Source organism: Cottoperca gobio, chromosome 4, assembly GCF_900634415.1.
Source record: "Cottoperca gobio chromosome 4, fCotGob3.1, whole genome shotgun sequence".
In the NCBI taxonomy this organism is placed as follows: domain Eukaryota; kingdom Metazoa; phylum Chordata; class Actinopteri; order Perciformes; family Bovichtidae; genus Cottoperca; species Cottoperca gobio.
The window spans coordinates 1285581-1429759 of NC_041358.1; the positions used below are offsets into that span (position 1 = coordinate 1285581).

Genomic DNA, 144179 nt, shown 5'->3' on the forward strand with positions numbered 1-144179 from the left:
TATTTTTGCCTAAATCTTTTTTCACTGCTATTGATAATATTATTTCCTCATTTATTTGGGCTGGTAAATATGCAAGAGCTAGTAGACCATTACTGCAGAGGGACAGGTCCCTAGGTGGGCTTGGTTTACCTAACTTTATGGGCTACTACTGGGCCACAAACACACACAAGATCATGCTCTGGTTCACTTCGCCCCAGAGTGACTGGTGTCTTGTGGAGGCCAACTCATGTCGATCCACGTCACTTCAAGCCCTCTCTTGTAGCACTCTGCCCCTTTCCCCCTCACAGTTCACATCTAACCCCGTTGTAATTAACACTCTAAAGATCTGGGCACAAGTTAGACGTCACTTTGGTTGGCTCACTCTTCCTCAAGCGACTCCTGTCTGTAATAACCATCTATTTTTACCAGCCACAATTGACCCCCAATTCTCTTACTTGGAGAGGGAAGGCCTCCGCTGCATAGGGGAGTTATACATTGATGGCCTGTTTGCCAGTTTTGACCAACTACGGCAGGGGTCGGGAACCTATGGCTCTTTCGATGACGAGATATGGCTCGCAGACAATTTTGAGCTGACATTTTTAAACATGATTAACAAGTAATATATATTTATACTGTGTCATTTAAAGTAAAACATTTAGCAGCGGATTTTGTTTTAGTTCTCCCCTCTCCTTTCCTCCGCTCCGTCTCTGACTGTAACTGTGTGCGCACGTGTGTGTGTGTGTGCGCGGGTGTGTGTGTGCGTGTGTGTGTGTGTGAGTGAGTGTGTATGTGTGTGTAGGGGGCGGAGCCCTGCCCTTTGCGAAACAGCAGAGGAGAAACTGCGCAAAGCAAGCAGTAGACCAGGGTGTCAAACTCAATCACAGAGAGGGCCAACATCAAGGCATCATTTCGGGGGTGAAGCTTGGAAACTGCAGCGCCCATAGAGTCACACTTTACCTTGAGTGTGTTATTACACTGGAGGTCAATCAGCTCCATTTGGATGTTCACATGTGCTGTTTCCACGTCAACTGCAAACGGATTGCTGAGCAGTTCATGCGCAGTCGGGAACACAGCGGTGGAGATGTTTGTCAGTGTTTGGAAACACGTAGTGACCAAAGTTTCCTTCTGCATCCGAGTCTCCCACAGGCAGTTTGGCTTGGAAAGCTGTCACTGCATCATACATGTCCGTGATCATGCAGCCCTGAAGCTGGAGGTTTAACAGTGAGATGCTTTGTTATGTCGCACAAACAGTCCAGCTCACATCGCCACTTTTCGTCCCAGAGATCGTTTCCCTGGCAACTCGGATGTTCAGAATGTATCTCCTCAAGAAAAGACTTAAATTGTCTCTTATAAAGTTTCCTGTCTGTGTTACGGTGCTTATTACATGTTCCATCTCCAGAGCATCCTGGTGTACTTTTCATCACATCACAGGCTCCGTCTGTCGTCGGACCCATCAGTTTGTCCCGGGGCAATTTAATTTCTAACACATTTAGATACTTCCTCAAATATGTATTTTCCTGTGGTTGTGCCATGCATTGATTTAATTACCGAAACCAGCGGGCCAGTTATGATAGACATATGATATTTTCTCGCGGGCCGGATATAATTGTGGCCTTGAGTTTGACACCAGTGCATTAGACACAGAAACGTGCACATAAATTAGATAAATAACATAAGCGGGGTTCCGTTGGGGGGGGGGGGGGGGGGCACAGACAATGGTAGGGTAAACACTGATAGCGCTTTTAGTACTCTGAGACGTGATATACTTAAAACTCAATTTTATTAAATATATGGCTCTCAAGGAAATACATTTAAAAATATTTGGCTTTTATGGCTCTCCATGCCAAAAAGGTTCCCGACCCCTGGGTTCCTGCTCCCATCATGTTGGCCAAAGAGTGTGGCTGCCCACCTGGGACCTTCCTCTCAGAGTTGAGTCCTGTAAATTGGCTTCATGTTTTGTGGGCCCCTTTCCAGTGGCCAAAGTTATTAACCCGGTTGCCGTCAGATTAAGGTTGACCAGGTCTATGAGGGCACATCTGACTTTCCATGAGGCTACAGTCTCAATTTCTATGCTAAGTCTCTCACGGATGGCTGAGCTTCTCACCCTATCTCTAAGGGAGACGCCAGCCACCCGTCTGAGAAAACCCATATCAGCCACTTGTACCCGCAATCTCGTTCTTTCGGTCATGACACAGCCTTCATGACCAAAGGTAAGGGTAGGAACGAAGATCGACCAGTAGATCGAGAGCTTTGCCTTCTGGCTCAGCTCCCTTTTCGTTGGTGCGGTAAAAAACGCCCGCTGCTCCGATTCTCCGGCCAATCTCTTGCTTCATTGTCCCCTCACTCGCAAACAAGACCCCGTGGTACTTGGACTCATTCCCTACCCGGAGTAGGCAATCCACCGGTTTCCTGTCAAGAGCCATGGCCTCAGATTTCAAGGTGCTGATCCTCATCCCAACCGCTTCCCACTCAGGCTGCGAAACGATCATGTGATTGCTGAAGGTCACAGACCGATGATGCCATCAGGACCACATCCTCTGCAAAGAGCAGCGATGAGATCCTCAGGCCACTGAACTGCAACAACTCTCCTCCACGACTACGTCTCGATATCCTGTCCATGAATATCACAAACAGGATTGGTGATAAAGCATCGGTGGCCAACACCCACTGGGAATGAGTCTGATTTATTGCCGAGTATTTGGACACAACTCTCGCTTTGGCCGTACAGTTCCACAAAATACATGTAGACCGGATGGACGTATTCCCAGGCCCCTCCAGGATCCTTGCGAGAGTGAAGAGTTAGTGCGTTGTTCCATGACCATGACGGAATCCGCTTTGTTCCTCTTCAATCAGACTATCGGCCGAAGCCTCCTTTCCAGCACCTTGGAGTAGACTTTACCAGGGAGGCTGAGAAGTTGGCAAAAACTCTCTGGTCCCCCATCGTCCGGTCTGCCACCCCCTAGGCCAGAGGTCGGGAACCTTTTTGGCTGGGAGAGCCATAAAAGCCAAATATTTTTTAATCTATTTCCTTGAGAGCCATATATTTAATAAAATTGAATGCAACTTTATGCGTGCATTTTTAAGTTTAACACGTCTCTGAGTACATAAACCGCTATCAGTGTTTCATTGAACAGGTGCTCTTTTAATAAATAAACTGAACGCTTATGTTATTTATCTCATTTATCAGCACGTTTCAGTGTTTACTGCACGGGTGTCAAACTCAAGGCAATTATATCCAGCCCGCGAGAAAATATCATATGTCTATCATAACTGGCCCGCCGGTTTTGGTAATTAAATCAATGCATGGCACAACCACTGGAAATACATATTTGAGGAAGTATCTACATGTGTGAGAAATGAAACTGTCCCGGGACTGACAACAGATGGAGCGCCTGCGATGTGATGAAAAGAGCGGATTAGTGGGCGGAATGCGGGAGAAGATACACCGTCAGCTGCATCTTACACCAGGAAGCGCTGTGTTGTAAAGCTCTGGAGATGGAACATCTAATAAGCACCGTAACACAGAAAGGAAACTTTATAAGAGTCAATTTAAGTCTTTTCTGAACATGGCGGTGCGATGGCTGAGTCGAGGGAAAGTGCTGAATAGATTTTTCGAGATGCCTGAGGAAATCTGCCAGTTTTTGGAAAGCAAAGGGAAAGACACCACAAATCTCTGGGACGATGTGAGCTGGACTGTTTGTGAGACATAACGAAGCATCTCACTGTTTTTACCTCCAGCTTCAGGTTCGTGTGATCACGGACATGTATGATGCAGTGAAAGCTTTCCAAGTTAAGCTGCCTGTGAGAGACTCAGATGCAGAAGGAAACTTTGGTCACTGCGTGTTTCCAAACACTGACAAACCATCTCCACCGCTGTGTTCCCGACCGGATTCTGCTGATAAACTGAGCGTATTTGCCGACTTTGCAGCTCAGAAATTAAAATTGAACTACTCAGCAATCCATTTGCAGTTGACTTAAATATGTTCCATATCTTTTTGCACTTTATCCAATATGTGTATCCTGTTCAATAAATGTGAACCGTGTTTGGCGCTCAACGTAGTCCCAGTTTTTAATTTTGGCCCTCTCGTTGATTGAGTTTGACACCACTGGCTGCTTGGTTTCGTGAAGGGCGGGGCTTCACTGCCGACACACACATGTGCGAACACACCTAAAGTCAGAGACAGGGCGAAGAAAAGGAGAGGGGAGAACTAAAACAAAAATCCGCTGGTAAAAGTTTTACTAGAAATGTCAGCTCAAAATTGTCTGTGAGCCATATTGTGTCATCGAAAGAGCCATATATTGCTCGCAACAATTTTGAGCCATATGTTCCTGACCCCTGCCCTAGGCACTGTCCCTGACTTCCACGCAATGTTGACAATTAATGCCCAAATAAACTAATTTTCATTTTACTAGGAACATAAACATCCTGAAGGAACTCCTTTTCAAGCATCACAGGACAGAGCTCAGACCAGCTTGAATGTAAATCTCTGATTATTGTTATGTTTCACTTCTACAGTATGTTCTTGTTTTTACTTCTTACTGTGTGTGTGTGTGTGTGTGTGTGTGTGTGTGTGTGTGTGTGTGTGTGTGTGTGTATATGTGTATAGGAAATGTAGGCTAATATAAAATTCACAAAATAGTATTTTAGTCTCTGAACTATAACTGTGTAAAGTTGTTTTTGATAATGTAGTTGTTACTCTACCAAACCTACACCCTTGAGCACAGGCAGCTATGTTTGTGCTAAAGCTAGGTGAGTAGTGAGTTGATAATGCTGACTGTCTGTTGTGTCACTGCAGAGTAATCAATGCTTTTTCCACTAACCTTGTGATATGGAAGCCGACACCTGTAACCATGGTAACACAATAAAGATGGCTACAGCTGTTGTCTCATAATGCTTAGAAGAAAAATGCACGACAAAAATACACGACAAACTAAATGTCTAACTAATATCAAACAACATTTGACTGAAAAAAATATACATTTTCAGACTAAAATTAAATCAAATATAAATTAGGCCCCAAAGTAATCACTGAGGCTCACATCATTCTCTTTGTTAAAGTGAACACTAAAAACAAGAGCATGGAGATGTAAGTTTATACTGTTGGCTCTTCTTGGATCCGGTCCAGTGAGTAATGCCAAGCAGAAGACTTGTATTTAACTTGTAACAGTGATTTAGCTTCAACTTTAGTGCGCTGCCTTCGGTAGCACAGCTTCACTCGGTGGGTTTAGTCTTGGCTGTAAATTATTCAGCACTTTCCCAGTGGGTAGGCCGTGGGGTTAACTGGTTCTCAGTGTGAGCCTCTGAAGGTGAGCTTCAGTTTTAGCTCAGCAAACACAGAGAAGACCAAACCGCTCCATCCAAGAGCTGTCAACATAGCTGTGTTAAAAGATTCATATTCTCTACTGTCTGTCTTTGTGTAGCAAACTGAACAGACAATGTCTTACTACAAACACTGCTGTCTAGATCTACATCACCCAGCACTTTTAACATAAATCTTTTACATTCTTGTCAGACGTACACACTAACTCAAAATACAAAGTAAAAAATGTTGACTATTAAAAGCTGTATATATAATGGTAGATGTTATTTAGCCTGAAATAGAGGGATTGCTGAGGTTTGAATTCTTTGGAAAAATTAGCTGAAGATAAGCAGGTAAAACATACTGACACCCTGATGGGTGCAGCAGAAAGAATTCACTCAATAAGATGTGCTCTGGTATGAACATCAGTCCTGGAGATTTGCTGGTCATAAAGAGATTTGCTGGTCATAAAATAAAAAGATTTGCTGGTCATAAAAAGATCCCAAATCACTCCAATAATTTTGGAACAGATGTCAATTACGTTGCCCAGGCTTTTTGTGGGCTGCACCAATAAGTTATGAAACCAGCAGATCAAGAAAAAGGTCAAAGACTTTGAATTAGAAAAATGATAGATGGAACCTGAAATAATTGTAGTGAAAAAGCAGAGGTAATAATATTTGTATTTACGTCCAACCGTAGTTGACATGTGACAGTGTACCGAGTCCTTACAAGAAGCAACTGATCATTACAGCACTTTACTAAAGCAGGAAGAGCACAGCTATGATGACGTGGACCCTGAAGGAGAGACGACAGTGCAGTATCATCAGAAAATTTAACAAGGTAGCTGCCTTCATTACAGCTCCTGCAGCTGTCATACTATATAATAACAAGGAAAGAAGGTGAAACGCTCCCTGGAGTGGAGCCATGAATCTGACTATAGTTTCAGAATAGCGCCACTCACAGGAACACTCAGCTGTTGGATAGTTTAAAAAAGTCTAAAATTATTAAATGTGCTGATGACGGAGTTAAACATCAGAATGCAAACTCTCTAAGGGGCAGGGGTAAAAATGTTATGGGGAAACCTCTTTAAGGTGATTGGGGCAATATGGTTGCATGCCAAAATAGGAAAAGTATTAAAAATATATGAAGCTATGCAGACGCAGATTGTTGTGGAAGTTTTCCTGCTTTACTCTGGAGAGATGTATATAAAATCAAATAAATGGTGATAGAGACAGAGTTGTCTTTGTGCATTTATTTGTGGCCACAAATGGCACCAGTTTCACAGAATACAGCGTAGTCTATGGAAGGGCACAGGTTGGAAGAAGACACATAGGCATTTTATACAATTTGGTTTGGAGACGAGGTGATGAAAAAAACACAGGGGGCCGGGCCAAACTGCCCTTTGATGCTTGTAAGGTAATAGTTATGTAAACAGAATATTGGGTGATACACTCAATATTCTGTCTCAGTATGTTACACAGTTTGATCAGGATTTGGGTGTGTCCTGTCTTTTGTTTTGATCAGGATTTGAAACATTTGGGTGTGTCCTGTCTTTTGTTAGTTAATCCGTTTGCAACATTTGGCTGTGTCCTGTCTTTTGTTAGTTCAGGATCAGTCTAATCAGGATGCGTCTGTCTTGTATTAACATGAAAGGGCAGTTGGCCCTGGTTTGATTTGACCGGCACTCCTATGTTAGCATCAAATGGCAGTTGGCTTGTTTAACATAGGAAACTTATATAATTAAAACAGTAGACATTTAAATTGCTATTACAAGATATACAAAGTAAATGTAAATATAAATCAGAATGTTGTTTCACTGACCTGGATGAGAACAATGCTCAACATGACGAGCACAATAACGGAGGATCTCAGAGTTCAAATGAAATAAAGAAATAATCACAGAATTCATTTAAAAGCATGATATCAGTTAGAGAAGCAGAAGTGGGACACAGCTCATTTGTCACTTAATAACCTGAGTATTACTGCAGGCGATGCTTGCATTTTAAATATCAATTTACAAAATGACTGTTTGTTCAGACAAAAGATAATGAATATCATATGCAAGAAATATCATGTACCAGCAGTTTTACTTAAAAAATATCAGCATCTGTCTTCAACAACCCATATCAGTCAAACTCTCTCACACACACACATGCACACACACACACACACACACACACACACACACACACACACACACACACACACACACACACACACACACAGCTGAGAGAGGAAGAAAAAGCAGAGGATTAAGATAGGAGCTTGTGTTGTGCATTCATCCTCTGAGGACTTTATTCAGCTGGGAGGTTTATTTAGACCCTGTCTGTACTGCACATTCTACTGTACATGCAGGAGATTGCTCGGGAATGTTACATATCATGCATACACCTCTGCACAAGCATCACAAGGACATCACATCACTTATATTCTTAATGAAAGAGAGGAAAATATTCATGTCTTGGACATGATAAAGACACACATTCGTCAAAGTGAGGTTCAGGAACCCTCAGGGTGTCGGTGAGGAGAACTTCGGGGTCACTTGAAAGACTTCCTCGATTCTTGAAGAGGTCTTCTTGTTGTCTAACAGCCTTTTCTACAAGGCTGGATATGAAGCCCTGTCATGAGGAACTACGATGCGGTACACTTGAGCATGAATGGCTTCACATGGGACACAAGGATGTTGACAGAAACCAGTTTTTTGTCTGCAACTCTTCATAACACCTCACGATATATAAAAATGACCAAATTTGTAAAAAACTAAATGTGACAAAAAACTTACTCTAATACACAGCTCACTTGCTAGCTTTTTCCAGAGCTTTCAATCACATGTTGTCTTTATTAGTGAGTGCAGTCTGCTCGGTTGTCATGGGGATAGCTCAGCTGTCGTCACATGACCTAAGTATACAGCAGAAAGCACCTGATTACAGCTGGTTGTATATAGATGTCTCTGTTCAAAGTCAATGCTCTCTGGTGTCAGATGTGAATGTCTTTCTTTGATTTTTCTCCGACAGTCTACTGAGTCCTGCTCGATGACCTCTTCCCAGGGGATGCTGTGAGTGGTTTTGGCGTGGTGTTCACAGACTGATGATGTTTTCTGTTTCTGGTCTTCATGGTATGTTCTCCACAGCTGTCACATGTGATGTCTTAATGATGTCATACGCCACTTCCAAAACACTGATAAGAAGTGTACCACACCACTCATCTGTTATGTTGTAAGGCAGGGATTTGAGGATAGGGAGGGACACAAAAAATGTGTCCTCACTACCAAAGGGCCATTTTGTGACCATGCACTTCCATCCGTCGGACACTATAACCCCATCATTTAAATAGCCAACTATAACAACTCATTTAATGAAAATAACTAAATGCTGTGGAAAAATGGGCAATGAACGTTTATTGTACCAATTTAAATTGTTCAACATGTTTCTACAGCTCTCTCTCTCTCTGTATTACAACAGGATTATGAACCTTTCTATTTTTTATATTCAAATGTATTAAGTAGTCCTAATTATTCAACTCCTTTAATTAGATTATTAATTTTAATTAGTTTAACACATATACAGATTATCTGCTTTCCTGAGCGATGTATTATTTCAAATGCAAATGTTGGCTCAAAAATCATAACTTCAATGTAAACAAACACCAACACTGAGTTTAACAACTAATATTCATATTTTTGTTGTATTTCTACTCTTGCCTCATATTCCATTACTTAAAACCATAAAACCAGCATGCATTGTTCTCCAAGTCAACTGATCCTCACCCACAGCTGGATCAGTAAGCTATACATCTTAATGAGATACATGTGGCCTCCTGCTGGTGCACAATACACTGAATGTCAATATCAACATTTGTACATCCGATATCCGAAAATTATTATATTTGGGCATTAATTCCATGGAAGTCTGGGACAGTGCCTAGGGCAGTGGTCGGCTACCTTTACTATCAAAAGAGCCGTTTTACCCCCTCTTCCACCAAATAAGATTTGTCTGGAGCCGCAAAATACATTTGATAACGCAGCTTATAAGTTTGATATATAGTTATACTATATATGAAATGACAGAATAACAATAAAGGAAACTGTTGAGATCGTGTTGCTATTTTCACAAACAAAACAAAGGAAAACACCAAACTTTTTAAAAGAGAATACAGTGGCATGTTTAGGCCTACTTTGAAATAAATTAAACACAGAACTATGCAGGCCTATTTGAGTCCTCCCCATATTTGTTGAATCAAATAAAAATAAAATGAATATAATATAAAAATACACAAAACAATAAAAGATACAATATAAAAATGAAATGAATAAAAAAAAGTAGCCCACTTTGAAATAAAAAAAATATATAGCTGCAGCCTAATATCTTAAAAAGAGTAAACATAAAAAAAGGCCAGTTTGTATTTAATTATGTCCGTTTCAGTGGTGTTAATTTCTTTGGCTTTTAAACAATTCACAACAGCCTCACAAATGTTTGTTCTTGAAATGTCTTTCAACATTACATTTTCTGTTGTTTGCTCATTTCTCGCCACATATCAAGCACACAGGTAAGCCAGAATTGTTGGCAGTGAAAGCAAATGTCCACGCAGAATTAAACTCTCTATTTTCCTCTGAGACTTTTCTTTTTTAATGTTTTATCCATGGTTAGCATATCGAGTTAGACAGATGTCTGAAACTCAAGATGTGCCACCTGCAGGGAAGGACTCCCTTTTAGCATATATCACATCAAACTCCAAGATAAGCGATGTTCCCTTTGAAAGATTGTTCACTGTGCAACAAAAAATACAGAAAAATTTATATTTAGTTCGATGTTTTTTTTTTGTCAAAGCTAAAGGGAGCCACTGCAGAGGGGTTAAAGAGCCGCATGTGGCTCCTGAGCCGCAGGTTGCAGACCCCTGGCCTAGGGGGTGGCAGACCGGGGTGGTGGTTCCCCTGTTCAGACCGGGGTGGTGTTCCCCTGTTCTGGACTCCCTGTCCAGAGAGTGTGATGCCACCTGGGCGCCTCCCTAGGGAGGTGTTCCAGGCACGTCCAGCTGGGAGGAGACCCCGGGGAAGATCCAGGTCTCGGTGGAGAGATTATATCTCCACATTAGCCTGGGAACGCCTTGGGATCTCCCAGTCCGAGCTGGTGGATGTGGCCCGGAAAAGGGAAGTTTGGGTTTCCCTACTTGAGCTGCTGCCCCCACGACCCGACCCCGGATAAGCATTAGACAATGGATGGATGAGCATTAATTGAACTAAGTCGAAATATTGCCATCAGAGAATTCTCAGTATTAACAATTGATTTGGCACTAACTAATTTGGAGACTAACTTGGCCAGACCAGCTGCACTATCACAGCCGTAGAACGAATGATGGGTTATTAATTTCTCTTTAACCAGAGAACACTTCAAGGGCAGCACTTAGATAGAAATATGTTCTTTTGGGGGAGAAGGGGGACATTTAATAGCAGAATGGCCATTAATGCAGGTGGGACCATCAGTTTGGTCTCTCTCTATAACCAACTCTTGACCAGATTGCCTTGAAATTTATGTGGATATTCATGAGGATGATTATAATGGTGACTTGTGATCCCTTTTCTGGCCTTTTCTCTTGCTCTAACAAAAGGTCAAATTTCCACTTTAGACATCGAGAACTTCGGACACCCCACAGTCTCTCTCCATTTAAGTCTCTGTATGCAGTTTGAGTTCAGACTCTTCTCATATGGATCACTCTGTAGCTGCAGTCAAAGACATAAAAAGGAAGCATCTTCTGGCTCTGGGTGCACAGTTCCTCTGTTTCTTTTATTGCTTGTGTTGTGGAATATCTGTATGAGCGGAGGAGTAGAACAAGAAGAGGTGAAAACAATAGAGAGTATTTATTGTTTCTGAAATGAAGTGTGAGCACAGTCTGCATCTGTATGAAGCTTCAGTCACATAAGACACTGATCAATGAATAATCATCTCAGACTTGTCACACTGCATACCTATCAACTAAAACATTATGTGAATATTTCTGAGTGAGGAATATTGTTGTGCATCTGTTTAAAACGGGACTAAATCTACTTTCAAAGACACTTTTTAATATAGTCTCTGTCTCTGTCACTGCTGCTGTTCCACAGGCCTTCTTCCCAGCAGACAGTCTGACAGGTATTACTAATAACATTAACGTTGGCTCCGTTCTGTTCAAGAGTTTCAGCAAGACACGACAGTGTGACAGTGAGCCAACAGGAGCAGGACCCTGTTCATTTTATTAGGTACATGTCAGGAACCACGGCACGAAAAAACACAGGATCCAAAATACACGACTCAAAAAGTGTCTGACTTTCAAACAAAAAGATATTTGAATCCAAAATGATCCATTAACAACAACCATACACTTGATTAGTTTTATAAGACGAACTGGCACAAGACAAGGGGAGACATGACTATTTATACATGAGGTAAGGGGACACAGTTGACAACAACCAGGGGAGGTGCAGACGATCACAGAAGCGGGAAAACACACAAAGGCAGGAAGTTAAGTGACCTGGAACGAGAGGGAAAGGAAAGTTTCAAAACAAAACAGGAAGTGCAAGACGACACTAGACAAGAGTAACGGCAATTTAACATAACGTGACCTGAGAGACATTTAACACTGAACATGAACTAAACTATAACATAAGTACATGACATAACATTAAATAATCTGATGGGACACAGTACACCTGTGCTTTAAATTTCTCTGTAAAAAAGGATTTATGCTTTTTAACAATCACCATGCACCTGCTTAGAGTGAACACACTCGGAGAAGGTTGAACTAAAAGTCCAAGGCTAGTGTGTGTGTGTGTGTGTGTGTGTGTGTGTGTGTGTGTGTGTGTGTGCGTGCGTGCGTGTGTGTGTGTGTGTGTTTGGGTGCATGTGTGTTGTACGCATGCGTGTATCTTACAGCACAATATCACCCTGCAAAGATCTAAACCAGCTACAGATCCAGAGTGTCATCACCTTGCGCTCTCTGAGGGATATTGGATATTCTCGGGTCCGCTCGGATCCACATGGAGGCCCAGTTTGAGCTGCTCACTCTCTCAGCAGGCAGCTGGATGATAGCATCGTTGTTCATCCCCACTATGATGGGATGAAAGAGCGGTGGCAGCCTTTAGTACGTTTATGGGCAGAGTTCTAGGCCGGCCCACAGTTCACTTGGGCCAGTGCACATAGGCAAAGAGCAGAATATGTCTAGAAGAGGGCAAGAATAGGAAACAAGGGAAAACAAGAGATTAAGAGGAAAAAGAGTGATACTTGGGTTCTTCTGTCTTTCTTTTCTTCTTCTTTACTAGTGTCGATTTAAGGGCCTCCCATCAACAAGTCTCTCTTGTTGGATTCTTTCTAATTCTCCCATATTTGAAAATTGGGCTTTTTCAGTTGCCAGACAACTGACATCACTGAATAAACTCTGATGAATTACAGGCTCACAGGCACCCTGTGTGTGTGTGTGTGTGTGTGTGTGTGTGTGTGTGTGTGTGTGTGTGTGTGTGTGTGTGTGTGTGTGTGTGTGTGTGTGTGTGTGTGTGTGTGCAATGTAATGTAATGTCCTCATGATTTGTGGAAAAACACATTGGCTGTACCTATTCCAGATGTTTCTGTGGTTCCAGCATTAAAATGAAGCTTCCTATTGTTTCTATATGTTAGTAGAGCATAACACATCAATATTGTACATTTATTTTGAATGGAAACATCATGTCCTTTTGTCCTTTGTTTCCTAGCTGAGTTCACAAGTGTGTTTGTGGCTTTGCAGTCCACATCCTGGAGTGTGTGGGGTGGTAACAGTTCAGGTCAATTCGAGGCCCATCCTGTCATTAATTGGACATTTGTCACCGACCCGTCCATCCGTGCAGAGTTCTCTGTGAGAATGTCAAATTAAAGTCACCCTGGCTACAGTAACATGGGAAATAGGATTTTATGATTCGGGTGAACTGACACTTAAACTTCAGAGTTTTCCGTATTGATGGTCGAGAAGCTGCACACAAATAGTATATTGTTTTAGAATAAGAAGATTAAAAAACGGTGAGACAGCATCTACTCCAAACAAATGCTAAACTGAAAATTACACAATTGTACAATTTGACAACATGCCCTATTTTACATTTCCCACATTGTTAAACACATGTGATAATCTGACTGATCATAAAACTGTTTACCTCAGCTTGCTGTTGTACTAGCTAATTCCCTGTTTGTATGCGCTGTTAATTTAGATAGCTATGTTTCTACTGTCGAGCAAGCCACATTTTATCGCTTTGTTCTGCTGCTTTCATGTTTGGTAATCCTTTCAGAAAGATGCTTGAGATCCTGAAAACCTGTTCTTGACCAGGTACCATGCTCTCAATCATTATTATTGTGAGACTAGATCACTTACTTTGTCACACTGACCTACATTTGGAAGTAAATCTAATTGATCACACTACTTACTGTTCCTATAACTTCCAGTCACACATTGTTTCGTTCAGCAGCAGGCAGCTCTCCAGCTATAGACCTCCATGCAAAACCTCTACGCACAGACAAACACACAGTGTGCTCTGATGATTGAACATACACACACAGGGCAGCAGACAGAATGTGATCTCAGGAGAGGGTCTGGGTTTTTCCTGTTTTCTCTGCCTTCACTGCTGTTGTTGAGCCTGTGTGGATGGCTGGCTGCTGGGCCAAGATACTGCTGACGTGCCCTCAGGCCTGGAAACCACAGACACTCTTTGTGTTTTATGTCGAATTGGAGATGAAAGGCCAGAGGAGGAAGAAGAGGATTTAATGCTGCCATTGGGAAGCAAGCCGCTGTGTCAGTCCAGAGTGATCACAAGACCTACTATTAACCTATTATATATAAATATTTTATATATGTGATCACTCATGCAATCACCTACATCAGTGAAACTACTAAAATGGAAGCAGTTATGGTCAGAGTTGGCCTAATGCAAATTAATCCATTTTAAAAATACTAGTTATGTTTAGGTTTGTAACATATCCCAGCATGCATTGGTTACACCCATGATTCTTTGTTCTACTTGTGAAATATTTACCGGTGACTAATGACCACTTGAGAGCATATACCTGGTAAATATGTTGTGTCCTTAAGTTATTTACCAACTTCACAAGCTTGCAACCAACTCTGCAGTTCTATGAATATGTTTTGCCTTTTAGCTGATGGCTTGTTTTCCTGGCCTGAAGATGTACTGTTGTTTTTGTTTATTTTCACAGCTCTCATCAACCTGGTCTCCAGCAGCAGCAGTTGTTTTCAGAGAAAGATCTCTACCTGCTCAGCAGCAAACTGCAGACAGACACGGGTAGAGTCAACCCTTTACAGCGTGCACGCTTTATGCTACTTCCTTGCAGTTTGGAGCAAAGAACCAAGCCGTAATAAATTTATTATTTTCACCTATTCTGAAAGTGGTTTTGGCATTCTGGGGTCCCTAAACAGTCTTGGAATTGAACAGTCTCTTGCTGAGACTATTTTGGATCCAATGCGTGCAATTGTATTCATGTTAGATGATGTTTGTTGCATAGCAGCCATTTCATTGTATCGACAACATTTTTTTAAACTTGACCTCTCTGTATATAATGAGCGGTTCTGAGCTCAGGAATAATCAGAGCCTCATGAAACTTTACAGCACCAAACTACAAACATTTTAATTATTTTCTTTAAAATGTCTGATTCATGACTGGAACAACTTGACACAGTGCTGAGTTGCATCTTAAATAAATGTCCAGGTTCCCAGCTTTCAGATGATGTATACCACTTCTATGTGACATGTACTGTTCTGTTTGTATCTCCCCCTGAACATCCCTTCTAATAACAAGGGGGAAGAGTGTTGGTGTGCGTGTGACTGCTGTTGAAATTATTTTCAAAAGATCCGAAAAATACTTTTTTCCCATAATGAAAAGATAAAAACATGCAAAAACGTTTTAATTTGTAATCCAAATTACACATATACAAGGATTCAGGATATTAGCATGTCATTTTCAGAGACCACAGCCAAAAGAACAACAAGAGAAAAAAATACAATCTGTACATATTCCAGTTTACAGTGAGTAGCCAGTTGGAGAGTACCAGAGAACACTAAGGCAAATCATCAGCAGACAAAAGAAACATTGCCTTTTTAGTATTTAATCCACCACAGCAGATTATCAAGAAGTGTTTTTGCTACAAAACAAGGACGGATGTCCCCCTTTATTAGCAATCAGCTGCATAAGTTACATTGTGATAAAAGCAAAACAAAAAACTGAAGGTATCTATCTAAAGTCTAGCATTACTGTACATGTCTTCTCAATAGCTTTGGAACACCAAACTGGCAAAAATACGCAGCTCTTTTGTACAACTCTGGGTTTGACCAACGACAACTCTGTCAGAGGCTGTGACTCACCACTCACCACCATGTTACTGGTCCTGAATATTGTGCCGGGGTTTTTAAAAAAGGTGAACATGAACACTCGAAAACTTCATGGCAGTTTGCCACATTAGATTTTAAAGGCCAGTGCGGTTATAATAATGATCAGGTGGGAACTGGCACTGATGCTGTATTTGTTACCGGCGCATATTGCACTGTTACAGCCGTAGTAATGCTAAACGACATCTTGTAATATGCAGTTGGCTGTGGAAGGTTTTTGGTGTGCTGGTTTCTTCTTCTGCGTTGAACTCTCATAGTCAATACAGCTAACAAACCTTCCATTTGGTGTTATTGCTGGTGCAGCTGCTCTGTAATATTGTCACTTCTAGTCGTTCTGTGAGATTCCTGTTACTTTACCATGTGGGCCACGTTTGTGTATTGCCAAAGCAACTTAACATAGATTTGTTGTCTTGATTTTACTTTCATGTAACAGCCATACAATGCTCTTAAGAACAGTCAGCGTGAAGTCGATTCAAGGCCCTGTCACACATATCCGTATGACAGAAACTTATGCCGGCGCATACGAAATATCGGCAATACGTTGATATAAATTCAGGGTATGTTGTGATCGTTTGAAGGACGCAGACGTTACGCCGAACACGCCAGACATACACAGTTCCGTATGGCAGAAACATATGCCGGCGTATATGAAAATTAGCTCAAAATGTGTCAGAGTCCAAATACGTCCAACTTTTCCAGAGCGGTGTTATAGCTGACGCATACATAACGAATACATAACAAATTATTATACGTATGTCAAACATTGAATTCGTATCACTTACTTATTTAAAAAGGGTCAGAGCGTCTGGCCAACGGAGCTGGAAAAGTGCCATCTGGTTCACGTCATGCTGATGCTGGAGAACGGTTAAAATGCTGAACGCTAGCTGTACTGTAGAAACACGTTTAATAAGTTACTCCGTCGTCAGGCATAATGTTAACATAGGGTAGGAATAGGTTATCCACTCGTTATCAATAAATTGACTGTAGGATTCACCATCAGCCGACGTAGCCTATATCTAACGTTCCTCTAACATAGTCACGTAGGTATTCATGTAGGTATTTACGTACTGTATTTACGTAGGTAAATATTCAACTACGTATTCCGTATTCACGTATGTCTAACATAACGTAACGTCTGCATATCTTATGAAGCACACGTCGGGTACATCCGGTAATTTTGAACATGCTCAAAACATCAGCGTTCAACAACGCACCCCAGCGTAACACCGCCTGCTCTTAACGAACACTACTTGTACCTTACCTTATATCTACGTACACCAGCGTGTTGCCGATATTTTGTATAAGCCATATTTTTGTATATCTTATGCAATCGTCTGATACATTTTGTATTAGGAAGTGATGCAGTAGACATGCGTATCTGTATATGTTCACTTTTCTGATCCGATGAAAAGTTGGACGTATTTTGTATTTCGTATGCGCCGGCATAAGTTTCTGTCATACGGATATGTGTGACAGGGCCTTCAGAAACAGATGTTTAGCTGTTATTGACATTTTGCTTTGCACAGTACATCACATGTATATTACCTAGATATAAAATGTGATTCTATTTTTCCTGTACCATTTCTTTTAGAGAAGTGGAACTTTAAAACTTTGAATTTACCTTCCAGGGCATATGAATATCCAACCAAAATATGGCCAAAACCACTTACTCTCCACCAAACAGTCCGATGGACCTTTCTGCTAGTGTCGCAGAAATATCTCCAGATGCTCCAAATAATGAAGCAACAGTTTGGTTACTGGGTTGTTTCACATTCTAGTCTTCCCGTCGTGCAGTGTTCTGCTGCACATCCACACATTATAGAGGACCTGAATATTATACTGACACATTTTCTTAATTTCATTGTTTCCCTGCTTAAGATAATAACACATGAAATGTCTGTTTCACAAAACCAGCATTGCTTTCTGATTCATCAATTCATGATGTGTTTACGTAAACCTATCATACCTATCCTTACCTTTATCATATTTAGTGTCATCTAACCATTTCTATGTAAGCCATGACTTTGTATGTTTTGAGCTTGAATGTTTTGACCCTGTAGTGAAAACTGTGAGGTCTCGCAGCACATTACCATGATAACTTTACTTCTTTGTTATTTGTTCTGTTTGTGAATTTTGTTTCATCTGTGAGAGTTTACTTGACCCTGCATACTATAGATACTTCATGTCTGTGAAAGTTTCTCCTGTTTTGATATTGTGACTGTGAAAAAGGTTTCAGTTAACCTTCCTGTTGAGATATATATAGATAGAATATTCACAGAACTATGTCTTATTTTCTGTTCCTAACCTGTTCATCAAACATAAATACTCATCCCTAAACACAAACTCATTTCTTTACTCAATTTTTTTCTTTAATGTATTTGCCATTTAATAGATCTTACTGTTGCAACCAAAAGTGCTTCAAATGTTTTTATATTTAGTTTTCTTTGCCTTGATTCTTTGTTGCTGTTTTTGTTTTCAGTTTTTTTCTTTTCATCTGCACAACACAAATGGAAATCATATTTTGTCACTGTGTCTTGCACCATTTTGCTTCTGTGTTTTGTCATCCTGCAAATAAGCTCAACTACATCCCATTTGTGAAAGCACAGCAAGGACATAACCCCAATATTTAAACCCCACTACAAATAATATGTTCTGCTTGTAAAAACCTCCTAGCTTCAAAAATAACTTAATTCGTTGTGGAACTAAATGTCTTCGATTATCTAAGAAGAGACATTCTTTATAGCAATTCAATCAAAGCTTAGACGTGATGTGATGTTGAATGATGACACTGCAAAGGAAAATCTGTGTGGGGGACAGCAGAGAGGAAATGAAAACTTCTGATCTCGGCCGGCTTTGTTAACAAGGGCAGTCAGTCACAATAATAGCAGAGCAATGTGGTGATGCTGCAGCGTCACAGAGAAAGGTGTTCCATTGCCTCACATATGGACACCAGCTGAGATTAAGCTTCAGTGATCAGTGAAGAGAATGGGACAAGTTAAAGACAAACCTAAATATGCATATTTGATTGAGATCTACACAGTGTCTTATTTTGGGAGTGTATTTGTTAAACCTTTGACACCCAGAGCTGTACAGAATAACCATGTTTTTGCTGGTACGATCATCCATAGGCTTTGCCCTTTTATAGTGGCCATCCAGTGTGTCTCTGTGGAAATGACTCACACATACATTCTCACACATACAGGGAATGAGGTGGAATCCAAACACACATACATACATACACACACAGTCATTATCATGGCAAAGTGCTCCTCCAGTTGCCGTTGCAAAACACTGGGAGCTTTAAAGCAACGTATAGAATTGAGACTAAACACAATCAAAAAAATGTACAAAAAGGCACATTTGACCCCAGTGCTCCTGTACTGTGAGATTCAAGTGTAAATGAGCGTCTGTAGCATGGCTGTTGTAGCTCTTTACCATCATAGAGACAGCATCCTCTCTGAGCACACTGTTCTGGCTGCTCACATGTGTTAGCATAGGGGCTAACGCTCACATATTAATGTCCATTAGCCTGAATGCTAGCCGGTGCCAGGCTTTGCTCGGCCAGGAGTCAGAATGGTCCCTAGTGTCACCCACCTTCATCAAGGGGGAGCAAGTCTCTTTACAAGCTGTCCCGTGGTAATACAGAAGTGCGATCCATAGCCCATGTTCACCCAATATCCTCTCTCCTTAACCCCACCCACCCCACCTGAGCCTCAGAGCACAGGCGGGGTAGGGAGGGTGGTTGTTGAAGTTGCTAATCATCCCCTCCGCCATACAAGTCGGCCAGTTTGCGGAAGCGTGGCCCCCAGTCGCCGAGGTAGTCATAGTCCTGGTCTCCGCAGCTTGAGGAGGAGTGCAGGGAGCTGAGGGAGCCGGCGGTGGAGCCACTGCCCTCATAGTCAAACACCAGCAGGGAGTCGTAGGGGGGGGCGGTGGGGTCGTTGTCTGCTGCCTTCAGGCCCTGGAGAGAAACATGGAGGGGACAGGAAGGAAATAAGTTTGAAAAATAGGCTCAACATTGATAAGAGAAGGACTGTTCTGCATCACATTCATTCATTGTGACGGTACTACAGGCTACTGTTGGTAACTGTGCGAATACACGTCACCAGTGTATCAGCTAGGGTTCAATGTGTTGCTCGATGGCACGTCATCAGTGGCTGCTGAGGAGGGGGAGTCATATTGCTGATAAAAGCTTCACACAAAGCCTGTGTTTGATGTGGGATGAAGAGCATGCACATTCATACCAGACTCAGGTCACAGGTTAATCCATGGAGTTCCATATGCATCACTTCTAAACTAGAGGATATTGTATGAAATGTTTTCTAAGCAAGCCAGATAACTTTCAGTTCATTAAAAATGGACACTGTCAGAGATTTTTCCCATGACAGCGGAAGAACCCACACTCCAGAGTATCTCTGAGAAAAGCAGAATTTATGGTTGAGAGAGCTTCAAGACTGACTATGTCTAGTGCAGGATTATAGTAATCCTATCATTTTTCTATAGTAAGTGTACAGTAAAGCTAAGGGTTTTATAGAAACCTGTGTTCATGCTTTCATACCAAAGCAGTGCAGACTTAGACCCACAATAAACCCTGAAATCCTGCCTGACCCATTCAGACCATCTGGAAGGAGCAAAGTTCACTTCCCAAAGAACTAGGATTCAAAATGTCAGCAAAACTGTCAACTCAACACAGTGGCATGGAAACTCGACCGCCAACTAGGGTTTTGTCGATGTAATTGCAGAGCGACATATAGCGAAGTATAAATGCTAGCAACTGCATAGGCCACTTGTATAGGCTATGTTGTAGTCTCTGCATAGAGCCTACGTACAACTATAAATCAGCCTTAAGGGTGAACAAGAGTAAGTAGAGGCTGTGTTTATATATTTGTGTGTGTGTGTGTGTGTGTGTGTGTGTGTGTGTGTGAGGGGTTGAGATGGACAGTAGAGAGTGCTGGGGAGAAGAAGGATTATGGAGGAGCATAGAAAAGAGAAGGATTTGGGTCACATGGTGGCTCTCCAGGAGATTCAACAGATTACATCAGACCACCACCAACACACACACACACGCACACGTTTTTAAGACAAACAGATGCCGGTTGTGGCTCAGAAGGTACAGTGGTCGTCCACAAATCAGGAACATCATTTTCATAAACTAATACAGTACCATCTGAAATTGACATCTAAACATTTCCAGTCCAGTTGTTGTTTTATGCCTCTCATTGGCGCTCAGAATGGTAAATCTGATAAGTAGTGGAAATGTTTTGTGGGCCACGCCTGTCGTCTGACTGAAGACACCCCTGTCACTCAAAGGGAGGAGAGAATGTATGCAGAGAGGGAGAGGCAGGACGAGAAGCATCAGCTTGTCATGTCTGTAGGATTAAGCTGTCTAGATCAGCTTGCCATGTCTGACAGCTCCCGCTCATTATTCATAGCTCCGCTTGGCAGATGTCTTTATGCAGACCTACCAAAAGACACACACACACAAACAATATGGAAGCAGCTAGCACACAGAGAGCGACATGCATGGGCTGCATGGACAATGACAAGCTTTCACACGCGAGATGCCCCACTGCCGGGTCGCCACGCACTCAAGATGTGATGACAGTTATCAGCTCTGTTAAAGGAACAGTTCAATCTAATTAACTCTGAGAGTCATGTTAATCCATCTGAAAGTGTAACGCTTTACACAAGATTTAAAGACAGAGCAAACAGCACTGATGGAAAGCAGTGACACATATCCAAATACAGTGTTCACCTTCTCGCTGGGGCGGAACCAATGTATTGGAGCATTACTGGATTTTAGACATTATAATGTCAGTTTGGGCAATTTTCTACATTACATTTCCCACACAGACAATCCCACAATCACCAGCTCCACACATTACCATTTACTGGGCAGATGTGTCGAGGCGTGGAGGTTCTCTTTCTTCATGGTTCATATGACCACGTATGTCACTTTTCATGTGTAAAATTGAGCGTAACAACATGAAATACTTTGAGCAGAGACTGTCCGCTGTTATCCAGATTTCTACAATTTGTCGTGATGGCCTAGATCAGGGGTCACTAACTGGCGGACCGCGATCCGAGTCCGGACCCAGACGCTGACCTATCCGGACCCGGACCTATAATCAATAAATTATTAAGAGATTTTCAATTTTGACGGGGCGCTTCTATTTTAACCGGCGCAGCTTTTCTCGTTTTTAAGGCACTGGTTTAGCGGTTCAGGAAACTCACAGACCAATTGCATTTGAGTTAAGCCATCCCACGTGATGCTACGCAGCCAATCAAGTCTGTGCATTACAGGCGGCAAACATTGCGACTCTGAATACAGGCAGATGAGAGGCAAGTGACAGACGGGAAGACGAGTTAGCGAGACAGGGAGAGAAGACGGAGAAAGGGAGAGAAACACAGACGAAGAGACGAGGGAGCGGCAGACAGGGAGAGAACAATAACTACTCATGGCGCTCTCCAAGAAGAGAAAAGTCAACAGAGCTTTCAACCCAGAATGGACTCATCCATGTTCATCCTTCCCACTGGGAGCACAACACCAGTGTCTCATATGCTCAGAGACCGTGGTGCTCATTAAAAGTGGTGATGTGAAACGCCACTATGAGGCAATGTACAACGTTTTTGACCAAACATACCCACTCAAGTCTGAGCCCAATATGATTTTTGATTTGTGACAAAATAAAGCAAATAGTCCACCTGTCAGCATCATTAGCCACAGAGAACAGTTTAACCCAGGATGTGCTAGTCTAGGTTAAACTGTTCAATTGTTAAAATGTGTTGAGACTGATTTATTCTAACATTGGTTGAGAGTTAAATCAAGATGTGAAACAGTTAAAAAAAGAAAAAGGGAAACTCAAGCTGCTGCTACACTTTATTTTTCTAAAATTAAGCACTTTATTTTAAGATGCAACATTTTTCAAAAGCTATTTTATTTATTTTCAACAGTAACAGTAACAGTATTCAACAAAATGCTGACATTTAAAGATATCAAATATTGGCAACAAATATCAGGTTTTGGGTATAAGCAGCCAAAGTACTGACACGTACCGACTGAATACACTCTCCTCGTCCTCCCAAGAATGAAAACATAATTAGTTTGTCCTGAATACAATTTACATTAATGTGTAACTGACAAAGGACCCTGTGACTTATGACACAACGTTATAGTGCCACAGTTGTGGTGGTTGGGTGGGTCTACAAAGCTTTGACAAAGATATCATATCATTTATTTATTTTTTGGAGGCATCGGGAAGCTTTTTCACATCCTCCTGGATTCTGCCTGACGCCCACGTTAAAAAGAAATAAAATATATATATATATTTTTTAAATTATTATTTTGACATCCTCCTATATCCATCTTTTTCATATACGATCACATCATAAGTTCTGTCACATGGATTGTCTATGTTGTATTTGTACTATGTTGTTTATTCTCAACACGTCATCTATTACAGTCTGTGCGTCCTGGGAGAGGGATCCTTCCTCAGTCTCTCCCTGAGGTTTCCTCCCTTTAATTGTGGGGTTTCTTTTAGGGCAGGGGTCTTCAACATTTTTCAGGCCAAGGACCCCCAAACTGATGGAGAGATGGAGCATGGACCCCCTACTATATATATTGTATAAAATTGTGTTTTATATTTAACTGGGCCTAGTGCCATGTATACACATGGCTACCCTGTTATTGTGCATTCAATACTAAGCTATTCGATAAATACACAGGTTCATATATTCATGTTTTTACATTAAACATGTGCAAGGTGCCACTGTCATTTATAAACATACATCTTGCACACAACACTGAGCTATTAAAATAATTCACAGATTTGATTTGAAAGAATGCCGCTGTTCCTGTTGGGTAATGGTCAACCATGGTTTATTTTTGCTTTCTTGGTTCCTAATCTGAACTAAGTAGTTGGGTTAAACAAAACAAAGGCAGATGGCCGCCCACCCAATGCCCGGTTCTTCCTGTTAAACTTTTGATCATGTATTAGTATTCTTGCTGTCTTTGCCACAGAGATAACTCCATGGGGAATGTTATGTTGCGTCTCTGTAAATTAAAGAGTACGGACTATAAGAAAAGCGTTATGAGCCAACTTCTGTTGTGACTTGAGTTGTGATGGTTTATAATACTTAGAAAAAACTGATATCTGCTAAAGCTGCTTGAATACATATCTATATTACAACAGATCAAATAGCTGATGTGAAAAGTGTGCTTTGTAGCAATAAACCCACATTATCTCCAACTCTACAGTTCAACTGCATCAACCTCATCTCCGGCAGCAGCTGTTCTCACACGACATGCGTCCAGCACCAAACAGCAAACGGACAAAGTTAGCAAGTAGCTGATGAACATACTAATGTTGCTGATATGCATATGATAAATGATGCCGTTTGCTGACATGTTTATAAAATTAATTTCATAAAGTCACAACATGTAACTGTTGTGTTATTAACTTGTTCTACTGCCCCACACTGTCCAAAACATCCATGTCGTCTGTTGGCACAAAATGGTTTACTTTACGAGCTGCCTGTGTGCTTAAATGTGAATCGACAAGAATAGGAAATAGTATATACTGTTTTAGGTAAAGTAAGAAAATGGAACACAATGACACATTGTCCCTTTAAGGATCTGTGGACATGGGATTAACTCAACTCAATGGATTTACCTCCAGTTAGGTAGGCTGCTGTGCCCAGCTAATCCTGGCCATTAGCAAAGCTAATTTAGAATTACAGACTACTGTCCTCTGTCTCCTCTTCTTCTGCCTCTCACTCCCTCATGTCCGTTTGTTAAACAAACTAGTGTGTGCTGTTAGTGTGCATCCCCCTTCCAACGGCACATCATCACATCACTGATACAACACTGATGCTGTATTCTTTCATGCTAGGGAAACAGAATTGGACCTGGACCTGAATGTATTTTAAAATCCTTTTGCGTGAAGATTTCTATGCTTCCCTGTTTGTATATAGGCATTAGGGTCTAGAGCAGCGGTCCCCAACCTTTTATATGGCACGGACCGGTTTCATGTAAAACAATTTGTTCGTGGACGGGGGGCGGGGGGATAAATATGACGACATAAATATGACGACATAAATATGAAAAAATAAAATGATACGGCTGGCATAAAAACAAATCTAAAGTGCATAAAAAACTCACCATTACGCTGAATTAGTGGGAGCCCTGAGCTTGTGTCTCTGCAACGAGCCGGTCCAATATAGGGGTATCAATTCTTCACCAATAGTAAAAGGTTTCTTCTCTTAGCGACACGGTTAGTCACGAAGTATGACGCTCTCAGTGCACTCGCATGTGTTGATGTGGTGACCATCAGTAACTGTTTATGTCCTTCTTGTTCATGTTTTTTTCTTTAAAACAACTCCATGGGCTTGTCTTTTAATGCCGGGTGCCGGTGTTATGAAGGCTTTGTTGCCTCATTTGCGAGCCTGTATATTATGCAGAGCGGCGCATGTAGCGATAAACACGTATTGAGGTGTTTATCGCTACAGGTGGACTCCTGATGTTGTTTTAAATGCCTCCTCATTGGGTCTTTTCCCTTTTCCAAAAAAAGCTCTTTAAAGACATTTGTTTTCCAAATGTTGGTTGTGGGCTTATTTCTTTTGATATAAAGTATCATGTGACAGACGAGCGTCTTGACATGTGTCAAGAGACACAGACGCACAGACAGATGTATCCGGTGATTTTTCAAAATAAAACCTTTCAAAAATAAAATATCCTTTTATTCACTCTTTCTGTGCGGCCCGGTACCAAATGACCCACGGACCGGTACCGGTTCGCGGACCTGGTGGTTGGGGACCACTGGGTAGAGGTCTTCTTCATTTGCAGGTGCGTTCAGGCTCTATTCAGTAAAAAAGGGGGACGAATGTAAAGTATAACATTTTCATGGTGTGTTTAAATGTAATCTTTTAAAATGTAGTTTTTGGCAAGAAACTTATTCAAATTTACAGTTATTTGAAAGAGATGTTTACAAATTGGCATTGCATTCTGTTTTAATTAGCAGTCTTTGACTTGTCTTGACATTCAAACACTTATCTAAGTCTTTGAATGTTACATTGGGTTAGTTCCCATACTGGCAGCTCCGAATAGCTACGAGGAGTAAGTTTGAAATTAAACAGTTTGAACTTCAATAGCACTAAATCCAGAAAGGTGATGAGGTAAACTGCACAGTCTTTGATGCTTTATACCAAAGGATAGAAAAGAGATGAGAGAAGCAAAAGATCTAACATTGGCAAATCCAGTTTGCTTACTTCTGCCGAGCAGACAGTTTGTATTTCACTCAAGCAGTGATTCATCACTTCGTGAGAAGTGTATGTGCCCGACACCAGAATGTAATCTGGGCAAACAGATTGAATCTTAGTTAGTGAGGATGGACACTATCCTCTTGCCGGTTTAGACTGGCACTTTACAAAATATATAACCATATAGGTTTAAATTTAGATTTGTCCAACACAAATAGAGCCTGTGTGTTTCTGTACCTCGTGGATGAAATCTCCTATGTCTCCTGGGTGGGGGGCAGCAGAGCGGATGGGGTACTGGTGGTCATGATGGAGAGGCCTCTCATCTAGACGTCTAATCCCCACCTTGACACACTCTGGCTCCAGGGCATCAGGCTGCTGCAGCTGACTCAGGTCGTAGTCCTGAACACACACACAAAACCACACATTCACATGTTGCTATAACAGTCAGCAATACAAGTTAATACTATTTATACAACCCAATACCTTAAAATGTTTGTCACTCAGGTTTTCAGTGTAGCTGGACTAAAAAGCATAAGTAATCATGACTTTTGAAAAATAAATGATTTGTGGTTGATAGCCTACTCCTTTTATGGGAAGCATACTAGAAACATTAAGAGTCTGCAGCACCACTAACTTACAGGACTGTCTCAGAAAATTAGAATATTGTGATAAAGTTCTTTATTTTCTGTAATGCAATTAAAAAAACCAAAAAGGCCTTACATTCTATATTCATTACAAATCAACTGAAATATTGCAAGCCTTTTATTATTTTAATATTGCTGATTATGGCATACAGCTTAAGAAAACTCAAATATCCTATCTCTAAATATTAGAATATCATGAAAAAGTATACTAGTAGGGTGTTCAACGAATCACTTGAATCGTCTAATTAACTCGAAACACCTGCAAGGGTTTCCTGAGCCTTGAAAAACACTCAGCTTGGTTCAGTAAACTAAATCACAAGTATGGGGAAGACTGCTGATCTGACTGCTGCCCAGAGGACCATCATTGACACCCTCCATCAGGAGGGTAAGACACAAAAAGAAATGTCTCAAAGAGCAAGCTGTTCACAGAGTGCAGTTTCAAAGCACATCCACAAAAAGTCTGTTGGAAGGGGGAAATGTGGCAGGAAACGCTGCACAACCAAGAGAGATGACCGCAGCCTTAACAGCATTGTGAAGAAGAGTCGCTTCCAGAATTTGGGGGAGCTTCAAAGACAGTGGACTGAAGCTGGAGTCCAGGTATCAAAAGCCACTGTTCACAGACGTGTCCGGGAAATGGGCTACAATAGCCGTATTCCCATGGTCAAGCCACTTCTGAACTCAAGACAACGGAAGAAGCGTCTGACTTGGGCTATGGAAAAGAAGCACTGGACAGTTGCAGAGTGGTCCAAAGTCCTCTTTTCAGACGAAAGCAAGTTTTGTATTTCATTTGGAAGTCAAGGCGCCAGAGTCTGGAGAAAGGCTGGAGAGGAGCAAAATCCAAGTTGCTTGAAATCCAGTGTGAAGTTCCCACAGTCAGCGATGGTTTGGGGAGCCATGTCAGCTGCTGGTGTTGGTCCACTGTGTTTCATCAAGCCCAGAGTAAATGCAGCTGTGTACCAAGAGATTTTAGAGCACTACATGCTTCCGTCTGCTGAAAAGCTCTATGGAGATGAGAAATTCATTTTCCAGCATGATCTGGCACCTGCCCACAGTGCCAAAACCACCAGTAACTGGTGTACTGACCATGGCATTACTGTCCTCGATTGGCCTGCCAATTCCCCTGACCTGAACCCCATAGAGAATATGTGGGGTATTGTGAAGAAGAAGCTGAAAGACACCAGACCCAACAATGCTAATGAGCTAAAGGCCGCTATTGAAGCATCCTGGGCATCCATAACACCTCAGCAATGCCACAGGCTGATTGCCTCCATGCCACGCCGCATTGATGCAGTAATCCGTGCAAAAGGATTCCCAACCAAGTACTGAGTGCATTAATGGACATTTTCAAATGTTTGATTTTGTTTTGCTGTTATAAATCTTTTTTTTTTACTTGGTCTGAGGAACTATTCTAATTTTTTGAGATAGGATTTTTGAGTTTTCTTAAGCTGTAAGCCATAATCAGCAATATTAAAATAATAAAAGGCTTGCAATATTTCAGTTGATTTGTAATGAATCCAGAATGCATGACATTTTTGTTTTTTTAATTGCATTACAGAAAATAAAGAACTTTATCACAATATTCTAATTTTCTGAGACAGTCCTGTATATGAGGCTGTAGCCTACTTCTGTGCAGTGTGCTGAATGCTAACATGCTCACAATGACAGTGTCCGCAATCTAACATGCGCACAATGATTGTGTCAGTATGCTAACATGCGCACAATGACAGTGTCAGCATGCTAACATGCGCACAATGATTGTGTCAGGATGCTAACATGCTCATAATGACAGTGTCCACATGCTAACATGCTCACAATGACAGTGTCAGCATGCTAACATGCTCACAATGACAGTGTCAGCATGCTACCATACTCACAATGACAGTGTCCGCAATCTAACATGCGCACAATGATTGTGTCAGGATGCTAACATATTCATAATGACAGTGTCCACATGCTAACATGCGCACAATGACAGTGTCAGCATGCTAACATGCTCACAATGACAGTGTCCACATGCTAACATGCTCACAATGACAGTGTCAGCATGCTAACATGCGCACAATGACAGCGTGACAAAGTAGAGCTGAGCCTGAATCATTAGCTCTGCAGGTGGTATTTTTAATCAAAGTGACCTGATGATTGCTCGAGAGGAAAAGTCAAAGGATAAACATGCATAGGCTATTGGACACAGTTGAATAAAAATCACACATGATGTTTCCTGACTTCCTTTTATTTAGGCTACTTGATATGACAACACTTCCTCTGTGCCTGATAGAAAAGTGGAAACCAATAATAGACAGATAGGACCTACAGACATGTTCAGATCATTTTCTATAAAGCTGTTGGACCAAACCAGTGAAAGAAACTCCTAATTAGACATTTAATTTAGGAACGAGAACCTGGTGTGCTGATATGGATTATCAACACTTTGTATGGTCTTTCATCCCAAGGAAAGTATGGATAACCTTTCTCATACTTCTCTCAATTTGAAGACATGTAAGGATCTATTGTGTTTTCCTATAGCAAAGATTTGTCTTTGCTTACTGGTGTGGTATTTTGCTGGTATGGGGGACTGGAACTCCAGCAGTGCAAAGCAATCATTGAAAGCGTCACATAAATAATTGCAATACAAGTTGAACTGTTGCCGCAATGGACGACATGGTGAAATCATGGCTGTATATTGTTTAAAGTGTATAATGGTGTGAACAAGTCTATAATAGTAATCCACTATTATTTCTGAATAGTCTAAAACCCAAGACTTGACCAATAATGCCATGATGTAAAGCGGTTTTCACGGTTTGGCAGGAGTGGCATATTTGATGCATTTTCAGCCAAATCTAATTGATTACAGTCAATGATCTGCAAAACACTGAACCACATTTTCACTCCTGCTGTTTTACAATATGACTTATAACAGAAAATGTACACATTGTTATTCCACATAACATTGCACATTATTATGCATCGAGACCCACAGTCTGAGACAGTGGCTGTCGATGGCAAAATATTTGGGCTGCTGTAAATTCACACTTCAAGCTGAATGAAAGTTCTTGGATTGTACTTCAATACCAAACCCTAAGAAATCTACTTAGTAATGCATACTAATTATTATTTATAATGCCTAATTCCTAATGCATTGCAAAATAGCAAAAGAGCTATATAACACAAAATGACATCAGGACAACTTGCAAAAACAAACAGACTTACAATACCCATCCATCTCTGATGCGATGTCTACCATTTCTCCTACATTATCGGTCCTAAAGAAGGAAAGAACCCAACTCTAATGTATATATATCTAATATATCTAATTAGCATCCACTTAGAGACACAGTCCCTCTTTCACTTACTCTCACACATCAGCGCAGTGAGCGTGCAGAGGGGAAGTGTGTGTGTCACGTCCTCTGATCTGTTTATGTTGAATGGCAGTGTCTGAGTTATTGTAGCAACCATCCAGAAACCATTTTGTGCTCTCTGGTCTCCAGGGACATCGACCAAAGCAGCCTTTTCAGGACAATAACAGCAGTCTGTGGACTGACCTTGTTGGGCTTTGTTCATAACAATGGCGACCAACACAATACTTTTCACTAAAGAGTGACTGAGAGCCCTGCAAAAACCTGGCAGGGAGAAAATAAATGCTGTGTGGATCTTCTTGTATTGCTATACTTACAAAGACCTGATATAATGATGTCCTCTCAGTAAGGACATTTTCACTTCTTTAAGAACTCCATTTAAAGAACTGTACCAGGAGTAATGCCTGTTTGTATACTTTACATTATTCCTAACCGTTTTTGAGAGCATATTGGAGTGTTTTGAATAGTATTTCATTCCAGTAGGACACATCATTTATTTCATTCAATTATTTCATTGTTAATTGTTCATGGTTACACAATAATATATGCAGAGTAATTTGATAACACTGCACTACATTACAATACAAGAGACATTTAAAACAATAAAATCATTCACATAAAGTGTTCACTGTGATGGATGACCAAAGTCAATCTCTACTTTCTGCAAATAATGTGTGTCTGGAAGGTAGAAAAAGGCTTTGCAATATTCAGAACACAGTGACATACATCAGGGGTCGGGAATCTTTTTGGCTGGGAGAGCCATAAAAGCCAAATATTTTTTTATGTATTTCCTTGAGAGCCATATATTTAATAGATTTGAATGCAACTTTATGCAGTGCATTTTTTAAGAATAACACGTCTCTGAGTACTAATAGCAGTATCAGTGTTTCATTGAACACGTGCTCTTTTATTAAATAAACTAAACGCTTACGTTATTTATCTCATTTATGTGCACGTTTCAGTGTTTACTGCACGGGTGTCAAAGTCAAGGCAATTATATCTGGCCCGCGAGAAAATATCATATGTCATAACTGGCCCGCCGGTTTTGGTAAATCAATGCATGGCACAACCACGGGAAAAGACATTCGAGGAAGTAACTAAATATGTGAATGAAATGAAAGTTTTTGGAAGCAAAGGGAAACACACCACAGATCTCTGGGACGATGTGAGCTGGACTGTTTGTGCGACATAACGAAGCATCTCACTGTTAAACCTGCAGCTTCAGGGCCGTGTGATCACAGACATGTGTGATGCAGCAGGAAACTTTGGTCACTACGTGTTTCCAAACACTGACAAACATCTCCACCGCTGTGTTCCCGACAGCATTCTGCTGATCAACTGAGCGCATTTGCCGACTTTGCTGCTCAGATATTAAAATTGAACTGCTCAGCAATCCGTTTGCAGTTGACTTAAATATGTTGCATATCTTTTTGCACTTTATCCAATATGTGTATCCTGTTCAATAAATGTGGACCGTGTTTGGCCCTCGACGTAGTCCCAGTTTTTAATGTTGTGATTGAGTTTGACCCCCCCGGTCTACTGCTTGCTTTGTGCAGTTTCTCCTCTGCTCGGTTTCGCGACGGGCGGGGCTCCGCCCCCTACGCACACACGTGTGAACACACCTTAACCTACAGCCAGAGACAGAGCGGAGGAAAGGAGAGGGGAGGGGAGAACTAAAAACAAATCCGCCGCTAAATGTTTTACTTTAAAATGACACAATATAATTATTTATTACCTGTTAATCATGTTAAATGTCAGCTCAAAATTGTCTGCGAGCCATATTGCGTTATCGAAAGAGCCATATATGGCTCGCGAGCCATAGGTTCCCGACCCCTGACATACATCATTCAATGTACATAGTTCCTCTTAAACATGCAAATCACTGCTATAGCTCTATATACTGTAAGTGCTTTTAGATGGAGTTTAAGCAAACAACTATGACAATACGACACAATTGGTGGCCACTTGACTCTGATGGAAAACAATACTATGAGTCAGTGATTAGTGGTAAAAAGCAAGATGTGTGTTTATGACTTCCGCCATGTTCACACACACATATTTAAAACAGATATTGCCTCTCTAGCCACTAGCATAAGATTAAATAGTTCACTTTAACATACAGAATGGCTCATACCTTTGCAGTAGGCTGTATTTACTTTGTAATATGTGTTATATAGCACTTCCGACTGCCTCTCCCACATATCACAGGACATTTGCATTAAGTTTAAACTTTCTGTCAACCTCTCCACATCATGCATATGCATATTTTGAATATTTGAATCTCTGCAGCTGGCGACCGCATGTGTATAAAGGTTCAATTCACAACGATTGCCATCCTGTACCTTATACTTTATTTGATTCCTTTTATGTGATATATATATATATTATTTATATTAGGACTGTTAAATTAGTGCGTTCATTTCGATTAATTAATCACAGAAAAAATAACGCGACAAAAACATTAACGCAGATTAATCGCGCTTTTAGATGCCCCTTGACTCTTTACGTCACCGGCGCGGCCACAGCAGCCTCGTCAACATGATGGAAGCGGGTGATGGAAAGTTTACATTTAAAAAACTCCCGGATGCAACTGTTGATGGTTCTGTGCGATTCCTGCAGCAAAGAATGTTCAAACCATCGGAGAACTTCAAGCCTGAAATATCACCTCAACGCAAAGCACTTAGCAGCTAGCTCGGAGCTAGCTAGCACCGCCGCTGATGCTAAAGTGAGCGACCCGTCTCGTCATACACTCTCGATCAGGCGTTCAGACACAGCATGAGTCGGTCTACCTGAGACACATTAACAACTCAATCAGGAAATGTATTGCAATGGACTGCAGGTGGTAGAGGACAGGGGGCTAACGGAGGCTTTACACATGGCGTCAAATGACACAACTTTTAAATATATTGTTTATTGTGCAATGACAGGTGTTATGCCAGATTTTAAATTGCACTTTATGTCAAACTGTTGGTCTGTGTTGTCTAAAATATTTGTGGCAAACAAGATATTGGAGAAATAGTATTGAAATAAAAGACATGTTGACCTTTAAGTTTATAATGCCTACTCATTGATTCACTCATCTTCCAAAATACATTTGAATATTTTGAAATACTTTTCACAGCAAATATTGATATATGTGATTAATTTAGATTAATTAATCACAAAGCATGTTAGATTAGATTAGATTTTGTTTTAAATAGCTTGACAGCCCTAATTTATATATATATGTATATATGTGATGAATACATATATATAAATAATAAACACAAAGTTTCCTAACAAAAAATCGAGGATCACTACTTCCTTTATTCCTGCAGCAGACTGTGGTAAATATCACAAAGGTTTCTGATTGGTGGCGATCTTTCACCAGTGAATGCTGTATTTCAAAGCACAGGAGAACGCTGAGGCTGGGTCATCCTATCCATTATGTGATAACGACGACCTCGCAGGATCATGTCATGTCACACTGATAGGTTTGATCAAAGTTTGGTCACAGTCTGTGTCAGACTGTACAACAAAAATACATGCAATCAGAAATGTCATTGGTTCATATAAATCCTAACTTTTTGAATGCACATTTGGCTAATTTCTTACTTTATTTAAAAGTGGCGCTTAGTGTAGCATATTTATGAGCCAAGCTGTTATCTATTTGTATAGCCAGTGCATTATCATGTAGTTATCAAGCTTGCTGGTTTGTAGAGGTGGGTTGTAGCAGCAGTAAGAATTTGGTCCTAAAGCTGACTTTGGTCATCCGACCTCTAAATTGGCTGTTTTAAGTGATGACCAACTTTGTGTGAAAATCTTCATTGCTCATAAAAAAATATAGTATTAAAGGAAGCAAATTCTTTAAAAGTTCCAAATTGAAGAAACACTGAATTGTGAAATTATTTGTTAAAAATGTTTTTATACATGTTTAAGACCAACAGTTCTTAGTTTGATGTAAACCTGAAGAAAAAAGGGATTTTGGTTCCAATTGGTTTGTAAATTTTGGGTTAAGTGAGACTCTTAACCCCTAATTTAATAATCTCCACGCTCAGCAGCCAACTGCAGAAGCTAAGGCCTGGCAGCATCATGGAGGTTCAGCGAATAAGATCTAAATATATAAAGAATTTAAAAAAGGAAGGTACATGAAAGAGAGTGTTGGTTGGGCGTAGATTAAGTCAGAAACAATATCTGATACACTGTCTCAAATATATTCGAGGGTCCCCACTTTATTTCAAGTTTTCAAGCTGTTGTTTTGATCTTAATGCTAACATCAGCATGCTAACATACTCACAATGACAATACTAACTTGTGTTGCTAAGCAGGAACAATGCTTACCATGTTCAGTATTTTAGCTTTAGAATGTTAGCAAATGAACATATGTTAATTAGCACTGTGCACAGTGTAGTGTAGTCTGAGGCTGAATGAATCAGCCATAACATTGGTCAAATTGAAATGTTGACCTGATGATAGCTTGGGAAAAAGTCAGTATTTTTTTCCAGATGCCATGAATGTTTGAACAAAATGCCAATAGCTCTTGAGATATTTCACAGGATAAAAAAAACTATGACCTGCTGGGGACGTTACATGAAAAGTCAGGGGATCAATTAATTAGGATCCAAGTAGGCAGGCGAAGGTGCAAGCCTTTGTCAGTGTTGGACTCATTGTGCAGTACCAGTGCATGTGTATATTAGAGCTTTTCACATGTGAGAGCAAACAGTGACACAGTGCAGTGCACTATGGCAGGTGAATCCCCCACCTGTGCAGTGAGTTTCTGCAACGAGTGACATTTTGGATTTACGTTAAGATTTGTCATGTGATGCTTAATAGATATATACACAAGCTGACATAAATTAGTAAATAAAGTGATTTAATAACATTTATGAAGGATTTTATGCGACCAAACACCACTTCTTAATGACAATATGCTATTTTGTGTACCTGTCTATATGTATTAAAGACTATGATGGTTGAAATTAAAATTAAAAGATGAGATTATTTTTTATTTGGGAGACTTGAGGGTGACAATAGTTGCATAAACAGCCGTGTATGGATTAACATATACAGTGTAACTCCTTTCCTTCCTTTTACAGCCACCCTAATGAAAAGTGCGCTTATAAATAAAATTTATTATTATTATTATTATTATTATTATTATTATTATTATTATTATTGTTGTAAAAAATAAAACATGTTATCAGTCTAGTCGGCTGGAGATATGAGGGTTAAACATTTTTTCCGCCCAAGTATGGAGCAGCTTGCGTGCTTGGAACCAGCAGAGGAGTTGTTTAGAGGGACACAGGAAATTGTTCTCCAACAGAAAGCAATTAATCCTGTTTTTAGGTCCTCTTTTGTAGTAAACTTAATCTTACCGGGAGGACAGATGATTGAAAACTGTAGTGAAGCAGAGTGTGTGACTGTGTGGCAACATTATGTGTATTTACTATATGGTTTGTGTGTGTGTGTGTGTGCGCGTGTGTGCGTGTGTGTGTGTGTGTGACTGTGTGACACACATAAAAGCAATGTGTAACAATGTGTGACACACATTTGATTGCAATTTATGTTACAAACTTCAACGACACTAAGGTAAGTGTAAACTACGAATCACAGGTATCGTAACACTAAGCTATAGTCAGCTGTTTTTAATGTTTTATAGTGTGTGTGTGTGTGTGTGTGTGTGTGTGTGTGTGTGTGTGTACCTGGTCCTCCTCTCCTCCTCCCTCCTCGTCATATTTAAGTATGTTGTCTCGGACGTCGTCCTCTGGGTCTATGAGGAGCTGCTTGGCCTGACGCTCCTTATCCCTCCTCTTCATCCACATCACAAACAGCAGCACCAGCACTGCAGGACAAAATTAGGACAGTTTTAAGGTCAGCCTTACTGAACACCAGGGACCACCCAGTGGTTCACGAGAGGCTTCCAACACTCTACAGCTCCACTAGAAACACAACAAAAAGCATAAAACGTTGTGTGCAGCTCATTATAGGAAGAAAGAACAATGGACTTAGAGCCTTGTCAGAGGCCAGAATCATCATATGTTTCCAAGATTATCAACTGCAGATTGCATGTTAATGTGATCATTACTTACCAAGTTACATTGATATGTTGGATGACAAGCATTGCAAAAATGGGGAGGAATTGTATGTGGTCAGCACAGAATATATCAAAATGAATCACAAAATGGCACATCTACATTTACATGCACTAATATATATAGTTAATTTCTGAGATGTATTCTTATATTTTCAAGATAGCAGCTGGCTATGATCTGGTTTGCATTAGTTGATATTTAGCTGATAGTAATAGCTACATGTACAGTTTCACAATAGTGGTTCTTACTCTCATGGTCAAATCAACCTACTGTTTTGGTAATGGAGCATGGAGGTGGAGGTGACGAGTCAATAAGGCTGCTCTAAAATAACACGAGACATCGCAGTTTACTGTGTGATGGCAAACACGTCTCTATATTCTAAACAGTCTGTAAAGCACACTGAGACAAATGTATAATTTGTGATATTGGACATTTGATTTGATTTGATTAAACTTCTGAACATCTGGAATCACAGCTCTCTCATTAAATTATAATGTTACTGTTTTTCTGTACCCACAATGCAACAGTTTTTCTTCTACTGTTTCTCTGTTTTTCTGGACTGGTTCTACATTCAAACATTAACTATCCAATTCTCGAGGGATCTGGTTCATTATCATTAATGCAAGATTTGTATCACAACTACAAAGCCTCTGTTATCTTCTCAGCCTATCTTGTAGATAGTCATAGTTCAATGCCAAACAACAACTGAAATAGGAATAAGGAAGAACAGAAACCCAGAAGGACATTATTCAGAACCATTATTACCACCCACACAGATGTGAAACCAAATTCACTCACATGTGAAACGCTCTCATATACACATGTGAAACTCTCACATACACATGTGAAACTCTCTCATATACAAATGTGAAACTCTCATATACACATGTGAAACACTGTCATATACACATATGAAACACTCTCATATACAAATGTGAAACTCTCTCATATACACATGTGAAACACTCTCATATACACATGTGAAACTCTTTCATATACAAATGTGAAACGCTCTCATATACACATGTGAAACACTCTCATATACACATGTGAAACTCTCTCATATACACATGTGAAACACTCTCATATACACATGTGAAACGCTCTCATATACACATGTGAAACGCTCTCATATACACATGTGAAACTCTCTCATATACACATGTGAAACTCTATCATATACACATGTGAAACGCTCCTATGTGAAACGCTGAGTTCAGTAGTGTATTAGTTGTGCATTACAGTTAAAAACGGAGGCCTTCCTGTCACATGAAAGAAACAGGAAGACTTCACACTAACAATAGCATGACATTGCTAAATTTCAAGGAGGCTTCCTTCAACCACAATGAATGTTCATCTGATCCTCGTTGTTTTTCAAGTCCAAAACTAAATGTACTTACTTATTTGAATCCCAACTCTTGTCAAATTTAATCAAAATATGTATCTATTCATTTATTTCTCTTTTGTCTTTCCCCGATACTTAATTTAAACTGTCTCTCCCAACACGAACAGGCGTCCTCCCACTGAGTCTGGGGCTGCTGGGCTGGGTGAGCAGACTATGGGGTAAACTCAGCAACAGACAGCTTCCTGCCCAGGGCCAGGTGGCAGAAAAGGAAGGAAGACACCTGCCCTTCACAGAATAAGGAACAAAAAAGCCTATCAGAATCAGAAATCCTTTATTAGTCCCACAACGGGGAAATTTACCTTGTTACAGCAAAATAACAAGAAAGTAAAGTGGCAAGTACACAATAATTAAATAGAATAAAATATAAAGAGTAAAAGTATAAGTAGAGTCGTTGATAAAAAAGTTGTTAAAGTGAATATTGCACATGGCAGTGATAATTGCACACATTGTAAAAAGTGAATAATGCACATGGCAGTGATAATTGCAGAAGTTCTAAAAAGTGAATAATGCACATGGCAGTGATAATTGCAGAAGTTCTAAAAAGTGAATATTGCACATGACAGTGGTGACAGTCTGAAGGAGCTGCACAGTGCGGACAAAGTGTCCTGGAGGGGTGGGACATGTTGTCCAATAGAGATGACAGCTTGGCTGTCATTCTCCTGTCTCCCACCACCTCCACGTGTCCAGAGGACTCCCCAGGACAGAGCTGGCCTTTTTCACCTGTCTGTTCAGTCTCTTCCTGTTAGCAGCCAAAATGCTACTGCCCAAGCAGACCACTCCATAGAAAATAGCTGATGCCACCACAGAGTCAATTATATCCGGCCTGCGAGAAAATATTATATGTCTATCATAACTGGCCCGCCGGTTTTGGTAATTAAATCAATGCATGGCACAACCATGGAAAAATATATATTTGAGGAAGTATCTAAATGTGTGAATGAAATTAAACTGCACCGGGACAAACTGACGGGACTGACGACAGATGGAGTGCCTTAGATGTGCGGTGAAAGAGCGGATTAGTTGGATGCGGGAGAAGATGCAGCTGACGGTGTATCACTGCATCATATACCAGAAAGTGCTGTGATGTAAAGATCTGGAAATGGAACATGTAATAAGCACCGTAACACAGACAGGAAACTTGAGGAGATACATTCTGAACATGGCGGTGCGATGGCTGAGTCGAGGGAAAGTGCTGAATAGATTTTTCGAATTGTGTGAGGAAATCTGCCAGTTTTTGGAAAGCAAAGGGAAAGACACCACAGTTCTGCAGATAAAGCCTGCTCTGTCCCTTCTTAAACAGAGCAGCAGAGTTACCAGTTTACTGTTCAGGTGAACACCCAGGTATTTGTAAAATTGTACAATCTCAATGTCCGTTCCCAGGACGTTCACGGGTGTTGGGGGAGAATAATGGCGCCTCCTGAAGTCCACCACCAGCACCCTGGTCTTCCCTGCGTTGAGCAGGAGGTGGTTCCTCTGGCACCAGAGGGCAAAGTCCTGTGTCAGCTCTCTGTACTCCTTGTCAGAAACCCTGGGTCGGTCTGGAGATTCGTGCTAAACTCAAAGCACGGACCACTGCTTTCAACACGGGGGACCCTGAGGCCTACAAAGCATCCAGATATGACCTCCAGAAGTCCATAAATAAAGCCAAGAAGGACTACAGGGATAAAGTGGGATCTAACTACTACTCTGACCCCAGACGCATATGGAGTGGATTGCGCTGTATTACGGACTACAAAGGCAAAAACAAGGACACTGTTAATCTCACCGCATTGCTCCCGGACGAATTTAACACCTTCTACGCTCGGTTTGAGGCGGACAACACAGCACCTGCCGTGAGCCCACAGATGGGTGAGGCGGTCCTTCGAAAAGGTCAACCCCTGTAAAGCTTATCACTAAGCTCGCTGATCTTGGACTGGAGGCCTCCATATGCAGCTGGATACTTAACTTCCTGACGGGCAGGCCCCAGGTGGTGAGAATTGGCAGCCACACCTCTACCTCACTGACACTGAACACAGGTACACCACAAGGCTGTGTGCCCTCCTGTACTCCCTGTTCACCTACGACTGTACTGCCAAACACAGTTCAAACATCATCTTTAAATTCGCTGACAATACGACCATCATGGGCCTCATCACGGATAATGATGAGACAGCCTACAGAGAGGTGAAGATACTGCACAGCTGGTGTCAGGTAAATAACCTCTCTCTTAACGTCAGCAAGACTAAAGAGATGATCTTGGACTACAGGAGACAGAAGGGGGGTGGACACCGCCCCATCCATGTCGGTGATGCTGAGGTTGCAAGGGTCAGCAGCTTTAAGTTCCTCGGTGTGCACATCACTGAAGACCTCTCCTGGACACATCACACGAACACAGTGACCAAGAAAGCTCGTCAGCGGCTCTATTTCCTGAGAATACTGAGGAAGTTTGGCATGAACACCAGTATCCTCACAAACTTCTACAGAGGAACCAACAAGAGCTTGCTTGAGACAGGCTGTATCACGGTCTGGTACGAGAACTGTTCTGCTCAAAGCCACAAATCGCTTCAGAGAGTAGTGGAGGCGGCACAGCACACGATTGGTAACAGTCTCCCAGCCATTCAGGACATTTTCCATAAGCGGTGCCTGCGGAAGGCACAAAGCATCATAAAGGACCACAGCCACCCAACACGCAGACTGTTCTCCTTGTTACCGTCAGGCAGACGATATAGGAGTCTGGCTGCACGCACCACCAGACTCAAGGACAGTTTTTACCACCAAGCCATCAGGCTTCTCAACCTTCAGACCCACAGACACACTCACTCACTGTCTGCACTAAATAAATATAAGTAAATATTATTATTTATTGTACTGCACAACCCCCCTTTTTTCTTCATATATGTAGATACATTTTATTTCTTATTATTGTTTAACTCAATTGTATATAGTACTTATTTTAAAATATTTCATATATATATAATTTGATTTTCCTAATTATCTGATTTTGCTGAGCTGACATGCTGTCTCTCTCGCACACATTTCATTGTACCATTGACCCTGTGTTACATGTGACAAATACAACTTGAAACTTGAACTTGAAACTTGCCATCCCCATCAGAGATGAGGCCGACAATAGCAGAGTCATCAGATAACTTTCGCAGGTGACACTTTGCTGTGTTGTGGGTGAAGTCTGCAGTGTAGAGGGTGAAGAGAAACAGTGCCCCTGTGCTGCAGACAATCGTATTCGAGTAACTATCCCGGGTCCTCGCGTACTGTAGTCGGTTGGTGAGGTAGTCCAGAATCCAGCTGGTGAGGTGCTGATCCACCCCTGAGAGCTCCAGCTTGTCCCCCAGCAGCCTGGGTTGAATGGTGTTGAAGGCACTGGAGAAATCAAAGAACATGATTCTCAGTGCCTTCTCCAGGTGAGAGAGAGATCTCTGCATCAGGTAGATGACAGCGTCATCCACCCCGATGCCAGGTTGGTAGGTGAACTGAAGTGGGTCCATCGATGGTCTCACAAGGGGTCGAAGATAGCCAAAGACCAGCCTCTCCAGGTTCTTCATCAGCTGAGATGTCAGGCGCCACCGGTCTATAGCTGTTGAAGTCCTTGGGGTGGGGGGTCTTTGGCACAGGTACCACACAAGATGTTTTCTACAGTTGTGGGACCCTCCCTTTCCTCAGGCTCAGGTTGAACAATAGCTCCACAATCCTGCACAGTTGGTCGGAGCAGGATTTGAGGAGCCTTGAGCTGATGCCATCTGGACCCGCAGGCTTTCTTGCCTTACACCTTCTGAGCTCACTCCTCACCTGGTTGGTTGTGAGGGACAAAGTGCAGGTAGTGGGTGGGGGAAGAAGCAGGAGACAGAGTGGATGTGTGAAATAGCTGCCAGCTCCCACCAGTTGAGGGAGGGGGCAGGGTGGAGATGACAGGGTCGTATCCCGGTGATAAGAGCAATGGGGGTTGCAGCAGGGGGGAATGAGCCGGGGGAGGGGCGCCTGACTGATCAAATCTATTGAAGAAAATGTTCAAGTCATTCACCCACTTTCGGTCCCCCTTGTCCGCACAAAGTGGTCGTCCACCGGTTGGAACGTGGTTCGATCCCCAGCCCCTGCAGTCAGCATGTCGAAGTGTCCTTGGTCCTTGGGCAAGATACTGAACCCCAAATTTCTGGCCTGGCCAATGGCTGGTGTGTGAGTGTGTGTGAATGGTTATCACTACTGACGAGCTGATGTGCAGGTAGCCTCTGAATCTGTATGACTGTGTGCAAATGGGCGAATGACATGCGTTGTAAAGTGCTTTGAGTTATCGTAAAGATTGGAAAAGCGCTATATAAAAGCAGTCCTTGTACCCAGAGATGGTTTTCAGGCCTCTCCAGACACCGCTGACATTCCTCTGCTGCTGCTCCTCCATCTTCTTCCTGTAGGTGTTCTTTCTCTCTCTGATCTTCCACCTTGACTCCCTCTGAACAATCCTCAGCTCTTCTTTGTTACCTGACCTAAAGGCCCTTTTTTGTCTCTGAGGAGAGCCTTTATCTCAGGATTCATCCAAGGTTTGTTGTTTGGGAAACATCGTACAGTCCTAGTGGGTACGACATTATCCACACAAAAGTTTATATAGTCCGTGATACAGTCTGTAAGGCTGTTAATATCCTCCCCATGAGAGTCTGTGAACACATCCCACGCAGTGGAGTCAAAACAGTCTTGCAGAGCCACCTCAGACTCTGCAGACCATCTCTTCACCGTGCGTGTGGTCACTGGCTGTCTGCATACAAGGGGTTTGTACACAGGCAGGAGGTGTACCAGGTTGTGGTCTGATCTACCCAGGGGAGGAAGAGGTGATGAGCTGTATGCCTCCTTGGTGTTGGCATACAGTAAGTCCAGTGTTTTATGGTCTCTGGTGGGGCATGTGACATACTGTTTGATTGTGGGCAGAGTGGTGGAAAGAGAGGCATGATTAAAGTCACCAGAGATCAGAGGGTCCTTTTTCTTTTCTTACTTTTATCTATTTATCCATCAACTTGTTATTACTATGGTGACTATTACAGGTTTCATTTATTTCGTTTTTAAACTCCTTTTTCTTCTTTCCCCCTTAACACCACGACTCCAGTTGCACAACATACAAACCTACACCTACACCTTCGCTAACACAAACACTTCAAATCAAAATCCCCAACCTCTGATTATTACTTTTCTGCTGTGACTGTTTTCTGTCATGTCCCTAAATGTACTGCGTTCTGTCTTGTCCTGCCTCATATGTTATTTTCTTTGCAATGAATCAAATATTTTCTATTCTAATTTAATCTAAGACACTTTGGAGTATAAAGAAATAGAGCAGGTGAGACACAGACAGAGATTTCATCCAGAACTTGATAATTTGGGGAAATAAGCATTCAGCGCTTTGTGGGAGCCAGACCTGCCCTTAAAGAGCTTTACCTGTTTCTGGATACATTGGATAAAGCAGCGCTGGAGAATGAGGCTACTAAACATGGGGCAGAATGGAGCTGGAAGATCCATCCAGCAGACTCACCGCACAGAAATGGAGCTGCTGAAGCAGCCGTCCGTGTAGTGAAAAGGGCCCTGCATAACCTGGGAGGAAATGGAACTTTCACTTGGGGAGAATTTCAAACATTCCTTTACATGGCAGCCAACCTGGCAAACGAAAGACCCATCGATGCCAGGACTCAGAGAATTTGGGCTGCTACATCAGCCCAAATTCTCTTCTGCTAGGTAGAGCTGGAACCAAAGGGGACCCAGGAAGCTTCACGTTTGAAAGCTATTACTACAAAAGACCAGTGATCCAGGCAGAAGTAGAAAAGTTCTGGAAGAAGTGGAGTCAGTTGGCTGGACCCAATTTGTTTATAAGGAGTAAGTGGCACACAAGGGGGCGGAATGTGGCTGTTGAAGACATTGTTTGGCTAGCAGACCAAAATGCCCTGAGAGGTCAGTACAAGTTGACCAGAGTTGTCAATGTCAACGCTGACAAGAAAGGAGTCGTAAGAGATGTAGCTGTGAGGACCTTTCCCAGCTACCCTGTCCCAGTCAAGAAACCAAACAGCAAAGGAACCAAGAGACTCTCAAACAAAATCCCTGCCAGCATTCTTCATAGGGATATCAGACGTCTGGTCATCCTGCTTCCAGCTGAAGAACAATCAGAGTATTGAAAGACTTGTGACATCCTTGGGTTCAGTAACCAGGAGCTCAAGTCGGAGGTGTTAAGATGGGGTTTAAAATACTAAATTCATTTGTTTATTCTATTTATTATTAGAGAGAAGACATTTACCTGATTTATTTATTATTAAGGAAAGTCAGGACCAAAAGGTCGGAATATTAAGTTTGCAGAGACGCCGTTGGTATGTTACAGCTGGTTAAATGTATTTGTTTGTTTGGCGGATATGTTTGATAACTACGGCGGAGCGCATTGACGTGTATAATTTCATGTGACGTCGCTGCGCCTTTGTTTGTGTCCACTGCCTTTAAACACGCGGTGTTCTAATGTTTATAATGTTTATCCATTTATTATAAGGATGTGTGGTTTGTGGTGTGATAAGGATTACTGACATTAATGATTGATTTTGATTTATTAAAGATAAAATGTAACAGATAGAAACAATAATTACAAAAATGCTGAAGGAAATATTTCCAGCACAAACATTTGTTCAGTTAGGCAGTGTTTATCATATGTCATATGTCTAATATATCCTTTGTTTTCTGTTTGAAGGTTTTCAACCTATTGGAACTCAAATGAATTGACAAATAAATTCAAGATATGAGTTGAGTTGTCCAGGCTTCCTCTGTATTCCTCTAAGCCTTTCAAGTTTGGGCAGACATTGAATAAAAAACCACAGTAACTTGACAGGTACATTTCTTTACCTGGGCAGTTTTATTGATGAACTTTTATTGAGTAAGGGGCCGTTGAATAAGGGGCCGTTCTCTTTATACATTCAGAGCTGCAGGGAGCACCGCCTGTCATGTGACGAGGAACAACCAATAACAGCCAGCAGATATATTTCCTTTCTTCCGTAAATATCTGTATTCGGCAAATATGGAGGAGAAGTTTATCATTTTAGTGCAGAGCTAACATTCCCCTGAGCTCAAGTCTCCACTGGATATATACATTTAATGAGCGCCGCCGCTAAAATGTTACATGATCATTAATATCCTCTGGAAATGTGTTTCGAGCACACACACACACACATGCACGCACGCACGCACGCACTCTCTCATATACACATATATGTTTTATATGTGTATATGAGAGAGTTTCACATGTGTATATGAGAGAGTTTCACATGTGTATATGATTGTTTTACATGTGTATATGAGAGAGTTTCACATGTGTATATGAGAGAGTTTCACATGTGTATGAGAGCATTTCACATGTGTATGTGAGAGAGTTTCACATGTGTATATGAGAGTGTTTCACATGTGTATATGAGAGAGTTTCACATGTGTATATGAGAGTGTTTCACATGTGTATATGAGAGAGTTTCACATGTGTATGAGAGCGTTTCACATGTGTATGTGAGAGTGCTTCACATGTGTATATGAGAGTGTTTCACATGTGTATATGAGAGCGTTTCACATGTGCATGTCAAATAAAATAAGATCAAATGTATTTATATAGCCCAATATCACAAATTACACATTTGTCTCAGTGGGCTTTACAGACTGTAGAGCATACGACCCCCTCTGTCCTTAGACCCTCACACCACACAAGGAAACACTTCCTAAAAGAAACCAACAATTAAAGGGGGGAAATGGAAGAAACCTCAGAGAGAAACTGAGGAGGGATCCCTCTCCCAGTATGGACAGATGTGCAGTAGATGTCGTGTGTACAGGATAAACAACAAAGTACAAATACAACATCCATTTGACAGAAATTATGTTGTGATCAAAAAAGAAAAAGTATGGATGAATCCAGGATAAAGACAAAAAGGCTTCCTGGTGTCCAGCAGGACCAGGGCAGCAGGCGCAGCCACGATTCATGATCCATATGACTAGTATGTGAGAGTGTTTCACATGTGTCTATGAGAGCGTTTCACATGTGTATGTCAGAGTGTTTCACATATGTATGTCAATGGTATTCCTGAATATTGTCACCATTAGTAACATTTTTCAGTGAAGGCTTTCAACGATTCAACAGACAGCCCATCTAGTCTTTTAAAACAACCGCTTGTGCCAGACTCCAGAATTGGCCTCATTCCATAACATGGTCAATGTGCCTCCTACTGAGCCTGGGCCTGAGGGCTGGGAGCCTATTACTTCTGTTGTCTCTGTTCTTTCCTCTTTCTGTCCTTTTACAAACTCTCCGTGAACTAAAATGTTCAACATTTTACAAAGCTGCTATGGTGGAGCCATAGCAACTGTCAAATATTTGAATTGAAAATTCCCAGCAGATCACTTAATAAAGAAGGATGCATCTTTGTAACTCTTTCCGAAAATGTAGGCCCAACCAAGAAGACTCTTCTGCAAACGCTGCAAGCAAGTAGTGGAAAAAAATCCTGCCCATCACTCCCTAACACAAAGTGTAAAGCTTATTAAAACCTTCAACTCTTGAATAGTTTGTTCCAATTTAAGGTTGTACCTGAACAAGAATTGTTGATCTGGTCAGAATGTTTGCATGTAACAACGTTAGTGCTACTGTAAACGTTTTCTTTAATTTTCAAAGTAGCAGTTTAGTTAGCCTTTGTAAAATTAATTTGGCCACAAGAGGAAATGTAGATTTCTGCCATTTCTACACCTTTCAGTGCTTGGCCAATAAATCTTTACTCTTCACACTCATCAAGTCTCTAAGGACAGAGGGTGTCGTATGCTTTACAGTCTCTAAAGCCAATTTGAGCTTTATTATTGACTATATAAATACTATTTGATTTGATTTGATATGATCCTTTGTTAAACAAAGTCATTGCTGATGCGCTTTCAATCTAATGTATGATACAGTAAACCCCAGTGGACTAGTACTTGGTCATAATCACTTATTATTACTCTGACTGAGCACTCAGTAAGAGCTGAGTTCCTCTGTTTGTCCACTCCGTTGTCACCGTGTAGCATTATAGTGAGGAAGCAGCTCAAAAGGGCTCAGCACAGTGTCCAAACACATCAAGTGCTACTTGTTAACAAGCACACAATTCATGAAAAACTGCAATCAGCTTGACATTCACACTTGGGATTAGAGCCTGGTACCTATGCCATGTCAAACCTATGCTTTACCAAACAAGCTCCACTCACATAGACTGATGCTAGCTGCTGGCAGCAGCTACAAATTGAAAAAACATGGTGATTTCTTTGCCTTTAAAAATAAATGTGAACAATAGATGGAGTAAAATGTTACCTTTCCTTCCCGTGGCCACATTAAGGTATTCCCTACCTGCCTCAAACTCAAAGTTTGTTGACTCTGATTTGACTGTGTACTCTCTTCACAAGGTGGAGCATGTACCAGCCTGCCACAACAACTGTAGATGTAATTTACAGTTGTTGTGGCAGGCTGGTACATCTCCATCTAGTATGTAATGTAATGTAATGTAATTCACATAGATGTCAGGTTTAAAATGATATACAATTGATATTCACATTTTGTGAGTGTGTATGGGAGGCTCACCTAATAGTATGATGATGCAGATCAGGATGGCGATGATGGCTCCGGTGCCCAGTCCAGCGGCAATGATTCGCTCCATGTCCACACAGTCTCCATGGTGATCACACTGGCAGACCTTGACTCTCAGGTAGGACGTGTTGGACATGGGCAGGTTGCCAGAGTCTGTGATCATGATGGGAACCTCGTAGATACCACTGGCCAGGGAGCCGATCCTCAGTCGAAGCTGGGCGTACTCGCCTACAGTATGATGGAAGAGTAGACAGATGGATAAATTGAGTGGCATCATGGTATCTCCTCACTTACGGACTTCATCCTTCGTATCTTGATGCCCTTCCACTCAATTACACTGGGGGCTGCCTGGTACTGCTAATGGTCACTGGAGATACTGGGGGTTCTTTGCATTGCAAAAAGCATTTCAATGGTAGCTGCTGATGGATAGAGTTCTTCATATTTCCCCCTAAAATACATTTCAAACATACCTTAAACTAAAAGAGAAACAGAAATAGAAACTTTACCCAAACCTTACATCAGACTTGAATCCACAAAACAACAATAATTTAGTGTGAGGTAACATCCAAAACTACTGAAGTGAAAAGGAGAATAAAATGTCCATTTCTAAATAGCTACAAAATTCAATTGTTCCCAGCGAGTCCAACAGGCCCAGATTTACGTTGCAATGTAGCTTTAATCTAAGAGGAGAAAGTGGACAATTCATTTTTCTTGTATACAAGCCAAGTCTCAGTTCCATGAGATTCAGTCTTCACCTTGTGAATACACATCTGTGGTAAATATTCTAAATTCAAGGTTTACCTTGTGGCTTATCCAAGAGTTTAGGACCATATATCAACGCCTTGTTCAGCGTAAAGAACATGCTCAAGTATGTATGGCTTTGCCCATAAGGTAGGTGTGGTGCAGTAAATCTGATGGGCACTCCAAGCCAATTGGTGCAAAGAGTTGAGGATGAGATTCTCACCAACGACTGGCTGGACACTGCTAAATCAACAGGGACCACTAGGAGCATGCCAGTGGGATTCCTTTACATTTAAAGGTATAGTCAAAATGCATCAGCACTTACAAACTATTTTATACCTTAAGATCTCTGCTGGTACATCCACTGAGAGGAAGTGATGTGTGACATTACATACAATAACTAAATAAAAATGTGACACTTGAATGTGTTTCCTTTAAAATGATTTAAAATAACTCCAGTCTCCTTGCAGTCAAGTCCAAGTCAAATAAATGAGTAATTTTTGTGACTTGAGTCTGACTCAGTCCAAGCCTGAAATCTCAAAAAAATATTTATTGGACCTGGAGTTAAAACACATTATGAGGTAAATTACTAGATTTAGATTTTTATAGTTGGGAGTATACTTTCTGTCCCTTTAAGCAGAGGTTGAATAAAATAATGAATGAAGGAGTGAAGGAATGAATGACAATACATAAAAAAACGGACACATTATCTTATACCGACCATTGACGCGATGCAGCGTCCAGTTGCGGCGTACATCTAATGGACGATTGGCCAGCTCAAAGGCGAAGGGTCCAGCGTTAGGGGTCAGGTCGGGGTCACTGGCTGTGATGTTGATGGTGTTTGGATATGGCCTCTCACACATTTCCACCTCAGGGGGGAACACGTGAGGTGCATTGTCATTTATGTCCATCAGGTACATCTGAAGGGTGCCTGTGCCGCTGGCAGGCGGGATACCTGGACACACAGAATGAAGATGCTAAATATTTTATGTTACTTTTAATATATAATGTTTATTTAACACGGAAAATGCACAATACATTTCTTGAAACGGGTATAAGCTTATCACCATCTGTAGTCCCTATGCAGAGGCCACCAGTGATGTGAGGGTTGTTGAATAAAAACATAATAGTCAGTTGAGGTGAGTCAAATCTATAATTAGATTCTATATCACACCAAAATCTCCGGCCCATTTCCCTTTCCCTGACGTCATTGGCTGTACTTAGAAAATAAACACCCAATAAAAAGCCCAGTCTTGATCCAGAGGTTTTAGCCAACTATAGGCCGATATCTAACCTTTCCTTTCTCTCTAAGATATTTGAGAAAGCAGTCCCAAAACAGTTGTGTGATATTTTACACAACAATAGTTTATTTGAGGTTTTTCAAAATTTAGAGTTCATCATAGCACAGAGACGACACTGGTGAAAGTTATCAATGACCTTGTATTGGCATCAGACAAGGACTTTCTCTGTTCTTGTCTTGGAACATTTCATTGACATAAAAGGAACCACACTAAGCTGGTTTAAGTCCAGCGATCTCAGTTTGTACATGTTAAAAATGTATCATCCATACAAGCCAAATATTAGCCTATAGCCAATATTATAAGGAAATATTCCATAAACTTTCATTGTTATGCGGATGATATCTAATTATATCTATCAATCAAATCAGATGAAACCAATTAGCTAAACTTCAAGCATGCCTTAAGGCAGGGGTTCCCAAATGGTATTGAAACAATTAGGCCTATTGCATTTAACTGTACACAAGGTTATGAGTGATTTTTTATTTACTTCAGTGTTTCCTCTAGGTTTACTGCTCTGCGGGGTGCTGCCTGCGCTGGCTCAGGTCTGTGCGTGGCGCAGATTTTTTAAAGTTCTCTCCTTAGCTTTACTCCACTCTGTCTCTGACTGTAAGTGTGTCCGCTCGCGGGCGTGTGTGTGTGGGTTCGGAAGCGGAATGTAAATACGCAAACCAAGCTGCAACGTGCACATTAATGAGATAAATGACATAAGCGTTTAGTTTATTTAATAAAAGAGCACCTGTTCAATGTCAAAGGTGAGTTGTTAATTAATATATATAACGTCTTGAATGTCAGGGGGGGGGGCAGCGCAGGGAAACACTGTACTTTATCGGTACTTTGTCCTACACACTTATTTCACAATATAGAAACAATAGCGACCGTTTTAGCCATTTGCGCATGGTGGAAAATATTAGAGTGTGACACATCAAAGGCCTAATTTTACAATTAATTAATTAAATGGATTCTTAAATTATTTTGTGAATAAATGATTAATGAAATAATATAGTTGTCTGAAAAATTAGTAAATTAGTAAATAGAAAATGTTTTTCACAGAGTGATAACAGTGATACTATGTGTTATAGAGGGTATTTTGCCCGGCTATTAGGTGTGCCTTGAGATTTTGGCTTGGTCTTTTGTGTGCCTTGGCCACAGAAGGTTTGGGAACCCTTGCCTTAAGGACATAAAAAAGTGGATAATCTGCAATTATTTGATGTTAAACACAGACAAAATGGAAGTTATTGTACTTGGGCCCAAGTGCCTCCGAAACGCATGGCATTAACTTGGCCCCCAGCACCACCATAAGGAATCTTGGCGTTATCTTTGATCAGGATATGTCCTTTAACTCCCACAAAAAACTGATTTCAAGGACTGACTTCTTTCATCTACATAACATTGCAAAAAAGAAGGCAAATCCTGTCTCTAGAAAAACTAGTCCATGCATTTGTTACTTCAAGGCTGGATTACTGCAACTCATTATTATCAGGTTGTCCCAAAAGAATCCCTTAAAACTCTTCAGTTGATCTAAAATGATATGGCACGTGTATTGACAAGAACTAGGAAACAGGATTATATTACTCCTGTATTAGCTGCTCTGCACTGGCTCCTGGTAAAATACAGAACATAATTCAAAATCCTTCTCCTGACCTACAAAACCATTAAAGGTCAGGCTCCAGCTTATTTTAAAGATATCGTAGTACCTTTAACCCAACGTGAGCATTATGCTCCCAGAATGCTCCCAGAATGCAGGATTACTTCCTGGTTCCTGGTTCCTGGAGTCTCCAAAAGTACAATGGGAGCCAGAGCCTTCATCTATCAAGCTCCTCTCCTGTGGAACAAGCTCCCAGTTTGTGTTCAGGAGGCAGACGCCCTCTCCACATTTAAGAGCAGGCTATAGACTTTCCTTTTTGATAAAGCTTATAGTCAGGGCTGGCTCAGGCTTGCCTTGGACCAGGCCCTAGTTATGCTGCTATGGCTTAGATTACTGGGGAACTCGCACCTCTCTCCTCCTCCTTTCCCCATCTCTCTCTCCTCCACTATGCACGGATGCAGCAAGGAAACTTTGGTCACTACGTGTTTCCAAACACTGACAAACCATCTCCACCGCTGTGTTCCCGACCGCTGATCAACTGAGTGCATTTACCGACTTTGCAGCTCGGAAATTTAAATTGAACTGATCAGCAATCCGTTTGCAGTTGACTTAAATATGTTCCATATCTTTTTGCACTTTATCTAATATGTGTATCCTGTTCAATAAATGTGGACCGTGTTTGGCCCTCGACGTAGTCCCAGTTTTTAATGTTGGCCTTCTCTGTGATTGAGTTTGACACCCCCGGGCTACGGCTTCCTTTGTGCAGTTTTCCATTTTTCCCCCTTTAATTGTGGGGTTTCTTTTACGGAGTAAAAACACTCTTATGTGGTGTGAGGGTCTAAGGACAGAGGGTGTTGTATGCTTTACATTCTGTAAAGCCCACTGAGACAAATGTGTAATTTGTGATATTGGGCTATGTAAATACATTTGATTTGATAAACATGGTGGACATTGTTTTTCTCTATTAGTCCAGGTACAAGCTGCTCATTACAGCCAATAATCAAATTTGTCCTGGGAATTGTGGAAGAGAAAAGCGTCGGGTCATTACAACCAAACAAGGTTTATATATGTGTATGGGGTTGATTAATGTAATTTAACAGGTAACTGTTGCATTAAGACATAATGTGTGCAAAGTTAACATTTTTACCTGGGAGAGGCACAATAGTGTCTACAATGAAAAGTGTTCATCCTCTGGGAAGGATGTACTCAGTAAAGTTAATGGCAATCTGCCAATTACACGTGATGCTTCTCTGGAGGTCAGGTGGTCTGAAAATCATTCAAAATCTATATTTTTCCTACTGTCAACGATTTCTTTGAAAAGATTCAAACTAACGATAAATATATTTTCTAATAAGTAGTGTGTATATTACAGCCTGATATATCTTTTTCCTTTGAAGGGAAGTATTGAGAGACACTCACATTGCTTTGGTTTTAGTCTTTTCATTGGATCTGTTGACAATGAAATATCACCAGACTTATCCTTCAAGTGAATGTTTAGTTTCATAATATCTCATGTCAGAATTCACAACCTATACAGCAAATTCATTCCCAGAAGATTTTTGGATGCAGCATATGGGATAATCAACAATGTAGTTATTGAAAAATAATGCATGCAACTGGCTAACTGTGTATGCACAACCTTCCAGCTATGCATATTATTACAGTGATGAGGATACTACATCACTTACCTGAAGTGAATGCATGCTTTCTGTATTCTTTATGGTCACAGTATAAACTGGAGTATACTCAATAATAGTAGGTGACCGGTGCACATATGATCACGGCTCAACAAGTGCAGACATGTAACCTTTTGCACAAGCTTGCATGTGTTTGTCCCTGTGTCTCAGGTTGTTTTTTGTCAGTGAGCTCCTTGCAGAGCGTGTGTGCTCAATGAGGGCAGAAATGTGCTAAGACAGTCAGTTAAGCACAGCGGGTTCTGTGTATGGAGAGGGTGCAGAGTGGATAGTTGGAGCTGCTGCTGAATGACATTCCTCTTGAACAATTTTCCACTTTAAACAGAGAATCTTCTTGTCTAGGACTATAAAGCACAGTTGTGATCAGGGCAAGTGCAAGACTTTGGGAATTATGATGTAAATAGGCAGGGAAACGGCTCCATTAGAAATCAATGGGTGTACTGTGTCTGTGTAATTCTACAGACTTCCCTGATCAGGACATTTAATCACAGGAATAGAGAATTGAAACGTAATTACAGGTGGACAGTACAATGTGTTGTCTACAGGATTAAATCATTGTCTTCCCATTATGTGAAGTAAGAACTTAACTTCAGGCTGGAGTCATAACACTTCAGAACCCAAACTAAGCCTAAATATGTTGTATTCAACTGGGATGTGCCTCAACCACAAGACATGGTTGTGTATGACACACATGTTGATGTGACATCATACAGTTCATTACAGTTTTACTCTGCAATACATCATATAATAAAACAATTTTAAAAACCTTAGTGATGAATCTAATTTAAGATAAATTCTAAATACAAATACACAAACAGAAGTTTCTCATTGAACAATGCTGATCAACTCCGGTCAATGGCCTTTCTAAGCGCATTTGCTTGTGTGGAGCAAATGCTAAGTCCTAAGTGGACACTGGGTGAAAAATAGTATTTCTACTTTTTAAGATGTTCTTTATTTATGCTTGACGCATCCGTGAGGGTCGTCAGTGTCCGCACGATCAGTCCCGTGCTGCGAACAAAATCATTTTTTTCTCTTGAAGAATCAAAAGGCTTAGAAATTAATATATTTTGTAGTATAATAATAACACTTAAAAAAGTAATTAGTGCATTTAGATTCTCCTTTATTTGAAATGTCCTCCATGTGTTAAAGTAGCTAGTAATGTACCTTTCTACATTCAATAGTGTGTGTGAGTGTGTGTGTGTGTGTGTGTGTGTGTGTGTGTGTGTGTGAGTGTGTGTGTGTGTGTGTGTGTGTGTATACCTTTTTCACAGTGGATTTTCCTGAACTTTATATATAATCCCTACTTGAAATATAAACTCTCTTTCTGTCATTTTGCCACATGCTGGGTGAGATTGGGAATCGGCAATTTCCGGGCAAACTTTCTAAGCCAGCCCAGACAACGCACTGCCACGGAGGAAATGTGCCTGGTGAGAGCAAGTGAGTGAGAGGAGAAGTCCCGCAAGGTGTTCTTCCCACACAGAGCGGCCGTCTATATTTTTGGTATATTACAAAACCGTGATGGGACAAATCACTGTAAGGAAAGTGGTGCGCTGGATTTCTAACAAAATATATTACAAGAGCATCATTGCAAACCAAAATGTGGCAAAATAATCATTTTATCTTGATTATCTTGTTTTCATAATCATTACAGTAATTGTAAAAAAAATGGATTGAAAAAATATTGATGAATCTCCCAGCTGATGTGTGTAGTGAAGATTAGCTCGTAGCTTTACTAGCTACTGTTTCCAAGTAACACTACAGATACTCTGCAGAAGAGTAAAACTAGCACCACTGCAATTATTAAAAGAGCACTGAGGCACAATGAACAAAGTCCTCCCTGTGTGTGTGTGTGTGTGTGTGTGTGTGTGTGTGTGTGTGTGTGTGTGTGTGTGTGTGTGTGTGTGTGTGTTGGGAAGGGGGGCTACTGCAGGACCCTGATTTCTCACCATTATCAGAGGCCATGAAGGTAACGTTGTACAGGTTGTTCTTGACGTAGGGAGACTCTCGGTCAAGGATGGTGATGGTGGAAATCCGACCATTAACCGGGTCAATCTCCAGCCAGTTAGCAGGGTCGTACATCTTGGAGTACCTGGATTCAGTGAGAGAGAGACAGCATGAAAAAGCAGCACAAAGAGGCTTCTTTATCTGCTTCCCTGGCTACATGCCAAGCAGCTACTGGGGAGCTGATATATGGAGGCTGCAGCACTCTGATGAGGCAACCACAATTCATCCATTTATTCTCACTGGAAATGTTTCTACTTTTTACAGATCTGAAAATTTAATAAAATATATATTTGTCAGTGAAAACGTGTTTTATGTGTGTTCTAGACTTGTAAACAACCCATAAGCAGAATGAAGCTCGGTAGATCCCTGTGACTTGCTGATGAAATATATTCATCTAACAAAATGTACTGATTCTCCTACAGTAGATCTGCATTGCTGTAAAAGCAGAAATAGTCATGTTTCAAACGAGGCATACAATTGTGATATATTGTGAATAAAAAGGAAAATAGCACACAGACGGGCTGCCAATAAGACACCATAAATCTCTCATGAATAGGGAGTACTGTCCATTTGTTTTATTTTTAATTGGTGAGATAAAGAGTAGAAAGACACAGTTATGAATAAATGTAGGAGCAGCACCAACGACAGAATACAAAGCAACAAAAACGAAAAATCAGAAACCCAAATGCTCTCCCTGGCCCGCACTACAGTACACAATACTTAATGTGTGTGCATGTGTGTGTGTGCATTCACAGTTTTTTTGTGAACACAGTGTGTGTCTACCATTGGCTGTTGCCAGGCTACAAAGACTTGAGCACTACATTTAGAAACAAATAGTGGGATGTAAGAGAAAGAAGGCAGGGGACAAAAAGCAGCCATTCTGCAGGCTCTGCGCCCTGGTGTGGTTGTTGCTGGCTAAGTGCTGCAGGAGGAAAGATACACAATTCCTCCAGTCAAGAGGTTTGTAGAAAGAAAAGTCCAGCCATCTTTACAGCTTTTATCTCAAAATGGATCTGCAACAGAGAACAGCATGCTGCTCTTGCTAAATGAGAAGGCAACTTAAGCAATAATTCCTCAGTGCGTGCTATAGTGAACGAGAAGGCAAAATCCTCCTGCAGCAAAATCTGTCGTACATCCAGCGCAATCATTTACGTAGTTGGTCGTGAGGATGAACTACAGACTACTTCCGCTTGGATTTCACTGGGTCGCCAGGGGGCGTGCTCTAGATGCCGCTTCCTTGTTATCTTTGCTTGTATTGCAAACTAGTTTACTACTTTTCCAACAGCACAAAATGGCTTCCAAAAATATGAGTGAAGAGGATGTTCTGGACAAGAATATGTTTTACAATGTTTTGCCTTATTCTAGCTGGAGTATTTGGCCGTAGAAATGCAGCGGAAGTAGAGGCAGTGCGGCTGGAGCGGGCAGGAAATGACCAGCGGAAACCAACCAAAACCTGAGCTGCCAAAAGTAAACACTTACTGAATCATTCTGCTGCAATGAATGTCAGCGTGGGTACAACCAAGACCAACAGGGCCGAGAGGGCAGTTGACCATTGATTGATTACTTTTGTCAGCACACTGACTGTGACAAATACGACTCTTAGTTATTTTTCATTCATCTGTTTTTTTTGTTTCTTGTTGTATCACTAACTCTCATGTCAAGTCTGCTGCCCTGCAATCACCTCATTCCCTTCACCTTGGTTTCCCTGCCCATCTCCTCACCTGAAGCGTATTCCCTCATCAGCCACTCAGCATTTATACCAGCTCACTTCCCTTTGGTCCCTGCCAGATTGTCTTGTGTTTTTGCCAAGTGCGCTAGCGTTGCCTGTTCTGATTTTTGCCTGCATTATAGATTGGTTTTGACCCTGCCTGTTTTTGGACCCTGGATTACCTGCCTGCTCATTGTCGTATTTGTTTGCCTTTAAGATTGATCTCCCGGTTTTGACCTTGCCTGTTTTTTCGACCAAGTAAACCTCATCACACAACCTGTCTGTATCCGTGTCGTACTTTTGGGTTCCACCTATTTGTACTTGAGATCTTTTCAGTAGATCATTACACTGAAGGATGTAGTTCCAGCTGGGAGGAGGAAATATTACATGCTTCTTGGAGTTGGATACACCCTCGACATCTGGCTAGAATGTGTCTCAAACTTCGCCTGAGGTGGTCTCAACAATCCGATTTAGAGTCTTCTTGAATGCTTTTTGGAGTATGGCTGTTTGGAACAAATGAGTGGAATAAATAATATCCCACTCTGACATGTCGAACGACTAGTTATTTTCTAGCATACCTGACCAACTGCATTTGACCATTTATCCATCCAACCAACCAGTCTTACCCACTAACAAACCAACCGTTGTATAAATCCTCTTATCATTTGCAGGCTTGAGGGACAAACGCAGGACAATTATCCTAAACACACTTTAAGGCAACCAAGTAGTTTCATGGTCAAACAGAGAATGTTCATGATCGGTTCACTGCTGAACACTAAGCTGAAGTCAAAAAGCAAGACAAGCTGGAAGCAGTGTTTGGGCGTCCCCCACCAACATATATTATTGGATTTACATTTCAAAAACATATCTAGCTAGGTTTAACATGGTTATTTTCCATTTCAACTAACAAGAGATATCATTTTCTCATTTTAATTATAAGTTTAGGTAATAGTATGTTGCTTTTTAAACCCAAGAGGGCTCATTATGGTCTACAATCATCATCACTAGCTTTGATATTTTGAGCATGACAAATGGTTTTCTCAGATTTTACACCGAGCAATTGAAATTATCATAAGTAGTGGATGTGACAGCTGAGCAGGTAGAGAAACTTTCATCTTCATGATTTTTAACTTTCTTAATTAACACTTAATTAATTTCAAAAGAAGTTTCAGGTTTCACATAAAAACAAGTTAAACAAGGTTAATGATGATTAAAGATATGGCTTGTTGGTAGCACCACTAAGTGTTCCTGTAGATATGTTCGCTAATGTTACCAAACTAGGAAGTCAAGAATGGGCTATGACAACTCTTGCAGTCACAGAAAAGGGCTTTATGCTAATTCTGCCTTTCATCTAATCACAGCATTCCAGCTACATGAAGCTGTGCACTGTATAAATAGATAAAACAATCCAAGAGTCCAAGGTTGCATTAAATACATATTAATAAGCAGATTCCCTTAGTCATACTTTGTCAATGACAGTCATTGACAGTGACTTCAGAATTAATTCTATTAAATGCAAGGCTAATTTAAAACATGAAAAAGCATACAGATATTCAAAGGCTTTTCTAATCAAAGGTCAGTGAAAGATACATTCAGTTCTCTACTTAAACCTGCTCAATCTTTTAATAGTTAAACGAATAAATAAGAAATGTAATTAAATTACCCATTTTAAATATACACATTACTTTACATTATAACTATATTTGGACTTACAGCTGAAACGCTGTGAACTCACTATCTAACTAAGATTAAAGCCTCTAAAGTCAGAGCTTCTGGCGGGGGTCTTACCGGACAGTTTGTCTCAAGAAGCGGTCGGGGTCCTGAGCAGTGAAGGTGGTGAGCAGAGACCCTGCAGGCAGACCCTCCTCGAGTTTGATGGGTTTGGGATTGGGGCTGAACTCTGGACTCTCGTTGATGTCCAGGATCCGGACAGAGACGGTTGCTGTGGACTGACGAGGCAGGTGGATGCCACGGGCCAGCGGGACCTCATTCTCTGCCTCAACCGTGAGCATGAAGGAACGAGTCAGCTCAAAATCTATGGGCTGGACAGAAGAATGGAAGGTTATGATGATAGTGACATGGAAAACATCTACACGGTCAGCCTTTAGAACAATTCACAGTAACTGTGCTTTTTAGCTGCGACCAGCAGCTACTATAGTTCCCCTCCCTTTGGCTGCCACAGTTTTCGTCATAGGTGGCTGAAAGTTTGCATGGAGGTCGTGTGTGTGTGTGTGTGTGTGTGTGTGTGTGTGTGTGTGTGTGTGTGTGTGTGTGTTTGCGCTTGTTTTAAAGTGTTTCGAGAGCATTTTCAATAAAAAGGGTTGAAATAATACAAATATGCTCCTCTCTATTTGTTATGAACTTATTAACTATATCTATATATTTTTTTCACTATATGAGCATATACAGCTACGACAAGTTTTATGAAGGGCAAACTGGTGGCCGAGGTGATTAAAGCTGACCATGAACTGCAAAGTTTGAAGATCTCAGTTACATGTTGATCTCTCTCTGTCCACTGTAATCTATTGTAATGTCAGAAAACAGTGAGTATACTGTCAAATATTATTTTGTCAAACTACTATTTTCAAGGTGAAGAATGAACTTTTACATTTTACAAATGTCAAGAAAAGATCACATCTCCCTGTGTCCTCGCTTTACATTTGGGATTCTAAAGATGCATAGACTGACACCAATTACTGTCTCTGATCTGCTCCTCACATCTTTTGCCCAACTACTTTTCTCCATTCAATGGTTCATGTTAAAGTGATTTTAGTTTTCTTGTTTTTCCCCAAGGACGACTTAACCTGAATGTAAAAATATTTGAGACTTTTAGGTCATATATAATGTTTGAACAATATATTGTAACTTGTAGTTAGGACCTGCTTCAAATTCATCTATTAATTTATGACATATTTGAACCAAAAAATAAGTTACTGGGTAAGATCACAAGCCTATCTCTCAAAATGTTGAAATGCTCCATATCATATTGAACTACACTTTTGGTACTATTTATAGTTTGAAGGTTTTTTTGTGGAACATCATTAAAAAAACATTTTTTACATTCATTTATTATCTCGCCATATGGGAGTGTTCATTGTTACTGGAGGGGTCCGCCTTTCACGCATCAGATTCAAATGACCTACACATGCACGGGGGGTTCACTTGACAAAATGATTATATCTCACCGACATGTTATCATGATGTATGATTATGTTTACTGTTCTCTCTTCTGCAGCATCAAACTGTATGAAGTTGCTGCTTTTGCAAACCAGACATTTAACACTGCTGCTTCTCATTAACAGTGTTTCACTGGCGAACCACGGGGTGAATTTTATTGTGAAGCAGTCACGGGACATGTAATATATTTTTCAAAGGGGGGCGTCAAATAAAAGTTTGGATCATTTCTAACTTTTGCAAGAGAGGAATAAGCAGAGCTGCAAGATCTGCAGCTAACTCATACTGGGGCCACTGGGAGCCAATACATCTCCAACACCTTGGATGTTGATGATCATGCTGTGAGCAACACTGATCTGTTAGTATGATGTAAACACTGGCCTTATTAACACCTTCCCTTTTGCTAATTTGTTTTTATTGGGTAGCATTTCTGTTATAGACTCCAGATATAACACACACATTCTGTTAATAACGATTCTGTCAGTATCACAGTAATATTTGTGTTTCAGTAAAACAGCGCCCCCCACCAGCACATCAGTCAGGCAGAGAGTGGTACTGCAGCACGAGAGACAGCGGGAGCCTTTCAAATCTAGATGATAATAAATTCAGAGGAAGTTCTGTGAGAAGTTAGTGAGGGACAAGATGTTCAGAAAGACACCACAGTAACTGCAGAAAGCGCTGTGTTGTGTGGATGTGGTGTTAGTGAAATGAATGTCACTCTCGCCGGACTGCAATCCATCCATTTCACGTTAATGAGAAACGCGACAGTGTGCGTTGAGACGAGGGGTGAATACCTGGATAGAATTTAAATAATACTTTAAACTTGCTCTTTAGTGGATTATGAGTTTGCCGAATTACAGGAGATTCTTGGACAGAATACATTTTGTGAAAGAAAACATACAGAGACGTCCCATAGTGGCCGTTGTGGGTTTTTGATGCGTGTCTGTAGTGCATGCGCTAACCAAAGTCTAGCCGGGCGGGCTGGACTTTGGCAGTTTTCTACAGAACCGCTGATCCACATAACTTCACTCAGGGTGCAATGTGCAGTGCCCTCCCTCAGATCCTCAGCAACAGTCACGCCAAGCGTGAAGTAGATTGGTCTGAGGGTTGTTGAGATAATCAAAACACACGCACACATACACACAGAGAGGCTTCGTTTGTCAGTGTTGTTAACAGAAACACCAATTGTTGTTCTTCTGATGATGATTCAGAGAAGCCACTGACATGGAACAGCCCCCAGTGGTGGATCTCTGCCCAACTGTATTAATTAAAACATGCTTGTTGTTATCACCAGTAACCACAGGTGCCACCAGATCAAATGCAACTGAAAGCTTAAAGGAATACTTCACGCAAAACTGATAATTTGTATATCAATTACTCACCCAGTGTTACCTTGGATTCTTGAAGAAAACTTTTTTCCCACATGCCTCAAAACTCAGAGAAAAAGTCTTGATGATTTGAAATGAATGGGGGCAAAACTATATCAAAACAGCGGTTTACAAACTCTCATACAACCTGTGCAGTATAATCCAAATCTCATTTATCCAGTCGCATGCTCACCATTTCACAAACACATGACTTTTCACTAAAACCTTACTATTTAACAGTCTCACGCTTGTGCAGGCGCGCTACTCGTCATGTGTTTGTGAAGTAGTTGAGCATGCGACTGGATGAATGAGATAAATATCCTGCATGAGTTACATGAGAGGTTGTAAACAAATGTTTTGATTTAGTTTTGCGGTTGTTAAACGTGGCCCCCATTTATTTCAACGGGGCCACTTACCCCTTTACAACACAGGAGCTGGTTTTACTGAGTTTCTCTTCACCACCATAAAACAGTATAGCAGTGGAGACTGCTTGCTATTTCCTCATTCCGGTATGTGTTTGTTAGTGTGTGCGTGTGTGTTGTGGAGACAAAATCCCACCTTGACCACAGTGAGCAGGCCTTCGTTGGTGGTGGGGTCAGTGGGGATGGAAAAGCGTCCAGTGGGGTCTCCGGCGATGATGCGGTACACAGCACTCCAGGCTGAAGTGTGAGGCTGGTCTTTATCTGTCACCGTCAGGTTAGCTACGATCACATTCACCCGGTTCTCATGAACCTCCCCAAAGAACTGAAAGACAGACAATTCAGCAGCATTTTTAACACCAATGTGTTAACATTAAACGGCAATACAATAAATCCTGGGTAACATTACTGTAAAGAAACGTGACCAAAGTGTCTAAAACCAGAACTAAGTGCTTTTTTTTTTCTCTCCTCTCCTTTCCTGCCCTCTGTCTCTAACTCAGTGTGTGTGTGTGTGTGTGTGTGTGTGTGTGTGTGTGTGTGTGTGTGTGTGTGTGTGTGTGTGTGTGTGTGGACCTACTGTGTCTGTGGTGAATTCGGGGGGATTGTCATTGACATCAGTGACCCTGATGATGGTGGTTGCGGTGTTGGACAGGCCATAGGTGGGGTTTCCCTCCATGTCTGTCGCCTGGATGATCAGGGTGTACTGGGTGACTTTCTGAAAACAAAGAGAGACAATAGCTGGATTTTAGATTCTTTAGAATTATTCTTATTATATTATTATTTTTGAATAATAATTATTTTACAAAGATATTAAACAAAGCAGTTTGAGTGATGCAGCACAAATCATCATTCATACTAATAAGAATTCTGACCATCTTTGTCTGCTTAACATTCTAATTTTAAAGTTTAAGTGTCAAGCTGAATGTTTATAGCCCACATGGACGAGAAGTTCTAAAAATGAGTAAGTGAGTAGAGATTGCTTTGTACCTTTAATAGTGTTTCACAGTATAAACATTAAACTAATGTTAACTATCTGGGTGCGATAAGGGATCATTAATGACCTTTCAGGTGCGCTCACATTCATAAAGCGTCAGATCATCTGGATAAACTGTCGGTTTGTTTACAACCTGTCCCATTGTTTGAATGCTTGTGTTTCTTGTCCAACTGGAATTCATTAAAGTAATATTAACACGTTTCCAGATCTCAGATATTACTTTGTTGAGTACAATGTTATCATAACTTTTTGGGTTGATGGCCAAAACTATGAAAATAAGACCCAAGTGGAGCATAACACTTAATTTCTGACCTTGGTAATAGTAGTTGGACATAATGATCTTAACTAAAGCGACAGTAAACTAAAGGACAAAACCCATATACAGTAGGACCACCTGCTGTCACGTAACCAAAGTCTCATTTTAGGTCACATTATGACAACTGATTCATTTCCATGACAACTAAACAAACTCCATCCGCAGAAAAAGACCTTGAGATGTGGTTGAAAGCTCCAGAAAAAGTTAGTGAGCGGATTTTGTCAAAAAGACGAAGGAATTATTCTTCCTGCTAACCCTTCCTGATTAAAGGGAATCATGTTGAATTAATATATAGATATATCAGACATGTTTCTAAGTGTGGGTTAGCTGATTTAGCTTTTCCTTAACTTACACAACTAACTATCAAACAGTAAGATTCAGACTTGAATGATTTTGAGCTGCTTTAAAAGATCCTTCAAGATATAAGTCATTGCATGCAAATAGCATGACAGAACATCCTTTAGGATCAACTGATGCAAGAATATGACTTAAAAAGTTACAAGCTGCAGGAGATACTGCAGGCTGGACACACAGTCACAGGCTGAGAAGCAGCTGCTCCATGAGGGTTTCATGTCCAGCCACACACACACACACACACACACACACACACACACACACACACACACACACACACACACACACACACACACACACACACACCTCCCGATCGAGGCCTGCTGCCACAGTGATGATGTCACCCGTCTTGTTGTTGATGGTGAACATGTTGGAGGAGGGGCTCTGGGGATTCTGGGAGAGGATCTTATATCGCAGCATCCCATTAGCAGTTTTTGGATCATCCTTGTCCACTGCTGTCACTGTCATCACAAAGGATCCTGCAGGGAAACACACAGCAAGTCAACACAGATATGTCAGTGAAGAAGGCACAAGCGTGTGTGTGTGTGTGTGTGTGTGTGTGTACCAGGCTTGGATCCCTCCGGTACAGAGCCGTTGAAGATGGTGTGTGTGAATTCTGGTCTGTTGTCGTTCTGGTCGATGACGTTAATGACGATGTCGATGGGATTCTCCACCTGATTCCCATTCAGGTCCACCGCGTGTGCTCGTAACTGTACACAGACACACACACACAGACACACACACTTATCACTTGTACAAAGATGAGATTTCTTCCCCCAAGATCAATAACATGAGTACAAATATAAGAAGTCAACAACCGTCCTAGCAAAACTGTGAAGCGACTTTGAGCTAAATACTAACAACACCATGCTAACATGCTCATAATGTCAATGAATGTTTAACAGGTAATGTTTACTATAAGCTTGCATTATAAGCACAGCTGAGACTGAAGGGAATGTCACCAGTTATGCAGGTATTCATATAGCATAAAGCAAGTCATAAAGCAAAGTATTTTGACCTGATGGTGTCACTGGTGTGTTTAGTCAGGAGATCACCGATGGAGGATCATCCAGCAGGATTCATCCTCTTGGGGTTTTGAATATTTGTATAATATTTCAGAGTAATCCAATGTAGACGGTGGGTAAAAGTATTGTAATTAATATTTAGCGATGATATAAGAAGCATTCCTTTCAAATTATGCGTTTTTCTACCTCAGGATGTGTTGTGAAGCTGTGCTTGCAGGTTTGAGCATGGAAGCTACAAAATGCAATCTGTACCTTTTTTTTTTACATTCAAAGCTTCTATTGCTTTCTATAGCTTTGAATGTCTCTTGTCATGTTTTTATGACAGCACCACCCTAAAAATAAAAATAAATCCTCAAACAAAATCCTCAATTTGAATAAATTGATTGATGGGTTTTAATGAGTTATTCTTTTTTATATATATAAATGTACTTTCCTAATGAATATAGCTGGTCAGTGTGTGCCTCCCTTTGTGTACTGCAAGCAGAGAAAGTCTAAACACCAAAAAATATGTATTGAATCTAAATATTTCATTAAATCAAAACATGTTGTGTATTTTGGAAATGATTACATCGATCTTTTTTCAATAATTGTTGACTTTTGGACTTTAAACGCTATTAAAAAGTTATTGGAAATGTTTGGATCACACACGTGTGAAACTATCCAACGCAGCCACCATTGGAATCTAATTATATTAATAGTATAATACTAATAATATTAGTGTAACCTAATCTTTATCTGAAACTGCGCACACATTTCTAACACAATAAATGGACATGCAAAATATAAATATAAAAAAGCTGTGAATGTTGATTTAGAATTTGAATGTCAACGTAATGAATGAAGCTTCCAACTATTCGATTCAGCCCTAGAAAATGAATTTTTTTTGTATAACTTCTCTGAACTTATAGTCACTTTGAAAATCAAGAATCTATTCTATAACCGTCTTTGATTTTCCCAATTAAAACAGCAGGGCTATGATTTGTATTTATTTAGCATTAAGTCGTCAAAGATGCTGAATATAGCTATTTATTGGCCTTGGACCCTCGATAAGTCATTCCTTCACAGCGTATGTAGCATCTGTATCAGGCTCTCAAAGAGCCAAAGTCTCCCTCATGAATAAACATGCCGGCCAATCCCAGCTCCAAGCTCTGACAACTACATCCAATTACATGAATATTCATCAGACAGCTTAAATGCAAATCACCCTGCTGTGACTCCAGATTTCCACACCCCCGTGTAAGTTGTGTGTGTGCATTCCTCCAGATCAAAAGGTTAGACTCTACTCTCAGACGTGTATGTGACTGTATTGGATATAGTGAGCAAACACCATGAGTCTTCTTTAAAGAATTTCCTCTTCATCTTTGTGCATGAGAGAGAATATATCCAGCGAGAGTGACAGCAAAGAGAGTTACATGCAACCAAGGTGGTGAGGCAGATTCACACATCAAGTGAAGCTCGAGGTAAATCATATGAAATGTACTTGTATTTTTCAGTAAATAGACTGTATAAGTGTTACGGTTGGTGTTACATAGTGTTTTATGTGATTTAAATTTAGTTTTGAATTCCTTGTCCAACCAATCTATGTTCAACTTTCAACATTTTAAGGAACTAATGTTTTAAGGAACTAAAGATCTGTAATTTAATTTGTTTGTCTAAGAAGGCATTATATATATATATATATATATATATATATATATATATATATATATATATATATATATGTGTGTATATATATATATATATATATATATATATATATATATATATATATATATATATATTTATACAGTATATATATATATATTTATACAGTATATATATATATATATATATATATATGTATACAGTATATATATATTTATACAGTATGTGTGTATATATTTTAACAGTGTGTACAACTAACTAACTAACTAACTTAGTCCAAAGCTAGCTAACTGGCTAACTAACTAGCTAGATAAATAGCTAACTAACTGACTGACGAACGATTGAATGAATGAACGAATGAACGAACGAACGAACGAATGAACGAATGAACGAATGAACGAATGAACGAATGAACGAATGATTGAAATAACTAACTAATTAACTTTAGGTGTTGGGAAGTGTATTTTCTTCACTTTGGACTGAGCCTGGCCAGCTGTTTCTTCTACTTCCAGTCTTTGTGCTAAGCTAAGCTCATATGAGTGGTATCAATCCTCTCATCTCACTCTTGGAAAGAAAGGGATTTTCAAAAATGTTGAACTTTTTCTTTGAGTGAAAAACTATATTAGTTGTGTGCAGCTAGAGTGTTGTGCCCTTACAACACTCAAATGTCCCTGTTGTTTTCCAACCAGGGGTTGAACCAGATACTTTTTAGACCCAATTTTAGAACCAAATTGTATTGTATAACCTTACAGTATGAATTTTCTATATTATCTTTCGTCGATGTAATTGGCACAATTTGGAATTGTAGCTTGTTTACTGTCCTGTCCTCTGACATAAGACCTTGAGGGACTCTGTAACAAAGTCTTTTGGATTTCAGGTGCAGAAAAGAACAAAAAACAAACAGAGTGAAGGTGTCTGTAAGTAAAAATGACCTGGATGAAACGCTAAATGTTTGCCTTGCTGTTGATCTTAGCTGTGTGTGAAGAGTCTTACATGGAAGTTGGAGATGTGCTCTCTGTCCAGAGGCTTGGTGACGCACAGCTGGCCTGAGATTGGGCTGATGATGAAGATGCCGGTCGGAGGCTGGTCGGCCCCGGGGCCTGTAACACTGTAACGCAGCATCCGGTTGTTATCCCGGTCTGAGCGGATCTGAAACGGGGAGGAGCAGGGAAGGATTTACAATTAATTTACTACACAGGACGGAGGCGGAACAATTTCACTGTATGTGGTTAGCAGTAAATAGTACAGTCATTATAAAAGTCCCTGCACAAAATAAACATAATATTTCACTTTATTGTGTCATCTCCTGACTGCTGTCAGTGTAGTTTGGAAGACATGTCCTCCTAGTAAGAATGACTACCTGTTTAAAGGTAAAACATAATAATACACAAGTGAAGCTAAACTTTATGAGTGTAAACTGGATGTGTCTTGTATGTCAGTATGACTTTAGGCTTGCACAAGCAAAACTCAGCAAATGCTTGAGGCTGCTGCTAGATAACTACAGAAAATCTGATTTGAGCTGAATTCAAAATAAACTGTGATGCGTGGTGCACCATAAATATCCTGCACGCTGTCCATATGATCTGCACAAAGAAGAGAAAGGCAGCACTATCAAATCAAATCAAATCAAATCAAATTTATTTGTATAGCCCAATATCACAAATTATACATTTGTCTCAGTGGGCTTTACAGACTGTACAGGTTACGACACCCTCTGTCCTTAGACCCTCGCATCGCACAAAGAAAAACTTCCTAAAAGAAAAATGGGGAAAAATGGAGAGCAACTGAGGAGGGATCCCTCTCCCAGGACGGACAGACGTGCAATAGATGTCGTGTGTACAGGATAAACAACATAGTACAAATACAACATTTGACAGAAATTATGTTGTGTTGAAGACTATGAAGACAGGGCTCGACATCAACTCAAGCATGTTTGCAAACCACAAAAAAGGGGGAATATGGACGAAACACCTTTTACTACAAGAACCATTGCAGGTTTAACAACATTTGATCCACAGAAAAGAGAAAGCAGTATCATCGGCAGGATTATGTATAGAAGTGGATGGGGAAGACAACCGATACACATTTGTTTTAGTCAAGTAAAGATTGGCATATAATGTCATGCTACAGGAACAACGGCTTCTAAAAGTGCAACAAAAGCTAAATGGAATCAATAGTTGTTGTATTTTTAGAACAAAGCGTTACCCTTAGCTCCATAGCTAGCTTTTAGCTGCATACCACCAAATAAAGTGTACACATTTGAGACTGCTGCAATATAGATACAAAAACTGAAGAGAAGAATTTCACTTTGAAGCTTTGGGAGCAGTTTATCTAAACAAATCTAAACTCAGGAGTTCAGATTATTTTGTTACATACGCTGCTCGCCAAGGTCTACAATGAGATTCCATTATTTAATGTGTAACGTAGCAGTGCCAGCTACATGGATAGAAGCAGAAAGACAAAGCGAGTGACTGTTGCTCTGAGAATGGGGATGCTTGTCTGGGTCAGTGCTTGCACGGTTTACATCCTAACAAAAAATACAACATCAGGTATTTCTACATTATGTCTGGAGAGTTAGGCATTATGTGGAGTTCCCCAGGGCTCAATTCTTGCTCAGCTGCTTCATGTTTCATCATCAACCAAAAACACAATGTATGTTACATTATTATGCAGATCCCAAGGAAGGCTGAGTCACATTAAATCACTAGTTGAGTGCATTAACAGCCTAAATAATTGATTGTACCAGAATGTAAGCCTAAATTACAAAATGTATTGTTCTATTGGTCCTTAAGGTCCATGTAATGTAGCAGGCAGTGAAATGCTAATGATCATCCAAGCCGTGTCAGCAACTTAAAAGTGCCTTTTAAATCATCTAAAGTAAGAGGCTTTTTGTCACAGCCGGATGAAAACTAGTTCATGCTTTTATCTCCAGTTGCTTATCGCAATATCCCCCTTACTGTTCAACTTACAGGTCTGCTTCTGTGTGTGTGTGTGTGTGTGTGTGTGTGTGTGTGTGTGTGTGTGTGTGTGTGTTTTTCTTACTCTGACGAGGTCCTCGGGGAACTGTCCTCGTGAGTTCTCAGGGACGTTGATAGGCGGAATGACCCAGTCCCTTTTCACCCGCCTCAGAGTGCCATCACCCATGACAACCACGCTGCGCCATGGAAATAAGATCTCTGGTACCCGCTGAGTCAGTGTTGCATCACTGGGCTTTACCTGCAGAGATTAAACAAGAGTTGTGTCCTGGGCTGCACGCATGCATACACACACACACACGCACACACACACAGACACACACACACACACACACACACACACACACACACACGCGCACACACACACACACACACACAGCTGAGCTGCAGAGCAAGCCTGCTGGGAAGGCTTGGTGACTCAGGGTATTTCTGACCTCATTCCAGTGGCTTGGATTAATGCTCTCATTATAGTTTGTCTGATAAATGACCACCACCTGTCACTGTGCGTGTGTGTGTGTGTGTGTGTGTGTGTGTGTGTGTGTGTGTGTGTGTGTGTATGTGTGTGTGCGTGCGTGCGTGTGCCTAGGCTTCACACACAGTGGATGTTAAGGAAAAGGAAAGCTTCTCATTGACTCTGCCCCCCCACAGTTCACCTGCTGCTCACGGGGAGTTCCGCCCCTGACCTTGGAGGCTGGGTTGGTATTTTCAGCAGGTTTTGTAAGTCTTTGATTCAAGTACATTTAATTTATGAAATACAATAAATGTCTTCATACTTTATAAAGTATAAATATTTTATAGAATACATTGAAAAAAATACAAACTAAAGGAGAATAATCAAGATATCTGAGTCATCAAGGTCATCAAGTAAATTACTAACACAAACAAAAAGCCAGGACTGGATTACATGGAACTGGAAAATACAAGCGCACAGGAATAAAAGAGCAGATGATTAATGACAGACTTTGCCTCATAGTGAGTGATTTGACACAGATCCTTCAATTGTATCTGTGTGTATCTAGTGTTGCTGTCCTTGTTGTTGTTGGTTTCTCTGTTACTGTTAGGAGCCCGTGAGACACATTCCAGTCCTTTCAATTGATCCATCCTTTGGATTGTTGATGAGCTGCAGTCAATGCAACACTTCCTGTTAGGTGTTTCACAATAAAAGCCTAGGAAGACTCAGAAAGTGTGAGATGCTGGAAGTATATAAATATAAAATATTTTTATATTTGAATTGTCTACTACTGAATGAAAAGAATAACAATTTTTACTGGAGAAAGAGCATGCAGAGAAGTATGACGTGACTCTTTTGAAATAATGCTATGGAAATATACATCAACGCAACATGTAACATGTAAGACGTTTTGACTTAAATTGTAAATTCAATCAAAAGTCAAAAACCGGGAGGCTTCAAACTCAAATATGATGAACTATGTACTTCATCATATCAGAGGGGGAATTAGAAGTAAAGGCCGGTGTGCAATATGTTTGAAATAGAGGCCTGTTTCTCTATGCAGTTGAAGTTAATACATCGGAGAATTATACATTTGAGAACATTTCAAAGAATGTAGTGACCATGTAGAGGACAAACACTTGATATAACTAAGGTGTTGTTTGATTTGATTGACATTTGGAGCTTGGCTGTAAATATGATGCCTGTTTGTGTCACTCTTCAGTTTTTTATAACAGCCCTGGTCCTTCCTCTCAGATGAAGGGCACAGTGCTGACTCTGCTCCCCTGGCGAGTGACTGGCTGCTAACTGCCATGGCTGCTCCTCGTGGTTTTCCTTATGAAGGATTGTTGACAGCTTCTCTCACTCTCACTGATTATCCTCCTCACTGATAGCAGCTAAAGCATATGGCAGCCGGCTATTTGGGGCTGTGTTTAGAAGAACAGCCAATCAAGGCCAGTGTCTGGTCTAAATACATGCAGAGAGCCTTATTATCGCTGTTGTACATGAAACAAACCAACAGATGGCTGTTTGACTCACTTTGTCTCTGCAATCAGCACTTGGCCAACCTCAGCCGCCTGCTGGGCCAGAGGAGCTGATTTTATGTGTGTACAGTTCATCCAACATTACTGAAGCATTGAGGGGGGGGGGGGGGGAATAAGAGCCCATCATGCTCAGACTGTCTAATAATTGAGCTTCACACATCCTCAGACTCAGATCCAGGTTCGATGTGTTAACGCTGTCAGCTTCTGTATGTGTTAATGAACTCGTGATTAATCAAATATCCAGTGAGTCAGAGGCAGTAGATCTGTGTGCACTGTGAGGACGTACACAAGCATTGAGCTGCACACTGTTTTTCCTTGAATATGATACTGCGCATTGTTAACTTATAAACCAAGCTCCATTAATAACCAAATTAAGAGTGCAACTACAATTATTGTCACTATTGATTCATCTATCAATTATATTTTTCAATAACCTTTTAATCAATTCATCTATTAAATATAAAAAGAAGAGAAAAATGTCCATCACAAGTTTCCTGGGCCCAAGGTTACATCTTTAGTCAACAGTTTATCCATAAAAATAATAATAATGTTGTGTGTGCTCATGGTGGTAAAGTTAGGGACAATAACGATGCATGTAGTTTCCTGTTTTTACCTCGGCCTTCTCTTTAGCATACAGTAAAGCTGAACACATGGACACATGTATCATGGTGGAGAGTTAAGAAGCTTTTAGAATCAAACATTTTTCAGCTCAGCAGAGTCAAATAAAGAGACGAAAGGGTTTACATGGAAACACTGCTGCTGTTTTACCTGTTCAGGACCTGTGCTGTTCCCCTGTGGACGGACGTGGAGGTGCACTCTGGTCTTCCAGACCTGTTTGGATTGCAGGTCTCGAGCGTAGATCACCTCCACTGCTTTTCCCTTTCCCACCAGGCTGAGGCGCCGCAGGGCATAGACCACACCATCCTCACTCACCCTGAAGTCAGACGAATCTCCAACCTCAATCCACACCCCCCCTCTACCGCAGTCCATGAAGCTCACTAAGAGAGAGAGACAGAGACAAACGTCAGACTGAGTGGAAAAACCTGCGGGATGCTTTGTGAGGAGGTTAAATGTCTAAATACACCCAGCAGCCATTTTACATCCCTGCTGAACCCACCAGTGGGGTCATGTTTACATTTATTTTAAGGATGTTGAACACAGATCCCACACATGTGAATAGTAAAGGAATGCAAAGAACATGTACTCATTTCCAGATGCGTCATACAGAATGCCGCCTTTGGCTTGAATTATTTACCCATCATGGAACAAACGATCCAGAATATATGTGAAGCTGTCAAACAGGGCAGGAAAATATATTCTTCCCCCTCTTTAAAGCTGTTTAACGGGAAATTTAAGGGATAAAAAGGCTTTTAAGAGGTTGAGAGGAATAAAGTAGATGCTGGAGTAGCAGAGTGAAGGAAAGAATCATGTAAAACCTGACTTGCTTTTAGATGAGCATTAGAGGAAAGATTGATGGACCTGGCCAAAGAGTTTAGCCTGCTGTAAATCCCAAAGCTGAAGATGGGATTTGCAAAAGTTAAACCATAAACGGGCAGAAACAGGACCAGCTTTCAGCAGGAACAGCAGGTTTCTCTCTCTCTGCAATTTCCTCCTCTTTATTTGTTTGCCAAGTTTAGCCTACCTTCAGAGATGAAGCAGTTTTAGTGATGCCTGGGGAAGGTGCGCGGCAGTGTGACTGCATTTCCGGATATCATTGCAAGTTTGTCGGTGGTGTGATTTGAGCAGACACAGCACACTCATGCAGAACAAAGCTGTCGACGGCAAATGTCAGCTCATCACAGTCGGCACATTAACAACAAGTGAGTGCATCCGGAACAGCTTCCACCTCAGCTGGAGGAGGAACAGGGAGAGGCTGGGGCTTTCTGGTGATGGAGTATCAAACCACAAAAGGAGTGTGGAAATGAGGAATAGATTTCTACGGTAATACAAAATGTTTTCATGCTTACATTTTCAACACAGCCTCAAAAAAGTGCATTACAGTTGTATGTAAGGCCGCAGATTTATTTTATTATAAATTAATCTGTGCATTATTTTTCCAATTAATCAAGCACATTTATTTTAAAAATGCTCATCGCAAGTTCCCGGAGCCCAAGGGGACATCTATAAACTATTTGTTTTGTCCATTCAAAAGCTCAACACCTTCTATTTACAGTAAAACTAAAGGGACAAAATCAGCAAATGTTTGCTTGATAAATGACTTAAAGCCAAGGACCCCCAAACTGATGGAGAGATGGAGCAGGGACCCCCTACTATACATATTGTATAAAATGGTTTTATATTAAACTGGGCCTAGTGCCATGTATACACATGGCTACCCTGTTATTGTGCATTCAATACTAAGCTATTCAATTAATACATATATTAATATATATATTCATGTTTTTACTTTAAACATGTGCAAGGTACAGTTGGCCGTGCCACTGACATTTATAAACATACATCTTGCACACAACACTGAGCTATTAAAATAATTCACAGATTCATGTTTTTATTTTAAACATACCGTAATTTTCGGACTATAAACCGCACCTGACTATAAGCCGCAGACGCTAAATTGACTAATTTGTACATATATAAGCCGCACTGGGCTATAAGCCGCAGACGCTAAATTGACTGATGTGTATGTAGCCGGTCTGTAGCTGACACCACGATCGACTCTGCGTTGTGTTGTGTAGAACCAGGAAATAACGATGGAGAACTTCTGCCTGTTCAATCAGCATTTATTGTCTCTGACCGTTGGTGTTTTCCTTAATTTGTCCATAAATTACCGTTGAAACAGAAGAAACACATGGAAGTCATCATCATACGGTAACTCCACAGTCGGGGTTTTTGGACATGCACCCCTCTCTTCAGCGTATCCTTCTTTCCGTCTCCCGAAAAAGTGGCGCGAACCCCCAGAAAGTGCCGGTTTCAGGAGTATCCGGTTTCAGGAGTATCAACATAAAAGCATATTTAACAAAATAAGACTCCTCGAAATAAATATATATATTTCCATAATGAGGGTGTCTCACACACTGCCTCGCTCTCGTAATGTCCGTCTGTCTCTCGTACCACTCGCTACTTTTGCGCGCTCTTTCCCTGCATCCGGTGGACTGTAACCTGTAAAATCCATAGATTTAGGAATTCCCCTAGTGGCCGTTAGCTGTAAAAATCCATAGATAAGCCGCACTGTTATATAAGCCGCAGGGTCGCAAAATGGGGAAAAAGTCGCGGCTTATAGTCCGGAAATTACGGTACATGTAGAAGGGACAGTGAATCTTCAAGCCATGTGCTGTGAGTGAACCGGTGCCCAGCTTCAGAGAGCTAATAACCCGCCTCCATTAAACCTCTTAAATAAAGCAGCTTCATTGATTTGTGTGTGTGTGTGTGTGTGTGTGTGTGTGTGTGTGTGTGTGTGTGTGTGTGTGTGTGTGCGTGTGTGTGTGTAGGTCTGTCTTTTTTTGTTTTTGTTTGTTTCTTTTCTTTTCATCCAGTCTTGAAGAAGACTCATACTGTTCCGTGTTTAGTTTAGTTTTAAGGCTGTATTTAATACCTTTATATTTGACCACCATTAAGCCAAAGAAATGAGAAGATGGAGTTTCATCTTTCCTCCTAAACATCTTCACATAATCTTTTTCTGGTTAAAGTCTCTGAGACACAACACCCAACCACATTCATATCATAGGGACTGTGTGACCTCATCGAGAGCAGCTCTTCTCCGTCTGAGCCCTGAGCTTTCTTTAACATAATGAAGAAGATAGAAAAATTAACTCTTAATAAATTCACATCATGTGTGATTTTTTTCTAAAGAGTTTTCAGCCTCCAGGCCTCCTGTGATGATGAATCAAATCAAACAAGCCGATAAGGCAAAATCATTTTCTGGTTGAGTTGTTCACCATATGCACGCCATGACAGGGGGAAGTCACTTTGTTTTAAGGCATTACAAGGTTTGAGAACCACAGACAATGCAGGGTTGTAAAGTGCAGTAAACATCTCTCAAACGGTATCTTATCCATCAGAACAAAGTGCATCAGACTGAAGTTAATAATGGACAAGGACACGAGTGTCATGGTGGTCTCACAACAGCCTGGCAGAAGTCATGAGGGCGTGATTATCATTTCAAAGTGAGGATGAGGAGGAAAACTGTTGATTTAATCTCATGTGTGACTGAATCTGTTTAGTTGAGTTGACTGTGAATGGATATATGGCACTTATAATAGAATTTTTTCAAAGCTGCTTAATTTGACAAAAAAATGAAAAAAGCCTTAGAAGCTGGCCAGATGTTGAAATATTCTCTAAACACAATGTTTAAGTGTTTGAAGGGACAAATAATATGTTATCAATAATGCTTTTTAAAGATCCGGAACAGTACCAGGAGGTTAAATAAGTAGTTTGTCCAGAGGGACACATGACAGGAAAGGGAAAGGAGTTATTTAAATTCAAAGGGGCTGAATCTTAGGAGCATGTGATCATGTGATAAGCACATTACATGGCACTCTTATCCTCGCTACATTGTATGTATAGACTTGACAAGTTGGCTTATGCTGGTGTCTAAAATGGAAAGGCTTCATCCTCTGGGGAACATGAATGTGTTCCGTACATTCAATGCTACTCAGCCAGTTAGTTTGTTTTATTTTGGCCGGATTGTGGTGCTAAAGGAATTCTCTGGTATTCTCTGGTATTCTGGTGGCCACAACAATCATAAGCAAATTTCATTAAAATCCAGAAAGCAGTTGTTTGAGGAAACTTTCTGTGATATTTGTTGAGAGGTAAATAAGACCAGGAAGTGGCACTAAAGAAACGTCAAGGCAGCAAAGCCATGAGGACACATCGTTGAGTATTGTTCCTGTTTGTAAAAAACACTTTTTGTTAGAAAAGATAGTTTGAGCCCAAGCTAAGATATCCCTGATGACATCACTATGACATCATCAGGGTTATTATTTTTATTGGAGAGTCTTTCCTGACTATTCTTGAGTGTGTTAATGGTTTCCTATTCTTACCGTTTCTACACTAGTTTGGTTTTAACCACTAAATATGATTTATGACTTGTCTGTTTTTATTTTGCTGTCTTTGTCAAGCACTTTGTCAAGTCTTTGGCTCTATAAATGAAGATCATTATTAAGATTCTTATTATGTTCTCAGACTCTGGTATTATCTGCTGAGGCTCTGGCAGAAGCTTTCAATGTTTTTAAATCTGTAGCAATCCCCTTAAATATCACAAAATCTTCCAATATGACTATCACATACTGTCTGCACATCAAACAGCCCCACTTTACGTTTGAGACACTGCTCCCAACACTTCTGATGGCAGTGAAGAAGAAGCAACTTGCTCAAACAACCACCCGTTCCCACCCTTGTCCAACCTTTCGTGGCTCAGATATGATTCGGCCAGAAGCCAACATTTTTGAATTACATTTATTTCAAAGAGAGCGACGATAGCATGGCCGGGAAGATTTATGGGCGCACCTAATCGATCCACTAAATGAAAAAGGTAGGCGTACCAGTGTACCAGCTCTGTGTAAATGCTCATTCATAATCCATGGTCCTGTTCAAAAACACTCATGCTGCTTCATGTATGTTAGGGCTATCTGGTTTAACCCCCCCCCCCCTCACAATGTAGAGGGAACTGGAGCAGAATTAAGCATGGGGCTTTTAGATGTTGCTGGGCAGCAGTGGGTGGTTCACAGTTCAACCTCTCATATTCAGCCAGCACAGCACAGCAACATACTCTGAGATAATAACAGCAAACAAACAGCAAACCACATGGACATATCAGAGCTGTAACCTGAAGCTGCTGGAGTAGAAGAGGAGTCAGATAATAAAGTTTAACGCTGTTCTATCCCATTAGCTGAATAAATTGAACCTCTGTTGCACACAAACATTCAGCTATTCACAGTTTTCAGCCGTGTTAGCATCATTGCTCTAGGGATGGCAAAGTCTGTCCGTTTGTCAGTCCACCACTTTAGTCCAAACTGAAACATCTCGTCAACTAGGAGATGGATTGTCATGAAACTTGGTCCCAACAGGATTAATAACATATATCCTGTGAAATATCCTACCATCTACTAGATTGATTGGCACAACCATTGGAACATACGCTCATGGTTCCCAGAGAATGAAGGATACTGACTATTTGTGATCCTCTGCTCCACCCTCAGGGCAACATTTTATTGTGTCCAATATATTGTTTTATGACTAAATATCTGCAAAACTTAAGCATTTCCATCAGCCTTGGCTGTACTTTGTGTTTTGTGCAAATTACTTCACAGATATATATCTGCGATAACCCAATTACAGCCTTAAACTGGAGTGCAAATACATTGGTCAGGCTTTAGTGTTGTATTTTATATTCATAATGGTTAATGGTTAATCATTTATGAAACCCTAATCAAATTTTAAATGGTTCAAAAGTGAGCATGTTAACATTTTGAGACAAAGTTCTGGCAGAAGAAGGGCTGTGAGATAAATTAATATAATCACATAAATGGGGAAGAGTCTGAAAGAGCTGCTCAGTACTGGTGGAGGTATATTTCCCAAGAACCCTAATCCTGAATATACCATTCAAGTATACAAGTGCAGCTCGATCAATGAGCTATGATCAATATCCTCGCTGGAGAAAAAAAGGCTCATAACAGTAGTTCCCCTCTGAAAAGCCCAGCGGACACACACACACACACACACACACACACACACACACACACACACACACACACACACACACTGCACGCTACAGGCATTACATCATAATAGGGAAGATGGGAAAGAGATAAAACAACTGATACGAGCACAGTGTTTTCCTCCCAGTGTTAGTCATGTCAGAACACCCAGACTAATGAAACAGCTTGTTGGGTTCGCAGCGCCTCAGGGCGGGTGAGGGCTGAGCCATTATACGTTTTACTGCACCCACAGCACTGCCATGGGATCACACGTTTTGATAGGAAAACACACAAAATCCTGACAAACTCAAGTAACTAACAATCTACAAATGTTTTTAAGTATTTACAATTGGATATTATTTGTGTTTGATCTGTAAACACAGGAACAATGATTTATGTGAGTCATAGTCTGACATGACTTCCTGCTCTCTTCATGCTAACAACAAGATACCAAGTATTAGCTAAGTGCTAACAAGTTGACTTGTTGTCCATGACAGTTTCCAAGGCCGGTCTCACTAAGCAACATCAACTTATGTGCTTCCTTTGAGGTGTCTGGGTAATAACTTAACATTCAGGCGATCCAGAATAACATACCACTGGTATTGACATAAACTGGCTGGAAACCAGAGGTGGATCAAGGGTCTGCCTTTCTTTTACTGCAGGACTGTTTTGTGGTTTTGCTTGCATGCTTCATGATTCTTGTGAGGTTTATTTTGCTTTTGTCAGGTAAATTAATCCTGATCTTCATTAATCCACACTGGAAAGACTATCACATGTATTTGTCCTACCTCAATCAATATGTATTACGACACTACGAATATGTTTCTGCACTATTATGTATTTTCTGCACAACTATGTATTTTCTGCACAATTATGTATTTTCTGCACAACTATGTATTACAAACATAATAGGGGCACTTCCCCTTTAAGAGTAACAGGTCAACAAACCATCACTTCCGGACTGCTGACGGAGGAGCGTGTAGGCGCCAAACTGGGACCAATGAGGAGAAGGTCAACGCCTACTCCATGTATTAGATGCGAATTTTCAAATGTTTGGGCACACCTGGAGCGGAGCCGTGAGACCGTAACGATGGGGCTTTTTGAGCCATGCGGTCTATGGAAACGGCGACGCGAAATGTGTCCTCAGCTGAGAATATTTTCTTTGTTTGACTTATTGCGTTAAATAAATATATAGATTACATCAGGAGATTGCTGTTTTGATTCGACCTTTAAGCTCCGAGTTCTTCAGCTTTTTCTTACCCTTTAATTGGCGTCCCTGGGTGGGCATCCCGAAAGGAGAAGTGAAGAACGATCGCCGAGCATCGTTGACTGGTATTCATTGCACGTGCAAAAGATCAGGTGAGGGTGAACACCGGTTAAGACAAATATTCACTGCAGGTAGACTAGGAAAACTTATTAATGAATGCCAGCAACAATGTTCGACGGTCATAGCTAATACAACTGCTGTTAAACGATAAAAAAGCAATCCTGAATGTTGAAATACAAGTGATAAGAACAAGCATCGAAAATATTATTTGTGTTAACGATACGTATTAAAAGCCTAGGGAGGGCTCCAGCGCAGTCTGGTTAGAGTTCTGAGAGAACTTATAGATTAATCAAACAAAGCCCGAGGTAGGGTGTCCGGTCTGGTACCGGATAAAGCTTATGGTAAGCTTGCATTGATATAGTTTAATACGAAAACACCTAAGGAAGGTAGCTAAGAAAGCTTAGTTAGTTTAATGTTAAAGAAGTCCTTTGGCAGGCAGATAGGTATAGTTTAATTCAAAGACTTAAGGGAAGCGTGGCTTAGAAGCTAGTGTTGTTTACCAAAGAAGAATAGTGATTATAATCCTGAATTACGTGAGAACCGATGACGATCGCCTCATAGTCTCAGATGTTGTATATCATCTTCTTTGCGGCAAGCATAGTGTAAAACATGTAAAGATTTGTGTATTGTTGTATTGTTGTGAGTAAAGTGTGACTAAAGCAGGCCTAAGGCGAGGCTAAGCTAGCGTTGATATTTAGCTAATGCATTGGAGTTTGTAGAACGGGTGAAAACTGTTCAAACTGACTGGGGGACGGTTGTGAAATCAAAGAGACGGGGAGTGTATGTGAAGTAGTTTTAAGTTGGAAAAACGTGAAAGAAGGAGACGTTTTTGTGAAAGGCCTCAGAGATTAGGACCAGCTAACGGTGGCCACGTGATGCTGGGTCGCTAATTCCGCCTACTTATGTAGTAAAAGTAAATTGTGATAAACTAAACCTTGAGTCTTATGCTGGAGCATTTTGGGTGGAAATAAAATGCATAAGTGATGTAGTGACCGAGTGATTAAACCAAAAAGTTTTCTCCAAACTGGAAGGAGAGAAAATTCAGAACAAAGAAACCTCCATTTTCTATCCTTCTTCATCTGGTGAAAAAAAAAAAAAAAAAAAAAGACCCACATCCGGTTGATAGCTAAATGCCTCTGGTGGACAAAATTGAGACTACAACTAAAAGTTTATAGAAACTTTACAAAATTTAAACACCTCCACCTGTGGAATGGCAATTAAAGCGCACCTAAATTTAAAACTGTGCACCAGCAGACAAATTGGTAAATTACAATTAAAATCCAATTGAATTGAGGAAAGCTAAAGAGAAGAAAAAGGTGAAACCAGAACCCCAGACTGTAGACCGGACGTGAGAAAAAGGACTGACGTGAGAAAAAGGACTGACAAGAGAACATGACTCCCCAGCAACGGGGATCCACACTTCCGGAACCAGGTTGTATATCTGCATTCACACACACTATCATAGTCAATTAAAGGAGGCTGAATTGTAAAGTGTAGAAAACTGTCTCTTATATGTTTTTGAGAAAACATGTTTAATAAGTGTGTGGATGACAGATATGTAGACTTTTTGTGTAATTCTGGAGCAGACAGAAATGATTAGAACAGAACAGAGCCGCAAAATACCAGCTAATGATAGATTACGTTCAGAATAATAAATAATAATAAAAGACTTTAGTCAAGAAGTGTCAGCATAACTCATTTAACACACACGGTCACGGCTTCTTTGTATCCCTCTGTAAAAGGCTGGCGTGATTCCCTCTTGGATGGCTGTCCGTTCCCACCTCTCCCAAAAATATTCAAACCTCATGACATTTTGTGAAAGACTATAATCGTCGACAGACGAATAGTAGGGAGATAGAATCTTCTGAGAGTTTAGTCTAAACAGTGTAGGGAGCTAGAAGCTCCTGAGGGTCCGATCGTAAATGTCATGAGGAAGAAATATGGTGAAGAGAGTTTGTAAGATAATAGGGAACGAAACAGCTGACAAATTATTTAAGAAAATAAAGTTTTGGTAAACTCATCTGTTTTAGAAATACCAGACTATAAGAAGCCTTTTATCTAAACAGCAGACTTCATGACATTAGTATTAACACAGAACCATGGAGATAAGAGTAGACCAGTGGTTCACTACTCTTCACAACTAGACCCAGTAGATAAGGCGATGCCTGACCGCACATGAGCAGTAACTGCAGCTTCCAATGGCAGGTCAGGCCTCTGCATCAAGTGTTATTCAGGCCATTGACTTTAACAGTGACACATGCAGTGTCAGTTTCGTTTTCACAACCGCATCTGACTATAGAATAATGTACAACTTTGATCCATCTACATTATTTCCAACAGCTGAGGACGGAGAATCACATGACTGAACGACAGAGACGGACAAGGAACTTCACCAAGACCAGACTTGACTGACAGTTCCCTAAGAGGAACCAGAGATAGAAATGTTTGATAACAGATCATGTAAAGTAACCTAGAGGATCCGAATGTGACAAGATTTCTGTAGTGACACAGACCGACGTATTAAAAGCAGAAGCTCTACCCAATCATCTGTCAGCAGAGCAGCAGAACTGATAGCATTGACAGAGACATGCAGATTAAAGAAAGACAAAGTTGTAAATATCTACACACACAGTGACTATGCATGTTCAACATGTGTTTGCTCAACAAGTACAGCATACAGGTATGGTAACATTGACTAACAAACATATTACTCACTCTAATAGAAGACTTATTGAAGGCAGTAAAGCTACCAAAGTATATTGCTTTATATAAAGGCACAACACATATGATAAGAACTGATCCAGTTTCAGTAGACAACAATATGTAAATGAGAAGACAAACACACCAGAACACAAGACAGAGATATTGAAAGAGATGCAGAATGCAGCTATAAAGTAAGAACAAGCCGTTTGGACTAAGAATAATTACATACAAGACAGAGACGACTGACGAAAGAACACTTGACCAGAGAAGAACTCAGTACTACCGAGAATGATATAAATGTGTATTGAGACACGGTATTTGACCATGTCTCAAAAGGGGGAGTATTATATTGAGTATTATATTAATAGAGTATATTCATAGCATTTGATTCAAAGGCCGAATGCCGAGAAACGGATATTCTGAACTAAATAAATATGAAGGAAATAAATGTAGTTTAACGATTATAGACGTGTATATAAAATGAGCTGAAGTATTTCCAACACATACAGTAGACGCTATGACAGTAGCTAAAGTGTTTACAGCTAAATGAACTGTAAAATAAGGTAATGTGGGTAAAGGATAATAATAATAATAATAATGATGATAATAATAAGCTTTATGTAAGAATTGCAGGTCAAAGTACTTGCACTGCAAAAACATAAAACATTAGACAGAATAAGAACATTTACGGTACAATAATCAGTGTTGATGTAAATAAGTGTGAAAGACTAATGGTATAAAAGAACACTGGAAATCATGCCAAGTTTCCCTATCTGTGCCGGGAAAACTATCAGAGCCATATTTAGAAATATACCACCATTTGGAAAGGAAGAAGAGGGAGAGAAAAATATATCCTGGTGACACATAAATATATCACCACTCCTGTGAGAGACACTGACTCCATAAAGCAGAAACTGGACCTCTTCGTGGTGAAGTCTGACTACACAGGGAGGTGGTACCCATAGGGGCGCTTGTCTCACCATCAGTGAAGATTCAACAACCCGAAGTTTTAGAAGGGGACTGTGACATGGGGGTCAGAGTCATCACAGGAGGGTGAGTATAGCCCTGTACACCTGAGACTGCACAACCACATCAAATTTGATTTCTGTGACGTAATAACCTGTCCCTCTTCCCTAACAATATGCAGAACAGGTCAGGTGGGCAGAGGAACACAGCTGCCACGGAGAGGAGTGACATGTAAGAAAATAAATGATTGTGATCCATTATTCCTCACCATCGTTTCATCGCATCCCAGAGATTAGAGACTGTTTGTTTTAGGCAGCAGAGGTTTTAGGAGCAGGTCCACAAGGACACTTTAGGATAAAGGTAGAAAACAAGAAGACTGCAATCTCCAAGCAGTCAGTAGGAAAGGATATAAAGATACTACAGTAAGAAATAGAATAGCAGGGAGACAGGATATGTGGAGAAGAATATGTGGCTGGACTGTAAACTGTATACCACTAGCTCAGTAAATATATAGTGTGTGTGTGTGTGTGTGTGTGTGTACCAGTCAGGCCCCTCCTTGCTTTAAGCCCAGTCCCAGTAATACTCGGACCAATAACAGAGTAAACCTGTCTGTTAACAATGATGCACAGTGTAACAGAACCACTCAGCCCAATTTGCAAAAATCTCATTAAGAGATTTCCAACTCACAGAACCAATAGCACAAGACTGAAATATGTGCATTGATGACACTGGTCGAGTGTTTCTATGTTTGGCCCACAACAGGTCAAACTCTTGTGAGCTTGAACTCGGCTGAAGAGAAACACAGCACCTGGGGAGAGCTTCAGCTCCACAGCATACAAGAGATGCAGTAGGAGTCCCCCGGGGAGTGCCAGAGATCAAATTGGAGCAGGTTTTGACTCATTGTTTTTATGATGGGCAACTACTAATAAGAATGTGGACTAATTACATTCATTGCATCTAACAGAGGTTTATTAATTATTACAAGGGATGCCGTTAAGGGACAAGCTGAACAACAAGCAGCTTCCAGCTTATTGACATGATAGAATGTCTTTAGACGTGCTCCTAGCAGAGAAAGGTGTGTGTGTGCCATGTTGGATCATCCTGTTGCACGATTATATCAAATAATACTGTTTCAAAGAGATCAGTTACTAGAGCCTTACAAAGATTGACAACATTATATAAAGAATTAGCAGAGAATTCAGGGGTAGAGAATTAGTCTGGTGATGCTATGGAAAGACGGTCCGGGAGATGGAGAGTTCTCATGTCACTGGTATCTTCAGCATTAATAGCTATATTAATTTGTACATTATCTCCACCGATTTATATTTTGTAAATATTTATGCATTTTTTATATTCATGTACCAGCTAACCCAGAGCAAATTCTTTGTAGGTGAAAACCTACATGACAAGAAAGATTATTCTGATTCTAAATACTTACTGTAGTGGATGTTGTTATATACCATAAATTAGAAGCCGCATGACGAGATTGATTGATTCCACAATAACAAAACAAATGTACACGAGTATCAGCCCCTCTCCATAGATTTATGCAATTTGATAGAACTAGCCTGATTACAGAACGAAATTGCATTAGACATGGTGCTAGCTGAAAAAGGGGGTGTGTGCAAATTGTTTGGCTCTGTGTTGTACTTTCATCCCAAATAACACAGCCCCTGATGGATCCTTTACCAGAGCTTTGAAAGGACTTGACCGACTCAGCAGAGAGCCAGCATCAAACAGTGGGGTACTCATAGACTATGATATAGAGCAGGAACACGACAGCCAGGAAGATGATTTCGTGTGAATAACTCTACAAAGTGTTCTTTGCTGCCATACCGAAGCCACTGACTTTATTGTAGTTACAGTCTCTCAGTCGTATACAGATATTACAATCTTATACAGACATTAAAAGTTTACTAATATTTACTGTCTTTTACTGGAAGTGTTTTTTATTATACTGAAGCTAATTGTCTTTATGCTGGAATAACAAATGAAGTTCTTTGGTTTTATACAGAAGGTATTTTTATGACTGGAATAAAAACAAGTGCACTATGAATGTATTCTTGTATACCATATGATGAATTTGTACACCACTCGGTGCCTTATATTTACTGGAGATTATACACACCATAAATGGTGTGTAAAGGGGGAATTGTCAGGTAAATTAATCCTGATCTTCATTAATCCACACTGGAAAGACTATCACATGTATTTGTCCTACCTCAATCAATATGTATTACGACACTACGAATATGTTTCTGCACTATTATGTATTTTCTGCACAACTATGTATTTTCTGCACAATTATGTATTTTCTGCACAACTATGTATTACAAACATAATAGGGGCACTTCCCCTTTAAGAGTAACAGGTCAACAAACCATCACTTCCGGACTGCTGACGGAGGAGCGTGTAGGCGCCAAACTGGGACCAATGAGGAGAAGGTCAACGCCTACTCCATGTATTAGATGCGAATTTTCAAATGTTTGGGCACACCTGGAGCGGAGCCGTGAGACCGTAACGATGGGGCTTTTTGAGCCATGCGGTCTATGGAAACGGCGACGCGAAATGTGTCCTCAGCTGAGAATATTTTCTTTGTTTGACTTATTGCGTTAAATAAATATATAGATTACATCAGGAGATTGCTGTTTTGATTCGACCTTTAAGCTCCGAGTTCTTCAGCTTTTTCTTACCCTTTACTTTTCTTTGTGAGGAAATTGTACATGGATGTAATGTTGAATGTGACATTAAAAGCTTTCAGCCTCCGCAGGAGAAACATGTGGTGCTGGGTCTTTGTGTAGAGCGCATGTTGTGTGAAGGACAGGTGGTGGTGGATGAATTAAAAGTCAAACTTAACAAAATAACTATTTAAAATTCAGTGTATTGGGTTTATTCATTTTTACAATTGCTTTAGTTTATTTCATTACTGATCAGAAACTTCATTCTATCATTAACTTAATGTTTATGAAGAAGTTAAGTGTTAATCCCTGTAAGGAAATTCAGGTGTCAAAGCCGCAACAGCATGAGAGTAAATCACAGGAGAGGACAGGGAGGAGTTCCTACGGAGGATAACGCAAGGATAATAAGAATACAAATATAAGTTTAAATATAAACAAAAATAACAACAATAAGGATTACGTAAAATACTGTGTAGCTGGCCCAGGTGTCTGGATTTTAAAAAGTGAATGGAATAATAGTCAAAAGTCAAGAGTAGGTACATAATGTAGTAAAAAGTACAATATTTCCCTCTGAGATGTAGTGGAAGTATGAAGCAGCAGGATATGGAAATACTCAGTAAAGTACAAGTACCTCAAAATTGTAATTGAATACAGTAGTTGAGTAAATGTACTTAATTACTGTCCACCACTGCTGAATGTTGAAATACTTAAGCCTCGATAATAAGTAAAGATTCATGGTTAGGCTTTTTGTCTTCAGAAAGCTAAACATGGATAAACATTGTGGTGTTGGACTGAAACACATCACCTTCCACCATGACAGGGAAGCAAACAGTGTTGATCCAGAGTGATTAAACTGCAGACTTTATCCTGTCTAATCTGAACACTGTCACTGCTGATCAACAGAACACATCTGTGAGTCAATGTGTGAGCTTTGTGAGAGGAGTCCATATTTTAAACTCAATATTAAGGCAACATGTTAAACAGGCAGGATGTATCAGTCAACAATCCTGTGACATGGTGTGGAAGCTCGGCCGCAGCTGTGCTGTCATAGGCTTAACACACTTGCTGATAAAAGGGCACACACATTTACATAAATAAACACACACAAATCAAGTCAAGTAAACACACACACACACACACGCACACACACACACACACACACACACACACACACACACACACACACACACACACACACAATTGAGCAAAGATTAAAAAACAACAAAGAGAACTAAACAGGATTAAAGCCTCACTAGTGAATCTTCCAAAACAATTTTCTGTCTGCTAAATACTTGCAAACACTGCTGAACTCTGAGGCTTCCTGCATTCTTAATGCATGCATGTGTGTGTGTGTCGTAGTGACAGCTGGGTGTTGCTAGATAAACTCCATCTAGAAGCGAAGCCAGAGGCCGACTTTTTTTTCGCTCCGTCAACCCAACCCAAGCAGACAGAGTATAGGATAATATTTCATGAATTTAAATTGAACTAAGAGGTTGCCAGGTCCAGCATGGTTAGATGAGAGGAACACACATTTACTTTCAAACAAATGCTTTGGCCCTCATCAGGGTCTTTGTACTTCAATATTGCATTGTGCCATATCATTTTATATCAACTAGCATAGTGTTTCCCTCAGGATACATAGTGCTGTGTTCACATCATATGGAATGCATTTTAGATGGGAAAGATTCCCGTGTGAGGGCTTAATCTACTGTACATTCAGAATATAACACATAGCATTACATGTTTATTCATTTACCTTGAAGAACATCCATTTGTTTGCCTTTTCAAAAACCTTCGATATTATAAAGTAACAAGTCTAATATATTCAGAAAACGCCATCACAATAACAGCATGGATGTTTATGAGGATGCTCTTTAAGTCAGAGACAGGTCATCAGGTCATTATGGTAACTCCCATATGACGAAAAAGCACAAGTGAGATTACACTTATCATTTGCAGTCAAACCCACAAGGACTGATATCAATGTAATCTGTGCGTCCACTCAGTGAAAGGGACAAACACTAGAAGCAAGGCAAAGCTGCGAGAACAGCTCAACCGAAGGAAAAGGCTACAGAGCTTTATTTAAATGTCTCAAATGCTTAGCTAGAAGTCACCAACACATACAAACCTGCCAACACGATAAGGAGGACAGAAGTTTGAAGATGCTGTGTGCAGTAACTGCGACCTGAACAAAAGCCACGCCCTAACACTAATAATAATAATAATAATAATAATAATAATAATAAATTGTATTTATAGGCGCACTTTACATTTGCGTAAACAAAACTAAAGCTCCTAAAGCTAAGACACATTTCTACAATAAATAAGATACAACAGCTGTCTCTCTAGCCTATCACTGCCATATCTATACTTACTGAGCTCAAACTAGTTGTTTTTGACTGATTGTTATTTTCTGTGCTAGTATTGGAACACCCTGGAAGATCATTAAGTATCATTTCAAGTATTCCAATAGAAATTAATAGAAACTATGCTGTGTTCCCCCTCCCTGAATTTAACACCAATACTACCTCACTAGTGGAATGTACAGGGTTTCTTAGCGCCATTATGGTTTCCCCTGGCAACTGCCCCGCTATCACCTAGCAACTGCCCCGGCTCAGAAAGCCCTCAGTGAGCGGCTGCCTGGCTCAGCCCCACCCCTCCTGAGAGAGATAACACTGGGAAGCATGCAAAATCATTCAGCTCGGCCCTGAAAGGCCAATATGTTGCTAATAAACACACATACAGGCAGAGTGAACGCTGAGCTGGAAGTAAAATAATCAATCAGCGAGATACACGCGATTCACGCCCTCCGCATCATCATGCCCAGCATTAGTGTGACTACATGACATTTTAACCCGCACACTCACAACAAATGGTATCATTTGCAAACATTTTGTTCGCAGTCCGGAGCCCTTTAATGATCTTTTATCTGTTGAGTTAAGTGTTATATCACATTGGCTGTGTCTCAATTCATGGGCTGCAGCCTGCGCAGGACGTAGACTTCGCGGTCTTTGCAGGCCAGGACCTCCGTATACCGCGAAGGCTGAACTGAGCAGTCTACGAAATGAGACAGTCCGGTCTACAGGGGACTTCCTGGTACATCACAAGTTGTTCACGCCCCTACATTTTGCCGCTCCCGTCTCCTAGCAACTCTCTGAAGTTATCAAGCCCAGTTGACGGCTTACTTTAACATTTTCCCAGAGAACGGAACCAGAGATAATACTTTTATTTTCTTATTTTCAATCATTATTGAAGATATGCTTTATCATAATGTATTTTAAATGATGATCAGGAGACACCAGGGGCTTTATTGTGGCAGCCCATCCAAGTCCAGCAGCAAACTTTATCTGTATACTTAAATGTTATATTGTTTTATCATACTTTTATTTATAATAATCATTCAATAATTTTCTTTGTTCGATCATTCATTTCCATTCATTGTGCATTTGAAGGAGTCGCCAAAATGGGACACCCCTTTCTCGGCCGCTGTGACGTAATCGGTCTACAAATACAGCCTGCGCAGGCTGCAGCCCATGAATTGAGACACAGCCATTGTATCACATCACAGCGTTTTCTGTGGTTGTGTATTGTATCTTACCGCATCATGTTGTGGTGCAACAACATAAATTAACACAATCTCACCGAATCGCTGACTCGCTCAGAGATATAAATCTGCTGTATGAATGTGATATAAATCTGCTTTATGCATGTGTTATAAATCTGCTTTCACAGTGGATTTTCCATTTAACACACACAGACACACACACACAGACACACACACACAGACACACACACACACACACACACACACACACACACACACACACACACACACACACACAAAGTGAGCTCAGGAGTGCCGGTGAGCTGGCAGCCAGAGTACACAGTGAAGTGGTTTAAGGAAAGCCTCATCTCGACCGGAGCTCCCATCTGTTTTTCCTACAGTGTTGGACAGACGATCGATATCTGTAGCGCAGATCTGAGACAACTGCTGATTGTGGACTCTCACAGCTAAATGAGATTTACTTCATTATACTGCTTTATCTAATTGTAGCAGCACCAGTACGGAACCGCAAAATAGTCTCTGGAAAAATCAGACTGGCCACTGGACCTGTGCTCCTATTCATTTTTAAGGAAGCCATTCCACAAACTGTCCATTTATAACAGCACAATAGAGCAGCCAAAATACTCTGATGGTAAATAATATACTGTCTGGTTTGGACTGAGTTTGAGACATGAAGATGTTTTGGCCTTCAGAGCTTGTTCCTTTCCATCACAGCAGTTATTTAGTTAAAAGCCCGCGCCCCCGAGCAACGCTCTCTTTGTGGACCAGAGCCCGGCTCCTTCCACTGTATGCAATCTTCAGACTCCTATCCACTCATTATCAAGTCTTACTGGTATGTTTGTTGAGGCTCTGGTCAATCTTTGCATTGATGCCCCTGATCACACTACCCACACACATTAGACACGCCCACTCAGCCTCGTCACTAATAAACTGGGGCGCAGATGAGGCGGCATTGCGCAACAAACACAGGTGTACACGAACAACATTATTTTACACACTATAATAAGACTACTGTTTTTTTTGCATGTTTCACCTTATTTACTAAAAATCACATACATTTTTTTGAAGCATGCCACAGTGTGTTTTATTGTATTTTTCCCACCGTCCTGCCAAGTATTGACTTCCATTCATGTTGCAAAGATCTGCAGAGATATGACACTTTGTTACATTAGGTAATACAATACAAATAGTCTTTCGGGCTGCGTATCACACTTCAATAGGACAGAAATGTGTCTGTAAGCTAGAGCTGCATTGATAATAATTAGCACAATAGGCAATAATATGCATTATTAGTGTTATTTATTTTGTTTTTGAAAATGACTTAATTTATATTTTAGTGCTATATAAATAAGCTTTAAGGTGAAACTAAACTGTAACCAGACAATGTTTTGACATGAAATGATCACTAAATAATCAAAAATACAAAATGTTGTATATTTTTTAATCAGCTGACCATTGCAGCAGTATCCTGGGAAAATTGTTTGCCCTCTGGTTTAGTGAAACTGCCACACTGTACACCAGACAGTGTTCTTTTATTTCTGTACGAGTATGTTTCAAACACACTCCCAGTTAAAATTTGGCGCATAAATCCCTGTAGCCCCCATCAGAGAGACAAACAGTGCTGTACACAGGAGAGCAAAAGAGAGATGTAGAGATATAAAGCAGAAAGAAATGAAAGAAAGGAGAGGAGAGATACACACAGACAGCCACCGGGGAATCTCAAAGCCAATGAGACAGTGAAGATCTCCACTTTTAGATCTGTGCCTGAGCAAACATGAGACTACTACCAATTATCACCTACTGAACAAACACAGACACACACACACACACACACACACACACACACACACACACACACACACACACACTCACACACAAACATGCACACGCGTTGCATGCCTTGTTCCTCCCCAGTCTACCAGTGGGGCTCTCCTTCTCGGCATTGCTGCTGGGTGTGAATGAACCCATCTCGTCCTCGTTAATGAAGCCATTCACAGGCCTGCTCCCTCCTCGTGCTCCCTCCTCCTTCTCCCTCCTCCCCTCAAAATCATCCCCAACCACGTCCTGAATGTCTACATGGCCCCACATAAAGAGCACCAATATGTGGACCAACAGTAGTTTTAGGTGAAATAAACCTTGTATCCAGTTCAGGAAGAGGTGTTCAAAGTCACACATGTTCTCCTGGCTGCAGCAGTATCTCTGTATCTCTGAGGACAACGCTGAAGGGAAGTGTTTGAACTTATTTAATTAGACTGTATGTCCAAACAGTGGACTTAACATCAATATTACACTTCCTAACAAAAAACAGTATGCTAACGGTCATAAAGGAGTGGATGTTTAAGTACTTTGATTTTTGTTTCTTACCATGGTATCGTATTAGTAACGAGAATCGTGGAATTTCACTGGTATTGTTATGGACTACTTAATATCTGGTAGTATGACATCCCTCCAGTGTAACAAGACTTTACTATCCTTACTAGATAGTAAGGATGCCACCTGGGCGCCTCCCTAGGGAGGTGTTCCAGGCATGTCCAACTGGGAGGAGACCCAGGGGACTCGGTGGAGAGATTATATCTCCTCACTGGCCTGGGAACGCCTCGGGATCCCCCAGTCAGAGCTGGAGGATGTGGCCCGGAGAAGGGAAGATTGGGGTTCCTTACTGGAGCTGCTGCCCCCGCGACCTGACCCCGGATAAGAGGTAGACGATGGATAGATGGATGGAGGTTAAAGTTGCCTTGAAGGATTTATTCACCGCTTAAGGTCAGCGGAATAAGATGTAAACACAACACTGACATATTATCATGTAAAATTGTTTGTTTTTATATTCAATGACAACGTTTCTTTAATTCTCACTTTTTACAATAGTTACTGTTAGATAAAAGATCATTGTAAATAAACTATGGGGGAGGTATAGTCAGGGAAAGGCAAGTAAAAGAATATGTTATTGTTAGTAAAAAGGTAAACTCCTGTCACTTGCATGAAAGTTAGACACGCTTACATGTCCATCCACGAGGGTGTGAATCACAAGTTTCACCATACGATATTAAATGGATTCTTTGGATAATGATACAATATTTTCCGATATCACAAAGTTGTCACACGTTATCAATTCATGGACCTGCCACTGATATGAGACAATATCTTATGATCATATATAGTTCCATTTATATCAACTCACAAGAAGAGCAACTCCAATGTAATTTGACAATGTTATTACTCCGTAGCAAGGAGGTGCCATGGAATTTCAAAATAAAGGTGTATGTTAAAAATGATATGTATCAATGTTTTCACTAGGATTATTGAATGGATATATTGATCCAGATCGATGGATCAGTACACTACTGGATGTTGTGATGTGGATAAAAGAAGACATTGCAGGCTGGAAAGCTAAAAGCTTGAGCATGAGTCATCTTTTCCTGCACCCACAGTCTAACCATCTAAATTAGAGTGAACACTCATAACTATATACATGATACAATCTTTCTCAGTTACGAATAAACACAAGCACATGCTGGCTGACAGTGTTGGTTGTTACTTAAAGATGTTAGATTGTACGTTGGGCTATAAATGCCTGACAGAGGGACCGAATGAACCAAACATGCCAACATGTCTGAGAGTAGAAGCACCAGAGAGAGGTTCTTTTTGGTACATTTTTGCCTTTTTTCCAGCCATAGACAAGATTGTATAATATTTTATACATGCAGTTGTGTGGTGAATGTTGAATGTGCCAGCTCTGATTCTGATCTGATGGTAGCTGATTGTTCATTAACAATGCCTGACAGAGACACAGCTGACAAAGCTTTAATGGGCGCACACGTAGAAGAATTCATGGGAACATCTTCACACCGCTGTTATTGCTGAAATTACCGATTTGAGCCAATTTATGGTTATAATTTGCAATTTACACAAAAAATAATGTGATAAAATGATGTCATCCCATCAGAACTAGCTCAGCCATGCCTCCATCTATTGTCCCTGCGAACTTGCTATGGTAACCATTTGGCCCAGCCATGAGGATTTCCTTTGTGCTTCTTATTTAATTATAAAAATGTTATATATAAAGTTGCACTCGCTTCTCTTCTTCTTTAATCACCGGAAAACAATCTTATTTGGAACAAACTCCAACTCTCTATATATAATTTGCATTTATATTCTCTTCAGAAGCATAATTCATCATAATCCATGCTTCTTCAGATCAAATCTAATCGCTCATTGTTTTGGATGCTAAGAGTCACCCACATGTATTAGTGTAGAGTCTAGAAAAACTCAAATTTAGTTGAACCCTAATATAAAGAGAATTGTAAACTCATATCCCAGAATATTACAGCAGGTTTTCTACTTCCAGGTCGTCTTTGTACCAAATGTAGGTTAGTGTGACACACTGTCTTCAGTTCTAATAGCTGCTCCAAAACTCTGAGTTGGAGCTCAAGAAGACTGAGCTCAGTCATCCTCAACAAAATGTCAGCAATGAGCCTGTGTGGCTGCAGGGCTGGCCTCTGTAATGTTTTCTGGTGTGAGACACAACACTATAAAATCACATTGGATATGAATGAGAAAAGTATGCAATATGATAAAGATAAGAATCAGGGGTTGTGAGATGATAAACACATTAGGGAAGCTGCAACACAACAATACTTTAATCTTTGCTTTGTGCTGAATGACTAGAGTTCCTCAGGCCTCTAAAAGTGTTCAAATAAATCTGTCTGAGGAAGAAAAGTTTACTCTTTGGCTAACTATTGACAACTGGTAGACAAATGCAAACGGTGATGAAGAGCAGCAGGTAGACCTTGCTTCCAGTTAAGAGGTCAAAAACTGCAAAGATTGGAAGACTTTGCATGAGTGTGTTGTGCTGACAGCCGGAAACACATCTGAGTGTGCAACGCAATAAAAATATCCCAGCTGGTTGCAGTGTGCACCGTGGACAGTGAACACCTCACTTTCATCAATGCTGCCTATTTGTACAGCACTTTATCAATCTAAAGAGAATACATTTACACAAGCATGCAGTGTGGCTGGTGAGGAAGAAGACTAACAGTAGACATAACAATAGAGAGCAGGAAGACTCAGCCCACAAACTGTGAGTCAAAGTATGCATGAATATAGCTCAGGAGAAACGTCACCCTCAACATTAAAGCCACCTAACATCCCCAGAACATGCATTTAACTCTGCACCTCACTGTACTACTTCATGTCTTTATTGGAGACTATTTCCATAGTTCCTAGAGCTATGGTTTCGCTGTAATAGCAGGTTATGAGTCAGACTGAGTGAGTGCACGTAAGTAATTATGACTGAAATCTGGAGCCCAAAATTAGCAGGTCTGTAGCTTTGTTGGTCTGTATATGAAGAGCAGACTAAACTCAGGACATGCACAGTGCACTATAGACATACACATCTAATCCTCAGAGGACAGCTGTCACCCTGTCCTGATTGATCTGACACACACACACACACACACACACACACACACACACACACACACACACACACACACACACACACACACGCACACACACTGTAATGGAAAAACACTGCATTGCTTTGCTGCCCTGTTTCTTATCTCCATGGTACTCATTAGGGAAACAGTACAGTGTGAAGATATGACGTCAAGATGACCTAGGTGTTCATAGTGGGGGAAAACAGCTGTTAAGGAGGAAGTGAGGTTGTGTGTGGCAGATAGTAGTCACTAGTTGCAGCACACTTTTTCCCTCACCCTATTCTTGACCCCTATAGGTCACCTGAAGTGTATAAAGGTGAGACCACACTCAACACACAGTATCATTGCTTGACAGACCTCTGTGTTGTATGCTTTGATCCTTTCTGCAGAAAGACAAACTTTGTATCTTTTGATCATCTTTGTTAACATCATTTCTACCACAACACACACACACACACACACACACACACACACACACACACACACACACACACACACACACACACACACACACACACACACACACACACACACACACAAAGACTTCACACAAACAATGTGGCTGTTTCCAGCCTTATAGCTCAGTTTGATTATGGATGTAATAAATGCTGGCTTTGAAATTGCATTATCTTAACATCAACAACGCCCCCACCAGTCACCACCCACCCCCACCTCCTTCTCCTCATAATCCTCCTTGAGCCAGGCCTCCCCAGAGATGGGAGCACACCTCTCTTCTCTGGACATTGGCACTACATATTTGGGTATTTGATACTTTATGCAGCACTAAAACCTCCACCAGCAAGAATCACATGTGAGAGCAAAGCATCACATCAAATCAAAGCAATGTGTTTGCTTTAGCTTTGGTGGATTAGATATCCCTACTGTTGTTGTTAGGTCTGGAGAAGCAGTGGATCTGACACAGCATCACTATGACACCCAGGCTGGAGCAGATATCGATTTAACAACATGTAGCTTAGATTCCATGTCGAGCAACATGATGGAGGTTTATACCCCTAAGTCTAGACAGGAGGCCTGTCCCAGTTGTGTTCTGATTGGCCAATATATGTCAAATAGTTTATAATCAGCTCCAACTGACTGTGTGTGTGTGTGTGTGTGTGTGTGTGTGTGTGTGTGTGTGTGTGTGTGTGTGTGTGTGAACTGACCGTGTGCCTAAGCTTCACACACAGTGGATGTTAAGGAAAAGGAAAGCTTCTCATCTCATTTCTCACACTGGAACCACGGCGCACAGCATGTAGGGTAAAAGTTCAGCTCATCAAATTAAAGGCTGCATAGGTGGAAGTCCTCCACTATAAAGATGCACGCTTACACTTTCTAATGCTTAGACTCTTGCATGATCCCAGTCTGAGGCCTGTTTTCTTGCGTATCCAGATTGATTTGAAATCTGCCGGTGAAAGAACACATGGTGGTTTGAAATGCGATTCCATTTAGTTCGTCTCCAGCCCCGATACTTTGTTTTCCTACAGTACCGCAGGTGAAAAATGTCTACTTGACATTAATCAACTTGAAACCGAAACCTCGGTTCTCGTGACATCCATACCAAACACACACAGTAGGCTACTTCACCAGACCTCTGGCTGCACAGTGAAGCCTGGCGTGCCTGCAGCGCTGTATACCAGACTCCTCCGTCACTCAGTTTGTCTGATGCGTCGGAGGAGTTCTGCACTACGACTTGCCAGCACCATTGTTTGGACCTCCATTCCTCTTGTTTGTGCATCGGAAAGCTGCGTCGCGCGCGTGTGTGTGTGTGTGTGTGTGTGTTTGTGTGTGTGTGTGTGTGTGTGTGTGTGTTTTAGTCTAAGGCAGGACAGTGACTGGGCTGATGGCAGCAGAGCCCTAAATGACTGTGATAGGCCCCACTGATTATATTACCTCACTATTAGTCAGAAACACACTCACTTACACACAGGTGCACACACACGCACACACACACTGACACACAGACAGCAGGGAGCACACAATGCATACACATGTGGGTAAATGGTATTATGAGTCTGAATAATAACAATATAATTTAAAACACAAAACACATCCCAGATTGGGATTGGTTACTAAAAAAACATGTTAATCATTCTGGCAGGAGGAAAAATGTAGGTATGAATACTGCATTCTGGGAAATGTACTGTCAGAGCAGTGGTTGTCTGACTAACTCTCGCACATATCTGAATCTGAAAGATCTTCATCTAACACCCTAGTCAGGGAAATCTGTGTTGAATGTGATAACTGCTGCTGGGCATCACCTGAAATGTCAGGTGTGGAGATGCGACGGAGCAGAACTGTAAACAGTAGGCTGTGATGGAGAGAGTTGGCAGAGTCAGCGCAGCATTGAGGAGCATGTGTTTCCTAAATGTCAGTGTCTTCTACTCACAAGGTCCGACAAGGAACAGACATGATGTCAATCACAAAAAGACAATGAATATAATGCATAGCTAGTTGGAACCGTCAATTGTAGATATAACCAAAGTAATATAGGAAAACTCTGGGCATAATCTTTATCTGCAACTTTGCAGAAATACCCGGTTTAAACAGAATGAATAGATATAACAAAACGCTGTACTGAATAGTTTGAAGTACAGCCCTAATGTTTACAATACCAGAAATTGTGTAGACTACCAACACCACTGACATTCCACGATTCTTGACGCCCAATTCAATACCACAGTAAAAGATAAAAACAAATATTTGCTTTGTTAGTAAAACATTATTGGCATTGGTAGTTTTAATGATGTATTATAAGCTGCTTAGAGCTAGTGTTAGGAAGTTAAACAGCTCATAACTCCCTCTCTAATATCTATTCTATATTGCTGTGAAAACATCTCCTTCAGTCAACTGGATTTATTCAAGTTTCTCACCAAACCCTAAGCAACAACCTTTTACAGGACTTCATATGAACATGTTATGATAACATTATCATTTACCTTTTCACGCAAGTCATTTTTACTGAATAGAGCTCAAACTTATTATAATGGAACTCAATGCTAACTGCTAACAGCTAATGTTAACTAGCTCACCTCCTGCCCATTTCAACATGGATTTGTTGTTCATTTTGTTGAATTTAACGCGTCATTAATCTCAAGCCCTGATTCCGGTACTGTAGAAAAAAAGAGTATCATCACGCTTTTTGACAACAAACTTGGTACCGAAGTATCGGTTCTAGACATCCCTAATGTCTACACAACATTCCAGGACAATCTATCCAATATTTGTGAAGATACTTTCCAAGGGCCAAAGAGCCACATCACTAGAGAGGCTAAAAACTGACAAGCGCTTACCCTTCGTGGGAGTGCAACACTGTATTAACTGATACTGCGTATTCTGTATGAACTCAGAACACACACCATTCAGTCAATGTTCTGGAGTTCTACTTTAATCCTGTTATACCACTAAACATGTTTAAACTGTGGAAGAGTCAATCCTTTCTGCAAATAGCAGATGAACAGCATTTCCCCTTCATTCTAACACTGAGGAACTGAGCTCCATGCACACAGCCGTGCACATACACTCACTCATACACACACACACACATTCATTAGCTAGATGTGAGGTCAGGCATGCAGCCATCATTCATTTAACAGCAAATGGCTGAGAGACAGAGATGGGAGGGAAGCAGAGAAAGACAAATGGGAGGACAGGATTTAGCGGAACATGAATAACCACAACTGGAAGAGCACCCGTGGGAGTACACACACACACACACACACACACACACACACACACACACACACACACACACACACACACACACACACACAGTGCACACATTCCAGCCATATCTGTGGGGCTGAGAGTGGCACTGTCTGGGTTTTGTCAGTTCAACATACAGACGTTATAATGAGAAGCAGAGCCAGAATCTCCTCCTCCACACACACACACACACACACACACACACACACACACACACACACACACACACACACACACACACACGTTCTGGAGAAAGTGGGCCTTTTTGTGTCTACACAGTGGTTAGTCTGTGGTCCCGAGCTGTCTCTAGCTTTTCTCTTATGTGAGTTAAGATGAATATAATTTGAAAAGCAGTGAATGATCTGCTTTCCTCAACAAGTCATTGAGGAAATCTGTTAATGCATGGCATTTGTCAAGCAGATTATGGCACAGAAGTGGTTTAGTTTCATGAGGAAAAAGCATAGAAAGAATAGCTATTGACTGTCTGACGTGTGAAATATACAACCTGCAGTATTATCATGCGCAGGACACCTACTCTCCACTGTGGATGTACAACTAATTGTTGGCATATTAGAATACCACCATGATTCTTTTTTCAAGATGGAAGCATTTATTATACTGACTTAAATTAAAGAGGCATTCTTTTTCTATTCTTTTTTTTTTACGTGTAAGCAAACATTTGCTTATTTAGCTTATTTACACATTCAGCTGTAACGTGAGTGTTAGTGTCCTCCTGAGGAATGTAATGTTTGGTCTCCAACAACTCCTGAAGATTAAACCTGACTCTCCAGCTGGCAAATGTTCCACTTTCTTCAGCAGCTCAGCTCTAATGTTGTCTGGTGCTGGCAATGTCATGTACAGTGGATTTATCAGAGAAAGCCCAAACACAGCTGCAAGAGGCTGAACAACTCTGTGGGTGGTCCCTCTCACAGCTTTCACCTTACACTGGATCCATTCTTATTATAAAATATACAGTGCTGTTTCAACATCGATACTGATCCGCTGTTATTAAGACTAGAAATATTATGCATTTAAGCTAAATTAAATAAACTAAGCAATGGGCTACCTTAAATATTACTAGTAGAAAGAAAGTAAATCAACCTGGTAAAGTTAAAAGTATACCTGCTGAAGCATTATGTGTACTTAAACCTATGAACCTGCATTTCAACAGTTCTTAATGCAACTCAGAACACAAAAGGGATGAAATCAACTCAACTGCCTCCTCCCACCAGGAGGATGGCACAAACACTTGAAGAGGTGTGAAGGATGTTTTGCAGTCAGTGTGTATTTGCTCCAAACAGCCAGTGAACCTACCGTACAGATGTTAGTTAGCAGTAGTAAACTACACTAATGCGTGTGTGTGTGTGTGTGTGTGTGTGTGTGTGTGTGTGTGTGTGTGTGTGTGTGTGTGTGTGTGTGTGAAGTGAATATGTGTTTGGTGGCAGTTAAGCCTCAGGCTCTGACTGATCTCAACTTATTCCTCTTCTTTTTCTCGTCTCCAAACGTTCATTGATCCTAAAGATGAGCACTGACATTTCACCATGAAATGTTTTCAACCAGCATCTCAGCTTCACTTTGCACTGCCTCAGGCAAATGTACATCCACGTTCATCTTTGCATTGCTATATATGCATTTACTGTGTTGAATTTCTTCCCCATTCAGTCTGAACACACCTTTACTGCACCAACTGAGGGTACGCAGAGTTTTGTAGAGGCAGATGGTGGAACTAAAAGACAGATGGCAACACTTCCAACAGATTTATCCTCTTCGAGTGGGCAGAAGAAACGTGGATTATGAGAAACCTCCACTTTGGTCTCATTTGTTTATGGTAACTTCATCACAGCCCATCTGACAGTGGTGTACTGATGAAATTATACACAGACAAGAACTTTAAAATGAGCATAATGGTTGCATGGTTACAGTGATCACACATACACACATTCCTCCAGCTCCACCACACACATGCACACACTCCTCAAGCTCCACCACACACACATGCACACATTTGCTTTCCTGACCTTGACTGACCTCACACTGCTGTTTTAACAGCCAGGGAAATCAGAAGGGAGGCATTTCACTCATTCAGACCTGGACTCAGTAATGTCATTATGCTTTGGCAGAAGTCTTTAATTTTTACTTGCGCACATTTGAGCGGTGACACACACACACAAATGAAATAGGAACAGTGAAGTGATGAGCATGAAACAAGATAAAGTGGCAGTGTTCCGTCACACTGGGATGTCAGCCATCCCTGGCTGGCAGGTTGTACAGGTTTACAATGGCCCAGCTCGGACACCACAGGGAACAAACACAAAAAAATACTCCTCCTTGTTTACAAGTTTCTATTATGTCAGAGACGTTTGATCACATTTTTGGCAACATTTTCAGTTAGCTAATTATAACAGGAGTTCTGGTTCAATCCGTTAATATACAACAAATCATCTCAAAAACGTTATCATGATATGTTCAAATGCAGTCTTTTAAAACGTAGTTTGTGGCGAGAAACTTGAATAAATACAGTTTTCATAGCAAATATAAAAGATATTAGAGAGGGAATTATTAACTGTTTAACCAGTACATGGGTTGTTTTGTTTTCTTTTAGTGTTTTAACGTGGTATCAAATTGGTATCAAGACTCGTAGAATTTCACTGGTATTGGTATCGAGGAATACATTTCTGATATTGTGACATCCCAACAATCTAAACAATATTATTACTCCAACACAAAGCTGGTGATAGCCCACTGGTTAGTCCAAGGAAGGTTGATTTGAGACCATCAGTACAGATCGCCTGTGTTCTAAACTTTAAACTGATGATGGCTCTACAGGAAATCTCTCATCATAAAGACGTCATCATACTGGGAATATGGATGTACCATTTTTATTATCTTTGAACAAAGTTAAAACTTTGTTTTCAGAATGCTACTCACCAAAAACACTATTATAATTCATCCTAGGGAGTTTCAACTTCAACCTGGCTGGCAGTAAGGTAGGGCAATACCACCTTACGTAACAGTGATGCATCAAATTATGAAGATTTATACTCTTTGCACTGAGGTTGCTATCCCTGTTATATATCTATGGCTATTGCAGGCAATGTCACAAACCAATGAGATGGACTATTTTACAACTGGATTTACAGGATCATGTGATGAAGTTACCTATCGATCAGATAAACTGTATATCTGGTTATTTTATCTATAAATCAACAGCATTTCCATAAAATGTATGATGGCTTTCAATCCTACTGCCCATGCTAGTCAAGATATGTTTAATGTGAAAGTGAAGAACTGACACCCATCCAGCCTTCCTTAAAGTTTAATGAACAATTTATACATTGGAGTGGTACAAATTGAGTACTTAATGCTACATTACATTGTATGCAGAAGGCAAAACAAATAAGAGCAATACACTTCTCAGTGCTAAAACGTGAATAAGCTATGAGAAAAAAACAATGCAAGAACAGGAGTCAGTTGAGAGGGAAAAAGACGAGTGGGACTGAATTAGATAGAGAAAGGGGGAAAGAGAGAGAGAGCACTCATTCTGTATCTCGGCCGCCCTTCCTGAATCCGGCTGCAAAGGGAGACAGTGATATGTGAGGCTAGAATAAAATAGGGCAATCCCCTGCATGACAAGAGAAGAGAAAGAAATGGGAAAAGAACGAAATAACAAGAAAGAGAGGGGGATTTAGAGGGAGGATGTGGGGAGATAAATGTGCTCAGTGTGTGCTGGTTCATGGAATGGGGGTTTCCGAGGCTGTGTATGGCAGCGCTGACCAGCAGAGGTATCGCTGACTAACACTCATTGCCTTTATAGGAAGGATGGATGGGAAAATAGGAAGGTCAGAGCAGTCAGCCCTGCTACGCTCCACAGGAAGTACAGGATAGCCACTGACCTCGGCCTGACACACACACGTACACACACATACGCGCACACATGTACTACACACACATGCAGACACAGCAGAAGCACTGGAGCTCAAAGTACTCACACACAAGTATGCACACACTGCAGCGATAAACATGGAGACATACACACACATATATTAAAGATGACAAATAGGAAGAGGACCTATACAAACATCTCAATCATGGCTATAAAGTACCACATCACAGACATACAGTCATTATAAACACACACACACAGCAGCTGAATCCACTTCCCATTTTATTTATGTTCCTCTCCACAGAAACAGAGAGCTGACTGCTTTTAGGGAGTTTACAGTCAGTGTTGAATATAGTTCACAAGACAATGTAAGCTTTAATGCTAAAATCATATCAGCCAACACGAGCAGAACATATTGATTTTAACAGTAGGGCTGGCTGTCACAGGAAAAATGTTAATACTAGTGTCGATAGGCAACCTGACCATATTTTTTCTTCAAAAAAGTTTTTTTTAAAGCAAAATATCTCCAATTTCTATGTTTTAACACAAACAGATGTAGAAAGAATTTTCCAAAATTGTCAACATTTAGCTTAAATCTTTCTGTTTTCAAAAGGGTGACAGACACTTCACTCAAAGAGTATTGAGGTTCCATACCTCAATACATACCAAACATATTTGCTTGATGTTTTTTGTTATCATGCAAATAGTTTGGAACTGATCCAGGGAATGTGTGATGATCTGCTTCCAGTTCAACGGTCTGTTCAAACACTGAGATCAATGAAGACAGGATTTTTAGGTTTCTGTTACATCATATTATCTTTAATGCTACTTCCTGTTTGTCTGTCTCTATCAGGGTGATCTCCACCTCTAACCTCCTTTCCTTCACCACCCATCCCCCAGACATTCTGTCTGTCTATCCATTTCTCTATAATGATGTATCTTCCCTCCATCCTCTCATTAATAATTCAGTCTTCCTCTACTCCAATTAAATAATTAACAGTGCCCAGAGCCATCAGATTGTAACCCAGCAGAGACCCCCTGCACTGGTCCTCAAATGATTTTCAAACAGCTCCATGAGCCCCTCACAGCCTGCTACAGAGAGCCAAACTATCAACATACATCAACCAGGCTGAAAAACAAAATCCTATTTAATTTGAAATCATATATTACAAAAAAATGCTAGTTTTCCTAACGTTGTCTAATAATTGATTCTTAAGCTGTGACAACTACAGACACTGATAGCTGGGCATCTTTCTATTCAAATCAGACAGCGTTCCAGCTAATGGCTAATCACTGATCTAAAGCAATGTTTCTAGATACAGCAATAAACAATGCTAATTTAACATATTCACAACCTTTTCTTCTTAGGAGGATCAGGTAAACTTATCATGGTGCATACTGGCATTGGTATACACTGTATATTGTTATTGATGGCCTTGACATGAGAACTAATGGGCTAACAGGGCTAATTCTAACAAAATAACTATAATGTGACAAAAGAACTACGGTAAAAGGCAAATGTAGAGAGCTGAACGAACACTAAAGGCCAATTTATACTTTCCGCATCCGCGAGGGTCACGCAATTACGGCATTTGCGTGACAAGCTTTGTACGAGCCTTAATGCAGTGAGAGTACAAACATGACAACACAACATTGTGACTGTTTTTATTATCTTCATTAATATTTTCAAATATGTCCAATTATTTATGTGTAAAAGTGTAGCGTGGTATACTGTGAGGTAACAACACAGCAAAGCAACGCTGAGCAGTGTTTCTCTCCGCAGATATTCAATCTTTTCCAGGACACCTTATTATGAAGTTTCTGCTTCATATGGGTGAAATAACAATTTAAAATTGGTACAGTTGGAAGTTTTGATAGTGAGCAGTTTGAGAAGTGGGAAGTCAGATTGGTGGAAAGACAATGACCGACAACAGAACAAATCTGTTTCTGTACATCCTGCCAGCAGCATGGCAGCATATGATGTAGCAATTAGTGTGTGTTACATTGTTTAAACAACATGGATCGCTTCACCTGCACGCACACACACACACACACACACACAAACACACACACGCACGCACGCATGCACGCACACGCACACGCACACTTTCGGATCTTTAGTTCTCCCGACAGCAAAACCCTGCTTCATATTTATACAGTGTCACATGTTCACAGTGGGAGCTGCCCTGTACAACCACAGAGAGTTAGTTCCACTAAAGAGCAGCTCTGCAGTCGATACATGTTTTACAGTCCAAGAGTTCAAACCTTCCTATTCAAAAGCCTTGACACGATCAGCAGAGCATAAGGAAGCTATCTGTGAGTCAAGTAACACTATCCCACTGCAACACAATGCCTACAATTCCCATTCACTGATATTCAATAACAAACATACATCCTGTATGGAGAGAATAAGCAGAGGCAGCCACAGGCACAGAGAGCTGTGTGGACATATCTACACACATCTCTCAGCACAGATATATGAAGACACATGTAGACACGAGGCTGACAGAAACATGCCAGTGGGAAACAAGTTTTAGACTGATTATTGATTGCCATCCGTATAACATATATACTGTATATACTGTATATACAAACTACTGTATATCCAACACTATTTAAGCAAGTTTATCTCAGACACTTTAAATCAGTACAGGAATGTTTCTTAAGACTGTGAAACTTCATACAATGACAATTCAAAAAGAAAAAAAGTCCACAGGCTCAATAAAATCACAAGGTTTTCTTCAAAACAAATGCAGAGTTATCCAAAGCATCACCCTGTTAGACGTGCATCGACACCCAGCAGAGCTCACACACTCCGCTCTTACACCCGGTCTACAAATATATACTGTTCATTGATAAGCCTGCTGCTGATATCCGGAGGCCCAGTCAATGAAACTGATCACTGCAACCCCTCTGACACACAGCAAAGAGACATATGATTGTGATTGATCGTGGTTCATGGGGTAAACCACAGGCCCTAACCCACGTTAACATATAACTGCAGAGGAGTATGACCTATGGCTTATGTTTCTGAACGCCTGCAGTAATATTTTGAAACTGAAGAAATAAATTAAAAAAGTTTGAACAAATGAGAACAAACACAGAACCTCATTCTAGCTCCCCAAGCATAGCCTAATCCCATACTACGTTACAGGATGGACATGGTTCCATGTGTTGATGTAAACTACAAGGTGACTTCATCTCTGTTGTGGTACTTTTACTGTAAGGCATTTTTAAAAGGTAGACGCCAGCCTTACCTAAATATAAGATTTTTCCTGTTTTCAAATTTAAAATGCTTCCACACATTGCTACTCAAATAATCTGTGCACAGTTTCCCAGTTTTTCATTAACATAGAAAACAAAAATTGCTTCTTCTGAAAGGACAGCAGGGTAAAACATCTGACTGACATGCCCCCCGCCCCATCTCATCCATTAAGTTCAGTTCATCAAATTAAAGGCTGCATAGGTGGAAGTCCTCCACTATAAAGATGCACGCTTACACTTTCTAATGCTTAGACTCTTGCATGATCCCAGTCTGAGGCCTGTTTTCTTGCGTATCCAGATTGATTTGAAATCTGCCGGTGAAAGAACACATGAACTGCGGAGGTGGTTTGAAATGCGATTCCATTTAGTTCGTCTCCAGCCCCGATACTTTGATTTCCTACAGTACCGCAGGTGAAAAATGACTACCGTCACCTCTTCAGAATTTTTCCATCAACTTGAAACCGAAGCCTCGGTTCTCGTGACATCCATACCAAACACACACAGTAGGCTACTTCACCAGACCTCTGGCTGCACAGTGAAGCCTGGCGTGCCTGCAGCGCTGTATACCAGACTCCTCCGTCACTCAGTTTGTCTGATGCGTCGGAGGAGTTCTGCACTACGACTTGCCAGCACCATTGTTTGGACCTCCATTCCTCTTATTTGTGCATCGGAAAGCTGCGTCGCCAGGGTAACGACGTAGGCGTCAGTTACTACGTCGTTACCGCAGCAACCCATGCAGATAGGTTGGTGATGTCTGGACACAAAAATCTGTCTTAAAGGTCCGATTAGAGAAACAAATGGGATTTTCCTGCAATCGGAAAGTAGCCTTAGTGTTAATCAAGCCAGTGTGTGACTTCTGTAACATCACTAAGATCTTGATTGCCAAAGCAATAATGACAACAATTATCCCAACATTTACTATATTTACTGTATTATTACTCGCTAACCTTTCAGAGAAGAAGACAGAAACAATTATCAATGAACAAGAAGAAGAAGCTCAATATGTGATGAGTGAAGCACAATATTTAAACTGCAGTAATGAGACTGGAGCACATTTATCCCAACAGAAGGACAGTTTGGGCTTAGTATATCAGTCTAACACGACTAACTCCCTCCTCACCCAGTCTTAACAAAGGTCCTCCATTATGGTTCAAATATCAGCAGGACTCTTAAACAACCCCCACCCAACGGCTGGGGATTATTAGTGTGTGTGAGTGTGTGTGTGTGTGTGTGTGTGTGTGTGTGTGTGTGTGTGTGTGTGTGTGTGTGTGTGTGTTTGTGTGTGTGTGCGCGCGTGTGTGTGTGAACTGACCGTTGAAGATGGCCTGTCCCTTTGCCAGCTCTTGGTCCATTTGGATGATGTATTCCTCCTGAGTAAAGCCCCTTGTGCATGGCAACGACCCCTGCTTGCTTGACAACAACCGCTCAGTCTCTCCACCCAGAACAACAACCTAGAAAGGGAAAGAATAGAAAGATGAAAGGGAAGGGGAAAAATTAATGTTGATATTTGCATGAATTTTAGATCTTGAAGCTCTCACAACCCCTTGACTCTGATGTTTTTGTGATGTTTCTCCTGTAGGCCTTGACAGTATGTCATCAGCATCTATAGCTTCATTCAAAACTCCAGTTGTAAGATGGAAACATACAAAGCAAATACATTCTGCAAATCTTACATTTTCATTTTTTATCAAGTCGACATCTCTGATTGAAGCCATACAAAGTGATTTGGTTGTGTGACATTGTTAAGGCTGAATATGAACATGGGGAACAAGGAGAGAAGCAATGACCACCGCTGATTTAGTTTTAGGGTTTGTTGTCCAAACTTGCAACCTTGAAGCAGAAGAATAAAGTTGTGTGTCAAAGGGGAAATCAAATCTAGTTCAGCACCAGTCCAAACCAGGAGACCATTAATAATTACCATGAAGAGCAGCAGACAACTGGGTCAATTCATTTTGATGATAATTAGCGTCTAGACTTTTGTCTCCTGTTGTTTGAGCCCCTGCCCGACATAACCCCCCCGTGTGTGTGTGCGTGTGTATGAGGGGGAGGGGGGGGGGATGTTCTTCTGTGATTAAAGTAATGAAGCCAAGAGGGCTGCTGTGATTTGCTTCCACTTAACCTAAAAACTTTAAACCCTCACGTCCTCGCTGCCCATCCTGACATGCTTGGGAGAGGTGGGGGAGGGAGGTTTTAGCTTTCATCTCTCCCCCTATTAGCATAAGGAAGGAGGAAGAAAACACATAGGGAGAATGTGTTCTGATGTTGTGTTTCTGCATAATGCTGCACAGGCTTCAGAGGGACATTTAGAGGGCAGGCAACAAGTGAAGTGGGGAAGAAAGCGGGAAGAGAACCCAGAGGTCAGGCCAGGGCTTTTATGACTTTAAAAGGCAAGCGTGAAAAGTCATGTTGAGCTTGAAAGTAGTATTTGTAAACAATCTCACCACTTAGTAGCTACTAAGTAATAATCAAATAATGTTAGTGTTAAATGATGATGATCATTTCTAGTTACAGTCACACGATTTGGGTAATTTTTTTAAATTAGAATTGTTATTGTTATTGGGTGATATCTATTACAAATATATTATATCTCCCGCGATTAATCAACTATTCAAGCTGTTTTTTGGAGTAGTTGATGACTTGTGAATGCCCTAGAACACACACTGAAGATCATTTGAGAATACGTTTATGAGGTTCATCATCACACAGGTTGCCCATTGAGCTGAAAAGAGTTCAACAATGTCTAATCTTGCGTGACAATGACCTATATTATTATAATTATTATTATTATTATCAGGGCTGTAACTAAGGATTATTTTCATATCTATTCATCTGTTTTTGTTTAATTGTCTTCTATTAGAGAGGAATAACTGTATGTAGAATTAAGGTTGCAACCAAGCAGCATCATCCGGGGCTGAGTGAAACCAGTGTGGAAACAACCTGCAGTTCCTCTAATGGCCACGTGGTGCTGGCTCCAACAGGGAGTCAATCTCCACAGACTGCCAAATCTCTGTAGAGAATTTCCCTATTCATGACAACAGTATGGGGGTGAATGTTTATACAACTTGGCCGTTTTAATTAGAATAAGGCTAAAAGTTAAGCATTATTATGGGCGTAGCCACTTTGAGTGACAGGTGGGTTCCGTCTCAGGTGCTGCGTCACCAGCTCCACTCCAACAACGATGCCCATTTTTGGATTAACCGATAGTTAGACGATGGAGTCACTGCCGGAGCCGCCCATTTTGAGCTTCACAGCGGCTCTTCAGTAAACTATAGTTGATGTCACGTCCATGTTTTGTACAGTCTGTGGATGCAACGAGCAATTAATTTAAATATCTATTATTATGTCAATTATTTTATTCCATTGATCTATTAATCGTTTGGTCTATAAAAATGTCAGAAAGTAGTGAAAAGGTTCATCAGAACTTCTCAGGCATGCTATTTGATGCTCTTCAAATAGCTTTTTTGTTGTGAAACAAAGCAACAGTCTAATATAATATATTTAATAAGATATTTAACTTACTAACAACAAAGATAGTTAGTAGAATTTCTGATTCCTAAAAATAAACTAAATAATGAATGAATTATTGCTGCTATGTTGCTGTTGATTGATTAATAGATAGTCGTTTTCGTTCCACAATAATCTGTAAGAATTGAGAGTGTTGAAAGAATGAATGAATATCTGGGCTCCTGCTTCTTCTCCACAGGGTTTGTACTGCTTCATTAGTACGTTAATATTTCAATTAGGTGAAAATTCAGGGATGGTTTTCATGGTCAATCTCAAGGGTTTTTATGTATTAAAAAATAATAAACCATGCATAAACACATACTGTTTGGAATACCAATCCCTTGAAATATCTTTATTTAACTGAAATACTGCTGAGAGGTCAAATTAGAATATTCCAAGCAATTAACAAAATTGATACACATTTATTTCCTCAAGTAAAACAAATATCTTTCTATTTAATATGATCATTAGAAACCAATAAAAGAGGTGACCTTTCTTTTTTCGTTTTTGTTTTTAACCACACAACACCTTTTATTGACATCTTTCTGCTCTGGTTAGCTCATATGACTTATTCCAGTGAGAAAGTGCAGCTACAGTAGTGAAAACACTGACACACAGCACACACACTTATCTCTACAGGAAGTGACAAATGACCTGTGTGTGTCCAAAACCATCAACAGGCAGCAGAAGGCCCCATTCACACACATTAAAAAAGCCTTGTCATCGAGTCACACACTGAAACTCTAAACCCCTCAAAGTTTATTTAACAGCCATACACATGCAGTAACAGAATGAGTTACTATCTGACCCTACATCCTCACTGGTTTCTGGGTAAAACTATCCACCATCTTCCAGAACTTTGAATCATATCAAATCCAGAGCTCTAACTAGATTGCTAGTGGTAATAGCTCATTCTGGATTACTACTTGGAATAATGAAGACAACAACAACTCATGTAGCTGTCAGTCATTCTGCTGTGTTCTCTACCTCCACACACCTCACTGTTATTTCAGATGTGGTCATATTACTTGATCACATGTACCGTACAACACAATTGTTACTAGTCAGCAGAGATGGCTGAAATCACGTTATGAAACTAGCAAAAGTCCTGCACAGTGGGAACATATTGTTTATCGTTACACCTTGTGAGTCTGTGTAGTTGCGATCAAAATGAAGGCTGACTCCAAAGATGGCCGTGGCAGGATGGTCTCTAATTTAAAATGCCCATCACTCGTTCAGAATGCTTGTTTTGTCCAACCAAATAATTACAATCATTATCCAGTTTTCAAATTGTTGGAGATTTTATTGTTTGTTGATCGACTAATCTATAAATGACAAGCCAGGTGCAGTGGAGAGACAACAGTTTTTCAGATTTATTTTCCAACCATAAGAATGTTATCCATGATGCAGGCAGTTAAGCTGGGCTCAGACTACAGGAGGTTTAAAATCCTAACCGATTATGAAATCGGACTGCATTAGACACATGAGGAGAAACTTCACAGATGTTCTTCTAATCTCAAACATGCACACACTACAAGATGTTAAACTAATGGCGCTTCATACACAGGATATTATTATTATTATTATTGTGCACGAGGGAGCAATGCACCACTTCACGTGATTTCACATGATATCATGGGGAAGCAGAAGTAAAGTGCTGCTGTAGTATTGCTTTGCACTGAGAACAAACAAAAACATAAGACTAAAGGAGTCTGGATGAGAACATGTGTGGGTTGTCTGTTCATAAACTGGAGGTCAGTTTCAATATCTGTCAACAGTAGTATGCTAGCCAATGTCATCCTCAAGCGCTAGCATGTTTACCGTTGCTTGGAAAAACCATCTGCTGCTAAAACTTGACGCTCATTAGCTCTTGTAGTCGTAAATATCAACATGAAGTTATTGTGGCGGCCCGGTGAGTCTGCAGACAGAGGTCTAGGACTGGATCTGTAAAGTGTGGGCCTGTTCCAGCTCCTCTCCCAAACCTCATCTTCTTGATTGTTTGCCTTATCTCTTCCAGCACACAGACATAATGTATAGGTAGACAGTTTGCTGTACCTTTAACGTTTCCAGTGAGAGGAATGAATGGCACTTCAAGCTTAGCTTGGAGCAAAAATAAATAAATCTGCATCAATATCATTATTAAGTACAAGATTCACAAATGACAGACGTTTGCATAAACCCCCCCTCCCTGGCTGGAAAGGTCAGCAGTCAGGGGGTTGTGATAAGAAGGGAGGAGAGTAAAAATCTAACTTTAATCAACTTCCAGTATCCACCCTTGATTTAACTAAAGGAAACAGGGGAATTGTTATCTCTACAAACTTAAAAAATGTTCTCCCACTGCTGATTGATCTCAGTAAACGATGAGATACAAAGATATGTATAACTAAATCATTAACCATATCACTACACCAGTTATCCATACATCCCACAGCCACATACAGTAGCATACAGTAAAGCGCCTTCAGGTATAAATATAAAACATATGAGCAAAGTCTTTAGAGCTCAAATTTTCAGCTAAAAAGGAACAAAAATAAATGTATGAAAGGCTTTTAGTAGATGTAAGGTAAGCCATTGAGAGTGCTCACCCTGCTGTTTTAGAGGTAAGGCATTGGTGATGGGATTATTTTAGGACCTGACCTTTGACCCTTTGGCACAGCACTGTCCTCCTTATTGATTTGTCCACACAGTGTGGATCACCTCTTTTTCTGTCCTCATTAAATGCATTTACAATCTCCATCCAGCCTTCGAGGCTCACACATGGAAATATACAGCACCAAAAGCATTAATACAAATAATGAATCATTAACATTGCTTCTGACCACTTTTCAAAGCATACCTTACTTTTAGGATTCCTTACATTTTTTATGAAGTCCCACGTTTTCAGTGTTACTGTAAAATGAATGGTAGCCTACAGCAGCGGTGATAGAAGCTCCATGTGAGTGAAAAAGGTTGGTCTGGTCCTTTAAGAATTACAGTCTTACTTCTGGGAATGGGCTGAACAGCAGGTGGCCCAAACAACATCATTGTCTGACTGTAAGCCCCTCGTGTCCCCTTCTCTCTTACATATACCAAACTCTATTAAAAAATGTGACAATTCTTCTTTCATAATGCCAAACCACCAGGCAACATAATTTGGGATGATGTGAAAATAGTGATGTGGCACAACACTTTATCGCAATCACACAATGTCCACATACACAATAGGTTCATAACCTTGACGCACACAGGCCAAGATATAGAAATATAGTGAGCACAGACCAGCAAGGTGGGCACACTGAGTGGCAGGGTTTTGGGCCAAAATTCTACATTTCATGTGGAATTGTTGCAGGGCACAGGACGAGGATTTAATCTATATAGAAATGCACTGTTGAATAGTCTAGATAGGATGGATGCCAAGTTGAGGAACAGAGACGACCGTTAAAGCCTGCTCCAACACGTATATATCCGGTTAACGTTATATAAGTACACATAAAACTGACATCTTTTTAATTGGAGATCGGCATATTGAGGCTTGATTCACTCAGAATTAACTGGATCACAGCCAAAGCAAAAGTCAAGCAGTTGATTTCAGCAGACAGAAACATGATTTTGTGATAGATGAGATGCTGTCACCTGAGGGTGGGTGGTGTTATTAACGCTTATTTATGCTGTCTCTCTGTCTCTGTCTCTCTCTCTCTCTCTGTCTCTCTCTCTCTCTCTCTCTCTCTCTCTCTCTCTCTCTCTCTTTGTCTCTCTCTCTCTCTCTATGTGCCTCTCTCTCTCTGTCTCTCTCTCTATCTTTCTGTCTCTGTCTCTCTCTCTCTCTCTCTCTCTCTCTCGCTCTCTCTCTCTCTCTCTCTCTCTCTCTTCTACACAGCCGCATTTATCTGAAACTCATGTTTGATCGTGCAGAGGAAGCATCCGGCTACAATGCGCTCCTCTTGTGTGTGTGATAAATGGCTCTGTGCAGCGGAACCAGAGCAGGTCTGCGATCAGCTGCATTTTACTGCCACTGTGTGAATAAAGGCTAATTTTGTCGGCTTTTATTCAACGTTAGTCGAGGATAGCAAAGCCTTAAAAATGAAGCAGGCAAAAGCAGATGCATTGTCCTCCCTCCCCTTTCTGTCTATCTAACGGGTATCATCCTGTCGGTCCTGCTGTATATAACGTCACTGCAGCCTCTGCCAGTCGGAGCTGACTCGGTGTAAAATTATAGTTTACCTTCAGAGCCGCCATCAGCATCCAAATCCCAAAAATATGCATTTTGTTGTGTTATAATTCCTCCTTCCGATGGACGTCAGATGATTAATTCCCGGTAAAGCCCTGTGGCATGAGGCAGCCTTCTTCCCTCCACCAGCTCTGCAATGTGTCTGCCTGCTCTCTCCGGCTCCGCGGCTCTCCAGCCTGCCTGGGACTGTTTCACCGCCGGCTCCCAGCCTCAGTGCCGCCCTCTAACGGACACCATGAGCACTGACCCAGCTACAGAGATGATTCCACTCAGTTTATGGATGGACATTCCGGTTTTATTGAGCCTGCTTGGGTGAATCAAACAAATTGGCACCTCATACACTTAACGTTTCAGGCATAGCAACAAAGTGGCGACTCAGCTGTTAAAACAGTTGTATAATGTCTGCTTTGGCTCTAGAGAAGCTTTTTAAAGTCTGAGGAGATAATCCTGGTGATGTCATCAGGTTCATCTTGATTTAGGCGAAACTTTGCATTATAAACTCAAGGCTTGGAGTTTGAAAGGCAGTTATGTTTAATGAAAGACGTGAGTTGCAGTATGCAATTTGTAGGAATGACCATATTTGTCTCTTGGAAGTCCCTTTCTTTATAGAAGTGCAGTACTAAATAATTGCACTACCCCTTTAAGCAGTACTCAGATGCCCATATTTTAGTAAAGGAGCTGTAGGTTGCTGTATTACTTCCTCTTTACCCGCTTTGCAGATATCCCTTCCTAGCAGGTGTCCAGTGTGAAAGATGTTCAGAATCCTCTCCGATTCTGTGTAAACGCAGCTGAAGCTAATATGAGATGCTTGAAGTTTCAAGTTATTAACTGTCATGTGCACAACAATTACAGGCAAGTAGTCGTTGGCAATGAAAATCTTAGATCTCAGGCTCCCTCCAACAATGCTCATTGAATATAAGAGTTATTATATAAGGATTATTATAACATATATACAATATAAAATAATATATAGTTGTGGTATATGGGTGTACAGTAAGTGCTCAGGAGCTCAAGAGTTCAGCAGTCTTATGGCCTGTGAGATGAAGCTGTCCCTGAGCCTGCTGCTCAGTACCGTCTGCCAGACAGCAGCAGGTATGACACTTTGTGGCTTAGTTATTCGGGTCTCTGATCATCCTGTTGGCCGTCTTCCTGCACCGCTGGGTGTAGAGCAAGCGGTGCAGTAAAGCCTCTGTGGAAGTGACAGAAAATGCAGTTCCTCGAGTGGCCACTTGAGGCTGTGTCCAAAAGGGAGTTAATCTCCCAGTTAAAATGTTAAACTGCTCAATTTAACAGCATATATAATATAATGTAACTATAACTGAGGATACCTGTATGATCAGCGACCATCTATTGGACATCCACACTGGGGAGGAAGCTGTGTGTACACCAGTAAGTATACAGACTGTACGTCATTTGTACATTACAGTTGTAGTACCAGTAGACCTGCACATGACGTGTTAAACATACAATCACCACATGCATATACATAATTCATATATTTGTTTAATTTGATATCATTGCTCTCTCAATCAATTCAACCACATCTTTTATTATGAATGATATTAGATATTTTCTTTACGCAGACATATATAAACATGCAATACAATTTCAAGCTGGTTTGAAAGATTTATTAGTAAAGTTGTGTTTTGTACATTTCTGTACAACTGAAAAATTGCTGTGCAGACGGATCCCCCTCCACCGACACACCACAAGTCCATGCAGGCACGACCACATGTCAGGTCAGCTGGACTGCAAATTCCAATCCAAGTTGGTTGTTCCAAAGGTCAGCATCATAATTTATATATATATATATATATATATATATATACATACATACATACATACATACATACATACATACATACATACATACATACATACATACATATATATATATATATTGTATATATTATATATAATGCTTGATATAAAACATCTTTTTTGCAGAGTTTGTTACTGAACTCTTGACCGAGACTAAATGCTTTGTGCCAAGACAATGTTGATGAGGAACCTTTCGAAGTCCCAGCTCCACTCAGCAGTCGGTGGAAGAACCAAACAAGAGAGATGCTGTTGTGCTGTATAGAAGCAGATTCAATCACTGAACTGACATTGTGTTTTGTTATTGACTCTAATAAAGTGCTGATACTTGAACGACGTGTAGTTGTCAGATGGAAACGTAGTACAGATCTTTTGAAAGGCACATGATGGTATTCTGTGGTTCTTACCAAGTATTCACCAACAAAATCTCACCAGCTGGCGGTATGCCACATAGTGATACATTCTGTAAAATACAAGATAATACATCTCAATAGTAATCACTTCAACCTTATTTGCTTATTTATCTATTTATTCTGTGACTGTGCCAGAGTGACCATTCGACTTCCCATAAATACATCAAAGTTTCTGAGCTCCACACATTTGTGCACACAAGTAACTTACTCATTACGTGGCTGATCACTTGCTTGTTGTCTGTCCCTCTTCGAATACCTTTGGTAGGCTGTCTGCAACACCCAAACATCCAGACACTTTGATTTGAATCCTGGGTGATCTGTTATGCAGGTTATGTTTGCACCATGTCCCTCATATTCATTGAATTCCTCCATGACATCATTTTCTTGGCAGCAGCTCTTCAATTGCTTCCATAATTGTACAGTTTTCACATGTACACCTAATTGTACAAAGGAAGAATGGTAAGGACATGTACACAATATGCAATATCCAGAAAAAAGGCCAATATTAATGTCATCTTAATTTCATACTATTTATATGCCTGTGTTTCACGACAGGCTCGTAAGCAACTCATAAGCCTGTTATGGTCGTACGGAGGTCGGATCTATCTAGTAGCAACTTGTTACCCGTTTCACGTAAGTCTCGTAAAGTTACGACATCGTAACTTCCATGAACATCTGGTAAGTGTTCCGGCTACTATAGGCAGCCGTGAGACGGTCAGTATACAGACTATACTTTATAAACCAGCGCTGTCCTCCGGTCTGTTTGTTAGCTAATAGCTAATGCTTTATATGACGTTTGACATCAGACACAACGATAGAACCTCAACCGCAGACACTTCGAGAAAGAATCAAGTTATCAAGCTTTACAGACGTCGATGTGTCCAAGTAGAGAAATAAGTGAATATTTAGCGATCGAGCAATTTGCGGACAACTAGTTGGGTTCATAACAATTCAAGGAAACCAAGCTATTGACTCGATATAGTGTGATCTATTTACGATCGAGGATAATGTTACATTTTATTATGATGTATTTACTATATATTCAGAAGTTCTATGAACTATAGTCAAATGTATATACCTGTCTCTGTTCTGTTGCTGCACAGGATCTCTGCCAAATCCAGGATCACCGTCACCATCATCCGCATGTTCACTCCGGTCTGTGTCTCCATCTTGAATACTGTGTCTCGGGCTGCTCTGTTTCCACCACGTTAAACTCGCCCGCATGATCTAAATCCACGACACTGGCATCCTCTTCAATAAACTCCTCTTCTTGAAGGTGCAACGAGTCTATTGACGACTCACTGTCACTCGATTCTGTCGAAATATCCGAGCCATAGTCCGACATCGCCACGTCTGCTGCTTCTGCTGCTTCTGCCGTGCTGTCTGTGTATTCAACTGGTGGACTATATTCTACTTGTGACGTCAGAACACGGTGTCGGGTGTTTCCGGTAGCGGCAATGTAAACATCGGTGGTCGACATACTAAGTCATGATTTATTAAATACTGCGATCATTGTGTCATAAAAAACACATCATTTTACACCACAAATAGTATTTACTATCATCAGTAGAAATTCATGTTTATCATTTCGTAGGCCCTTTAATAGCCAGCTCCCTCAGTTGTTTTGCTTTGTACCTTTTTGTGTTTAAATAAAGCTTGCTTTTTGTTCTCATTAATTATGAGTATTGCGTTTGGGTCCTCCCCTCTACACCAAACCTTAACTGAGCCATCAAACATCTACCATGACACTGTGCAAAGACAAGTTTCTTTGAGTTTTTAACCACAGTACGTATGAACAGGATTTGAAAGAGGACTTTTGGCTTTTACATTAGTATCAAATTTCAAGTAGCATCTAACATGTCAGAAAAGTGTGGCCCTTAAAAGCTGTAAGGACATGTCAGGCCAGCCTGGGAGGCTGAAACAGGCTGGCCCGACCATCTTTATTGCACTGCTCCAAACTTAAGGCTGTGCATTCGTCGGAGGATATTTCCTATGGATGAGAGCTGCAAGTGGAGTGGGCTGTGGATGAGAGTTTATCCGTGCAGCAATACCCCAGACCCCATTAGAAGCTATTCAGTGTCATATCAAGTTTAAGTGCTCTGGCCAATTACAGAAAAAGCAGACTATACAGGACATTAAGTAAAGCTTTCTATGGCTAGGCATCTTGACTGGCTGTGATGCTAACTGCTCAAAAGTCCAAAGCATTACACCTTCCATTAAAGAAAAGTGTAGGCTCACTAAAAATTATTCTCCATACATTGGTTTGGGCTAAGCACTGACACCTTGCACAACATGTAATGCTCAGCTGCTTGGTGAGCACACGCATACTAGACTGACGACCTCAAAAGATAATAGCAGCTTGCCTGAAGGCAAGATTAGTCTTCTCATCTCTTAAGGCTGGTTAACCATTTATCGCTGTAACCCACAAGGCTCTCTGATAAATTATATTAAATCAAATCAAATGTATTTATATAGCCCAATATCACAAATTACACATTTGTCTTTGTGCTTTACAGACTGTACAGCATACGACACCCTCTGACCCTCGAAGAAAAAACTTTCTAAAAGAAACCTCACAATTAAAGGGGGAAAAATGGAAGAAACCTCAGGGAGAGCAACTGAGGAGGGATCCCTCTCCCAGGACGGACAGACGTCGTGTGTACAGGATAAACAACATAGTACAAAAACAACATTTGACAGAAATTATGTTGTGATCAAAAAAGAGAAAGTGTGGATAAATCCAGGATAATGTCAAAAAGGCTTCCCGGTGTCTGGCAGGACCAGGGCAGCAGACGCAGCCACGATTCCTGATCCTGACGTAAACTTTATCAGTGGCAACCTGCCACATGAGAGACACAGAAACTCCGGGGATGATGCCCCGGATGTTGAGTTAGTAACATAAATTTACATAAATGCATACAGATAGAGAGGGAGAAGAAGGGAGAGGAAGGGGAGGAGAGAAGAAGAGAAGGAGGAGATAGCAGAAGGCTCTGGCTCCCATTGTGCTCTTAGATACTCTAGGAACTACAAGTAACCCTGCATTCTGGGAGCGCAATGCTCTAGTTGGTTTATAAGGTACTAAGAGATCTTTAAGATATGCTGGAGCCTGACCATTAATTACGTTGTAAGTCAGGAGAAGGATTTTGAATTATATTCTGTACTTTACCGGGAGCCAGTTCAGAGCAGCTAATACAGGAGTAATATGATCCCGTTTCCTTGTTCTTGTCAATACACATGCCGCTGCATTTTGAGTCTTAAGCAACTTTTTGGGACAACCTGATAACAGTAATCCAGCAGTAATCCAGCCTTGAAGTAACAAATGCATCGACTAGTTTTTCTGCATCATTTTGAGACAGGATGTGTCTTATTTTTGCAATGTTATGTAGATGAAAGAAGGCAGTCCTTGAGATTTATTTTATGTGAGAGTTAAAAGACAGATCCTGATCAAAGATAACACCAAGATTCCTAACAGTGGTGCTGGAGGCCAAATTAATGCCATCCAGAGCATCTATATCATTAGAAAATGCGTTTCGGAGGTGTTTGGGGCCAAGTATAATCACTTCAGTTTTTTCTGTGTTTAACATTAAAAAGTTGCTAGACATCCAAGTTTTTATGTCCTTAAGGCATGCTTGAAGTTTAGCCAATTGATTGGTTTCATCTGGTTTAATTAATAGATATAATTGGGTATCATCCGCATAACAATGAAAGTTTATAGAGTGGTTCCTTATAATATTGTCCAAAGGAAGCATATATAAGGTGAATAGAATAGGTCCAAGTATAGAACCTTGCGGGACTCTAAGACTGACTTTGGCTGTCATGTAGGATTTATCGTTAACACGTACAAATTGAGATTGCTCAGATAAATAGGACTTAACTAAATAGCGCCTTGAGATTGCTTTTAGCTTTGAAAGGCGCTTTATAAATACAATTTATAATTATTATTATAAACCAGTGTTGTGGTTCCTTTTATGCCAATACAATGTTCCAGTCTCTGTAGAAGAATGTCATGATCAACAGTGTCGAAAGCAGCACTGAACAAGATCAGAGACAAGTCCTTTGTCTGATGCCAATAGGTCATTGGTCACTTTCACCAGTGCCGTCTCTGTGCTATGATGAACTCTAAATCCAGATTGAAAAACTTCAAATAAAGTATTATTATGTAAAAAATCACAGAACTGTTTTTCAACTGCTTTCTCAAGGATTTTAGCGAGAAAGGGAAGGTTAGATATCGGCCTATAGTTGGCTAAAACCTCTGGATCAAGACTAGGTTTTTTAAGAAGTGGTTTTATTACAGCTACTTTAAAGGATTGTGGTACGTAGTCAGATAACAGAGACAGGTTGATCATATTTAATAGCGAGTTGTTAATTAAGTGCAAAACTTCTTTAAACAGTTTAGTTGGAATCGGGTCTAAAAGACAGGTTGATGGCTTAGACTACGAGAATGTTGAAGTTAGTTGGTTAAGGTTGATTGGAGTAAAACAGTCTAGATATAATTCAGGAGTTACAGATGTTTTTAAAATTCCGGAGGTTGAAGTTAAGTCATTACCAATTGAGGGCAGGAGGAGATTAATTTTGTCTCTAATAATTATAATTTTATCGTTAAAAAAGCTCATGAAGTCGTCACTACTGAGAGATATAGGAATAGAAGGCTTTGTAGAGCTGTGACTCTCTGTCAGTCTAGCTACAGTGCTGAAAAGAAACCTGGGGTTGTTCTTATTTTCTTCTATTAATGAAGAGTAATAAACTGCTCTGGCATTACGGAGAGCCTTCTTATACGTATTAAGATTATCTAACCAGACTAAACGAGATTCTTCCAATTTAGTGGAACGCCATTTACTTTCAAGATTTCTCGACTTTTGTTTTAGTTTGCGGATTTGTAAATTAAGCCATGGAGCTTTCTTTTTCTGTTTTATTATTATCTTCTTACGCAATATTATAAGGAACCACTCTATAAACTTTCATTGTTATGCGGATGATACCCAATTATATCTATCAATTAAACCAGATGAAACCAATCAATTGGCTAAACTTCAAGCATGCCTTAAGGACATAAAAACTTGGATGTCTAGCAACCTTTTGATGTTAAACACAGACAAAACTGAAGTTATTATACTTGGCCCTAAACGCCTCCGAAACGCATTTTCTAATGACATAGAAGCTCTGGATGGCATTAACTTGGCCTCCAGCACCACTGTAAGGAATCTTGGCGTCATCTTTGATCAAGATCTGTCGTTTAACTCCTACATAAAACAAATCTCAAGGACTGCCTTCTTTCATCGACGTAACATTGCAAAAATAAGACACATCCTGTCTCAAAATGATGCAGAAAAACTAGTCCATGCATTTGTTACTTCAAGGCTGGATTACTGCAACTCATTGTTATCAGGTTGTCCCAAAAAGTCGCTTAAGACTCTTCAGTTGATCCAAAATGTAGCGGCACGTGTATTGACTAGAACAAGGAAACGGGATCATATTACTCCTGTATTAGCTGCACTGCACTGGCTCCCGGTAAAATACAGAATAGAATTCAAAATCCTTCTCCTGACTTACAAAGCAATAAATGGTCAGGCTCCAGCATATCTTAAAGATCTCATAGTACCTTATAAACCAACTAGAGCATTACGCTCCCAGACTGCAGGGTTACTTGTGGTTCCTAGAGTCTCTAAGAGTACAATGGGAGCCAGAGCCTTCAGCTATCAAGCTCCTCTCCAGTGGAACCAGCTTCCAGTTTGTGTTCGGGAGGCAGACACACTCTCCACATTTAAGAGTAGGCTAAAGACTTTCCTTTTTTATAAAGCTTATAGTTAGGGCTGGCTCAGGTTTGCCCTGGATCAGCCCCTAGTTATGCTGCTATAGGCTTAGACTGCCGGGGGACACCTCCCTGCTCTCTTCCTTCTCTTCCTCTCTCTTCTTCTCCCTCTCTATCTGTATGCATTTATGTAAATGTATGTTACTAACTCACCATCCGGGGTATCATCCCCGGAGTGTCTGTCTCTCATGTGGCAGGTTGCCACTGATAAAGTTTACGTCAGGATCATGAATCGTGACAGCGCCTGCTGACCTGGTCCTGCTGGACACCGGGAAGCCTTATTGACATTTTCCTGGATTCATCCATACTTTCTATTTCTTTTTTTTTCCAACACAACATAATTTCTGTCAAATGTTGTATTTGTACTATGTTGTTTATCCTGTACACACGACATCTATTGCACGTCTGTCCGTCCTGGGAGAGGGATCCCTCCTCAGTTGCTCTCCCTGAGGTTTCTTCCATTTTTTCCCCTTTAATTTTGGGGTTTCTTTTAGGAAGTTTTTCCTTGTGCGATGCGAGGGTCTAAGGACAGAGGATGTCGTAACCTGTACAGTCTGTAAAGCACACTGAGACAAATGTATAATTTGTGATATTGGGCTATACAAATAAATTTGATTTGATTTGATTTGATTTCTTCTTTAGAGGAACGACAGAGTCAAGTGTTATTTGCAGTGAGGCTGCAGCGCTGTTAACAAGATTATACTATAGTAATAGGACTTCAAAAGCTATTAAAAATGGTCTGATAAAAGAGGATTATGTGGACACACTGATATTCATTCAACACCATATCCCAGAACAAGGTCCAGAGTGATTTGGTTCATGTACATTTTGACTGAACCCAATCTAATCTAATAATGAGATAAACATTATTAAGGCTGTCACTATCAACATCCACATGAATATTAAAGTCACCTACAATAATTACTTTATCTGTTTTAAGAACTAAACTTGATAAAAATTCTGAGAATTCAGATAGAAATTCAGAATACGGATCAGGAGGGCAGTACACTGTAACAAATAAAATTGGCTTTATTGTTTCCCATGTTGGGTTTAAGACCGTAAGAACAAGGCTTTCAAAAGAGTTATAGTTTAGTTTAGGGTTAAGATTGATCAAGAGGTTTGAGTCAAATATGGCTGCAGCTCCACCTCCTCGGCCAGTGCCTCAAGGAATATGAGTATTAATATGACCAGGTGGAGTGGATTAATTTAGACTGAAATATTCTTCATGCCTCAGCCAGGTTTCAGTGAGACAAAATAAATCAATCTTATTATCTGATATTAAATCATTTACCAATCCAGCTTTCGTTGATAAAGATCATGAGGATGAGGATCCCTCAGTTGGTCTCCCTGAGGTTTCTTTCATTTTTCCACCTTTAATTATGGGGTTTCTTTTAGGAAGTTTTGCCTTGTGCGATGTGAGGTTCTAAGGACAGAGGGTGTCGTAACCTATACAGTCTGTAAAGCCCACAGAGACAAATGTGTAATTTTTTATATTGGGCTATGTAAATACATTTGATTTGATTTGATATTGCTTTGTGTTGGTCTTCGTGGATTATGCAACGCGATATTCCGGGGCAGACACAAAACACAAATTTGCCACCTCAATCTCCTGAAACAGAGAGAGGTGGCCTCTGCTTTTCTGGCCATCACGGTGATTAAGAAAGATGAGTTGGAACAGGAGGTAACAAAAACTGACAAATCAGCCCGATCTGTTGTGACGACCATCTTTCACAGGGTCAGAAAGCAAACGGTGCCTCGTTGCAAAGGCAGTTTGCTGATGCCTGAATGTAATGTAATGTAACGCTCAATCCAACACTTTGGTCAAGACTGAAACAATTAACTCCCTTGAAGAATAAACGAAAATGAAGGTAAATCCGAAGAGACTGGGGTGGGAAAGAAATCAAACCCAGGTGACAGAACAAGCAAACGTGACGTGGTGAATCAGAAAATGCTAAGTTGACAGCTTTTTGCATTGAAACTGTTGCTGTTCAGCAGGCAGCTGTTGTCCTATGTCATTATCACAATGATGTTTGAAATACAATGACATAAATGCAATAACTTAGTGCCTTGCTGAGGGCACTTCATTAGTGTCTGCCTGTAGAGGTAGAGTGTTTGGCTTAGAAGTGGTTTGTGTTTTTTTATACATAGTTTCTCTCAATAAGTGGACAAACATTAGGTAATGGAACTCAGGCTTCCTCTTATGCCATGTGTCATTGCCACAAACACACTTGAATTAGACCACAATATCAGCTGATGGGGTGGGTAGGTGATGTAGTTTGTGTGTGTGTGTGTGTGTGTGTACACACACACACACACAAACTACATCATGGTGAAAAAACCCACCCCATCATCTGAGATTGTGGTCTAATTTAAGTTGGCAGATAGGAGTCGTGATGAGAACAAGTAATCAAGGAGACAGATGAGAGAGAGGAGGTAAGTACAGAGAAACAGAGAGAGAGACAGAGCGAGAGAGAGACAGATCTTTTTAGATTTTTCAAAAACACAATCTACATATTTTTAATTTGTACATTTACTTTAACATTAAATGCTTAAGAAAAAGACAAAATCTATATATTTAACCCTTGATCATCACAAATTTCTATTTAAATTTTTACTTTCCTACTTAAAGGCACAAACATGGGTAAAAAATGATCCACATTGACCCACAATGCCACCCCACGCATGGCTGAGTGCCTCCCCGCCACACCCCCGGAAATCAACCCATTCAATCTTTCAATACTCCAATCATCCATCAAATATCCCGTTCTCGATCACCACAAATCACCACACCCATTCTCCCCACCTCAATCCACGAACCAAAACATTTCCTGCACCACCACATCAGGTCCACACACGGGCCAAAAACAACCCATGTATGCAAAGTGCGACAACAATGAAACAAAAAACACACAACAACAATACTGTCAAAAACGATCATCCCAGCAGCGATCTGGACCAAACAATCAAATCAAATTAAATTTATTTATATAGCCCAATATCACAAATATAATAATAATAATAATAATAATAATAATATATATTAATATTAATATTAATATTAATATTAATATTAATATAATAATAATAATAATATCACATTTGTCTCTGTGTGCTTTACATACTGTACAGGATACAACACCCTCTGTCCTTAGACCCTCGCATCGCACAAGGAAAAACTTCCTAAAAGAAACCTCACAATTAAAGGGGGAAAAATGGAAGAAACCTCAGGGAGAGCAACTGAGGAGGGATGGACGGACAGACATGCAATATATGTCATGTGTACAGGATAAACAACATATTACAAATACAACATTTGACACAAATTATGTAGTGTTGAAAAAAGAGAAAGTATGGATGAATCCAGGAAAATGTCAAAAAGGCTTCCCGGTATCAAGCAGGACCAGGGCAGCAGGCACAGCCACAATTCATGATCCAGACGTAAACTTTATCAGTGGCAACCTGCCACATGAAAGACACAGAAACTCCGGGTATGATGCCCTGGAAGCTGTGTTAGTAACATACATTTACATAAATGCATACAGATAGAGAGGGAGAAGAAGAGAGAGGGAGGGGAGGAGAGAGGAAGAGAAGGAGGAGAGCAGGGAGGTGTCCCCCGGCAGTGTAAGCTAAGGCTCTGGCTCCTATTGTACTCTTAGAGACTCTAGGAACTACAAGTAACCCTGCAGTCTGGGAGCGCAATGCTCTAGTTGGTTTATAAGGTACTATGAGATCTTTAAGATATGCTGGAGCAATACATCCAACATCCGAAACCTACATTCGCCACTCTGTCACACCCACACACCACACAACCGACAACACCGCAAGACACCAAATTGCAAGCATCTGCAGTGCAAATGTACCGAACTGTGGCGCCACAGTTTAACACAGCCACACCACAGATACCCACAGCTCAACATCTCACAGCCACATGATGCATGCCATGTGTGAAGTGCGACAAAGCGACAAACAAAGACCCAAACATCAAATTCACCACTTAGTCCAAATCACTGCCAAAATAACTATCCCCAACAATATTATCACCAGAGTATGTCCTCTCCCCACCTCCATCACACCCGGCACATGCATGCAAACTCAATGCAGCAACACAAAACACATTCCAGATCAAGTAAGGGAGAATGAAAACAATGATAAGAGGATGGTTGGTACCAAGGCCAGGCAGTCATCAAGCAGTACATGAAGGCCAAGCCAACAAAGTGGGGGTTGAAGTTTTTTGTGCTTGCTGACGGCTACAGAATCAGAATCAGAAATCCTTTATTTGTCCCACAACGGGGAAATTTATGTTGTTACAGCAAAGACCAAGAGAGTAAAGTGGCTGGTACACAGTTAAATAGAATAAAATACAGTAACAGTAATATAAGTACAGTCATTGGAAATAAATGTGTAGGAGTGAATATTGCACATGACAGTGGTAATTGCAAAAGTTATAAAAAGTGAATATTGCACAAGGCATTGCACACAGTGTTGGAATATACTTTTCTCGGTGTGGTGGTCTACCAGGGGCCGTGGTGATTGTACAGTCTGACCGCTGCAGGAAGAAAGGACCTACGGTATCTCTGAGACACCGCGGGTGAAGCAGCCTGTCACTGAAGGAGCTGCACAGTGCGGACAAAGTGTCCTGGAGGGGGTGGGACATGTTGTCCAATATAGAGGATAGCTTGGTCGTCATTCTCCTCTCTCCCACCACCTCCACAGAGCTGGCCTTCTTAACCAGTCTGTTCAGTCTCTTCCTGTCAGCAGCCGCGATGCTGCTGCCCCAGCAGACCACTCCATAAAAGATAACAGATGCCACCACAGAGTCAAAGAAAGTCTTAAGCAGTGCCCCTTGCACTCCAAAAGACCTGAGTCTTCTTAGCAGATAAAGCCTACTCTGTCCCTTCTTGAACAGAGCTGCAGAGTTATCTGACCAGTCCAGTTTATTGTTCAGATGAACACCCAGGTACTTGTAAGATTTTACAATCTCAATGTCCTTACCCAGGACGTTCACTGGTGTTTGGGGGGAATGATGGCGCCTCCTGAAGTCCACCACCAGCTCCCTGGTCTTCCCTGCGTTGAGCAGGAGGTGGTTCCTCTGGCACCAGAGGGCAAAGTCCTGTGTCAGCTCTCTGTACTCCTTGTCATCCCCATCAGAGATGAGGATGACAATAGCAGAGTTGTCAGAGAACTTCTGCAGGTGACACTTTGCTGTATTGTGGGTAAAGTCTGCAGTATAGAGGGTAAAGAGAAATGGTGCCAGAACCGTTCCTTGGGGGACCCCCGTGCTGCAGACAATCGTGTCCGAGTGACACTCCCGGATCCTCACGTACTGTGGACGGTTGGTGAGGTAGTCCAGAATCCAGCTGGTGAGGTGATGTCCCCCAGCAGCCTGGGTTGAATAGTGTTGAAAGCACTGGAGAAATCAAAGAACATGATTCTCACAGTGCCCCCAGCCTTCTCCAGGTGAGAGAGGGATCTCTGCATCAGGTAGATGACAGCGTCATCCACCCCGATGCCAGGTTGGTAGGCGAACTGAAGTGAGTCCATCGATGGTCACAAGGGGTCGAAGATAGCCAAGGACCAGCCTCTCCAGGGTCTTCATCAGCTGCGATGTCAGCGCCACCGGTCTGTAGCTGTTGAAGTCCTTGGGGTGGGGGGTCTTTGGCACAGGTACCACACAATATGTTTTCCACAGGTGTGGTACCCTCCCTTGCTTCAGGCTCAGGTTGAATAATAGCTCCACAATCCCGCACAGTGTACGGTATTAGCTTGGTTAGCCAAGTCTCTGTGAATACCATGATGCTACACTCCCGGTATTCCCTCTGGTGCCGGGTCAGCGCCGCTAGCTCATCCTCTTCTTCTTCTCCTCAGCTCACGGGGAACATCGGGTCTCTCGCCGGTTAGCACCGCCATGCTACGGGATACTAACAGCTGGTCTTTGGTGTAAACAATACACTGGCTACACGTGTGATCCCCAGTCACAGTTGATAACAGTTAGTGTCCATGATTTCCAGATAGGTTGCAGAGCAGTAAACACAAAATAATAAAAAGAAATAAGTACTAAAAAACACAATAAAATAGAAACTCAGCGGTGAGTAGGAGCTGCTGTAACAGGCTGCCAATCGAGCAGCGCCAAGTACCGAGTACACCATCGACTTCAAACTCTACACAGGTAAGTCCAAGACACCATCAGGGAAGGGGCTCTCTTTTGATGTTGTAGCGGAACTGGTAAAAAAAGACTACCTGGGGTCTGGGTAAATTGTCTACACAGACAACTTTTACACCAGTCCCCTCCTCTTCCGACACCTGAGCCAGCAGGGATTTGGAGCTTGTGGGACATACAGGTAGGGAAGAGTTGCTGTTCCCACCACCCAAGAAAATGTACTCACCAAAAGATCCCCATGAGGCAGTATCCGGTGGATTAGGGACAGGGATCTTCTGTTTGTGAAGTGGATGGACACCAGAGAAGTCTCCCTGTGCTCCACCATCCACCCACAGGGACACAGTGCAGCGCTGGTAGAAGACACGTGATGGGCCAAAACAAAATATCTCTGTCCCCAGACCCACCATAGTTACAGAGTACAACAAGTACATGGGGGGAGTGGACACCTCGGACCAGATGATTGGCACAATTTCAGTCCACCGGAAAACCAGGAGATGGCCCACCACTGTTTTCTAGCATCTGAGCAGCAGCAGAGTCGGATGACCCGTCAGCATTTGCAGGAGAAGCTCACTGCACACCTTCTTGGAGTGGACTTGAAAAGTGGTCCTCAGAAGACCCCAGGTAATAAACACCTACCTGTCTCCACAAGCAGCTGACAGACCAAAGCTCAGAGAGCCAGCATGGGGCGACAGCGCTACAAACTCTGCAAGAGGAGCACTGCCTGGAAGTGTAAGGACTGTGATGTGGGCCTGTGTCTGCAACCAGAAAGGAACTGTCACTGGCAATACCACCAAAGCCTTTGATGTGAAGAGAGGAGAGAATTACAGCGGATTGAAATGAAATGGAAGCAAGACGGTCGGTAAATCGACACTTGTATTGCGTGGTGACTTTTTTAGAGCAATTAACTGATTCCCCTCACCTGGTTTCCCCAGCCCATCTCTTCACCTGCTACTCATTCCCTCATTAGTCTCACAGAGTATATCTACCAGTTCACTCCCACTTGTTTCCTGGCAGATTGTCTTGTGTTTTACTGCCAAGCTCTCCAGCGATCTTCTAGTTTACCTGTTTGCCTGACCTGCCCCTTTTGACCCTGCCTGCCAGTTTCCAGACTCCGATTCTTCTGCCTGCTCCTTACTGGATTTGTTTGCCTTTTGGACTGATTTACCGGTTTTTGACCCTGCATGGATTAGTGAGTAAACTGAACTATATTGTATTCTTCCTGTCTCTGTGTCGTGTTTTTGGATTCATGTCTGTCGGTTCCAGCGAAGCTTATAGTACAATCTGGCCAACATGAACCCAGCCGACTCTGCACCATCCCAGACAGAGCCGCCGACATGATACAACGCCATGATCAAACGTTAATCTTCATGACGGAGGCTATGTAGGTGATGTCTGTTCGCCACGTGCGTAGCTTTGAGTCTGTCCGGAAGCACCTCATGAATCTCTCCACTGCTACCTGTTACTGTTACCTGTTGCTACTGTTACCACTGCTGCCTCCAGATCTCCGGTCCACACTTCTCCGGCGTCAGATGCACGCCTACTTCCAGTGGAGAGCTATTCTGGCGCTCCCGTGGAGGACTGGGGAACTGCCGAGTGGGAGAGACGATCTCCAGTCTGCTTCGCCATCAAACTCTTCGCTCAGGAGCTGCGGAAGGTCTTCGATCATGTCACGTCTGGAAGAGAGGTCGCTCGAGGGCTGTTCGACCTGAAACAAGGAGCGAGAGAAGTATCCATCGAGTTCCGCACCATGGTAGCTGAGAGCAGCTGGAACACTGGCTCACTTCTCGATGCCTTCTACCTCGGTCTGTCAGATCATATCAAGAATGAGTTAGTGGCTCAGGATCTTCCGACTGATTTGGATGAGCTGGTGGCCCTCTCTATCCGTATCGATGGACGTCTGCGGGAACGAAAACATGAGAGGGTTCGGTCTGCTGTGCCTTAAGCCCTGCTTCATCAGTCTTTCCACCCACTGGGGCATGCTGCTGAGCAGGTCCCCGACTCTCTCTCTGGCTCTCCTGAGCCAATGCAGCTGGGACGGACTTGGTTATCCACAGCAGAACGACAGCGGCGCCTGCGGGAGAACAGCTGTTTGTACTGCGGCCAGGATGGCCATTTTGTTTTCTCCTGTCCGGTAAAAGATAGTCATTCAGAGGGTGCTGGTGAGCCAACTTACTAACTTGGAAATGTCCTCTCGACCGTTGACACAGGCCCAGCTATACTGCTCTGGCATAAGACACACAATTTCTGTCCTAAGTCTCGTGCTGATGCTAGTCTTTTGGACATGACTCTTGCCTCTCAGCTGGTCGGGAGGTTCTGGAGGAGCCCATTAATGCTACAGCGCTATATGGTCGTCTTCTCTGCAGGGTCACACACCACTTTACTCCACTCCAGATGACCTTGTCAGGTAATCACAGCGAGAATCTCACCTTTAACCTTATCTTATTATTTTAGCCTGTCCTTTTGGGGTTTCCTTGGCTAAAGAGACATAATCCACACATAGACTGGTCTTCAGGAACCATACAGTGGAGTGCTTATCGTCATGCTGTCTGTCTTAAGTCTACAACCCCATCTACTTCTAGTCTGCCTGTCACCTATGAGTTTCCAGATCTTTCTAGTGTTCCTAAAGATTATCTGGATCTTAAGGAGGTGTTTAATAAGACCCGAGCCACCGCCTTGCCACCACATCACATCTATGACTGCACTATTGACCTGCGTCCAGGTAATTCTCCTCCCAGAGGTCAACTCTTCTCACTATCAGCTCCTGAGACCAAGGCCATGGAGAAGTACATCAATGACTCCCTGGCTGCAGGAATCATCCGACCATCGTCATTTCCCGCCGGAGCTAGGTTTTTCTTTGTGGGAAAGAAGGTCAAGACCCTGCGCCCATGCATCAACTACAGAGGACTCAATAACATCACCATCAAGAACAGGTACCCTTTTCCGTGAGTTTCCTCTGCTTTCGAACTGTTACAAGGTGCTACTATGTTCTCCAAACTTGATCTCTGCAACGCTTGCCATTTGGTGATAATCAGGAAGGGGGACGAGTGGAAAACAGCCTTCAATACTCCTAGTGGACATTATGAATATCTCATCATGCCATTTGGTCTCACCAATGCTCGTGCAGTCATCCAAGGATAGTTCTTTGGGATCTGCTCAACGTATGTGTCTTTGTGTATTTGGATGACATTCAGATTGTCTCCAAATCTAAGCAGGAGCATGTGACACATGGATGGCTAGTTCTCCAGAGGCTCTTGAGAACTGTCTTTTTGTGAAGGCTGAAAAGTGTGAATTCCACACCTCAGAGGTATCATTCCTGGGATTCATCGTCAACACAGGTGAATCCGACCAAGACCAAAGCTCTCACGGACTGGTTGTCTCCTTCCACATGCAAGGAGCTTCAACGTTTCCTGGGTCTTGCCAACTTCTACCGGAGGTTCATCCATAATTACAGCTCGGTGGCAGCTCCCCTCACTGCCCTCACCTCCCAGAAAGAGGTCTTCCGATGGTCCCCCATGGCAGAAGAGGCTTTTTGTAAATTGAAGTTACGTTTCACTTCAGCTCCCATTCTCATATTCCCAGATCCCACTCACCAGTTTATTGTAGAGGTGGATGCTTCGGACACCGGTGTGGGGGAAGTTCTTTCTCAGCGATCGGCTGATGATTAGAAGGTTCATCCTTGTGCCTTCATCTCCCGGAAGCTGTCTCCGGCGACAGGAATTATGACATTGGGAATCAGGAGTTGTTCGCAATGAAACTGGCACTGGAGGAGTGGAGACACTGGTTGGAGGGAACAGAGCAGCCATTTGTGGTCTGGACAGACCACAAATGGCTCCCACGGCTTGTCAAGTTTGTTTGTTCCTGCCAGTCTCCGTGCTCAGGTCCTCCAGTGGGGTCATTCGTCTCGTCTGGCTTGTCACCCTGAGGTGAGACACACCTGGTGGTCTTCCATGGAGGTGGAAAACCAGAGGATTTGTCGCGGCCTGTCCGGTCTGCTCTCAAAAAAAGACCGCTCACCAGGCCCCCTCCGGTCTTCTCCATCCCTTGTCAGTTCCAGCTCGTCCATGGTCCCACATCTCGTTGGATTTCATCCAATTCTGGACAGACTACAAAGACTTGGAGTACATCTTTTCAGGCAGGCGGCTGAACTCTTGTCAGGCAAGGTGGGCTCTCTTTAACCGTTTTGACTTTTCACTTTCCTACAGACCTGGTTCAAAGAATGTGAAACCCAATGCGCTTTCCTGTCAATTCCAGTCCGAGAGCTTCCCATCCAATCCGGAAGGTTTCCTTCCATCTGCATGTGTCATCGGAGCAATAACTTGGGACATGGAGGACAAGGTAAAGCGCTCCCATGCTGAACATCCTGCTCTCAGTGCTTGTCCAGATGACAGTTTGTTTGTGCCTGCAAGTCTCCGTCCTCCAGTGGGGTCATTTGTCTCGCTTGGCTTGTCACCCTGGGTTGAGATGCACCCTAGCGCTGCTTCGTCAACGCTTCTGGTGGTCTTCCATGGAGCAGGACACCAGAGGATTTGTCGCTGCCTGTCCGGCCTGCTCCCAAAACAAGACCTCCCACCAGGCTCCCTCCGGTCATCTTCATCCCTTGCCAGTTCCAGCTCGCCCATGGTCCCACATCTCTTTGGATTTCATCACTGGCCTACCACCCTCTGACTGTAACACAGTCATACTCACTGTCGTTGATCGGTTTTCCAAGTCTGCTCAATTCATTCCACTTACCAAATTGCCTACTGCCAAAGAAACAGCTGGCATTATAGTAAAAGACTTGGAGAAGAGCAGTGGTGGGCCGTCAGGGCCAGCAGAGAAGGCCTTGCTAAACATCATCAGAATATACATTTCATTTTTATATATTTTTTCCACAAATATGTTATATATATGTAATATTAAATTATTCCTCATAGTCTATTCTCTTCATTTCATAGCTTTCCTCTTGGTTGCGCTGCTTCCAGCCTCAGATCGAGATTTGGAGGTCTGGCCTTTATGTTAGAGCTTTTATCCAATCATATTTCAGTCATAATGTGTTGCCAGGGTCCAAGAAATCTGCCCTTAAGCCTTCAGCATCAACAGTGCGGGCGCCTGTAGCTTAAAGTGAACGGAGACAAAACTGTGGCGTTAACCAATCAGATTTCGAGTTGGGGACAGCTAGCAGGCGTACGATAACGCCAGCACGTCCACGTCTTTTGATTGGATAAGCACTATTGAGAGGCAGAGCTATGCAGAGCTAGCAAACTTTGAACGAGCTAATTTGTGTAGATTTCTAGCTGTTTTTTTTCAACCCACAATGGCTGAAGGAGGAGAAGAGATCGATTTGGTCGCAGCTATAATTACAACGCCATTTTCAAGACAAACTTTTCAAGAAAAGATAGACATCGTGAGAAGAGAACGGCCTTGGCCGGGTTTGTCCGCCACTTTCAAATCACTAACTACGAGCGGTACCCCCAGCTCACAAGCTCTGAGAGGCACTGCAAATTGTACTACTGGGAATGCCTGCTATTTACAACTAAATGTATCGTAAATATTAATAGAACTCTGTTGTTAGGGTGATGCAACACCCGGTTGTACTGCGTTTCTGTCTAAATGTATAGTTTCTAGAACCATGGCGTCATATTGATGGTATTAAGAGGTGGAATAATTCAGGTAGGACTGTGCAGGACATCACTGAAGGCCTAGGTGTGAAATGCACAGCCCGCCACTGAAGAAGAGGAAGCCCACTCCTCCACGAAATAAAAAAATAATAAAATGACTTCCCCTTCCCACTCTCTCCTCCAGTCTATCTCATTAAAACTGTCACTGTGCGTTTTTTGTAAATAAGTACATCAACGTGTTTTATTTTAGCAGTTTCATATATTTGCACTTAAAACTCTGGATTTAAAACATCCACTCTGAAAGTATCCATCACTACTGAGATGTTAAAAGCTAAACAACAAACTAAAATATTAATTAGAATTTATTGTTTTTTTTACTCTTACGTACTTAAGTTTCTTTAATCTGTAATACTCTTGGTCAGTGAGGCCGGACTCCTCTCTTTGACTCATATGGAATCTGGCCGAGGTATTAAAAACCTCCAAATTTGGAAGCTAATCCTCCACCTTTACACCATGTTGGTTTTAGTTTGTTGGAGGAAAATGTTTAAACTTTCAGCCATTTAAATGGCTTCTCCAACTTTACTGTTTTTTCCGACCTCACTTCCTCCTACTACACCTAGAATATCTTGGTCATTTGTTTCTCTATTATTTTTTCCCATAGCACTTAAATTAATCTCACATACCTCGCGCGCCAGGTCAGACATAGCCGAGCTGGGTCCCTGCGCCTCCGGCAGGCTCTTGCAGTGTGTCCCTCCTCCCTGCAACCAGAACATTTCATACCCGATGAGGTGGCAAAAATCACGTAGTTGTAATCATCCACTTTAACATGGAAGCAGAGGTTGAACTACAGCTAGAGAGAGAGAGAGAGAGAGAGAGAGAGAGAGAGAGAGAGAGAGAGAGAGAGAGAGAGAGAGAGAGAGAGAGAGAGAGAGAGAGAGAGAGAGAGAGAGAGAGAGAGAGAGAGAGAGAGAGAGAGAGAGAGAGAGAGAGACAGAGACAGACAGACAGACAGACAGACAGACAGACAGACAGACAGACAGACAGACAGACAGACAGACAGAGCAAAATATAAAACATTAAAGCTGAGGAAGGAAAATATTAAACTCGACAGGATCTGAGTTCCCTTTGAGAGAGACTGGAACATAATTAGAAGCTGTTCATTTGGCAAAAACTAAAAACCATTGTACAGTCTGTGTGGGTTGTGACACAGGTTGACAATTACAGAAACCACTTACTGGTTCAAGTAATACCTCAAATACTGTGAACCATGATAGGCTGTCAGGTATTTTATTGACATGAAATCACAATATTTACATTTACATTATAAGAAGCATTATCAAACTGATGTGAGCCATATAAGTCCATAGGTTCATCCTAACTGCCAATACTTTGATTCAGTTGGGAAGTATAGAAACTTATAGGTTTAGTATACAGAACAGTTTAGAGAAGTCTGAAAAATGAACACAATATTTTGTGTTCCTAAATGTATCCTAAATGTATAAAATGACTCCGAGGTAGTTATCCACTGTCTTAGACAACTAAACCACCTAGATGTCCACTTTTATAGTTTTTGGACAACAATGGAGCTCTATGGCAGAGGAAAACATACATCAGGATTTGAGGCACACACAATACTTGTCAGTAGGTACATTCTGTGTTGGTTTGGCTCTGCACATGAGATTTGTGGGTGATGAATAAAAACAATACCTTCAGAGAACTCTGAATATTATATCACCACTATGCCATGTAACATTTACATATATACATGAATTTCTTGTATTGCATGGAAGCAACACAGCATAAAGTGTGTTCATAGCCGAAAGGATGCATACAGGGTGACAAGAGAGACATTAGAGAGTGAGTGGAAAAGAGAAGTGTAAAAAACAGAAGCAGAGCAATGGAGAGAAAATAGACATGGTGAGATGAAGAGAAAAAGATGCCTGAGGGGATATGGAACAATACGGGGAAAAAGGCTTTAAGAGAGTGAAGGCTGAAGAAATGGAAAGAACAGAAGAGATGAGGGAGAGGATGTTGGAGATAAAGAGAAAACAAAATAAGGTGAGAGATGGTCAGATACATCGTATGAAACAGCAGCAGAAAGAAGAGGGGGAGGGAGAGCCAGGTCATGGAGAGAAAGGAGCGAGGCAGTAAAGAGGAAGAGAGAGATGAGAGGAGTGAGTGAAGTGGAGGATAGAGGAGTGCAGTGATCAGTGCTGGGCTGCAACCCCACTTAGTAACCAGGCTGAAAGCTTTCCACTTCAGCAGCGTGCTGGCTGTACGCCCGATTCAGAATACACTCACACAAAATGTACACTCACACAATGTCTGATGCTTACTTCAATACAGTCACACACATACCTTTTCACATCAAAACAGTTTAAAGCAAGATTTTGGGATAAAGTCCCAGCTTTCTTATCATTCATCCAACCCATCCTCACACATTGCATATACACCACACATTGCTCCTATACCCAAATTAAATCCTGCTATCATACTATGCTCATAAAGCTGCAGAGTCAATATAGAAGTTTAATACCTTTAAAATACCTTTAAAATACCTTTCTGGAATTATGGTTATTAACAATTCTGTTTGCTCTCTGCCGTTTGTCAGAACGCCAGCATGTGAAGTGTTGTTTAGTTTATACTAGGTATCAACTGGGCATGGAAAGCTGCATTACTGCCAATCTTTAGTGAAGTTCAAATCACAATCCCTACTAATGTGTGTAGAAACCATATCCCTAAAATCACATCGGACAGCATTTATAATAACTGCTCTCCCTGTGTCTTGGTGATAAGCATGTAATGATTGACAGCTGTGCATCTCACATAAAATACATAATAAAAACTGTAGATAAGGTATAATTAAATGTATATGTTTGCTTTTAAAGGATAAGTTTGGTGATATTCAATCTTTTTTTTTTTACATCAATTACCATGTGCAGAGTAAAATCAAAAATGAATGTATATATTGACAAGTATTGTGTGCATCAAAGCCTGATACACCTTCTTCCTCTGGGCCATGGAACTCCATTGTTCTCCAAAAACTGTTACAACTCATCAATGAGCCTCACTGCTGCACTGGGTGACATGTTCCTACATTAACATGAACAAACACACTGTACTTTATTTTCACTCAATCCCACATATACCAGAAATACTCATGAGAGCACCAAATGTGGATTATTCTACAACTGAAAATAGTCCCCAACAAATGTCCAATTTCTTGCTGTTTGAGTAACTAAACTCAGTAACTTGAGTAAACTACACTGGCCAGCTTTTTTAGGAAATTACTGAGCATCTTTGTAAATTAAACTTGATATTTTTGAGCCAGTTTTTCAAAGACAGGCTGGGCATATTGGTAAGTATTCAAACTACAGTACAAACTAAAACATTGTTGGTTTTGGTCTTTTCACAGATTTGTTGACAAAAACAAAAACATAGAATGCTGTCAGCTTTTCCTTTATCTTGATTTGATGAAGTCAAAAAGTTTTGATAAAAACAATCTAGAAAACATTTTCTTTCATTGCTGTGCATAATCCCCAGATCGGGACGGGCCAATGCACTTGTCCAGTCTCTACCTTTTTTTACGTAAGAAATATCCTGGTGCTCCTCACTTCCATGTTTCTGTGCCCTGAAAGCAGGGTAAGTTCATTCAGACAACTGTTCAACCTTAAGGGCCCATTCATACCTACACTTTCACACTTTTCAGTTCCGATCCAAAATTACAGATGTGAGACCTCCCTGTCCAAACCAAACCAAACTAAGGCAAACCTTTGTCCAACGAAAAGAGCAAAATGAGCCTTGGTTGCACATGGGGAGAAGAGACCAAATGTTTAATTGACATTTAGTTCATTGACTTTATAAAGAGTCAGTTGGAACAAAGTCACAAAGATACAGACACTTTGCAATTATTTGAAAGGATATGAGAGGACTGGACCCGTCTAGAACCAATCAACTGCAAGTATCGGGAGCACAGCTCACGCAGGTGATGACGACAGGACGGAGGTATGTCAGTTCTTCAGTGCGCTTTCATATCTGCAATGTGAAACCAAAACTAACCGGATCAAATGTTTTCAATGTCGCAACTAGAAATGTGCACTCAGTAGAACGCAGATCTCCGCCAGCTGAGTCTGAATATGGGGCTCCAGATGGATTTTTTTCACCACCATCCCGAAAAAAACAGTTTTTACCATATCAAAGGAAATGTAAAACATCGAACATTAATATGATGTTATTGTACTTTGTTATCATCTACAGTTGTTAGTTGTTATTGGCATAATAAAAAGACCATAAAAAATGGGAAATTTATAAAAAAATAATTTTGATTTACATTGATGTAAATTACTTTATGTAAAGCAGCTTTGTCGCCCTCCTCAGATTCAGCAGGGAGATCAGCAGTTCATGTCCATTACATTCCATAAACTATTTTAGGTTCTGTAGTATAATGAGAAATAATATAATAAACATAATAAAGTAACAAAATGTCAAGAAAGGGAATATTCTTTCACCTATAGTCCTCATTAAACAGACAATTACAACCTTAAAATACACAATTCATTAAAACTGGACAGAAACTAAATACAACTGTCTATGCACTGTTCCATCAATCTCCAACTCCGGTTTGGTCGAAATAAACGTGAAATGAGTTAGATGTGATAATATTCTGTAGGCTCCCCAGGCTCTCTCTCTGTGTGAGGACACCGGCTGACCTGCTCTCGTCCTTCGGAGGCAGACCACTTAATCAGCTAAATGTAAAGACAAAAGTCGTCAAAAAAGAACAACCAGCGATTTACTCAGCTGTGTGTGTGTAGTATTTTTAGCTGTTAACTCTGTTAGCCAAACACACCATCCAAATTCTTTGTCCTCAAAAGAAATCCTGTCCACACGATTTAAAAAAATGAAAGTTTGAAAATGCAGTTCAATCGATGTCAAGGCCAGTGGGCATGTTGAGCCAATGCAACACACACACACACACACAGACACACAGACACACACACACACACACACACACACACACACACACACACACACACACACACACACACACACACACACACACACTGGCCATCTATGTCATAGGGTTGGGGGTAGCAGAAAGTGATATATGTAGCACATTATGTTGCATCTGTCTTTAGGCAAGATACTGTTCCCCAAAGTGTTAAGTTTTAAATTCTACAAAGCATTGAAAAACATGAGCTGAAATTACTGAAAGAGTTACCAAGATGCATTTGGGAATAGGAGCTGCATTGTCCCATTTGATTATCCAATATTATATTTCTGCCTGCACCACACACAAAAGATATCAGACATGTTCAACGTACAGCTGTTTGAAGTTTCTCAGGTGAACAGTCAAGCAGCTGAGGGCACCAACAACGTCTTTAGGTTCAGTGAATCTCTCTGTCATCTGTGATGAGTAGAAGTCCAGCAGCAGGATAAAATGTTCTGCAGATGGTGGATCTCATTTCCCTTTAAGGAGTGCCCCCTGCACTCCAAAATACCTCAGTCTCCTCAGCAGATAAAGTCTGCTCTGCCCCTTATTAAACAGAGCAGCATAGTTATTTGACCAGTCCAGTGTACAGGTGAACAGACAGGTACTTGTAAGATTTTACAATCTCAATGTCCATTCCCAGGACGTTCACTGGTGTTGGGGGAGAATGATGGCGCCTCCTGAAGTCCACCACCAGCTCCCTGGTCTTTCCTGCGTTTAGCAGGAGGTGGTTCCTCTGGCACCAGAGGGCAAAGTCTTGTGTCAGCTCTCTGTTCTCCTTCTCAGCCCCATCAGGAGACAGAGTGGATGTGTGAAGTAGCTGCCAACTGGGATTGAGGGAGGGGGCATAGTGCAGATGAGAGGGTCGTATCCCGGCGATAAGAACAATGGGGGTTGCAGCAGGGGTGAATGAGCCCACTTTAGGAGAGTCTGGTACCCAGAGATGGTTTTCAGGCCTCTCCGGACACCGCTGACATTTCTCTGCTGCAGCTGCTCCTCCATCTTTTTTTTGTAGATGTTTTTTCTCTCTCTGATCTTCCACATTGGCTCCCTCTGAACAATCCTCAGCTCTTCCTTGTTACCTTACCTAAAGGCCCTTTTTTGTCTCTGAGGAGAGCCTTTATCTCAGGATTAATCCAAGGTTTGTTGTTTGGGAAACATTGTACAGTCCTGGTGAGTACGACGTTATCCACACAAAAGTTTATATAGTTTGTGATACAGTCTGTAAGGCTGTTAATGTCCTCCCCATGGGAGTCTGTGAACACATCCCACGCAGTGGAGTCAAAACAGTCTTGCAGAGCCACCTCAGACTCTGCAGACCATCTCTTCACCGTGCGTGTGGTCACTGGCTGTCTGCATACAAGGGGTTTGTACACAGGCAGGAGGTGTACCAGGTTGTGGTCTGATCTACCCAGGGGAGGAAGAGGTGATGAGCTGTATGCCTCCTTGGTGTTTGCATACAGTAAATCCAGTGTTTTATTGTCTCTGGTGGGGCATATGACATACTGTTTGAATGTGGGCAGGGTGGTGGAAAGAGAGGCATGATTAAAGTCACCAGAGATCAGAAGGAGGGCGTTTGGGTGCACTGCACTGGCTCCCGGTAAAATATAGAATAGAATTCAAAATCCTTCTCCTGATTTACAAAGCAATTAATGGTCAGGCTCCAGCATATCTTAAATATCTCATAGTATGTTTTAAACCAACTACAGCATTGCGGTCCAAGAATGCAGGGTTACTTGTGGTTCCTAGAGTTTCTAAAAGTACAATTGGAGCCATATCCTTCATCTATCAAGCTCCTCTCCTGTGGAACCAGCTTCCAGTTAGCATTCGGGAGGCAGACACCCTCTCCACATTTTAGACCAGGCTAGACTTTGCTTTTTGATAAAGCTTACAGTTAGGGTCTGCTCAGTCTTGCCTGGGACCAGCCCCTAGTTATGCTGCTATAGGCTTAGACTGCCGGGGGACACCTCTCTGCTCTCCTCCTTCTCTTCCTCTCTTTTCCTCTCCCTCTCCCTCTCCCCTCCTCTCCCTCTTTATCTGTATGCATTTTTGTAAATGTATGTTACTAACTCAACATCCGGGGCATCATCCCCGGAGTTTCTGTGTCTCTCATGTGGCAGGTTGCCATCACAACATCATTTCTGTCAAATGTTGTATTTGTACTATGTTGTTTATCCTGTACACACACAATCTATTGCATGTCTGTCCATCCCGGTAGAGGGATCCCTCCTCAGTCTCTCCCTTAGGTTTCTTCCATTTTCCCCCTTTAATTGTGGGGTTTCTTTTAGGAAGTTTTTCATTGTGTGGTGCGAGGGTCTAAGGACAGAGGGTGTCGTATGCTGTTGAAGCGTATGGGGAAATATACTATACTGAATAGTGGCACTGGCTACGGGAGGACGACGGCAGAACCAGCAATGAATACACTTTTATCATTCAAGCTCTGTCTGCCCCTTATCGCCCCTCTGCAACTTCCACTGCTCACCAAAATTAAAAGCACAAAAATGAAGCGAGCCGCTCTCAGAAGCGTCAGAATCTGAGATTCTCTCGCCAGGTGAACGACACGTTTCCTCGATACAGGGAAAAGCACCTGTCGCCCGTGGCACTCTCGGAACACACAGCGGACTGCTACCAGCGGGCCCTTGGCCCACAGAGATTCTTTTTCGGCTGGGCTTTCAGTCCGCTTTTCGTCCGGTTACCACCACAGGCCCCTCTCATAGCCTTCCGTTTTTACGTCTTTAACAATACCTAATCAAACTCCCGCCCACTGGTCTCGTCTCTGTCCTGAAGACAAGTATGGGCCACGGAGAAATTCTTTCAGCACCGGCTACGAGGAAAGTGGAGAGGAACAGGGATGAATTGTAATACAAAGAATCAAATTAAGTAAAAAGTTTACAATGTGACAGTTAGTCAAGTGGCTTACTCCAAGTGTTTGGTTATTGGAAGTCCCGTTATCTTTTCAGGTTCATTGATGGTCAATTTGGTTTATTTCTATTCTAGCTCCAGAGGCTAAAGTTTTAGTTTATCGTTTTGATTTCTCCTGAAAATGCAACTGTGGCTTTTCAACGATCAAAACCTGTTTACAATTCTGTAACTTCATTGATCTCTATGAGCTCTTAGTTAGTTAATTAAAATGTAATTATCTCGCCAGAGTTTCATGTGTCTCGCTATAGTTTAAGAATTGTGGTCTGTTGTGTCAAGCGTGTTAGGGCTTCGTTGCCCATCACTATCAGCCTCCTGAACTCCAAAAAACGTCCCCTTATATCTCTAGGCCCATTCTTGCGCATCCTTTAACAAGTTATGCAAGCGTGTTCTCGACGGACGTTTTTTCTATTGTTTCTTCCTCAAACCAAACCTATGAGTAAAAGTTCAACCACAAGTCCTTATGTCAAAAGTTTTACACATCCTTTATTCCTATGTTACATACATTCCTTCAGTTCTCGCCTTCCAAAAATAGATACATGGATAAAAAAGTTGCTCTTTTGCACAGTATAAAAGAAAGGTGAAATCAATGGGCTGTGTCTTAAAAATGTTTTGCAGAGGTTAATGATTCAATAATTAGTACGGCCCTCAAAGGATGTTGTAAAAGAAAAATGGCCCTTGATAGGAAAAAGGTTCCTCACCCCTGCATTACAGTAATCTGATGGGTATATTACTGTAAAAACAGTATTACTACAGTAAAAGTAATGCAACTAGTTGCCCGCAATTTACTCTAAACTTAGTCAAATATTTAATGTGATTTAAAAGATGAACAGATTGAGAGTCGAATGTCAGCAGCAGCCTTTGAAAAACCCTGTGCTTTGTTTTGTTTAACTTTATAATTTTTGTGCAATTCCACACCACAAATACGCAACAAAAGACTTTATACCAGAAAGTGAAAACATGCTGGCAGACACTTCTTTGAAAGGAATGTCAAGCTTTAATTTTTATGTTTGTTGTATGTGCTATTGAACACAAGACAGAATGTACTAGAACAAACAGTCATCTCTGAAGACTAGGGCCCTGAACACTGCACTGAGAGAGTAGAAGGCAAAAAAGTAGTTCTACTAACTTGAATATTTTGAGTTACTGTGACATTTTCTTAGTTTTTGAGTTAATTTTTTATTTAAAAAAAAAAAAGTCGTAGTGGTGTTTGATGGTCCAGATCCTCTTCATTACTCTTGGAGAAGAACAGTCCAGGTGACAGAGAAGGAGCTGATGGGTCAAACTTGGAGGATCTATTACACTTGTATGGAGAAGCAAATACCACTGTATGGGGAAGGACCAAAACTATCAAATCAAATCAAATTTATTTATATAGCCCAATATAACAAATTACACATTTCATCTCAGTGGGCTTTACAGACTGTACAGCATACGGCACCCTCTGTTCTTAGACCCTCGCACCTCACAAAGACAAACTTCCTAAAAGAAACCCCACAATTAAAGGGCGAAAATGAAAGAAACCTCAGGGAGAGCAACTGAGGAGGGATCCCTCTCCCAGGACGGACAGACATGTAATAGATGTTGTGTGTACAGGATAAACAACATAGTACAAATACAACATCCATTTGACAGAAATGATGTTGTGATCAAAAAAGAGAAAGTATGGATGAATCCAGGATAATGTCAAAAAGGCTTCCCGGTGTCCGGCAGGACCAGGGCAGCAGGCGCAGCCACGATTCATGATCCTGATGTAAACTTTATCAGTGGCAACCTGCCACATGAGAGACACAGCACAATGTGCCTTTGTGCAGTTTGGATAATGGCAATGGTAAGTACAAATCTTGTGATCTGTATCAAATATAACTGTATCTTTGATTTGACTCCTCTGTGTACTTATTTACTAACTCAACTCAACATGAGCAGCGCTTTCATTAGAGCCTAATATGGAGGCTCTATTAATTATGAATGTCTTGACCCAAAAAGTCCCAGAAGCCCTATTATATGAAGCATTTAGGCCAAACCATGGGAAAGACCATTTCCAACATGGTTGGCAAACATTTTCGCAAGGTGCATAGGGGCTAAATGTGTTTTTTAACCTTCATAGATGACAAATCCACTGACAAACAAATGAGGTAAATATCCAGGTATAATCTCAAATTAGTTTTTGTAGCTTTGTACAGACAAACCTGCACACGTGTTGACATTCCAGTCCACAAAGATGCCATCAAAGCCCTCAGAGCTGATCAATAAAACCTGTACAGAAGTGTTTGCTTATGGGCTAATTATCACCCTTGAATATAGTCAATGTATCACACAAGCTACTACACGTCACACACACACTGAAGGACCATTTGTTTATACACATGTTTGAGTCACTAGTATTGACTATGTCAGAAATATTCATTATCAGTGTGATATATAGTATAGATTGTCATTTTTTTTGGCAGAATATATCTGTGAGGAAGACCATATCTGCAATCATGTACACTACAGCAATTTTATTCACATCACAGAACAAAATTGCTTCCGTTTTAATTTGTCAGTTCAGAGACATACTGCATGTACTGTATGATGTCCATAGCTGTGTGACCCCATCTGATACTAACCTCCCAGTCTAGTTCTCTCTTGTGTGCGTAGTGAAGCATTAATCCCACAGGCAGATATTCAAAAACCTTCTGCCTTTTTGTATGTCATGACCTTTTAACCTGCATCTACAATGATTGTTCAAATGCCCCCATTTCACTATAGACATATGAAGCTTTAGAGGCGGGGGGGCTTGCACAATATATATTTAAATAATTGAAAAAAGCAGACCCATAGTCCCCTATGTTCGTCTTTCCCTGTACACATCTGAAATGTTGTCCAATTGCCAATCAAAATCAGGTTGTCCACCCAAGAAACCAATAGCTTTGGTGGTATTTCTGGTGTCGCCCCATATCCCCCTGAATTATCTTCATGCAGTAAGATTTTACAGCACACAATTTACATCCATTGCCAACTTTCAGTTCAGATGTAAAAAGAAGTATCACCTCTCTCAAGGCTGCCAACTTTCACATACCAGCTGGAGTGACATTTCTGTAATTTTATTTATTTCTTATTATTATTTCTCTTGAGGGGCTATGTTTTATCTTAATGGTTGCACAATATTTCAGGGGTAGGTAAGCCTATATCAGGCCAGACAGGCACCCCTACTGTAAATTGCTGCAGCTTTAACTCAAGGTTTGGTTCTATCGTCCAGGTTTTGAGATCTGTCTGTTTGATTTCTGCTTCCACCTCAATGCAATTGAGGAGATTGTCATTTCCACTGACCTCAGTGTGGACAGGAGCTATTTGTTATGGTGTCCATGGAAAGTGTAGACAAGAAAGTCGGAAGAGCTAGAGACGCTAATGGGCAATGGGCAAATAAGTTAGAAATGTAAAGATTTAACTTCACCAGCACTCAAAAATGTAAAAGGGAATGTTTTAATCTTTGAGCTGGACTTAAGGCAGTTCAAGAAAGACAAATACTAAAAGATTCTCCGATGCCTAATGTTACAAGATCTCAGGTGGAAATGCCAGCTGGAGCAAATCCAAGGTTTGATGATTTGGAAAGAAAGCAAGACGAACTTCTAAACCTCCAATCATCTACTAACATGCTTCTGTCATCGCTGGCAAAAAGAGTTGATGAACTGGATAAAATAACTGAAATTCTAATTGGCAGTATGCATGAGCAGGCAATTATACTGGACGCCCATCAACACCGCATAGCAGAGCTTGAAAAGGCTTCTTAATGCGCCTGCATTGCACGAAGATAGTGTATGGATTTTGCGTTCCTGGTGGAACTCTTGGATAAAGAGAGGAAAGTAAAACTGAAGGGAGATGACTTCAAAAGCACACTGCCTCAGCCCCAGAGAATGCACGTTTCCCCAGAGAATTGTAAGGGTCGCTGGAACCGACAGAACTGAACCCAAAAGCACGACAGAGACAGGCAGAATACAATATAGTTCAGTTTACTCAGTAATCCAGGCAGGGTCAAATACCGGTAAATCAGTCCAAAAGGCAAACAAATCCAGTAAGGGGCAGGCAGAAGAATCGGAGTCCAGAAACAGGCAGCAGGGTCAAAACGGGAAGGTCAGGAAAACTAAACAGGTAAACTAGACGATCGCTGGAGAGCTTGGCAGGAAAACACAAGACAATCTGGCAGGGAACAAGTGGGAGAGTACTGGTATATATCCTCTGAGAGAACTAATGAGGGAATGAGAAGCAGGTGAGGAGATGGGCTGTGGAAAGCAGGTGAGGGGAATAAGTTGATTGCAGGCAGTGAGGATGAACCAG

The 144179-nt window shown here is 41.1% G+C and overlaps 1 protein-coding gene across 1 annotated transcript; it reads right to left on the bottom strand.

Annotated features, from left to right (window-relative positions):
- Window positions 1-18029: 18029 nt before the first annotated feature.
- Window positions 18030-94346, bottom strand: LOC115006914 (cadherin-2-like). Its single transcript, XM_029429541.1, has 16 exons — window positions 94262-94346; window positions 90087-90239; window positions 71041-71270; window positions 68348-68521; window positions 66299-66454; window positions 63202-63346; window positions 62943-63115; window positions 61550-61687; window positions 61112-61297; window positions 57801-58054; window positions 54247-54389; window positions 48442-48675; window positions 46974-47207; window positions 35605-35744; window positions 26164-26325; window positions 18030-19630 (listed from the first exon to the last, which is right to left on the bottom strand). Exons 1-16 carry the CDS (start codon window positions 94344-94346, stop codon window positions 19424-19426), a joined length of 2814 nt encoding a protein of 937 aa, XP_029285401.1. The 3' UTR covers window positions 18030-19423.
- Window positions 94347-144179: the final 49833 nt, after the last annotated feature.

Bases quoted from the DNA above. Each gene is read 5' to 3' on its own strand.
- LOC115006914 (XM_029429541.1), bottom strand. From the start codon at position 94,346: ATGTCCAGAGAAGAGAGGTGTGCTCCCATCTCTGGGGAGGCCTGGCTC. The intron at 90,240-94,261 runs GTGACTGGTGGG...GGGGCCATGTAG, and splicing joins GAAGGAGGTGGGGGTGGGTG to ACATTCAGGACGTGGTTGGG. The intron at 19,631-26,163 runs GTACAGAAACAC...GTTTCTCTCCAG, and splicing joins TAGGAGATTTCATCCACGAG to GGCCTGAAGGCAGCAGACAA.